Below are 110,874 nucleotides of genomic sequence, written 5' to 3'. Positions count from 1 at the left end.
AGAAGGCAAATGGAATGACTCCTTTCGGTGACTGTGGAAACATCTGGCGCATTAGCTCCCTGTACATGGTGAATTAAGCAAGCCCACCTGCTGAGCCCTGATTTCCTCAGTCATGTACTTGGGACTGTTCTGTGTGCCTCCGCCGGCTTAGGTTTTAATCCCGTCCAGTGTCGGGGCTGTGAGCAGTGCCCCCGGGCCTGGCAGGGGAGACAGGATAAGCAGATTTGACTTCTAATCTGACTCACACATCTGCTCCGAGTGCTGTCAAGCTGGGAAAGTTTAGCTGTGCATCCAGCCTGCGCTGGCCCTGCTGGTGGCCACAGCTGGCCTCTAGCCTCAAGGTGCACCCCTCCCTCCTCTGGGAGCCCCACGTTGGCCGAGGGGTGAGGGGTATCCCAGGAGGACGGCAGCCCATGGGCAGGCGACAGGCGGATGTTTTCTCTCCTTGACATTGTTCTGACCCCAGTCTATTGTGTGTGCCAAGAGCAGCCGTCACCGTCACCGAGTCTCCTGGCAGGCTCTCAGCGGAGTTGGGGAACATTTCCGGAGAGGAGTGGCCCATTTTGAATGCCGAGGCTTTCAAAACCCCTGCCATTTCTTTGGGTTGGCTGGGCTGCAAGAGTCTAGAAGGACAACAATGGAGACTCCGGAATCCCTGGAGGCCAGCTTCGGAGTTGAAGGTCCTTGACAGGCTGAGGGTTTGCCCAGGAGGTCTCCCAGGCTGGGCCTGAAGCCCATGGGGGCTTGGGAATGGGAAGTGGAGGAGATCTGGCAGGGAGTTGGCGGCAGACAGACGCACAGCTGGGGACATCGGGAGAGCCAGAATTGCTTTGTATTTTATTCACAGTTCCTGACCCCTGACCCCAGCTGGCTCCCACCTGAGGATGGGAAAGGACCTGGTCACCTTCAAAAACTCCACTGAATCCACATCCCAGAGGAAACGGGAACTCAGAACTGTTTTGGAGCAGCTCCGTGTTTGCCGGGAGATGACTGCTGTTAACAGATCACAGCTGTTAACAGATCACAGCTGCTCCCCCCAGAGAAAGTGTTTATGTCTGTGCCTCTCTTTATCAGGGTGTGTGTGTGTGTGTGTGTGTGTGTGTGTGAGAGAGAGAGAGAGAGAGAGAGAGAGAGAGAGAGGATTAACTCAAAAAATCTGGGAAGTACGTATTTCATATAGATGTGGAAATAGAGTCCCACAGAGGTTAAGAATTGACTCAGACCACTTACCTACTTTGTGGCAGAGCCGGGATTAGAACCCAAGTCTATGACACTCCAAAGTACATGTCCTAGGCAAAGTCACTCAAAGTTCCGGTGCATAATCTGAAGTGGCTGTATCACAGGTGAAGAAAGCACTTCGAGGCTCTGCTTTAGGACCTCAGCCAGGAAGCACAGCCTGGTCAGAGAACTTGAGGACCCCAGACTGCTGCTGGCCCTCAGGACCTTCCCCTAGAGAGGGTGACCCAGGTCCTGAGGGCACCTATTGGTCCTCCAGGCCAGTGGGTTTTTTTTCTTTTTTCTTTTTTTGTCAATTTGACACAAACCTAGGCATATCTTGAAACAGGAAATCTCAACTGAAGAAATGCGCCCCCCCTCCACCCTCACATCAGATGGGCTTCCAGGAGATTGATTGACATGGAAGGGTCCAGCCCACTGTGGTGACGCCATGCCCCGGCAGGTTGTCCTGGGGTGTATAAGAAAGAAAACTGAGCAAGCCAGTGAGGTTTCTTGTGGTTTCTGCCTTGGCTCCTGCCCTGACTTCCCTCAGCGCTGGCGTGGGACCTAAGATGGAATAAACCCTTTCCTCTCCGAGGTCCTTTTGGTCACACCAGCACAAACCCTAATTCAGACATTCTCAGTAGAAAAATGGGGCTGACCATTTCAGCACACACACACACACCCAAGAGAGACACACCTATACAACGAAATCAAGACTAAAGAGTCCTTCACTCCTGGGGAGACTTCTGTTGTACTGACCGACTCCCTGCCATGAGGGAGGGCTTCGGGGCCTGGGAACAGATCCCTCAGAACCAGGGGGTGCAAGACCCTCCTGCTTCACAGTGTCTGAGGGTGCGCTGGGAATAGACAGCCCTGGGGCCCAACTCCCGGGGTGGGGGTGGGGGTAGGGTGAGGTGGGGTGATTCTCCTTTAAGATTTCTCCCCTGCAATCCCAACACAAATGGAAGCTTGAGGAGAAAAAGTGGGAATGGAACAGCTTTGGGGGCCTGAGGAGTGAGGATCTCCACAGACCCCAAAGCTACTGCACCCCGGCGTAGCATGCAACTGTGGATTTATCAAAAAAGCCAGCGTATGACAGGAGAGCTCTGTGTTCGAGTCCTGCTAGAACACTCTGCGGTTTTGGATGACTGCACCTCACTGGGCCCCAGTCCTTCACACCTCTGAGGAGATAAGCTCGCCCCTCACCACCATCACTGTGGCACTCTGCAGAGTAGGCGTGCAGCGGTCTCTGGGTGAGCTAGAGGGCCTTCTCACGTGTTTCAGGAAACACCACCAGAGGGATCCCAGTGGACTCCATACGGCTCGTGCCCACCTTACCCTGTTGGGGAGTTGAGAGCTGGGTGTGAGGGAGCAGTCAGGTCCCAGAATCATGACCTAGGTGCCACTGAGCAGAGGGTCAAGTGTCAGGTTATAGTTGCAGGACTCTGAAGTGGACACCATGACCCTGGCCGGACAACTTTACGGGTTAAGGGCATAGGGCTCATGTCACCTTGCTAAGTGAGCCAGCCTGGGCCACTTAAGTCTGCCTCTCTGTACCTCAGTATCCTATGTGTAAACTATAATAAATGTATCCAGTTCCTAACCCAGACAAAGTACTCAAGACATGCTTGACACATGCATATTAAGGAATATTAAATATTAGTCATGACTGCCTACGAATGGAAAGATTTTGAATGGAGGGGAGTCTGTAAGTCTTGAGTTTCTGCTTGTGTCCTGCCCACATCTCAGGTTAGCCCCGGCTGCCCTGGCTGCCCATGATGATGAAAACAACACTAGGAATCGAGTTCTCAGGCTGAGCCTTCTCCTCTCGGTAAATCCCTGTGACTAAGAGTCAGGACGAGGGACGCAGCACTGGCTGGGTTAGCCGGGATTATCACCCGTGTCTCTTAAGCCAGGCTTCTCCTTCCTTAGGCTCAGCTCCCAGTGCTTAGGGTGGCGCATGGGAAGGGGACAGGCAGGGCAGATTGTGAATCCCTGGATCTTTGCACCTGAGAAACTAGAGAAGGAATGGGATTCTCGGCCAGCTCTGTCCTGCCTGAGGGGACAGTAACAGTCACCTTCCTCCACAGAGGAGCGCCATTCGGCTGGGGCCCTACCCAGGCCTTCTCGTCTGCTCTATTACCCACTGAGTAGGGGCTGGGGAGGTTCCCGGGAGGTATATGGAAGTCTCTGGGGCAAACACGACTTAGTCTTCTAGAAGGCGGCGTACCCCTGCTCTCAGGCAGGCCAGCCATTCAGAGCCCTTCCCCTCAGCCAGCACAGGCCACGGGGAGAAGAGTGGTACCCACGGTAGGTATGAGGATACCGTCTGCTTGAAGGATGCTGTGAAGGGCTGGGGTGTGGCTCAGTGGAGTGTGAAAGGACCTGCTATTCATGCTCAGAAGAAAGAGGGTGGGAAGGAGGGATGGGTGGAAGAAGGAGAGAAGGCTGGAGAGGGGAAGGGAGGAGAAAGTGGGGAGGGAGAGGGAGGGAGACAGGCAGCTAGGTGTAAGCACATATAAATCCTAGTACTTGGGAGGTGGAAGCATGAGGATTAGGAGTTCAAGGCCAGCCTAGGCTACAAGAAACCCTGGAGAGAGGAAGGAAGAAGGGAAGGGAAGAGAAAAAGGCTTTCTTTGTTAAGTCAGTGTTTATAGGGAGGAGTCTTGTGGTAGAGGACATGCTTCCCATACAAAAGGTCTTAGGTTCCCTCCCCTCGGCGACTAGGTAGAGAGCCCCAGCAATCGGTGAATACAGACTGCAGCCATATCAGGCAGAACACCAAGACTGCACCCGAGACACCATCAGAAAGGAGCCATGGGAGTGATAGGAGGATTTGAGCTAGCTGCACTCTGCGGACCTCGCCCATCTGCCAGGAGATGGAGGAAGCGGTAGGGTCTGGCCCCACGCCCGCTGTGGGAACGCTCATCCTCATTCTGAGCCAGGGCCTGGCCTGCCCCTGGCAGCACAGTGACTCACACTACCAGGTCCGCACACCAGAGGAATCCAGACCAGCAGGAAACAGGTGGGTGCCCTGTCACAGGGAGACACTGACTCTGTCGGAGGGTGGTAACATTTGAGCCAGACCCTAAGGCTGAGCACATTTCTGTAGAGCCAGGGAGAACCGCCAAAGTCCCAAGAATTTTAAGACCTCCCTTGTGGGGAGCCTAGGAGATGAAGGAGGGGCAAGCAGGGGCTCCCACTACACGTGGTAGAGGCCCTGTTAGCAGGACAGGCCGAGGGGGGTATTATCATTACCTACTGACTGTTAGAAGCAATATAAGTTTGTCATTTAAAAAAAAAAAATGGAACAAAACAGAAGCCTGCAACTCAGCTGGAAGAGTGACCGGCTACTGAGCATGAAAACCTGGGTTTGACGTTTGACACATACACACAAACACACACACCACACACACACACACACACACACACACACACACACACACACACACACCTCTGCTGTCACACAAGCTGGCATGGTGGCACAGCCTGTGGTCACACCTTAAGGCGTGGTAGAGGGATGAAGATCAGGAGAGCAAGAACATCCTTCACATAGGAAATACAAGAAAAACCTGGGATACATGAGCCCTTGTCTAAAAAAAGGCTGTGGGGGGGGGCAAAGAAGAAAACAAAAATCACTATTACTCATCTGCAAAATCCCCCTAATTAATTGCTGCCAATAAACACTTGGATGCTTTGCTTTCTGTTACAAACGTTCTTGTAGGTGGTCCTACACTTGTGTACATAAAAACAGCATTAAGTGAACTTAGTGGGTTAAAGAGAAAGAGGAGAGAGAGGAGAGAGAAAAGCAAGAGAGGGAGAAAGAGAGAGAGGGGAGAGAAAGGAGAGAGGTGGGGGAGAAAGAGCACACGAAGCAGTTGGCGGGGAAGAGTGGTGAGGGAGTAGCGAAAGAACTGGAAGGGAGGTAATACCGGTGGATTTGATCAAAACACATTAGATGTGTGTATGAAATTCTCAGTTCCGAAAGTGTACAGGGCCAGGCAGTAGTTGGGCACGTCTTTAATCCCAGCACTCGGGAGGCAGAGCCAGGTGGATCTCTGTGAGTTCGAGGCCAGCCTGGGCTACAGAATGAGTTCCAGGACAGGCACCAAAACTACACAAAGAAACCCTGTCTCGAAAAACAACAACAACAACAACAACAACAACAAAAAAGTGTACAGGGACTGGAGAGATGGCTCAGTGGTTACGAGCACTTGCTCCTCTTCCCAAAGGAAACAAATTTAGTTCCCAGTACTCACATCAGATGGCTCATAGCCACCTATGACTCTAGGTCCAGGAAAGCTGATAATATTTGGGAACTGCATGCACAGAGTACACATACATATACTCAGGTACACATACACATAAAATAAACAAATAAAACTTTAAAAATATGTATAAAGGGGGATGGAGAGATTTATCAGTCCATAAAACTTGGAGGCCTGAATTTGGATCCCTAGCACCCCTGTAGAAGGCCAACATAGTGGTACATACCGGGAAAGCCAGCCTAGATGAATCAGTTAGTTACAGGTTCAAGGAGAGACATGCCTCAAAAACGAAGACGAGGAACAACAGAGGATGACATGCAGTCTTGACCTCTGACCTCCACACGCATGCTTACACAGCATATCCAAATACAGGTGCACACAAACACGAAGACACATATAACTCATACACACGAAATACATACTGATAAGTGTAATAATGCCAACCTGGAGACCCAGTGACTCCGGGGGCTGAGAAGGCTGAAACAAAAGTTTCTCAAGTTCCATGTCACCCTATATAACTCAGTGGTATATTTCTTAGCATGTCACAGGCCCTGGATTTATCCCTAATACCACATGCAAAATTATAGATCATAATATGTACTGTAGGAGGCCAGGGAGAGGGCTCCATGGGTAGCAGCACCTGCTGTGTGAGCACACAGACTTGAGTTCAAAAGGACCCATGTAGGAATACAGGCACGGCTGTGTGTCTATAACCCCAGCAATGGGAAGAAGGACAGGTGGATCCTGGGAGCTCAGTGGTACCAGCCTACTTGAAAAGGCAAGTTTCCAGTCCAGTAAGAGGCCCTGTCTCAAGGCAATGAGGTTGGGAGCAATAGAGGAATTCATGGGACATGCTTTTATAGCCTCCTGATGCATGTGCACAGATTGTGCAGGTATGTACATCCACAGACCACACACACACACACACACACAGAATTAGAACAATATGTACTGTATGGGCGCTATGTATTTTCATTTGCTTTGTTTTGCAGTGCTGGTGATGAACCCAGGACCTCCCACGTGAGAGCCCAGTGCTCTATCACTGAACTGTAACCCCTGATCCTCTAGGCATATTAGTGTAGCAAAATTCATGTTTCATAATCAAGATCGTGCTCTACCAGTTGAGCATCCCTAAACTGAAGATGCAAAATACTCCAAAATCTGGACCTTTGGGAGCGCTGGCGGACATCACAAGTCGTGTCCACACTTGCCCTCATGTGCCAGCGAGGTTGCAGTTAAAATGCAAGCGCACTAAAATGTTGTCAAGATTACCTCCAGGCAAGGAATATAGCTCAGTGGTGAGTGTGTGCTCAGCGTGTGCAATGCTCTGGGTTCACTTTCCAGCACGATGATGATGATGATGATGATGATAGAAAGAAGAGGACGAGAAACAGCAGCAGCTGCCACCACTGACTTCAGGTCATGTGTGTAAAGTGTACATTAAACATAAGTAAGCTATGACCTCATCCACAAGACATCTCCTTAGATATGAAAATTGATATTCCAAAGTCTAAAAAAAGCTTAAACTTGAAACTCTTCAGGTTCCAAGCATTACCTCTACGGCATATTCAACCTTTATTAAAATAGTTTCTGAATTCAGAGTGTATGTAGATTAACATATAAATTGTTTAAAAATAATATACTTAGCAGAATACTGTGCTTCTAAATAGTAACTTCAGAAGGGCTGGAGAGGCGGTTCTCATGTTAAGCACACTGACTCCTCTTCCAGAAGACCCAGGTTCAGTTCCCAGCACCCACATGGTGACTCACAACTATCTATAACTCCAGTTCCAGGGGATCTATATTCTCTTCTGGTCCCCTCAGGCACTGCATGCAGATGGTGTTCAGACATGCATGAAGGCAAAAATACTCATGGACACATTTTTTAAAAAAAGAATCAGCAACTTGGCCTCAGGATTCTCATTAGAAAAGGCCAGAACAATGCCTTCAGCATGTTATGAAAGCAGCTGTTTTAGACCAAAGCATTCAGCTTACCATTCCAGTTGGGTATGGCGACACACACCTATCATCAGCACTGTAGAAGCTGATCCAGGAGGATGGAGACTTGGAGGCCAGCCAGGGTCCATGTAGTGCGGATGGTCAGAAATAAAAATTAAATTAAAAAAATTACCATTTCGATCTGAGGGTAGAATAACAGCACTTTGAGACAGAAGGGACTCAGAAAACCTGCAGACTGCCTACCCTGAAGATGGTTGGACAAAAAAATGAACAAGGTGAAGAACAGAGAAAAGAAGATGTCACAGAGTATGTGTGGGGGGGGGGCGGGGGGTGTCTCAGTCAAAGCCGAGGGCAAAAAAGCACTGAGCCTAAAGCAAGCAGAAGTGTGGGGCTCTGTGTGACAGACAGGCCAGGAGAGAAGGGCCCTCTCAGAGCTGGGCTTGACTAGGTGGGGCCTCTCAGAAGTCGGTAGGGCTTAGCTCTTGAGGGGATTAATCCAATCATTGAATAATGGATTAAGAGGTTATCTTAGTCACAGACACCATGACCAAGGCAACCCTTATGAAAGAAAACATTTGATCGGAGGTTGGCTTACAGTTTCAGTGGTTTAGTCCATTGTCATGGCGGGGAGCATGGCATGTGCTGGAGCAGCAGCTGAGAGCCACATCCTGATTTACAGGCAGAGAGCAAAACTCAAAGCCCACCGCTAGTGACACACTTCCTCCAACAAGGCCACGCCTCCTAATCTTTCTAATCCTATCAACAGCTCCACTCCCTGGTGACTAAAGTTTCAAATATATGAGCCTGTGGGGGCCGTTCTCATTCAGACCTCCATGGGGATTAATGGGTTAACAGGACGTCTGGAGATAAAGTCTCCTATAAAAGCCTGGTCACTTGCTCTTGCCTTACCACATTCTGTACCAAGCTACCTGAGGACTCTGCCAATAGACCACAAACAGATGCAGCCCTGACCTTGGGCCAGAACTATGAGCCAAGGCAATCTCCTCTATTTTATAACTCACCAGCCTGGTAGTCTGTTATTAGAAATAAAATTACCCTAAGACACTGAGGAAATGGCCGAGGTACGTACTAAAGAAGAAGAGAAAGGGACGGGGAAGAGTGATGGTTTGAAACTATGAAACATTCGGGAAGTGGATGATAGGCTACTGGGTGGCTCTGCCATACTCAACATTTACATAAATATTCACAAAAATGTAAACCATGTACTGCATTTACTCTTCTAGAACCAATCCATTAGCAGAGCATGGAAGATTTGATTATGGTTAGACAATTAAAATACAAATACTATTTTTTTAAAAAAAGTACAGGATAGGTGAGATGGCTCCATGGGTATAGGAACTTAGGAACTTGCCATCCAAGCCTGACAGCCTGGACAGATCCCAGTGGGGTCTAGGGAACCCAAAATGAGAACTGACTCCCAAAAGTTCTCTCTCTCTCTCTCTCTCTCTCTCTCTATATATATATATATATATATATATATATATATATATATATATATATAATTTATATAAATACACTTTATATTTATATATAAATACACTTTATATTTATATATAAATACACTTTATATATATACATATATATATATATATATATAAATTTAAAGTGTATTACCTTTAGGAGTGATAGTGCACACCTGTATTCCCAGAATTTAAAGGGGGAGGCAGGAGAATGGCAAGTTTCAGGTCATCCTCAGCTACATAGTGAATTTGAGGCCAGCATGGGCTGTTAGACCCTGTCTCAGAGAGAGAGAGAGAGAGAGGGAGAGGGAGAGGGAGAGGTTCAAGTGTGTTGTTTGAAGCGATAAAGATAATTAACAGATTTATTTTAATTTTATTTAGAGGGACTAAATAAAGACAGCTATCTAGTCACATCAGGAGTGGGAGCTGCTGTTTGGATGATACATATGAGCTCAACCTTCAGTTTTCCTAGTCACAAATCAGTGCAGGATGCTTAAACATGAGAATCCATGCAACGGCAGCATGGGCACGTTTTGGAGACCTGCAAGTTGTCCCTAGAGCAGTGGTTCTCAATCTTCCTAACGCTGTGACTCTTTAATATACAGTTCCTCATGTTGTGGTGACCCCAAACATAAAACTATTTTCATTTCTGCTTCATAACTGGAATTTTGCTACTGTTCTGCATCATAACGTAAATATCTGTGTTTTCTGATGGTCTTAGGCGACCCCTGTGAAAGGGTCCTTTGACCTCCCAAGGGGTCCAGACCCACAGGTTGAGAACCACTGCCCTAGAGTAAGCCCTGAGAATTGAGAGCAGTTGGGGAACAGAGGGTGGGCAGGATGGGCAGGACTTGCTTTGTGAGTGCTTCTGTTCTGATATATTTTTAACCATGTGCACACACGATGTTGATGTTAACATGAAGGAACACTATGAGACAGAAGAGAAGGCGGGGGTGAGAGCTTGGGGCTGTTAGCTGAGCCCAGGGGGCTGGGTTCCGATGAATCACACACCACACTCGGGAAAGACCAGGTCAGGCGGAAAGGCAGCTCAGGAGGACACCAGCCAAGCAAAAAACGCTCTGATGAGGACACTGGGTGAGCAAATGCTCTGGTTTTTACAGGGAGACAGAAGATATTTCTGGAAACTGTAGACCAAGTGGCTCAATATAGAATCCTGGCAAAATTCTTGCACAGATTATTAAACAGATGGTTTGGGAGTGTTGGGGGTTTATTTTTATTTATATTCTGCCTCATTCCAAAAGAGGCTTTTGCAGTAGCCTATAGAGATATGCACAGTACAACAAGAGAGAAAAATTAGTGAGCACAGGGTCTCAAAAAAGCTAAACACGTGCCTTCGATGACAACACTGAGGACTTAAGGCAGGAGCATAGCCGTGACTTCGAATGTGGCCTGGGCTATATAGGGAGAACTTGTTTCAGAGAAGAGAGGAAGGAGGGGAGGAAGGGAGAGAGGGAGAAAGGGAAGGAGGGAGGGAGGGAGGGAGGGAGGAAGGAAGGAAGGAAGGAAGGAAGGAAGGAAGGAAGAAAGGAAAGAAGGGAGGGAGGGAGGAAGGGAGAGAGGGAGGGAGGAAGAGAGGGAGGGAGGGAGGGAGGGAGGGAGGGAGGGAGGGAGGGAGGAAAGGAGGGAGGGAGGGAGGGAGGGTGGCCAAGTGTAGAACTGCATGCCTATAACCTGGACTACACGAGACTCTATTTCCAAAAGTAAAAAAAAAAAAAAAAAAAAGAGGGTTGTAGATTCGTGCTATAACATGGAGGAAACTTGAAAACATTATGCAGAGCAAGATAAACTGGGCATTAAAAGCTGTATGTTATTCGGTTCCATTTATGTGAACTTCTCAGATCAGGGACTGAGCAGGTAGTTCAGTCAGTCAAATGATCGCACCTCAAGCCTGAGGACCTGAGTTCAGATCCCCAGAACTCCTGTGAAAGGCCAGATGCTGTAATGCATCCCTGTAATGCCAGCACTGGGGAGGAAGAGCCCGGAGGATCCCTGGGACGTACTGGCCGGCCTAGCCGAATAGGAAGCCCTAGGTGTAGCGAGAGGCTCTACCTCAAAAAACAATATGGTAAGTTACTGAACTGAAGCATACACCCAACATCAACCTGTGGTCTACACACACACACACACACACACACACACACACACACACACACACACACACTCCAAAACCATGCAAATCCATAGACAGAAAATAAGGCTAGGCAGTGATAATGGATCACACAATCTTGCAAATAAAATAAAACTCACTACATTAGACACTTTAAAAGGTGAATTTTATGGTATGTGAATTATCTGGCATCAAAATAAACAAATAAAAATAAACAAATGAACAAACAAATCTATCACTACAATGGAGGGGTGGGGAGGGAAGAAAATAAAAGAGAACTAAATTGATATGCAGCACATATATCATAAAATTCTAGGCAAATGATAAAGATGGTCCATAACTTTGACCATGAGCAGTTACTACAAGCTTGGAAGAGAGCATGAGTTAAGTGAGTCCCAGAATCCTTTAGTTAAACACCAACTGGTTGCTCAGGGAACCACAGCTCTCTCTGGTCCTGATGCCCAACAGACATCTCACTATGTGCTTTCATAAAGAGAATCCATTAGTGACAGCCCTAGAACTCCAGAAGTTGCACAGCTCTGTCCTGGGGACTACCAGTGGTTCTCAACCTGTGGGTCGTGACCCCTTTGGGGTTGAGTGCCCCATTCATCAGGGCCACCTAAGACCATTGGAAATATCAGATATTTACATTACAATTCATAACAGTAGCAAAAATCATAGTTATGAGGTGGTAATGAGAATAATTTTACGGTTGGGGGTCACCACAACATGAGAAACTGTATTAAAGGGTTGCAGCGTTAGGAAAGTTGGGGACCACTGGATCTAGACAGTGCGAAGGAACGCTGAAAGGCCCCCAAAGTAACACCCAAGGGGCCTCCGCTGCCCTTCACAGTGGAGAGGGAAAGGTGAGTTAGGGTCACTTACTCAGTCTTGTACACGCTCGGGTGAAGTCCTGGTGTCACACACAGCAGAGGAGCCACACTGGACCTGAGACACACAGCTCTAACAGCCACACGAGCTGTCCACAAAGGATCTATTCAGAACCGGGAGGACAGCTGACAAATTCCTGCAGCTTTCGGACACACCTGTGGCTCCTCAACCTGCAGTCACAAGAAGTCCTGGTTCTGAGCATCCCCAGCTCCTCCAGAACGGCATCCGACAGGCAGGGTGAGTGTATTGCCATGACGCCATTTTGTTGTACATTCATGCACATAGATCTCTGAGCCAAGATTTGGCTTCTTATGGGGGGGTCTACCTATGGGATAAAATCGCCAATGTCTGTGTTCCAGTCACTAAATGTTGTTTGTTTAGAACTACAGACTATCTGGTGTCCTCTCAAATCTTGTACGTTGGAGTTGCTCAAAGCCAGTCACCGTTGTGACGATCTCTAGGTGCATCAATCAAGTCAAGGCCAGACGCCAGGTCCTGGGCTCCGTAATCAAGGCTTTAACACAAGGCCCAAACAGTCCAACAGCCAGATGGTCTCCCTCACACACACAGAGCTTTGTGTAGTTTCCTGTCAGACTGGATGCTTGTCTACACTCCGCTCTATGGTTTATAATACTTTTCCTTATTCTAGGATTAATTAAACCTCTGCCCTCTCTCGAAATTGTTGTTTTTATATAAACACCAGTGAAGCAATAAAACAAGGAACCTATAGGCTCTTACGACTACAACTTAACCCTAAGACTAGGGTAAGCTGCCCCACCCAAGTGCGCTGGAGCCAGAGAGACAATCAGCTCCCCTGTCTGGGCCAGCTTCACCAACTGCAACACTGAAAGCCTCAGCTGAGGTCCGTGAAGGAAATGAACCAACAATGCCATCAGTCACTGGCTGACCTAAGGCTCATGAAGTCCCTTGGCCCATGTCTAATTTCATTGACAAAACAGGGAAGGTCTGTCTGTTCCTTTTAACCCGCACCTGTTATGACTGGCTGAAGACCCCAGGCAGGCAAAGGTTAAAACTAAGGGGAGATCCATAAGCCAAAAATCAGTGTGCAGATAACCAAGATGGATGCCGAGGAAGACTTGTTCCAAACATTGCTCAAATTCTCGTTGCTTCCACCGCTGTGGGAGGCATTAGTCACCCTCTCTAACTGTTGTTGGTTTGTTCGTGTGGGGTGTATGTGTTTGCATGGGTTAGTGTGCACATGTGCATGTGTATGTGTGTGGCGGGGGGTGGGGTGGGGGGTGGGGGGGTGGGGGGGTGTCTGTGTATGTCGATGTGGAGGCCAGGGGTGTTTCCTTTTTGCTTTTTAAGACAAGGCCTCACACTGTAGTCTAGGCTGGCCTAGAACTCACTGTGTGGCCTCAAACTTGTCAATCCCACTGCCTCCGCCTCCTGAGTTGCAGGGATTGTGTAAGCCACAACGCTCGCCCTCTCTGAGCGCTTCAAATGCTTCTAAGTTTCATGTCTTCCTGACTCCACCAGTTCCAAATGCAGCTAATGTTCACTGGGGGTTTGCAATGCATTTCAGACAGAGACCCAATGCCACCAATCTTGTCCCCAGCACATCAAGGAAAAAAAAAAAAAAACTACTGCCTCCAAGGACAGATATGGGCGATATCCATATATTAGTCAGAAACAGCTATAAAAGGCAAGAGACCTTTGCTTCTTTGTACCCTTTAAGATTAAGGAGGAAGAACCCTGAGGTGTGAACAAAGGGACAAAGAGACGGTTCTAGTTAGCATTCTGCTTCTGTAACAAACACCAGGACCAGAGTCGGTGTGGGGAGGAAAGGGTTTATTACACCTTACAATTTTAGAGTCCACCCCTGAGGGAAACTGAGGCAAGAACTGAAGTAGTGACCATGAAGGAATGCTGCTTTCTGGCCTGCTTCCTCTGGCTCGCTCAGCTTGCCTACACAGCCCAGGCCCACCTGCCTAGGTATGGCACCATCCACAGTGTGCTGGGTCCTCCTACATCCATTAGCAATGAAGAAAGTGCCCTCCAGACATGCCCATAGGCCAGTCTGATGGAGGCAATTCCTCACTTCCCAGATGGGTAAAGTTGACAACCAAGATTAGCCATCATGGGTACCTCTGAGCTCTTAATTCATGTTCTATGAAAGGAAGATATGTCCCCTCCCTCTCCTGTTGACAGTGTATGTATGAAATATGCCTTTCCTAGACCCCTGCTCTTTATCTTGAAGACTAAAGTCTTCCAGAAGCAGGATGATGTCATTAGGTCCTTAAAGAAATAGCCACTGGTCTGTATCTTACACAAGAAAATCTTAAAATGTAAGGAAAGAAATGTTTTAAGATGCCATTCTCAGGCTGGAGAGATGACTCAGTGGTTAAGAGCACTGACTGCTCTTCCAGAGGACCCAGGTTCAATTCCAAGCACCCACACGGCAGCTCACAACTGTCTGTAACTCCAGCTCCAAGGGATTTGATAACCCTCACACAGACATAGATGAAGGCAAAACACCAATGCACATAAAATAAAAATAAATAGCCAAGTGGCGGTGGTGCATGCCTTTAATCCCAGCACTCAGGAGGAAGAGCCAGGAGGATCTCTGTGAGTTTGATGCCAGCCTGGTCTACAGAGTGAGATCCAGGACAGGCACCAAAACTACACAGAGAAACCTTGTCTTGAAAAACAAACAAACAAAATAATAATAATAAAAAATCATTTTTTAAAAAATATGCTATTCTCATTATTCATAGAAAATGTGTGGGACTCCAGGCCATCACAGCAGCCTGACAATGGGGCCTGCTATTCTGCTGATGTGGATCAGGACTGTGCCCAAGACTCCCACTCACTCAAAAAAAAATGTGGTAGGGTCACACACTATAGCCCAGGCTGGCCTAGAACTTACTATGAAGCCCAGACTTGCAGTGATCCTCCTGTCTCAGCCTTCTGAGCATTGAACCCCCATGTCAAGCCTCCATTTTCGTTTCTGTTATTACCAAGACAGAAAGTCCCTGTCTCCTTGTGCCGCCAAACACCAACACAGGGCCACACCAAGTGACTGTAGCCAAGTTCTTGAGATTGCCAGGTCATAGGCAAATGTAGCTCACCCATTAAATCCTCCATGATGAAGGTGGGTCCCATCCTCACTCTGTGTTACGGACGCAGCGACTGGTCATCACATGAAAGGGCAGTGAGGTGATGGAGGGAACATAGGCAGGCCCCAGAGGAGCCCTGGAGTGAGGCGGGGCCTCCCAGTTCTCCCGCGTCCTAAAAGTGGGATCAGGACCAGAGCAGAAAGAACGGTGTGCTCTTGCTCAGCATTTCCTCACAACTTGGATGAGGAACAGTTACATCCCCCAGGCCCGTGAGGTACCATCCTTATCCAGAGCAGCTGGAAGGGCACCCACTGGTGCGTGGCTGACTGGCGGGGGAGAGGAGCCCTAAGCCAGGCAAGGCTGGAGCCGGTATTGAGGACAGTAGCCAGAAAGCCGAGCGCTTCCAAAGCACATGCTCTCTTGTCATCCCACGTCAGCAGTCACAGATGAGCCATTAGACCCTTGATGTCAAAGTGGCAGCCCTGAGTTGGTACAGCAAGTGTGTGGCCACCCAAACCTGAGCCCATTACTCCACACGGGTCAAGTCCTGCACTTTGATTGAAAACACGGGCTGGACACAGATAAGGCAAGAAGGCTTGATTCCACAGTGACCCCTGAGGAGGATGAGTTAGCGGCAACCACTCAGGGTAGGTTTGTAACTTGGGACAGACTGTGAGGCAGACAGGCTTCTGGGAAGTATCTAGATTTGGAGACAGATCTGGGCTCAATACACAGCCTCAGCACTATCTAGCTATGAGACCGTGGGCAAAGCATTCTGCCTTTCTGAGCCTCGCTTTCCTTGTCTATGACAGGAACAATAACTGCCACCTCACAGAATCACTGTGAGGATTTAAAGATAATATTTGTGTAGTCAAGAAGGTATTTGTGATATGTGTGTTCTGGTTAGTTTTATCTGTCAATTTCACAACCTAGAATCACCTGGCAAGATCCTTAATGAGGCATTATCCAGATCAGGTTGGCCTGTGGGTGTCTTCAGAGAACTGTCCTGGTTGTTAATTGATGTGGGAAGACCCAGTGCATTATGGGTGGCACCATTCCCTAGGCAGGGGGTCCTGAACAGTGTAAGAGAGGAGAAAGCTAGCTGAGAGCAAGCAAGCAGCATGCACCGCTCTATCTCTCTCTGTTTGCAGCTGTCAGGGTGTAAGTTAGGTTTCTGCTTTGGCTTCCCCACAATGAAGGACTTACAAGCCAAATAAATCCCTTCTCTCCTGAGTTGCCTTTCCTCAGGGTATATCATCACAGAAACGGAAATGAAACTGGAACATGTAATTGCTCAGAGCAAGAATATATCAAAAACGCCGGGCGGTGGTGGCGCACGCCTTTAATCCCAGCACTTGGGAGGCAGAGGCAGGCGGATCTCTGTGAGTTCGAGGCCAGCCTGGTCTACCAAGTGAGTTCCAGGAAAGGCGCAAAGCTACACAAAGAAACCCTGTCTCAAAAAACCAAAAAAAAAAAAAAAAAAAAAAAAAAAAAAAAAAAAAAAAGAATATATCAAAAACTAAAGTAGATATCAAAGAGACAGGTCCTGTATTAAAGACAGTGTTTGGAGGCGTGGCTTTAGGGAAGGGGCTGGGTCACGAGGGCTTTGCCTTTATCAAGGTATTCTTCAACGGATGGACTCAAGATTGGAACAGACAATGGACAGGTGTTGAACGTGGAAAATGGGTCACTGGGGATGTGCCCTGGACAGACATACCCTGTTTCCAGTCACTTCCTGGCCTTATAAGGTGAGCAACTTTGCTTCTGCACAACCTTCAGCTATGATTCTCCACTCCACCTTAAAGCCCCAGAGCCAGCTGATCACTGACAGAGACCTCCCAAACCATGAGCCAGCTGATCACAGACAGAGACCTCCAAAACCATGAGCCAGCTGATCACAGACAGAGACCTCCGAAACTGTGAGCCAGCTGATCACAGAGACCTCCCAAACAGTGAGCCAGCTGATCACAGAGACCTCCGAAACTGTGAGCCAGCTAATCACAGGGACCTCTGAAACTGTGAGCCAAGAAAAACATTTCTTCCTTTAGATTGTTCTTCTCAAGTGTTTATCACAGCAGCAAAACTGCAACTAACACAAACAGTCTAATTTAAAAACTATGCAAACTGTTTAGCTCAGAATGCCAATGCACACTGTAATCTGAGTACTTGGATGAGGCGGGAGGCTCATGAGTTCAAAGCCACTCTGGGGTACATAGCAAAACCCTGCTTTTTCATTTGTTTGTTAAAAAAATTAAGCAGAATCAATTTCTATAAAAATACCAATGGCATACTTTAGAGATATGAAAAACATTCCTAAAATTCAAATAAAATCATGAAGACACTCCCCCCAAAAGCCAAAGCAATCCTGAGCAAAGAATATAAAGGTAGGATCACAAGCCTGACTTCAAATCATGCAACAGAGGATATGCCTTTAATACCAGCATTTGGAAGCTGAAGGATGATTGGCAAGAACCTCTTTCAAATACCAAACAAACAAACACCACAAACAGAAATTACAAACCAAACAAGCTGGGCAGTGGTGGCACACGCCTTCAATCCCAGCACTCAAGAGGCAGAGCCAGGTGGATCTCCATGATTTTGAGGCCAGCCTGGTCTACAGAGAGAGTTCCAGAACAGGCATTAAAACTACACAGAGAGGGCTAGAGAAATGGCTCAGTGCTTAAGAGCACTGGCTGCTCTTCCAGAGGTCCTGAGTTCAATTCCCAGCAACCACATGCTGGCTCACAACTATCTGTAATAAGAGCTGGTGCCCTCTTCTGGCATGCAGGGATACCTGCAGGCAGAACACTGTATACATAATAAATAAATAAATAAATAAATAAATAAATAAATAAATAAATAAATAAATAAATAAATAAATAAATCTTTAAAAAAAACTACACAGAGAAACCCTGTCTCAAAAAAAAAAAAAATACGACCTTTACATAAAAACAGGTCTGTAAGTGAAGTGTGGCAGCATACTCTTATAACCCTAGCCCTTGGGAGGCTGAGACAGGAGATTTGCTGCAAAGTCAAGATGCCTTACAGTAGTAAGTTCCAGGCCAGCTAGGACTACAGAGATAAATGAGACCCTGTATCTCTAAAGAAAGAAAGAAAGAAAAATAATTTTTTAAAAAGTCACACACACACAGAAAGGCAGAGACCCTCCATGTTTTCATGGGTAAGTGGAAAGCAAAAAACGTGCCCTCGGGGCTACAGGTGAGGTCCAGTGGCATCATCGGCCCCCTGGGATGGCTCTCCAGCAATGCAAAAAGAAGAGCTGATGTTATAGACATTGGGGGGGGGGGGGAGCCAAAAGGCTCACATGGTAAGGGCCCTGATGCTGACTGAGTTCATTCCCCTAGACTTGCGTGTCGGAGCGAGAGAACGGCTCTGGAAAGCTGTGTTCTGACTTCTGCCACAGCACACGCACACCAGCGTTCTCCCCAACACACAAGGGAATCGATGTAATATCAAAATACGCTTTTTAAAAAAGAACAAAATAGGGAGGAAGGGAAGACGGCTCAGTCACTCAGCACAGGAGACTGGAGGTGGGAACTGAAGCAGGACTGTACAGATGCTGCTTACTGGTTCTCTCAGCTTGCTTCACTGGCCTGGGCAGGGCTGGCCTCAAACTCACCTCTCGATGCCTGCTTCTGTCTCCTAAATGCTAGGGCTAAAAGCACGCATCCCTGTACACAGCCTTCAGCTTTTCATTCAAGCCGGGACCCCCTGCCCAGGAGCAGCACCACCCATAGGCCGGGCCTTCTCACATCAATCATCAGTCAAAAAAATGTCCCCCACACTTGCCTGCAGACCAATCTGCTGGAGGCGTTTTCTCAGCCGAGGCTCCCTTTTCCCAGGTGACCCTAGCTTGTGACACGTAGACAAAAACTAGACAGCACAGCCGGTGTGTATTAAAATATCACAGCATGCCGGGCGGTGGTGGTGCACACCTTTAAACCCAGCACTTGGGAGGCAGAGGCAGGTGGATCTCTGTGAGTTCGAGGTCAGCCTGGCCTACAAAGTGAGTTCCAAGACAGCCAGGACTGTTAATACAGAGAAACTCTGTCTCCAAAAAACAAAAACAAACAAACAAAAAAATCATAGCATACCTCATAGCCTCAATATTTACACAGAAATTGAAGTTTTTCACCTGCAAAGAAAAAGTAGGTAGAAATCTTTAATTTCATAAGAGATGTACAAATAGCTAATAAGCGTAGAAAGTACTGAACCTTATTGAGCACAAGGGAAATAAACATCAAAATTCCTGAGATCCCAGTGCTCCCCAGCAAAGGAGCTATCATTAACATGACTCCAAACGACAGATGTTGAGAAGGCTGTGGGGCACCAGGAATTCCAGTGGGCCATGACAACCTTCACATTAGTACAGCCGCTCTGAAAAACCATGGCGGCATCTGACTAGGCCGAATATTCTGGCCTGGCAATTCCATTTCTGGGCACATAGTCGAAAGAGTGAGAGCTGCTGTCCACTGAAAGACAACATGTGGGTGTTCAGAAGAACCCTGTGCCTTGTAGATTCTATTTGGAAACAATCTGAGTGTCCACCAAAAGCAGAGGGGTGAGGAAATATGGCAGGTCCAGAGAACAGGCTATTGCCTGGCCATGCAGAGGAACCAGATACTCTCTCACAGAACAGATGTTCTGGCATGTCTTGGGTGGGCACTAGAATTGTCCTAGACTTCGTTCTGGCCAGAGGTCACAGGGATGTGCATGCATGTCAAATTTCACCATGTTATTTCTCTTAATACATGCACATTTTAGTATATGTAAGTTTAGCTTCATTTATAAACAAACAAACAAGCTTAGGTAACTCAGTGGAAGGGAGCTTGCCAAGCATGTGCAAGACCCTGGGTTCAATCACCTCAAACGAAACAAGACCCCCCTCCCCCCCTCCCCTGCAAATAAAAAATAAACAAGAAGTTACTCTATATCATCTGTTTAGAACAAAGTAGGCCTGAGATAATTACTTGTCAGAATTCCCAGAATAAAGGCGGGAGTGATGATATATATCTGTAATCCTAGTACTCAGGAGACTGCAGCAGGAAGACCTTGAGTTTGAGGCTAGCCTGGGCTACACTACAAAACTTCATCTCGAAAACAGAAAACAAAACCAAAGTCCAGGGCTGGGGATGTAGCTCAGTTGGTAAGTACTGGCTTAGTGTGTATGACCATCCCCAGCACGGTATGACCAGAGTATAGGGGCCCATACCTACAACCCCAGCATCGGGATTCAGGCCACCCTGTTCAAACAAACAAAATAACAACAATAAAATACTCACACACTAGAATTCCCAGAACAAAGGTGACAACGGTCCTTAGGAGCCCCGGGGACATCGTTTTTTAAAAGTCACTGGCCATCAGAGCACTCCTTGATGGCTAGATGTTATGAGAACTGCGGGAAATGGGTGGCTGCAGGAAGTGGTAAGGGCTGCCTGGGAAGCAGAGTAGACAGTGTCGTTCTAAAGTGCTTATTCTAAACCTCAGCCACCTCCACACCCCTGGAAGCCTGCTTAGACACAGCTAATCCTGTTTCTAACTCAGCAGGACCTAGAATCTGCATTTCTAGTAAGCTCTTTGGACGTGCTTCTGCTGCTAGGCCATGAATGCACTTTGCTAGTCTCTAGTGTGCCAAACCAGGAAGGCCGGCCATTTGTGATGCTGTTGAAAATAAGAAGAATTCACAGGGATTGCTGGGAACGGAGTCCCAATAGCAGAGTGCTAGGCTGGCACACACAAAGCCCTGGGTTCACCAGCGTTGTTTAAACCAGGTGCGGTGGTGCATGCCTGCAATCCTAGCATTCAGGAGGTGGAGCAGGAAGGTCAGAAGTTCAAGGTCATCCTTGGCTGTGTTGAAAAAAAAAAAGACAAAGTAGAAGGACTAGCTTCTCACAGCAGAGGAAAGATTTCTGTTGCCCAATGACTTACAAAAAATACTTTCTTCATCCCCTCCCTCCAAAAAAAAAAAATCATAGGGACTGGCACAACCCTATGGTTGGTAGGAGTCACAACCCCCCCATTTTAGAGAGGAGTGCACTGAGTCTCCACTCTTGCAGATAAGACCCCCCTGGCCACAATCCTGGGCATGTTCAAGCTGAGAGTGGGTGACTGTCTGCAGGGATGCTAGGGGTGGAATTCCACTTTCCAGCAGAAAATGGCACGAGACAATTTTGGAGTCCTCTGGCCTCTCCAAGCTGGCCTGTCTACAGCCAGTACTTTGAAACACTAACACATATTAAACGCCGACAAAATGCCGGCTCCTGTGCCAGGTCTCTCCAGGGTGTTTTTGACTCTCTGTAAAGTGCTTTCTGATCATCTCGCCTTTCCTCATCCTTCCTGTCTTCCTTGGCACCTGGGGTGACTACACCCTCCCCTTTCCAGGCAGGCTGGGTGCTGGGGCTTCACGTGGATATTTGGTAAAGGAGGCTCTCTGTGCACACACACACACGCCTGCCTCTGCTCTATTCCAGCTCATGCGTGGTAAGGTGGCCTGACTATCAAGGTAATGTTCTTGGCACCAAGCTATGTCACCTGCCCCAGGCCAACCCCACACGCAGCCTACGGAAGCCTGTTCCACACCGCTGCCAGCAAGGCAATGATGTGGCAGTGGTTATGACAGTATTCAGGGCGTGGAAGGGGTGACCTTGTGCTCCGGGCTGGCCACAGGAATGGCAGAGTGTGCTGACCTTGAACTGCAGACCTCTTGGTACTGCTCCAGGAAGGCCTGAGACTCTGCAGGGCTTCAGGGTCACTGAGATGATCCTGCTAAGCATAATGACAGTCCCAAGGCCGGCGACACCCCCATAACCTGGGGGCATCAGACCATTTCGCCTTTTACATTATTTTTACTTGGAAGTTTTTTCCATTCTAATAGAAACGGTAGCAAAATCAAGCTGGGCATCATGGATGTAGACACTAAGGAATCTGGCAGCAGTGATGAACAGAGAGTGGCAAGGGTGTGGTCAGTTTCTCCCCCTCCCGCCAACCCCACGCCCACCCCTGTGTAAAAGACGGCAGATTGATGCAGCTTCCCAATTAAGCACAGGATTTCAGTGTGAAGAGCTAGGAGACCCAGGCACCCAGCAAGGACCAAACTCCATGTCCTTGTCTTGGAAGAGCAGCAGCCGTGAACAAGTAGTCAGGGTGGGGGTAAGTTACCAGTCCCACGAAGGGACCCAGGGAGGTCAGAGGAGCTTTGGAGCAGGTGGTTTTTGAAAAGCAATAGGCTCATCTCCAAGCTAGAAACCCTTCACGCCTGCGCACTTTCTTCCCAGGTTCTTCACATTTGGTGGCGGGGTATGGGGGGGGGGGCGGTGAGTAGTGGTAGTGGTCTGAAATTCCTCCCTAGAGCTTGTGAGGAGGGATGGGGGCATTTCCCTTAAAAAGAAAGAAATCGTAGGCAAGGTCTTCTGTTTTTATGATACTGTGACTCAAACCCAGGACCTCACCCACATGTCAGGCAACACTCTACCAATGAGCCGCATCCCTATCCCTAAGAACAGACTTTTAAATACACAACCCGGAGCTGGAGAGATGGCTCAGCAGGTACGGGGCCCTTGCCGACAAGTCTGAAGACCCGAGTTCCATCCCTGGGACCCCCACGCCCCTCAAGATGGAGTAAAACGTCTAAATACACGACATAATGAAAAATACAGTCAGGTGCCATAGCACATGCTTGTGATCCTCATACTCTACGAACATACTCTAAGAACTGCTATGGGTTCCCGGGCAGCTATGTGTGTCTCAAAAGTGATCAAGATCTGTCTTAAACAAAACAAGAAAGAGAAGGGAAAGCAGGACAGCCCCGTCCTTAGGGAACTTGTTGAGAGATAAGGTACAGAAATATAAAACCAAAAGTTGTAAAGAAGTTGTGTAAATAACACCTCCCAGCTGTCTCGTTGGCAGGTGGGGCATCCTGGGAAAGGGGCAGGAAGCTAGAACTTAGGTTACTGCCCTGGGGCCCAAGAACTCCAGGGGCAGTTCTAAAGAACTGAAGGCTGCCTGTGCGGGTGTAGAGGCTGGTAGCCGCTGGAACAGTCCTGAATGAGAGCTGAGTCAGAAGCGAAGGGTGAAGGGGGTCGGACAGAATTTATCTGGGAACCTTCCTGAAGGAGTATGGAGTCAAGAGAAAATTACCACGAGACTAGCTGTGGTGGAGATGGGGGACGTGTTCCCTTTATTTGAATTGCGTTTCTATTTAATTTTCACATTTTACGTATTTATCTTAGTGTGTGGACACAGTTCTCTCCTTCCGCCCTATGGGCCCTAGGGATCGAACCCAGGTCCTCAGGCTTGGCAGCAAGTGCCTCTACCCACTGAGCCATCTCCCCAGCCCTTCGGTTTGTTTCTTCTTTTTAAAAAAAGCTTTTCATTTTTATTTTCTGTGTATGGATATTTGGCCTGCATATATGTCTGTGAAACACTTGTGTGCCCATGGCCTGCTGAGGCCAGACGAGGGATTAGAGTCATAGATGGTTGTGAGCTGCCATGTGGATGCTGGGATACAAACCCCTGGTCCTCTGGAGGAGCAGCCAGTGCTCCCAACCCCTGAGCCATCTCTCCAGCCCCCAGTCTGGTTTTACTTTAAATGCAGGAGGAGGGCACACCTTGGCACTCCAAGTAAACATCACAGACGAAAACACTATTTTCTTTTTGAAAAATTTTTTTGATCATACATTAGTTGTACACAACAATGGCTCCATGATGACATTTTCATATGTGTACATAATGTGCTTTCTTCCTCCCTATTTCCCTCTCTTGTCCACCTCCCATTCCCATGGAGTCCTTTCCTCTTCCCAACTACTGCTCCTGGTACTTTCGTGTGTGTGTGTGTGTGTGTGTGTGTGTGTGTGTGTGTGTGTGTGTGTGTGTGGTGTGTGTGTGTGTGTGTTGATCCAACGAATTTAATTAATGTTACTTACAGGACCCCAAGAGGAGGGTTTTTTATAGGAACATGAGTGACTTACCAGAAGCCACATCACTCAAAATAATATATCTTCCACTTCCAGCAACCACTAACTACATAAGGATCCTCAAGGAAGGATGGGGTCTTGTAAGCCTCCCTTCCACGTAAAAACCAACTTTTGAGAAGATTTTAAAATAAAATTGGAGCCATAAGCTGGATATGGTGGCACACACCTTTAATCCCAGCACTTGGGAGGCAGAGGCAGGGGGATCTCTGAGTTTCAAGGCCAGCCTGGTCTACAGACCTAGTTCCAGGACAGCCAGGACTACACAGAGAAACCTTGTCTCAAAAAAAAAACAAAAAAAAAAAAACCAAAAAAAAAACCAAAAATAAATAAAAAATAAAATGGAGTTGGGGGGACTTTAAGGAACTACTGATCTATGCAAATATCGGGCCGCTGCCCAGGGATTTACTGTTTGTTTTTTGAGGTAGGGTTTCATGCAGCCTAACCAACTCTCTATACAGCTAGGTGACCTGGAACTCCTCCTCCTCCTCCTACCTTTCAAGTGCTGGGATATAAGCATGCAGCCTCCTAGCAAGGGAGACAGACTTCTTAAATTGGCCATGAAAATGGCATGGGAATGAGAACTTTGAGCTGCACCAAGGCCTTGGAAGGTATTAATGTCTTTTATTGGACACAACAGGCTCACAAACGACTAACGAACTTTTTACCTGTGCAGACAGCTCAACCAATCGGGTGCAGCCAGGACCAGTAGCCGAGTGGGTGAGAGGCGTGTCTCTCTGACAGTGGCCCTCCTCCCACGGAACTGTGGCTCTCCCTCTGGACTTCAAGTCTGTGATGAATCACTGTAGAGCACTCCCTCGTAACTGTCCGATCTGTATTTTGCCCAGCTGCAGTTCTTAGACCTTGGATAAAGTCGTCTGGCTTTCACAGCGTCTGGGCTGGACTTCCTCAGAAGGAAGTGGAGAATGTGTGAAACTGAAGAAGAGAAGTTAGGAGAGAAAGAGGATGAGTCTGACCTTGCTGTCCCCGGCTCATCTTCTAGATCCTCTCCCATTGCCTCTTCCATGTCGTCTTCCCAGGCAGAAGCTCCTCTGGCCTCTCAAGTGATCGCTTTTACGAGTCCACCTCCCGGCTGCGTCTCTCCTCACCCGACGTCTCCACCCAAAGCCTCACACAGCAGAGCATGCAACAGCCTTCTGCCCGTGAGGAGGCTGCGTCCAGATTCACAGTGCAGGGGTGTTCACCTCATCCCTGCTTCCTTTCTTGTATTACTATCTTAGTATAGTACAGATTACATATGATAAAACGCCCTCTTCTTAAGAGTGCAGCCCGGTAAGCTTTCACAGATGTTTCTAATTGGGTAGTGTGGGGGTAAAGGAAGATTTCCTCCTGTCCTTTGAAAGTCGGCCAAAACAAACTGAGGGATATTAAATAGGATACAAAGTTAAACCCCTATACGGGAGAACTCACAGGGCTGCCATTACCTACCCAACCAATGTCACTTGGAGGCTTGGGTGTCTCCTTTTCTATAGGAGAGGAAAGAATAGACACATTTAGACACTTTTGTCAGAAAGTGGAGACAGTCTCTTGGAGTCCAAATGAACGCAGGGACAGTTGTTAGCTTATACGGAAGTCCAATCAGGTGTGTCCTGGTCCCCAGTCTTCCTTTCTGAGGTGGACGATAGGCTCCCTTTGTAATCTGGCCTCACTGCTGAGAAGGGATTTCCACAGAGCTCTCTCCCCATGCTTCGGGGAGCCGGGCAGGGAAGGGTTCAGGGAAGGCGGAGGGTCTAGCTCAGTGACAGAACACGCATGTAGTATGGAATGGATAATGCCCTGAGTGTGGTTCTTAGCACCTAACGGGGAAATAGGCAGACAGACAAAAACAAAAGGTGTAAAGAGAAAGGAAAAAAAGAAGGGGAGGGGTGAAGAGGGGAAGAGGGGAGGGAGGGAAGGAAAGGGGAGGGTGGGGAAGGGAAGAGAGAGGAAAGTACAGGTTACAGGTCTTGATTTTAAACACGTTTAGCCTTTTACATTTTATTTAGCACAAGTTGCTCAGCTTGCCCAAAAATGCGATATATTGGAGCTGTCCTCTAAAAGTCGACAACAGTAGCTTCTATTCAGGTCAAACGATAAAATATTTATATCATCCCAGACCCCGGGCTGCCTCACTGTTACCAGGGTCATTGCCATTGTGGCAGAGAAGCCAGCCAGCAGGGCAATGTAGCTGGGGTGCATCATCTGGAAGAATCATGAAGAGTTCCAGGTACTCGGACTGGAGAACGAGTGAAATCCCTGTGTCCAGATCATGTGTCGGAAGGACTAACAGATAGAGAGCAGGAGGGTCATTCTGTGTGAGGCCTTGGGGAACAGTTACAGGAGGAACATTCCAGTTCAGTGGAAGACATCTTCCCCAGAGCTGACTCACAGTGGAAGCAGGCCTCTAGCAAATGACAAGTGGGGGTGGGGGGGTGGGGGGGGGTGGGGGGGTGGAGAGATGGCTCAGTGGTTAGAGCACTGGCCGCTCTTCCAGAGGACACAGGTTGGATTCCCAGCACCCACTGGGAATGGTGGCTAACAACTGTCTGTAACTCCAGTTCCAGGTGATCTGACACCCTCTTCTGACCTCCACCGGCACCAGGTACGCACATGGTGCACAGACATACATGCAGGCAAATCGTACATAAAGTAAATAAACCTAAACAAATTAAAAATGAGAAGAAAACCACACAGTGCTGGCACACAACTTTAATCCCAGTACTTGGGAGGCAGAGACAAGCAGATCTCTGTGAGTTCAAGGCCAGCCTGGTCTACAGAGCGAGTTCCAGGACAGCCAAGGCTACACAGAGAAACCCTGTCTTGGAAAACAAAAAATAAACAAAAGAAGGAGGAGGAGGAGGAGGAGGAGGAGGAGGAGGAGGAGGAGGAGGAGGAGAAGAAGAAACTGACAAGCAAATTCTCCATCAGTAGAAATGGCAGTCAGGGACAAAGTGGTCCAGCTATCACTGGGACATCGGGGAGGATGTAGAGCTCTGAACCAGAGGTCACCCTTTCCATCTCTGAGCTCCTATTGTCTAAAATTTTATAACAGTGGCTGAGAGGACTCAAAAGTATTGATTACGAGTTTTTTTTGTTGTTGTTGTTGTTTGTTTGTTTTCCAAATGGTGACTTTGTACTTTATTCCAAGTCCTTAAAGCCCACCCTTACCCCCATTAAGTTAATCCTCGCCAGCACCCACAGTGACTGAAACAGAGGGACACTTACTGGAGGCTTCCTCTGATGAATACAGTCCAGGACAGGACAGGTCCAGGACAGGATGAAACAGGTATGGGGTAGCACTTTGAGGTGTCGTGTCTACAAGAGAAGTTGATTGTCTCCACTTCATACCAAGTGGTCATGGGGGTCACTCAGCCAAACACTTTCTGGGAACTCTCAGTCCTGGTACCCCTGGATACATGTGGGCACCGATGTCACAACCTCCACCACCAGAACACGCGGCGAAGGAGACACTTGAGGGCTTTACTGCTCTGCTCCAGGTTCTGGTACAGGCACCACATCCCAGCTCCCTCAGGAGCAGGAACACACACACACACACACACACACACACACACACACACACACACACAGAGTCATCCAGGGCCACTTGGGTCTGCAGCAGGGTCCAGGGGTGTAAACAAGCCCCTTCACCCCACGCAGACCTGTTCAAGTGGAAAGAGAACTCTCTCTGGAGGATTACCTCAGAATTACTCCAGGAGTCCCAGGGTTTCTGCCCTCCCTCACTGCACTGGGAAGAGACAGAGTCTCCATCAGAACCTGGTTTTCCTGCATGCCACCTGCGACAGGACAGGTGGGTGTTGCTCTCCTATCCCCAATCTTAGAGTGGAGAAGACCTAAGTTTCTAAGCACTGGGGATACTTGCGTACCATGCTGTAGGCCTTGGGATCAATCCCAGAACCTAAATGCAGCTAAAGGAAGACCCAAGTTTGGGGGAGGAGGGGGGCGGTTTGTTCCCAAAGGACAATATGCTGAGCCCCTTGAGGTTCCAAACGGAGCCACAAAAAAACAATGTTCACATGAGACTTTGTCTCCCGTGGGGCGCGGGGGGCAGGGATGGGGATAGAGGGCGGCGCTGGCAGACTCTCCAAGTCCACCTGCAGCATCCCCAGGATCAAGCGATGAGGATTCAGGTCGCCAAGAGGAAAGGCTGCCCTGTAGGGCTCGCGGAGCGTTGGGCACGCGAGCCGGCGGGCCGTGCTCCTCCGTAGGTTCCAGTCCGGGGGGGGGGGGGGGCCGGGGACGCGAGGTGAGGCGGGGCTGTCCCCGCGGCGGGACACGTGCGTCCGCGGCGCCCCCGACCGCCAGGCGTCCCCGCGCTGGCCGAGGGCGGGGCAGCTGCGCGGCGTTCCCCTCCTCTCTTCTCCTCCTCCTCCTCCCGCCCGGCCTCCGGTCGACCGGCGCACTCGGCCCTGGGCGAGCTGCGAGCTGCCGGCCGAGCCATGGGCTGCGACGGCCGGGTGTCGGGGCTGCTCCGCCGCAACCTGCAGCCCACGCTCACCTACTGGAGCGTCTTCTTCAGCTTCGGCCTGTGCATCGCCTTCCTGGGGCCCACGCTGTTGGACCTGCGCTGCCAAACGCACAGCTCGCTGCCCCAGATCTCCTGGGTCTTCTTCTCGCAGCAGCTCTGCCTCCTGCTGGGCAGCGCCCTCGGGGGCGTCTTCAAGAGGACGTGAGTGTCGCGCCCGCGCTCCCCTCCACAGCCCCGCAGCTGTGACCACCTGCCCTTCTGGGCCGGTTCTTAGCCCAGGGGCTGCCTCCCTCCCCCACCACAAGCTCTCCCGGAAAACTCTCCCGGGACTGAAGGTGACTTCTGGGCTATGTATTTGTCTTCACTCACCCCCAAGAGAGCTTAAAACCGGTCCACCCTCGCTCACCAAGCCCACCAGCCAAGGAGTGATGGAATGTGCCGAGATACGTAGGACCCTTATTTCGCTGCTCCTCTTAAGATTCTGTAGCCCCAGCACCGGGATTGGCACTGAGGTGGTGCCAGCTCAGGGGGGCAGTTCTCCGTGACAGGGCTGGCCTTTGGTTTGAACAGGAGCCCATGCTGGTTCCACTAAGAGTAGCTCCACGGCAGTTGACACAGGTGATCCCCCTTACCTAGGTGGTGGGCCCCTGGGGTGCCCCTGAGGGTGCCAGGCAAGGCTGTAGCGCTGGCCTGCGGGAGGCTGAGCCACCTTGGGAATCTGAGACGCGCATAACGAGGGCCAGATAGAAAAGTATAGAGCCTTCCATCCATCGTCTACCTCTGGTACCCAGGGTCCCCCTCTGTACCCCTCCGCCTTGTTACTCCTCCGTGGCCTCTGCCAGGACAGAGCTCCGATCGCTCTCTGGCACTCGGAATGGCACCCTTGGGGTGCCACGCAGAGCACCATCCTCCTGGCTGATTGTGTAGGAGCCCCTCTTTTAGAAAGGCGGCAGCCTTCACTCTATTCAGTCGGGAGCAGGGACCTAGAGCTGAGATGTGAACGGCTTGCAGACCAGAGGCTGCTGTGTGGTCTTCCTAACTCCTCCTGGATTGCAAAACCACGCCTGGGAGGTCTATCACCAGACAAATGACTTAAAAACCGTGTGTAGGGGCCATTCTGGGCCACAGGGCGCTAGGGCTCAGTCCTCCAGGTGTGCAGCTGTGGGAAGATGCAGTGCAGAGGTCAACATAAAGAGGACCCCAATCTAAGCCACCCAGAGCCTGCCACCCCTCAGCACCTGGAGAGTGACGAATTTCATTTCCCCCACATTCTCCTGCAAAGGCAAGAATTCTCTCGGAAGCAAGTCTTGTGCCTATCAGTGTTTCTGTGGGTTTGGGATAGGATCCAATATGCAGGGATTCCAAAGATCTGTTCAGCCTGAAAAATTAAGGAGAAGGAAGAGGGAATATCTCTGACTGTCAGAGGAGGGAGTCTGTCCTTGTTTGGGGGTGCTGGGCCTGGAACCGGGGGATACAGGTGTGCCAGACAAGCTCCCCGCCGCTGGGCCACGCTCCTAACCCTCACAGATGTTCTGTTGTGTCCTGCGGATTTGGAGAAGCTCTCCTTCCTAGCACTTTTTAGGAACGTAGGTAGCATAAACAGGAAGAAGAATGAGGATCATTCTGAGTGGCAGGTTGGCAAGCCGGCTTTTCTGAAATGGGAAGAAATACACACCCAAGTGGGCCGTCTCTCCCTGGCCGCGTTCCTCTCTCTAGGTTCCTTATCCACCCCGGGCTCTGAATAGGAAACCACAGCGATATCAACAGCAGTTCCTGAGCGACGTGCAAAGGGTCTGTGCCAGGGCTGGTCTCAGTTCTTCTACCAACTCACTTAAATTTCACCACAAACCCTGTAGAGGGGTACTTGTCCCTGTTTTATACACGAGGAAGCAGAGACACAGCATGGTTAAGAAATTCACCCAGGTGTGGTAATCCCAGATCTCTGGAGGCTGAGTGGGGAGAATCTTGAGTTGGTGGCCAGCCTGGGCTACATAGCAAGACCCTGTCTCAAGCAGCCAAAAAGAAAAAAGAAAAAGAAAGGACGGAAGGAAGGAAGGAAGGAAGGAAGGAAGGAAGGAAGGAAGGAAGGAAGGAAGGAAGGAAGGAAGGAAGGAGAAGGGGGAACGGACTTTGTCCCACATCATACGGCCCCAGGGTTTGAATGTGGGCGTTTGCCTGCAGTCCCCATGTGCCTTGGAAACGGCTCCTGCCTTATGTGTGTCAGTGGCTGCCCTGTAGCTAAGGTTTGTGCTGGAGATGGTTACCCTGTCAGTCTTCATGGGGCTGAGTTCTCTTGAGCTAGGACTGTGCCTGGCAAGGCCATGTAGGCCTCTGGGTTTCCTGCTGAGATCTTTCAGAGCCAGGTGGGCTCTGGGGTTGGGCTTTCAATTCCGGGTTTCAGCCTCCACAGCTTTAAGACAAAATGTCACCAAGAACCGTTTTCTTTGACACATAGCAAAGCAGGGCTCTGATGGGAAAGGGGGAGATCCTGAGTGTCAGCAATGATGTCCCCCAACGGGCTAACTCTGAGCGGTCTCCCCCTTCACACCCCTGAAGTGAACTGAACAGAAGCCCCACCAGTCCAGACGTGGCCTCTAAAGTGTGGAGCACAGCCTCGCCTGTCTGTTGAAATGCTAATGTTCCTGCAAGGAAATGCTTTGCAGTGTAAGTGATTACCAGTCAGTGTGCCAGGCTGGCACTGGGAATGGGGGATTGCCTTAACAAATCTCCAGGGCCAGCTGTAGAGAGGGTGTGGGGGAAACTGATACACCAGATGCTTTGCTTTAGGGTTCTGCTTAGGGCCTATCTACTGCCTAATGGAAGGGCTCTGGGCCACAGGGAGCCTTCTAGATGCCTAGCGCAGGCATTGGAATGGGTCCTCAGGGCAACACCAGCCTTCCTCCCTGACCTTAGCAGAGACAAAGAGCTTGGCCTTTGAAGGAGGCCATCTGCAGGGCCAGCAGAGGAAGAGCGGCCACCAGAAGCTGCACTGGAGCCCCCCCTAGGAAAATCTGGTTTAGCACACAGAGGAAATCTAGAGAAGAGACATGGGAAGCCACCTGGCTGGCAGGGTGACTAGGCATGTGATTTGACAGGACAGGTAAGGAGTATTTACACAAAGGGTTAGGGTTTTGTTTTTTGTTGGTTTTTCCCCCCCTGGTTTGTGGGACCTGTCTAACCACCCCGGGCAGTTGGGAACCCCCTTATCTTGGGGCATCAGTAGATTGATGATTTGAGATCTCCAACATCTCGGAGCCTCCCCACGGCTTCTCCTCTGCACTAAGCTGAGGGCTTGATATCTACATATGCCAATTGACACCTTTCTTATCTTTTAAATCTAATCCTCTCTTACCTTCAAGTCCCATGCTGCTTAGTCCCAGCTAAGAACCCTTCCTAGAAACCTTTGTAGCAAACTGAATCTTCACATCTTCCTCATAGCCAGCTGGACGTCCACTTGGGTCTCCAGTCACTTGCAGTCCCTGGAACACAGTACCATCAGTTCCCCTCTCCGGGCTGGGCTCTGATGGCCTCACTCTGCCCCTTCAACAGCTTGCTCACCTTTCAGCATGTCACAAACCTACGCCAGAGTCCTGCTGGGAGTTCAGCACCAGAGAGGCTCTTGTTTAAAAACATCTGAAAACCAGGCAAAGCGGTGTAAACCTGTAGTCCCAGGCCTTGGGAGATGGAGACAGGAGGACCAGGATTCATAGTTAGCCTTCACTACATAAGATGTTTGAGGCCGGCCTGGCCTGCTTGAGAACGTGTCTCAAACAAAACAAAAGAGCAGCAGAAATTCAACAGGACATTACCACGAATCCCACAGTTCTACTCCTCAGTATATGCCCAAGGGAAGTGAAAACGTTTGTCCACACCAAAAGGTGTACATGGATGGTCCCAACAACATTACTCATAATAAGTAAGTGGAAATAAACTAGATTTTCATGAGTAGACGGGTCAGGTACATGAAGTATGGGGCAGGCGAGCCTGTGAAGCCATCCTTACGAGGGTGTCTCATGCAGCCAAAGTGCTGGTCATGAGATGGCGAGTCTTGGAAGACCACACAGGGTAGGAGACCATTCACGTGGGCTGGCCAGCACAGAGGGTCTGGAGTGACAGGAAGCCTATGAGTAAGAGGTCAGACTCTTACTGAGGCTGGAGACTGAGGCTGGAGGCTGGTGTGGGGAAGCCCAGGGGTGACTGCTGATGGACACAGGATTTCTCTCTGAGGTGACAGAAATATTTTAAATTTAAGCTAGACACAGCAACGTATGCCCATAATCCCAGCACTTGGGAGGGAGGGGGGGTGGTTAGGTGGGATGGCAGTGGGGATGCTGAGGCAGGAGGATTTTGAGTTCTAGGAAAACCTTGGCTATATAGTGAAATCCTATCTCACAAAGACAATAAACAAACCTCTAAATTTAAACTATGGTAATGGGTTCACCACTCACAATATGAAAAACAAACAAACAAACATTGAGTTATACACTTAAATAGTTGAATTTTATAGTATAGAAACCATATATCAAAGTTTTAATTTAAAAAAATCACAGAACTCTGCCAGATGATGGTGGCACACACCTTTAATCCCAGCACTCGGAAGGCAGAGGCAGGCGGATCTCTGTGAGTTCCAGGCCAGCCTGGTCTACAGAGTGAGTTCCAGGAAAGACGCAAAGCTACACAGAGAAACCTTGTCTCAAAACAACAACAACAACAAAAATCTCAGAACTCATCCCATGAAATAATTCATTCATCAGCAAATGCTTCTCGACCCCCACTCTGTTTCAGGAGCGAGGGCTCCAGACAAGGTCCCTGCTCTTCCTAAATATCCATTCTGGAAGAAGGCAGAGTGTGATAGTGGAATGGGATGGGGCTAGGGAGCGGCGGAGTTGAGTGGTGGGCTACTCTCGCTAGGTGCTCAGGGTAGGCCACTTTGGGGAGGTGACACTAAGGACTGGCTCCTGAGGAACAGGTCAGGTATGTCAGGAACTGGGGGAGAGGTGTCCTAGACAGACAGGCCTGAGGTTTGGCTCCAGTCTAAGGTACTTTGCACATGTTCAGCACCCAGTGAGCCACGGAGGACAGGGTGCAGCCACAGCCTGGGTCAGACAGGGCACTCCTGCCTCCCCAACATGGGACCACGAACAGACTGAAACATCAGTGTGGAGGCTTGAGGTGACTGAGGCGTAGGGGGCCCTTCTTGCCCCCATCAGCCTGGCTTGAGAGAAAATTGCTAACTGATCCTAGCTCCTGGCAGGAGGGGCTTTCTGGCCCCGGAGGTTGATGAATGCTGCTTCTGCGGTGACGTCACCATTCTGGCCTCCATCCCTTCCCATGGGTCTTCTGTGGAAAGAGATGGTCCACTGGGGTGGGGTCCTGAGCATCCCCGCCATGGAGAGGGAGTTCCTGAGGAGCATGGTGGTATCCCAGACCCTGGGGCAACTCCAGGCAGCATGGCCTCAGCAGATCTCTTCCCCAGCTGGGCACAGAGAACAGGAGCGGGCCCTGCCTGTGTAGAGCCATGACGTCTCGCCTCTTTTCACAGCACCAGGAAGCCAAGAACAGGTGCCCGAGGCAGGGACACACCAAGGTGGTCACACGTATACCTGGCAACCAGTGCTGAGAGGGGGTTGGCAGCCTACTCAAGGTCACATAGCCCAGGTGGCCCAGCAGGCAAAGCCACCATAGTCACAGCCAACCCCAGAGAGGATGCTGGCCCCTCCTTCTGGCCGCTCCCACGTACAGCTTCACGTGGAGCCATTAATAAGTAACTTGACCATTTATCAGGCTTCCTGGCATAGGTTTCTTAGGCCTTGGAGGATCGTTAACACTCACATCTGAGTTCCAGCGGAGGGCAGCTCAATGGCACTCTGCTGGATGTTTGCCTCCGCTGGGAGTCAAGACCCTGGGCGCTACTCTCTTCCCAGCTAGACCTCAGTTTCCCGATCTTTCAAGTGAGAAGCTCTCTTGGGTTCTAGCTGAGCTGCTCTAGTTGGTTCGCTGTGTGGAGCCAGGAAGTGGGCTCCTGGGATATTCCTGGATTAGTCTCCCAGGATCACTCATGAGAAAGGTGGGAAGAAGCCTAGCGTGGGCGCTGGTCCTTCTTCTTGCTGGCACATATCCTGGGCTCCGCACTGATGTTGAGGAAGCCCTGGGCAGCAAGGAGGGGTGAGCACTGGGGAGGGAGCTGCCTGAGGCCTTGAGATGGAGCACTTGCTATCCCCAATTAGAGTGAGGGAAACTGAGGCTCAAGAGGGGCTGGGTGGTAGTGGCTTGCCACAGGGCACACATTGGGCAGTACCAGAGGTGAGCCTCGAACCAAGCGTTTTAACCGCACAGTCCACTGCATCTTTGATGTCAAAATCTTTTTAACATTATTACCCTGCAATCTTTGGTTACCCACATTCCTGAAAGGGGCTATTGCCTCAGCCATTTAAAATGGGCAATGCATAAACTTTAGTCTGGCCCTGGGAACAACGTATCCTTCTAAGGATTTCTGGAATGCCCACACTTAGCCCTATAGCACCTGGAAGAGTGAGCTGCTGGCCTACTCTTTGGCCCAAGAACCCAGAACACATGTGGGGTCATCCTTCCAGATTCCAGTGGCTTAGACTCCAACCACAGCCCAAGTTCTGGCAGGAGACACAGGGAAGGGATTATCCATGTCTGCTTCCTCCTAGCCTGGGTTCACTCGTGGGGCAAATGGGCACAAGCATGAAGCCCGTCTCAGGGTATTCTCATGTGTACTAAAAGTCTGTACCACCGTGAACGGATTTCAGTGGCTTTCGCGCACACGGTAACGCCAGGCATTACCTACCCAGTCCTTCCCTTTCCTACCTCTCTGTGGTTTCTTCCGTCACAGCTTATTGGTCTTAGGTCCCATCCCCTCAGGATTTTGCTACAAGCCTGAGTGCTGTATTGAAGCGTTACTCCACACAAGCCACACCCCCAGGAAGCCGCTAGACACACGCTAGACCCACAGTCTACCACTGAGCATCCTCCCAGCTCTCCACAACTGTTTGGTTTCTTTTGGATTTTTGATAAATCATCTTGCCATGTAGCCCAGGCTGTGCTGAACTCTCCACCTTCCTCCTTCTACCTGAGAGTTCTAGGGTGGCCGGCATCTACCTCAGAGTGCGAGCATGGCCGGCATCTGTAACGTACTAATTCTTCAGAGTATTTGTTCTTGACTTGGTGAGTGAGGTTGTGGTAATGGGTGCAGGTACACACAGAAGCTGGTCTGCAAGAGGCTGCCTGCCTGTCTTATACAAGGAAAGGAAGCGTGGGAGGAGAGAGAGCGTGGAAAGGAAAGGTCTACGATTTTCATCAAGCTTTGTGTGCGTAGGCATTCCCCCCCCCCCCCCCCCCCCGCTCTGTACTGGGTCCAGAGGAAGAGGCAAATGAGACGTGCCCCCCCCCCCCCGCCCCATCCTCTTCAGCCCAGCCTCGAAGCAGGTCTACCCCCAGGTTCTGAGTGGGAACAGACAGGGGTCATGTACAGTAATCTCAACAGATCAGCCTGGAAATGAGAAAATAACAAAATAATGAACAGCTGCTATCACAGAAGTCTTCTGATCAAGGCTCTAATCAGATACAAGCAGATGAGGTGGCTGATGCCAGGCGGATCAGAGGCAAGTGCTGGATTGAAAAGACAATCCGCTCCACCTCTGAGGATCCCCTCTGCCCTCCCAGTGCTCCGGAAGCTCAGAGGTGGTCTTGACCCACCTCTCCCTTTTCATAATCTGAGGACGTTCTTTCACAGCCTCCAGAACCTTCTTGCTGCCCAAGCTCTGCCCACAACACAGCACATTAGCCTGTAGAGTGGTCCTAAACACACCAGCCTTTGGTCATCAGGCGGAATTCACTGCCAAAAGGACCGTGACATCGATCTCTCATGGGGACAGCCCTCTGAATGCGGAGGGCTGTTCTGATGTCTGTCTGAACTGGGAGCTGCTCCGACTGGTCTCAGTAGGGATAGCCCCTGACCTCTGTCCGTGCAGAGAGGTCACTACATTAACCAAATTCTGCTATGGCTTTGCTCCTGGCAGCTTGGCTCTGCCCAGAAACACAGCTCTTGTCAATTCCTGTGTGAAGGGCACATATACCTGACCCTATTCTTGTCCACCTGAGGACTTCCAGACTCAGGCTCACCCTGGGTCCCCAACCCTTATCCGTAGATATATGGATGGCGCTGTTCCCTTGAAGACGCTCCAAGTAGCCTCCCTGACAGGGGCAGGAATATTGTTTCATAGAGAATTACTTAGAGTGAATAATTGAAGGTTTTAGCAACATAAAATGATAGTCGAGCTTTGTGAGCACCAGTGTGACATCTGGTGTCCTCATGGCAGCCATGAGAAGCCATTGCTGCATTTAAGGACACGAGCCTACTCACCCACCTGCCTGCGACCCACCAGCTTGTGAGCGGTTCCCTTCCTGCTGGTAGCAGAGCAAAGGCAAGGAGGAGGAGCCTTCCAGGAAGGCTCTGAGCTCCTCTGCTGACTCCAGCTCTCCCCTGCCCAGCCTGGCCCAGTCGTTATGGGCCCTCTTCACCTCTACCCTGGCCATCTCCCTGGTATTTGCTGTCATCCCCTTCTGCCATGATGTGAAGGTGTTGGCCTCGGTCATGGCGCTGGCGGGCCTAGCCATGGGCTGCATCGACACCGTGGCCAACATGCAGCTGGTGAGGATATACCAGAAGGACTCAGCCTTCTTCCTTCAGGTGAGCTGCACCGGGGGAGGCTGGGGAGTGGGCAGAGTGCCGGGAACTCCCCAGGCCCTCCCCAGGGATGGTGGTGACTCAGCCTGTCCCGATCACTTACTAGCTGGACCACGTATCACCAGGAACCTAATACCTGGGTTCGGCTTGCTTCATCTCTCCAGGGGTGACCTCTGCCTGCCTTGTTGGCCTCTCCCAGGAACCCCAGTGGTAACAGAAGTTCTCTAACGAGGGAAGGCAGTGTTACTGAGGGCTTGAGGTCCGCTCTCCCATCTCTCTCCTCCGCCTCTCCTCTCTCCTTCTAGTCGCCCAGCATATGTGGCTGTTACCAAGTACCCAATGAAGCAAGTTAAGAGAAGAGAGTTAATTTTGGCTCGCGGTTCAGGGGGATGCAGTCCGTGATGGTGGGGAAGGAATGGTGTCAGGAATGGCACAGTCCTAGGCACCAATCAGCAAACAGAGGGGAATGCCAGGGCTTGGATGTTTCCTTTCCCTTTTCACCCAGTCTCAGACCCCAGCTGATGGGATGGTGTCACCCATATTTGGGTGGGTCTTCCCTCATTAGCCTCCCTGGAAATGCCTTCACAGATGTCCCCAGAGGGATGTTTTCCTAGTGCCCTACGTGTGTCTTAATCCAGTCAAGTGGATGAAATTGGCCACCATGCCAGGCACAGCACCCGTGGGAACGAGCTGGGGAAGTGAGAAGGGATGGAAGGATTGGCTCCCGTCACAGGGTTACCCCAGGCATCAAGCATGGTGCCAGGGGGCTTTTCTCAGCACTCTTCCTTCTCTCTCCTGCTTCCTGAGTCTTCCTCCCAACCATAGGGCCAGGCAGGGGCACAAGGTAAAGGTGAAGGGAGGTTGCACCCTCTGGATGCAAGTCCTGAACCAGGCTGAGCGGTGCCCACCCCCCACCCAGGTCCTCCATTTCTTCGTGGGCTTTGGTGCTCTGCTGAGCCCCCTGATTGCTGATCCCTTCCTGTCAGAGGCCAACTGCTTTCCTGCTAACAGCACAGCCAATGCCTCCTCCAGAAGCCATCTGTTCCATGCATCCAGGGTCCTGGGCCAGCATCAAGCAACAACCCAGCCTTGGTCAAACCAGACGATCCCCGGGCCATCCCCGAAGGATTCAACAGAGAACCACGTATCCTATGCCTTCTGGATCATGGCTCTCATCAACGTAAGTGTCACTGGTGCAGGTGGGGTAGGGAGCTGGGGGGGGGGGATAGTACGTGCCTCCCAGTCCAGCTTCCCAGTGCAGAATCTTCAAACCCAAGAAACATGCCAGGGACCATGGTGTGCAGCCAGAAGGGAGAAGTGGCCTGTAGGAATCATCTCCAAGGTCCCCCTCACTGTGACTCTGTGTTGGTAGTTCTCAAGAGAGAAAGGCCGTAGGTATGTTTACACAGTGGAAATCAGGGTCAGCTTCCACGTTCTCTGAGGCCTTGTAGAAAACCTTATGGGTTCCTCCATGACCAAGAGGCCATGCAGATAGTGACTTCTTCCCTGGAATTCTTCGTCACTGATGGGGATCTCTCTCCTCGGCCCTGCTTCTCAGGTTCCTGCTTCCCTGGAGTGACAGGCCTGTCAGCTGTGGTAGAAATGGCAGAGAGACTATCCTAGTTTGGTTCTGTAACTGTGATCAAACACCAAAAATAACTGGGGAGAAAAGGATTTATTTTGCCTTACACTTTCTAATCCACTGTGGAGGGAAGCCAGGGCAGGAACCAGCAGGCAGGAACTAAAAAGCAGAAACCATGGAGGAACGCTGCCTGCTGCCTTACTCCCCGTGGCTTTTTTTTTTAAAGTAATTTATTTTATGTTCCTTGGTCTTTTACCTGCATGTATGTCTGTGTGAGGGTGTCAGAAACTCTGGAACTGGAGTTACAGACAGGTGTGAGCTGCCATGTGGTTGCTGGGAATCGAACCTGGGTCCTCTGGAAGAGCAGCCAGTGCTCTCTCAACCACTGAACCATCCTCTCTACAGCCCCCTCAGCTTGCTTTCTTAAACAACCCAGGACTGTCTGCTCAGGGACATCACTACCCACGTCAACCATAAATTAAGAAAATGCCCCACAGACATGACCTCCAGCCAATCTGATGGGGGCATTTTCTCAGTTTGGGTCAAGTTAACAAGTAACTAAACAGCATAGAGACCACGGACCCCAACCAGCTTAGCCACTCAGGCCCCTTTTGTGCACCTGGCCAAGTCAGCACTGATTCTGACTTCTACCTAGAAAACTCCACAGCTCGACAACTCAAGAAGATCCCCTGTCAACCCAGGGGAGAGTGGGGTCCCCCTGCCCACCAGGCTTGGGAGTAACTGTTCAAGCCATCTTAGTTACCAGGCCTCCCGGTTCTGACCCACCATGGACTGGAAGTGAGAATATTCCAGGTGGCCAATAGTCTGGCTGTGTGTGGGATAGAGTTCCTGTGTGGGCCTTCTCGCTTTGGCCTGGGGCCTCTCTGCAGTAGGCCTACCCTGTCCTCCAGAGGCAGTTGGCTTCAGAGGAACGCCTGCATGTGGCGTTGAAAGGTCCCTAAGTCCCCACCATAGTAGTCCTGGGCATGCAGAAGGGTGTCTGTCCCACCTCATGGGCCTAAGGTCCTGATACGGAGCTAGAATGAGGCCTAGTCTCAGTAGAGCCCTGCTCCTAAATAGCCTTCCTTTCCCTGGGCCGGAAGTCAGTGAGGCCCTCAGCAAGGCACCACGTTCCCTCTGTTCGGTCCCTTTTATGCCCATGGCCACCATTTTGGATAAAGGCAGCTTTGAACCTGTATCCTCCAAGGGTTCCCTGCTTAGGAACGATTCCTGCTATGACTCTGCATGCAGAAAACCCTGCACAGGCCCAGGCTCAGTTCTTCCCATGAAGGTGCAGACTGGAGAGGCTGCCATGTGGGAGCTGGGAATTGAACCTGGGTCCTCTTGCTACAAGATTTCTGGGAATTTCCCTATTTGTTTGCGTCTGAACATAAATAGCCCACCACCGAAGGAATACAGCAGTGAATGGACTGGCTTCCTTATGCACACACACACACACACACACACACACACACACACACACACACACCTGCCTGGCATTGGCTGGTTTCCAAAGTGGCACTGGCGTCCCTGAATGGAATTCCTGTAAAAGCGAGGTATGTTCCTGCCAGCATGCCAGCCAATCTGTGGTGAAGCCTCTCCCTGCACCCACCTCTCTAGAAAGGCCGCCTAAGCGCCAGGCCTTGAGTCTGGCTGCTTCCCCTTGGCCTTTTCTCAGATGTTCTGCTGCCGAAGCTTCCTCCACGTGGGCTTCCTGTTTCTCCAGTTACTGGAGGGCAGGCTGAGTCTCCGCAGCATAGGGACACAGGTCTCTTGCCCTGCAGCCCCCACCCCCCGCCCCCCTGTGGCTTCATAGCCTGGCGGTTTGAACTTGACCCTGTGTTTGCAGATTGGGGGGTGGGGTTACACTTGTGTGCCCAGGCTGATCTTAAACTCCTGCCTCTTGAGTGGCTGAGACTCCAGGTGTGTGGCACCACACCTAATGGTGACCTTGGCTGGCTTTTGAGTGTTGAAATAGATCACCATAGGGAAATGTCAGCATGGGATTGGGTGCTTTGTTTTTTTTTCTCTTCAGGCTGGTGGGAGCCACCTTTCTTGGGGGGGGGGGGTGCAAGGGGCTCCCTAAGAGCAGGGCACTGCCAGGTTGGTTGTCTGCTTAGCTTCCACGGCTGCCTGGCCTAGCAGCTGGCTACATTGAAACACTTCCGGGACTTTTCAGCGTCTCCTTCCTAAGAAAAAGACCCAGGCTACAGCCCCAGCAGGAAGGATAGCCGTTAGACTCGATAAAGAACTTCCTGGTGGTGAAGGTGATTGGACCCGGGCAGGGACACCTTGGGGAGCCGGTGGCTGCTTCTCCAGGCAACCTCAGAAGTAGGAGGAGTTTCCTGTTGGACTAGTGAGCACCCTTGGGACTAAGAGGCACAGTGTGAGGAGCAGAGAGCTGGGCAGGGGGAGGGGGGGCAGGCACTTCCCCGTGCCTGTATTTTCTAGCTTAGTCATCCAGCTCCTAGCAGAGCTCGGTACCCTCCAAGGATACACCATCACTCCAGCAGCCCAGAGGTAGGAAGATGCAGGCCGGAACCAGAATGCCAGCGCCAGGCGTGTGGTGGGAATGCTGCACTCTGTGTGTCTAGTCGACCCCACCCCCACCCCCCACCCCGGATCTCTTCCAGTCCTAACAGTATGTGGCTGTATAATAACTTGGAACCTCCTTTGTCCCATCTGGAAAATGTGATTTAAAAAAAAAAAATCTTTTCAACACATTTTTCCCCACCCCTCGATAGTACCAGAGTTAGACCCTGGGGGCCTTGTGCTTGGTAGACAGGCACCTGTCCACTGAGCCACATCCTCTGCCCCCTAATTGCATTTTCAAAAATTACATGATGTGTATGAGTACTCTGCCTGCATGGACGTGTACCCTGTGTGTGTCTGGTGACCGAGGAGGGCAGAAAAGGGTGTCGCCTCCCGGGAACTAGAATTACAGACAGTTGTGAAGCACCATGTGGGTCCTGGGAACTAAATCTAAGCCGCCTGCAAGAACAGTGAGTGCGCTTAACTGCTGAGCCATCTTTCCAGACTCCCACCCCCAGTCCCACTTTACAGAGCGGTGACATACAGAAACAAGAGGCACTGTGCTGTAGCAGTATCGGGAACAAAAGGGTGTTGGGAATAACACCCAGCACCCGGCCTAAGCAGCAGAGGACCCTTGTCAAGTCCAGGCTTTGCAAGGCTTCCCTCCCTGTCTCCTGTGAGAGATGGGTGTGGCCAAGGCTAGCAGTGCTCACACCAAGCCCAGCTGGTATCCAGGGGCCTGGCTCATGGGCTGGCAGAGGCTCTTTGGTGAGGTGAGGTGGGCACCTTGGACTGTGAGCCTGCCGCATGGGCCAGACGCCGCAGGCCAGGCCCCCCTGACCTTCTGCTGCCCTCAGCTCCCAGTGCCCCTGGCGGTCCTGTTCCTGCTGTCCAAGGAGCGGCTGCTGACCTGCCCCCAGCGGAAACCACTGCTCCTGTCTGCGGACGAGCTTGCCCTGGAGACCCGGCCTGCTGAGAAGGAAGACACCTCCTCACTGGCCCCCAAGTTTCAGTCACACCCAGGTGCGGGCTCTTGTCATCTATTCTGGCCGCCCTAGTAACCCCACACCCGGAAGATGCCCCTAGACCCCAGTGCTCACGGTCAGAAACAGTCTTTTGGTCCTGGTCGTCCCGTACGGTAAGTGATGGAGCCGCCTGGCCGAGACAATAAAAAGGGCAGGCGGTCTCCGTCCTCCCCCGTCTCTCCTGGGTTACCTTAGGGGAGTCAGTGGGCCTCTCTGAGCCTTAGTTCCACCAGGAGTGGGCCAAGGACAGCGGCTGCGCCTCACCGGTGCCCGAAAGCTAGAAGAGGTGGAGGCAGCAAGCAGCCCCGGCCGACTCTCTTAACGGGTGAGCAGAGGGAGGGGAGCAGAGGTGGACTCCGCCCTCCTGTGCCCCCTTCTCCAGGGCAGGAGGACCTGTTCAGCTGCTGCCAGAGGAAGAACTTCCGGGGAGCCCCGTGCTCTTTCTTCGCCATCCACATCACAGCCGCTCTGGTCCTGTTCATGACAGACGGGATGATGGTGAGTGAGCCTTCCTCTGAAGGCATCTCTCCTGAGAGGCCTCTACCCTGATCCCCGAGTCTGGGCTGGCAAGAGGAGAGAGAAGCCCATGGAGGTTCCGCAGGACGTCACCTACAGTGCAGGGAACCAGTGTCCTGCCCGTCTCCCACAGTGCCCACAGCCCCTTAGCACCAGGACTCTGTTCTGTTCTCGACAATTTTTTTTTGTTGTTGTTGTTTTTTGTTTTGTTTTGTTTTTCGAGACAGGGTTTCTCTGTGTAGCTTTGCGCCTTTCCTGGAACTCGCTTTGGAGACCAGGCTGGCCTCGAACTCACAGAGATCCGCCTGGCTCTGCCTCCCGAGTGCTGGGATTAAAGGCGTGCGCCTCCACCGCCCGGCTTCTACTTCCACTTTTATGTGGCCCAAGGTTTTTCAGTTTTAGCTGCTTTGTTTAGGCCAAGATCAAATGTAGCCTAGGCTGGCTTTGAACTCTTGGTCCTTCTCCCAAAAAAAATCCCCAGCTGTGACCCACATTTTTTGAAAGCTCACAGCCCCGCTGCCCTGTGAGAGGCCACGCTATATGAACTCGGGTGCACTCGGCTTCTTGGCACGAGCCACAAATGGGGCTTCCCAGGCCAGCTGTCCATTCAGTGGGTGACCTCTGTTACTCTGTTTAGTGCCCTTTCCAGAACTCTTCTCTGTGAGGGGAGTCTTGGATGCCTGAGTGATTGACCGCGGTGGGAGGGGCACTCCTAAGAGAAGGCCCTCTTCACATGCCGCACGCAGCCCACGGCAGACCTGCCCGACTTGTACCACTCTAGGGTGGATGTGGACCTGTCTCCTCTCTTTCGTAAAGTAAGAGGTTAAGAAGCACCTTTCCTTCTAGCCATGCCTGTCTGCCCAAGCCCTGTGGAGATTCTCCACAGGGACCTGGTGACATCTCAGGTGCTGCTGTGGCACCCATTCCGTCCTCGGCTGGTGTGTGAGTGTCCCATGTGATTTTAGCTCCCAGGGCATCTTGGACTGAGCCACTAGGGGACAAGACCAGTTGGCCTCGGCCGCCCTCCCCAGCCTGTCCCAGCTGAGGCATTGGCGTGCTGAGTGAGGCTTGCTCTCTCCTCTCTCCACAGGGCGCCTATTCTGCCTTTGTGTACAGCTATGCCGTGGAGAAGCCACTGTCCGTGGGACACAAGATGGCTGGTTACCTCCCCAGCCTCTTCTGGGGCTTCATCACCCTGGGCCGGCTCATCTCCATCCCTGTCTCCTCAAGAATGAGGCCAGCCACCATGGTGTTCATCAATGTGGTAAGTGGCCAAGTGGCCTCCTTTCCCTTATTAGAAACACAGGATGTGTTTATCCCTGGCCTTACCACCGCCCAAGACATTTGTTCGGGACTGAATTCCGCTGGAATGGTAAGGAGGTAGGAATGGAGGAGGAGAGATGCTGGTAAGGGATGGAGATCAAGGGAGAGGAGCTACTGTGTAGCCTTGGAAAAGTCCCCTCCCCTCTCTGGGCCTCTGATTTTACATCCTTAGAAGCATCGGTAGAGGAGACTGTGGGTGATTAGTGTGGCGCGGACAGCTGACATCGCCCGAGGGATGTAGGTCTCAGCCTTGGACCTCCTGCACTGCTCACAGTGTCCAGCTGTTTGGAGCCCTCTAGGCAGTGGGGCCAGGCTTTGGGGCCAATGCTTCTGCTCTGACTGGGGATTTGCCTTTGGCAGCTCTCTAGGAGATTCTTAGATGACCAGACTAGCATGTAGCCAGGCAAAGGAACCGGCTTGGCTGGGAACAGGGTCTGGGCCAAGCAATAGCTAAAGGTTCATGTCCTGATGTATGTCCATGTCACCATCTATGACAAAGGACTCCAGATTACAGAACCCCTAGGGTACACCTAGGTCAAATTTCCACTAAGGCTTGGACCACTTCTGTGACATCCCTGCCAGTCTCTGTTTAAATACCTCCAGGGATTGGGAACTCACTACTTTTCTAGGAAATCCACTGTAAGAAAGCACTTCCCAAGCTGAAGAGATGGCTGCTCTTCCAGAGGACCTAGGTTCGATTTCTAGTCCCCATATGATGGCTAACAACTGGCTGTAAATCCAGTTGCAGGGGATCTGACACCCTCTTCTGTCCTCCTCGGGCATTGCACACATGTGGTGCACAGACACACATGCAGGCAAAACACCCAGACACATACAATTTAAAAAAAAAAAACCTTAAAAAAGAAAGAAAGACCTCCCAGGTAGATGTGGCAGTGTGCCCCTACAGTCCCAGCACTTGGGAGAAGACAGAAGAATTGAGTTCAAGGTCAGCCTGGGCTACACAGGGAGACCATGTCTCTAAATAAATAAACAGTAAGTAAAATGCATCTGGCTGTAGTCAGGGAGAGGCTTACTCTTGCAGAATAGTTGAGGGAAGGAGGGCTTAGGTGTGGGCAGGACTGGGCAGGAAGGTTCCCTGATGTTTCATGGGGCAGAGTGGACAGGACTTCTCTGAGTGGAGGAGGAAGGGGACAGGGATCAAGGACAGGCCTAGAGCGACCACAAGGATGGGGCCCTCCGTCACTCCAGCGACATGCTTCAGGTAATTATAAAGAGAAAGGGGTTAGTTTGGCTCTCTTGGGGTGTCCTGGTCTATGGGCTGGGCATATTGTTAATGTCATGAGCCAGCTTTGGAGAGTTGGTTTTCTCTTTCCACCTTTATGTGGAGTTCCGGGGTTCTGTGTGTGGGTGCTTTGCCTCAATGTATGTCTGAGTGCCCCTTGCATGCCTGGTGCCCACAGAGGCCAGAAGAGGACATCAGACTCCCTGGAACTGGAGTTATAGATGACTGTGAGCAGTCGTGCAGGTGCTGGGAATCGAACCCAGGTCCTTGGAAAGAGCAGCCAGTGCTCTCTAACTGCTGGGTGGTCTCTCAGCTCCCGTTTCTCTGTTTCTGTTTGGTTTATTTGAGACAAGGTCTTACTGTGTAGCTCAGGCTGCTTCTAACTCGGAATCCTCCTGCCTCGGACTCCTAAGCTCTGGGATTACAAGTGTGTGCCGCGACAGCCCACTGTCTTTGTATTTTTACCACACGAAAGACGTTCTTCAAGTTGCCTCCCCATGGGGAGGGGACATGTTCATCTTCAGCCTCTGTTTTTTGATGAGTTTCTCTAGGGCAGGAAGGGTAGGCCTGAGTGTGACTCGAGAACACCTCACTTCTGAGCCATCTTGAGGCAGAGCTAATGGGGTTCATGTGCTGGGGTCACTAGGCTCCCTCTTCCAGGGGGAGCAAAATCCCCCAAGGTCTGCTGTGACCCTCCAAAGGTCTCTTCCTTTCAGCCTGTCCAGTCCTTCATCTGTGAATGGAGGAGTGGGTTTGGGACTAGTTGTGATTTTTTGCATGATTTTGTAGGTCTGTGTATTTATTTTCCTAGAAATAGATATATAGACACTTCCTAGGACACTGTGTTTTGTGGTGCTGAGGACCAAACCCAGGGCCTTGGGCACCCAGGGCAAGTGCTCTAACACTGATCTACATGCACAGCCCCAAACCCAGGGACATTTCCCCATCAAAGCTAGGACTTGGTACAGAACACGAAGCTTCTTTAGAGCACAGGGCTGGGGCCGTAGCTTAGCAGCGGCGGAGTACTTGGCAAGCGTGCGCCAAGCCCTGGGTTTGTCTCCCAGCATCTGGGGTGGGTGGAGAAACCACCCAGAAATGCCAGAGACGTGGAACATTTGCTGGAAGCTCGGCACTCTCAGCTCATACCATTTCACCACCGGCCCATTGCCAACCGCTGCTGTAAAGATGGTGGATCTAGGGCTCCTGGAGAGAGCTACTTCCGGGGAGGCACTGGGAGGCACTCAGCGTGGACCTGCACCTCGGGTTTCAGACTCCTAGCCTTGTTCTGCTCCGCTCTCTTCCCAGATGGGTTTTGCAGAGGAATCATTCAACGTTTACATACAAACATTTTGAAAGAGCGTAGAAACCGGGTGATTTTAGCAAAACTCTGCCTGTGGGGCACAGACCTGGTTGAGCCACAAGGATTTCTGAGCATGCAGTCTGAGCTACCCAGTTGTTAGCTCCAGCCATGGGATTTAAGAGAAATCTAGGAGGCACCGAGCTGGTTTCCACAGCTATTGATCCTCCTGGGTGCTTGTGTTGGATTCCCAGAGGTTGGGGACGCAATGTCCACCACCCATCCTGCCGGCTCAAGGCTTTCCTCACTCTGGACCCTGGAACTCGGGTGTCAGGGAAAGAGAAGGACACTTCACAGAAGAGCAGGGCGTTAGCCCACCTCCACCAGCAGGAGGGGGAATGTTGATGACCTGGGCTCATGGAAGACCCTGGGGGCCAGCAGAGCCTGTTCCCTGCGTTCCCCGGGTTCTGGGGGTGGGAGGGTGTGGTTGCAGTCCGGCTCACCTCCCTGTGTAGATCCTGAATTAGGAATGGTGCAGGTATCAGTGAGACCACAAGGTGGCGCATGGGCCACACCATTCTCCTGGGGCCAGTGCAAATGCTCCTGCCTGGCTGATCTATCCCTTCCTCCAAGATGCCCTGTGCCCCCTCTAATTGCATCTGCCTCTGCTGTGACAGGTGGGCGTGGTGGTGACATTCCTGCTCCTGCTTATTTTCTCCTACAATGTCATCTTCCTGTTCGTGGGGACTGCAAGCCTCGGGCTGTTTCTGAGTAGCACCTTCCCCAGCATGCTGGCCTACACGGAGGACATCCTCCAGTACAAAGGTGAGTGGCGGAGGGACACAGAAGCATGCTCCCTGCAGCTGGTGGCCACCTCCTCTCCTGCTCCCAGCCTGCTGTGGCATTCTAGGCCTGGACTTCCACCAGGAAAATCAAAACACCCGCTGGCACATGAGAGCAGGCATGTTTGGTCATGGGTATCCTGTCCGTGTCTTTCTGTGTGTCCTCTCAGGCCTCGCAGCATGTGTCTATGTCCTTCTTCTTCCTAATAACGGCATGGTCCTCTTTATGGAGCTACAGCTGACATTGTGGCTGGCACAGTACCCTGTCTGTGTTTGACTTAGAAGAAAAACAGTTCATGTGAAAGGGTGACTCAAAGAATCAAGTGTCTTTGAGTTCCTGGCTTCTGGATCCTCTAAGTGGGGTTCGACACATGGCTGAGACACATCTCCAATCAGGGAAAGTTCTTTTGCCCTGTGATTCCAAAGCAGCCCTGGTCCCGATGGAGCCGAGGGCAGAAACAACATCAGTTAGTGTCAGTGCCCATCCTTCGGACATGCCTGTGTGCTACTGAGGACATCACGAAGAACAGGGGGCCGTGCCTAGGAGACACAGTCCCTTCCCCCAGCTCATCCTGGCAGCAGGGGAGGCGGCTCCCTGGGGGACCGAAGGACGGACTCAGACTCTAAACTCAAGAGGGTCCATTAAGGGATGAAACAATGTCCTTATGTCAGTTTTCAGAGATGAACTGACAGTTGCGGCATGGCGCATCTGCGGAATGACCACTCGGCTCCATCTTCTGGTCACTTCCCGCGGGCCGGGCTGAAATTCAGCCTTTCTCGTCATTTACCAACAGTGCTACCCTTTGCCGTCACCTCCTCTGCCTTCGTAGGTCTGGGCTTGTCTGCTTGCCCTTCGGTCCTGCCCCGCTCGGACCCACTGGCTCAGCTTTGGGATCCCCTGGAGTTCCACACTGCAACTCCAGGCCCAGGCTCCTCTGAGTGGGATGTCAGAGTGGAGAGGTGGCCTGTTCTGACAGCATCTAGGTGTGGGGCTGTCACAAGGCCACTCTCTGTGCCGCTGCAGAGGGTCCTCTGAGTGGCAGGCCTGCAGTCGAGGCGCACTAAGTCCTTGGAGTTCCTTTGATGGCATGGCAATTGCTTTGAGCTGCCATGCTTTGGCCAGAACCACACTTGGTCTGGACTGCCTCCATCAACTCCCCCACCCCCACCCTGTGCCCTTCCAGGACGAATCTCTGATCTCCATGGAAAGGGGTGCCCCCCCTCCTTTGTGCCCCACTGACTCAGGCCTGTCCCTGCAGTGTGACCCATCTCACGGCTTCTGTACCTAAGCTACGTCCTCTCCAACACAGAAGGGGACAAGAGAAAGCGTAGGTAGGCTTTGGGGACATTGCAGACACAGGTGTCAGTGCCCCCTCTACATTTGCAGGTCTGTGACCTCAAGTGACCTCATTTCTTCTCAGTGAGCCTCCGTCTTCTTGTCTGTCATATGGCGGCTCACTCTGTAATCCTAACGCTTGGTTGGGAAGCAGAGGCAGGCAGATCTCTGTAAGTCCTAGGGCCAGCCAGGGCTACATAGGAAGACCTGATCTCAAAAAAAAAGGAGGAGGAAGAGGGAGAAGGAAGAGAAGGCAGGAAGAGGCGGCAGCAGCGGCGGCGGCCTACCTCTGCTGGCCTGGTTGTACCTCAATGGCAGAGCACTTGCCTTGCAGTATCCGTACCACAAAAACAACCCAGAGACAACCCGTAGGAACGCTCTGCATGGGAGATGTAAAGCTCTTGCTGGATTGGCATCCCTGGCAGCTCACAGGGCTCCCTACCTGCAAGTTCATAGCACGATTGCTGATGTGCTACTGATCAGTTCTGGCATGTGTCAGGGAACCAGAGAGGCGGTCCCCCTCCTGGAATAGTGTCTGGTGGGGAAGGAAGACCCTCAGCTAGTGGGTCAGAATGTGCCGGGAACAGGCAGGGGCCGTCAGGGCTGGGGAGAAGCTGCCGTCCTAGGCAATAGGGAGTGTGGAAGATGTTCTCAAAGGAAATCTAAACTCAGGCACAACACATGAACTGGCGGAGGGAGAGAAATCTCCAGTGGGCCGGTAAGGGGCCGCATCAGAGACAGGCAGCAACACAAGCCATAATGTCAGTTTATCCTGGCTGAAGGGAGCCAGCAGGGTGAGAGGTGGCCTTGAAAAAATACATAAAGCATTTTGACTCATCCTGAAGGTTGGGGGACCTGCCTTCAAGTGTCTGTCTTGGGCCAGCACTCTACAGAAGCCACACAACGTGTTGAAGGGCACATGGCAAGGGGTGTTATAACTGGCCTTAGACTCCAAGTCTGATGCTAAGTTTAAGCTCTGAAGGTCTCAGATCTCTCTGGAAAGGCAGGCAGTGGCCAGGCCGAGAAGAGCCCTGAATGCCAGGTTACACAACTGTGAATGATTGAAGGTTTGAGAACAAGAAAGAGACACGTGAATAGCAGGAGAGAAACATTGATCAGGTAGTCACAGATCAAAGTCCTAGTAGGAACCCACAATGATCTCTTACACCTTCCAGAGGCATCCCAGAATGCTCTGGATTCTGATAGCTCACATCTGCATCCTCAGCTTGCTCTCACCCCACCTTCTCTTCTCTTTTGGTTAGGCTGTGCGACTACCGTGCTGGTGACCGGGGCAGGAATTGGCGAGATGGTCCTGCAGATGCTGGTTGGTTTGGTAGGTGGGGTCCTCCCTGGGGGGGTGGGCGGTTGGGGAGCACTCCCCCAAGCAGGTGAGAAGGTTCAGCCGGCCACCTTTAAATGCAAGCTATCCACCTCCTGAATCCCACATAGCCTGCAGGAACCTGCCAGCTGGAGCTAACCGTTTCTGTCTCCAAGCCAGCCAGACTCAAAAGCCAGGGCCTCTGAGTGTGGGCTGTAGAGACCTTAATGACTGAATCCATGAATCCAAAGCAAACAGGGCCGTCTGGGCCTGGGGCCAGGGGGCCCCGTGAGAATGCCGTTGGCCCTCAGAGCCTGGATGGTGAGCTCTGCTTCTGGCAGTGTTCTTTATCCATCCTGCCCAGTCTGTGTCTCCCAGTCTGTGGCCATGCTAATTAGGACCCTCTGCTCTGACCACGCCCTTACCCTTCCTTCAACATGCCCATGTTACGTTTGTTTCCCAAGAAATCAAAAATCAAAATCCACGTTACTTTCCTTGACGACCATAACAGAGACGCCAGTCTTTTTTCAGCACAGGATCCTGAAACATAAATAACCAAGCAGCTTGCCCTAGGTCTGCTGGCTTTTAGTAACGGCCAGCAGTGCTGTGGAGCCTAGGTTGTGCACCCTCCAGAACCCCCTCCAGCCACTGGAGACTCCTTTCTCCTCCCTCCAACCCGATGAAGGGGAAGCGTTACATTGTGGATGCCCTCTGCATTGAAATGCCACGTCTGGAGTCTGAGTTGGCATTTCTTCCTTCTTTTCTTTTCTTTTTTTTAAAAATTTTAGACAGTTTCTATATATAGTCCTGGAACTTGCTATGTAGACCAGGCTAGCCTTGAATTCACAGAGATCCACCTGCCTCTGCCTCCTGAATACTGGGATTAAAGACATGAGCTACCATACTAGACATGGTATGGTTTCTTTTTTTTTTTCTTTTTCTTTTTTTTCAAGACAGGGTTTCTCAGTGTAACTATGTGCCTTTCCTGGAACTCGCTTTGGAGACCAGGCTGGCCTCGAACTCACAGAGATCTGCCTGCCTCTGCCTCCCAAGTGCTGGGATTAAAGGAGTGCACCACAAACACTCGGCATGGTATGGTTTCTTAAGTTGGTGGTCTATGAAATTTCTATTTGCTACTTTGACATCTTTGACATACTCTAAATTTTCACAAGTTAAAAGTACAAACACACACACACACACACACACACACACACACACACAGACCTTCTGCAAAGTTTCAGTTAGACCTATGGGTATAGAAACATCTCATGTGTTTGGAATTTCAGTGAGCATATGGAGTTTTCCAGAAAGTTCTAGAACATGGAACTGAAAGAATATTTGGGGTATAGACAGGTCCAACCCTCGCTTTAGGGCAGAACTTCTGTCTTCACCAGACCTCTAGCCTTGGGAAGACCTCCCTACATTCCTATGTCTGGTAGGGTGGCCCCAACTTGACTGGGAAGCCTACAAGGGCCCAAGGCAGCCATTTTTCCGGTACACCGTCACGTGGGAATTCAATGGCCACTCTGTGTTCCTCTCTGGCAGATCTTCCAGGCCCAGGGCAGTTACAGTTTCCTGGTCTGTGGTGTGATCTTTGGCTGCCTGGCTTTTATCTTCTACACCGTGCTCCTGTTTTTCCACAGGATACACCCTGAACTCTCATCAGGTAAGGAGAAAATGTGTTTCTCCACAGAGAGGGGAAGCGGAGCGGGGGAGGGCGGTGTGATTCTAACAATCCGAAGAGCTGTTCTGTTCCCAGTGAAATGCGAGGAAGTGTTTATTTTTCTACCGTTTCCCCTGCCCTTCTCCCTGCTTTCCTGGACTGGCCACCCTGGAGTGGGAAAGCAACAGAGGGTAGAACAGGCTGACTCACCCTTCTCCCTTAGCAGAGGGGCACGGACTGTGAACCTGTCTTCCTGAAACTCCTTTTACAGTGGATCCTAGGGCCAAGAGTCGAGAGCATGAGAGGCCAGAGCTTGCCTCCGTGGCTGGAGCGTGGCCCGGTGGCCTAACTGGCCACTTCCTTGCAGTCTGGGGTTCTGACTCTTCTCCAAAGTGCTTCTTAGGAAAAAAAAAAAAAAGAAATCGTTTTGGCCAAAAGGCAGGGAAAGAATTCCTTTGGAACAGAGACACTCCTAAGAATAGTCTCCCTCCTGGAGACCCCAGGCCAGGGTAGTACCAAGGCTATTTTTGTAACTCAGCATGTCCCTTGCCGAGTGACTATAGCCATGCATTGGGTGGTCTTAGCAGAAGGTGCCCGAGCAAAGCCAGTGTTCTCTCAGTGAAAACAAATAACACACACACACACACACACACACACACACACACACACACACACACACACACTAAAGAACTACTGCCCTCTCTTGCTAAGTAGCTATGTTCACTCTATATATTAAGTACAGAGCTGGACATGGTGGCGAACGCCTTTAATCCCAGCACTGGGGAGGCAGAGGCAGGTGGATCTATGACTTTGAGGCCAGCCTGGTCTACAGAGTGAGTTCCAGGTTCGACCGGACTACATAGCGAGGCCCTGTCTCAATAAAACAAAACAACAACACAAATTTTAACTATCGAGGCCCAGCAGGAGGGAGGACACCCCATCCCCAGAACAGCCTCTGAGATGGCAGGCAGTGGCTACTGTCTAGCCCAGCCTTCTACATAGAACTTCACGTAACATATGTAGTCAAGATGGTTCAGCATCTTGGTAAGAGTGCCTGCCACCAGGGCTGGTGCTTTCGAGTTCACTCCCGGGGACCCACATGGTGGAAAGAGAGACCTGACTCCTATAAGCAGTCCTCTGGCCTCCATACAGATATGGGCACACAGACCCTCCCCTAACACACACACACACACACACACACACACACACACACACACACACACACACACACGCACACACACTAATAAAGACTGGGCCAAAGAAGGAGAAGGGGGAGAGAAGGAGGAGGAGGAGGAAGAGAAGGAGGAGGAGGAGGAGGAAGAGAAGAAGAAGAAGAAGAAGAAGAAGAAGAAGAAGAAGAAGAAGAAGAAGAAGAAGAAGAAGAAGAAGAAGAAGAAGAAGAAGAAGGGAGGAAAAGAAGCACACCATTATGCCGAATATCAAATGACTGACAGTTTCTGTGTTTTTCCCCCAATCCTACACACTAGTCTCAGCCAACTGCCTCTATCAGCACTTCACCAGAACTTGGTCTGACTTCCCACTGTACCGTGTGTGTGTGTGTGTGTGTGTGTGTGTGTGTGTGTGTGTGTGTGTGTGTGTGTACCCTAATGAGCCCCAGAACAGCAGAGCTTGTTCACTCTCTAGAGTGACCTGTTGCGGAGCAAGCCATGGCCGCCCACATCTGCTACCTGTGCTCTCTATGTGTTCTTTCGTAGTTCTTACCCAAGACAAACCCCTAGGCCTGGAGAACTCTGAGAGCTACCAGAGGTGAAGACCTCAGCCTCCTGAGCGCCAGGGTGATCAAACTGCCACAGGAGGCCGAGGGTTGCGGAGGTTTCTCCTGCCACCTTGCTTACGTCGTTTCCTTTCATACTTAGCCAGGAAGTTGAGTCCTGGTCCCTGAGTGTTCCCTGAACAAATCAAGCGCCTGCCTAGCACTTTAGTATCGTCTTGTCTGGTTCAGACTTTGTAGTCCATGGTAACCAGATGGGAGGACCAAAGACAGCTCACATCTCTCCACTCATCACCCTGTGCATGGGCTAAATGCTGGGCTTGAGATCACTTTTAGTTGAAAAAAAAAAAAAATGCTGAAATCATAAAGCTTAATCATTGCTAGATGTAGATATATTTAGATATATTTTAAATTAATCAGAACCCTCTAGCATGTTGAAAAGGATTTATGTGTTCTTCCCTTACCCATGATCCTAAGTCCCTAACATTCCCCCTGCAGAAATCAGGAGTTCCCGTGTGTCCTCAGACAACAAAGGAAATCCTGAGTCTTTTCTTGAGACCCCCAGGTCAGTGGCACACGAGGCTAACCCAGACCAGCTTTAGAAAAGCTGACTGTTAAATTTTCATTCTGAAAGTCGTGCAGCCATGATTTCAAGTTAAATTAACCTGTAACTAAGCAAAGGCACAACTCAAAACGCCACTTTCTTACATGCGCGATGCTCCTGAGGTCACTGTGTCGGAGGCACAAAGGTGGTGGTGTTTCTAGGTAACGGGATCCTGCCGGGCTCCTCTCGGCTGCTTGGTGACAGCCCGCGGGTAGTCTGAGGTCAGCCATGGTACAGAAATGGTCAAAGCTGCACATCATGGCTGCGCTCTCCCCATCCCCCGGAACAGATGGTTTTGCCGGCATCTCACTGCTAATGAGCAATGTTAATTGGTTCAGAAAGCACAAGGAGACTGAGATGGACATCCTATTTTTCTTTACTGATATCCACAAGGTGCAGAAGCAGCGCTGAGAATTTATAAAAAAAAAAAAAAGAAGCTCATTGAAGTTTTGTGCCTTTTATAGAGGAAAATTTTATACTGTGTCAAGGTCTTTCTTCCCCATAGATCTAGGACTACTGAATAATTCAAGCCATGCAGTATACAGAGAACAGTGTCAGTATGCAGAAATCGATGTCTGTCAGGAGTTCCCAGTTCCATGCAGAACACAGAGGGTTAGTAATACAGAGAATTCAAGGATGCAGGCTCACCAGCCTGGACAAGGCTGAGTGCAAGATTTCTGGAATCACTGGCATGGCTGTTACAGTGACTTCTGGAAGGAATGAAATGTCCCATTACAGTCAAGGGTTTATCTGTGCATTCTCTGTGCATATACACGTGTTCTTGTGAAAGCTGAGTGGACCGTAGTCCCAAGGGCTGTCGTTCACACACCACACATCAACAGAGCAGTACCAGCCTCACCTTCTAGCTGTGAACCTGGACCCCAACCTGACCCCGCCCCAGGCCCCTCCCACCCACCCACCCACCAGTCCCACCCCCCTGCCCCACGCCCAGGCATTTCTAGCCTTGCTTGTTTTTACTACTATGGTGGCATTTCTAAAAGCACCCTACCTCACAGGAATTCTGAGAGAATTAAGTGTATATAGAGTATTTGCTACATGTCCAACATGCTCAAGTTTTTACCTTTATTACAAGCCTCATAAGCAGCTTAGACGCCATTCACGTTTGGTACAAACTGCAATGCAAACAAACTCCACTTTGAAGCGCTGATGGCCTAAGCAAATCCTTTTAACTGTATTTATGAATACTTTCAAAAGCACCCAATGCTAGGCAAATTGAAATGTGCGATCTAACTGTAGTAACTGACCTGGGCGAAGAGAAAAGCATAGCTGTATTTTTCTTGTAGTTTTTCAAGAAAACATCCTTTTTATACAGATTTAAAAAGAAGAATCACTGGTTATATCTACATGGGTGACGATTGATGTGTTAATAGAGAAAATAAATTAAAACAAATCAAATACTTTCCTAAAATAAAATATTTTAAGCTTAGTAAGTGTGTCATCATCCATCATGAAGGGCAGCTGACCCTTTATACATAAGCTCAAATGGTCTAATGCTTCCCAGAGACAGGTCTCTCTTATAGGGTCACATGGTGTACACACATGCACACACACACCTCATATCTGTGATACATACATGACAAGTACACATGTATGTATGTATGTATATATGTGGGGGTTGAGGGCAGTGCTAGGGAGTTCCATGCATTCTAGGCAAGCACTTACCACAGAGCCACACTTCTGGCTCTAAAACCTTTGGTCATTTCAGACTGTCGTGAAGTCTCCCTGTTCCCAGATTCTTTCTGCAGACATGGGAATCTAACCCCCAGCACACCTAAAGGCAGGCACAGTAACATAAAGGGTTTTTTTTTCTTTCTTTCATACATTATATGTATCTTTTTTCTTTCACATATATTTTTCTTTCCATATATATATGGATAATACACACACATATGTGTATATATATATACATATATATATATATATATATACATATATATATATTCAAAATGTGTTTCTTGGGACGGTTCCCACTTATCTTGAGTCACGTGTTTTCAGTGCTGCTTCCTCCTGAAGAGCAACCTTGTCAGCCTTGCTTTTCAAGCACTGACAGAGGACAGTGGAGCAGCCAACACACAAGACTGCCTTTTGTGCATGGCTAAAGACCGTGGTGATTTTGCAGCACCCTGGGCATTTCCCATCCATAAACTAGGAATTGGGGCTCGGCACCGGGTGCTTTTTCTTGTGTTTCCTCTTTCCTCTTCTGGAGAGGGATGAAGGAGATCCTTTGCGAGAGGCGTGTTCTCATAGGGAGATCGTCTCCGCTGAAACAGGTCTTTTTTTCTTTTTAAAGTGGGTCTTCTGTAGACCAAGATAGACTAGATGTTACTATGTAGTTCAAATTATCTTGAACTCCTGATTTTCTTATTTCTACATCCCAAGTGCTAGGATTACAGGCGTGCCTCCCCACAGCCAGGTTATGTGGGTCTGGGGAGCAAACTCAGAGTGCACACGGGAGGCAGGCATCCACCAGCGGAGCTCCAGGCCCGGTTCACAGAGGTTTACTCATTAAAAAAAAAAAAAAGACTAAGCACTCACCACGTTCAAAGCAGACACTTAGACACTGCAGTGTCTCAGCAGTGAATGAGAAGTCCCTGCCTCTCAAAGACTGCAAGGTCAAAACCATAGAAACAGCAAGTAAATGTATAACATGCTAGAGGATGGCGGAGTTCTGTAAGGAAAAAGCAGGGAAGGGGAAGGCATGGGAATGCCTAGAGATGCTCCGGCTATCTTACCTTTGTGCTACAGGAGCAAGCCAACTGGGTACCTGGGAATATCCTGCCAGGCAGAGGCTAGCTACAGCGAGGGAAAGGTTTGTGAACTGGAATGTGCTTCAAAGAATCTGAGAAGCAGCTGGCAGGCTGGTGTGGACCAACTGCAAAGACGACGGGCGGGCAGGAAACAGGGTGGGCGATGTGCTAGCTGGGGCCCAGATCCCATGTACCAAGGTAGGAACTCAGGTGTTTCTGGGGGACATGAGGTTACTGACAGAGTGTGACATAGGACAGTTTCCGCGTTTAAAATGGTCACTCTGGCTGTCTGAAAACTGTGTGGCTGAGTTGACAAGATCAGCTCAGGCACAATTGTAGGGCTAGAGACGTGAGTGACCTGGGCCACGTCGGTGGCAGTGGGAGTGGTGAGAGCAGATTCAATGTGAAGGTCAAACTGGCGGGATTTGCTGGTGGACTGAGTGTGTATGAGAGAGAGGTGGCAGTCCCAGAGAAGTCCAAGGCGTCTGCCCTGTGGCGAGGTATGAGGCCATGTTGAGGCGGGCATGGGTAGGGAAGACTCCTCTTAGCTTGACTGTACACACCACACTTAACCAGGGAGACTCTGCCAACATGGAGCTGCACACCACTCCCTAAAGTACCTGGTAACGCTGACCTGGAGCTTCCTAGCAACCCTTAGCAACGCCCCTTTTATGGCCAAGGACACCCTGCAATGTATCTGGGAATGTATCTGGGAAGGAGACTGAAATGGACATGCTATTTTTCTTTACTGACATCCACAAGGTGCAGAAGCAGCGCTGAGAATTTAAAAAAAAAAAAAAAAGCTCATTGAAGTTTTGTGCCTTTCATAGAGGAAAATTTTATACTGTGTCAAGGCCTTTCTTCCCCATAGAAATTGAAGACTACTGAATAATTCAAGCCATGCAGTATACAGAAAGCAGTGTCAGTATGCAGAAATCAGTGTGAGGCAATGGGTCCATCTGGCCTGGACTGGTTTAGAGTGCATGAACAAGGCAAACTATGCCCAAAATGAACTCTTAGGAAAAATCCCTACTTACCATCATGCCTGTGCTTGATTGAATGAATGTAAGAGATTAAAATCGGATGCATCATGGGAAAGGACATGTGCAGTGCACACATCCATACCATGCCTGTGGCGGTCAGAAGACAACCCCCAGGTGCTGGTCCCTGCCTTTCCATCTTGTCTGCGAAGGGAGGGCTCTTTGCTGCTGCATAAGCCAAGCTTTCTGGCCCAAAGCTTCTGGTGGATTCTCTGGCCTTAGCCTTCCATCTCCGGGTACAACAGTGGTTCTCAACGGGGGGGGGGGGTGTCACATCCCCTTTGGGGTGGCCTACAATCATTGGAAAATACGTATTTCCGATGGCCTTAGGAACTGAGACACGGCATCTCTCTCCTGGCAGGTCTACCCTCCTGCAGACACGCCCACATGCAAGAATCTGGACATGTATTAAAGGGTCACAGCAATAGGAAGGTTGAGAACCACTGGGGTAGAGGGAGCTAGGATTATAAATTGGGCTTTTCCTTGTATTCCGGGGATCTGAACTCGTTGTCAGGCTTGTGCAGGAAGCCCCTTTACACACTGAGCCACCTCCCTGGCTCCGTCTGCCCACTCTGCTCTCGCTCTGCTCCTCAAGATCTCACTGCTTTACCTCTGCTTCTTGAATTCTCTGAAGGATGCCATGAACCTAGGAACACAGTCCAGACAGAGACGGCCGGTAACAGTCTCAACACTGGAAGCCCAGGAATACTCAAGAGCTGTGTTAGGGCCAGAGAGACGCCTGAGCAGTTAAGAGCACTTGCTGTTCCAGAGGACTCAGGTGCAGTTCCCAGCACCACAGGACAACTCATCGCCAGCTCTAACTCCAGTTCCAGGAGATGTGACACTTTCTACTAGTCTCTCAGGCACCAGGCACCTACGTGATACACTCACACATTTGCAGGCAAAAGACTCATATACATAAAAAAAAAAGAAGAAAATATACGTATTTAAAGAATACCTGCCAAAAATAAGATTGGCTGATCTGTGTGATGGTACACACCTTTAATGCCAACACTCAGGAGGCAGAGGCAGGCAGATCTCCTGTTGAGTTTGAAGCCAGCTTGGTTTACACAGCTCAGGCCAGCCAGGGCTACACAGTGAGGCCATGTCTTTTTAAAAAACAGTTTTCTGCACATCAGTTTATGATGTTTATAACATACATAAAAGTTACGTAACTTACAGTGTTTAAAGCCAAGGGACCAAATGAAATCGTCTAGGTAGTGGTTGTAGGGACTGGGAGAGTTTGAACCCCGTGAGGTCCTCCAAAACTAGAGGTTTGGGAAAGGAACTAATGCAGTAGGGTGAAAACGAGAGGCCAGAGGTAGGGACAAGTTCAGGGTCAGAGTGGTTTCCTGGGAGGTATGCGAAGAAGAGCATCTCAAGGAGAGGTCGTTAACAGGACCGAAGCACCGCTGGGCCGGACGGGAGAGGCGCTTTGGTTAACGACAGCAGTGTGTTCAAAACACATGGGATCAACACACTTAAACCCAGTAGCATCCCCAGCATCTGCCCGGAGCTGCTGCTGTTCAAATTTTCACTCCTGTGGTAGTCTTTCTCTATGATACGCCACAGTCCTTCTGAGAGTCGCCCAGTGAAGTCACTTCATGATCCCTTTAGTGGCAGGCAGGTGTACCCTGGTCAGTGTATCACTGGGTAGTCATGATCAGTGTGTGATCCTGTGACTCTCAAGTATTGTCTCCACGGTGGTTTGAAAGAAAATGTCCCCAAAGGGGAATGGCACTATTAGGAGGTGTGGCCTTGTTGGAGTAGGTGTGGTCTTGTTGGAGGAAGTGTGTCACCGTGGGGGCAGGCTTTGAGGGCTCATATATGGTCAAGCCATGCCCAGTGAGACAGACCACTTCCTGTTTCCTGTAAGTCAAAATGTAGGACACTCAGCTCCTTCTCCAGCGCCCTGTCTTCCTGCAGGCCACCATGTCCCACCATAATAGACTAAACTCTGAAACTGTAAGCCACCCCAATTAAATGTTTTTCTTTATAAGAGTTGCCGTGGTCACGGTGTCTCGTCACAGCAATAGAAACCCTGACTAAGACAGTCTCTCACCTAACAGAGCCAGTCCCAAAGAGGCCCAGTGTGAGGACTTTTGTTACTAGATACCCCTGTAAACACAGGCGTCTCCAAAGTAGTGTCAACAGTTGGAAGGGCCAGATCAGAAATGGTGGCTTCCTCGGGCTTTTCCACTGGAGCACTTGGAACTTTGGGTGTTCTAAAAGTAAGACGGTGAGCTCAGGGGACCATCGACCACTCTAGATAGCACATTTGAGAAAGGTAGGCAGGAGAGCCCTCCAGTGCGTCAACTGTGTGGTCAAGCACTGCCTGAGGAGACTTCTCCCCAGGCCTGCGGCCTGCCCGCCAGCCGTCTGCTACATTGGTACCTTCATCTGGATGTGAACCCGCTCTCTCTGACATGATCTCGTCGCCTACTTATTAAGCCCGCTTTCCCCATGGTGTTTCAAGCCAATTCTATTTTGCCTCAATTTCACTGCTGAATGAATTGGTCTCAAATTTCCTCCTCACAGGCCATACAAGGGAAGGGGGCTAGGGAGGCCAGGCACTGGAGTGCCGCCTATCTGTAACCTCAGATGGCTGAGGCAGGAGGACCACAGTTCAGGGCTAGCAAGGTCTACATAGGAAGTTCCAGACCAGCCAAAGCTACATGAGACCCTGTTTCAAAACAAAAAAAGGGTGCGAGAGTGTAAATAAGCAAGGACTGCTCATTCCAAAGGCCGAAATAATGCATCTCGTTAGAGTCCTACATTTCCAAAACGTTGAAGTTGTAACACACACACACACACACACACACACACACACACACACACACACACACACACACACACACACTTCAGGGCCAGAAAGATGGCTCAGAGAATAGAGGAGGTGCCACCAAACCTTTGACCCGAGTCTGATCCCCAGGACACACAACAGAAGACAAAACCTGATTCCCGAAGCTGCCCTCCGACTGTGGCACACTTGTACCCCTGCACATACATACCCAGACACAAAGTAAATCAACGCAATAAAATTTTTAAAGATTTCACATGACAAGCTGGGCATGGTGGCGCGCACCTTTAATCCCACCACTCGGGAGGCAGAGGCAGACGGATCAATCTCTGTGAGTTCGAGGCCAGCCTGGTCAACAGAGTGAGTTCCAGGACAGCCAGGGCTGTCACACAGAGAAACCCTGTCTTGAAAAACAAAACAAAAACAAAAAATTTCACATGACAAAGTGTTTCCAGCCCATCTGTTCCCCCAGTTTCTTCCACGCCAGCAATCATTTTACAATCACCCTCTTCACTACCTCTTCTGACCTGGGCTTTATGTTTCCATGGAGACACGTCAAGCAGCCGAAGACCAGATTTCAACAACACCCGCTGAATTCATTCCTTACCCAGTTAGTGTGGGTGAAAATACCAGTGACTGGGGGGGGGGGGCAGGGAATAACCAAGTCAAGTCATTTGTTAAAAATATTTATTTTAAAAAAATACAATTGTCCATATCTAGTTGCACATATATCTATAAACAGATCTCCATAGCTCTGGACTTGTAGTAAACATGCCAGAGTGCTTTCTTAAAGCCAGCTTCCCACATACAAGCAAATCCCTCTGTCAGTTCTTACATAAAAGATTTTTTTAAAAAATGTATCATTTTCTTAAAATACACATGATCTCTATGGAAGTTAACAAAGCTTTTGCAGAAAGCTTAGAAGCAACAGAAGGCGGGACCCCTGCCTGACTGGCTCCCCAGGGCGGTCCTGCAATGCCTGGAGATGCACCCAGTGGACCGCTGCCTCGTCTCGGAACAGCAGTGCATTAGAAAGCCCTCAAAGTGCACATTCGTCTGTCCTTTGCCCCATCTCCCTAAACTCCTGACTCCACACCGGCTTCACCAGCCTTAAAACAACACCCCACTGCCTCTACAGTTAAGTGCTACTGTGTAGCTAGATGAAATGACACAGTCTGTCCCATTCCATCCAGCTGCAGCAACAACTAATGTTAATTTTAAGGACTGTTAGCAGTTACCTTTCCAATTGCTTTTTCAGAAAAGAACAAAAGGTGATTGTAATACTTTGCAGGTCTCCTTAACATAAACTAAACTAAATTAAGACATGTAATTAGTATCGCCCTGTCAGCTCTTCTGGGCAGGTGTCGCTTACACCCATCTACAGATCTACTTAGACAAAGTGGTGACACTGCGTAATAGGAGATACAGATTTCAATAAAATAAGCAAGGGGGGGGGGTGTGGATGCACAGGCAACAGTTCCTCTGAGGAGCGGAGTACCCTGTCAAGTCCTTTCCACCATCCATCCCAACTCACATACACAGGAACTGCCCCTGCCCCATCCTGTGCTGTGTACACACCGGGGTATATACACTGCACTCACTCCATGGCAGAACACAGGAACTCCTCCGCCCCATCCTGTGTACACACCGGGGTATATACATTGCACTCACTCCATGGCAGAACACATGCTTTTCACTAAACTGTAGACGAACTGAATGAAAAGTAAGAGTTTGTTATTTAATGTCATTTACCTTTTACATCATGTTCACACCTTACAGTGGCGCCAACTGCCAGGTTCACTGGGACTCAACGACACCTAGCACACACAATGTAAAGTAACCCATGGCTGGTTCCCATTAATCACAAGGGTCTTGCACCTTAGGTTGGTCCTGAACTTGCCACTTGACCTTGAACTTCTTGGTCATCCTGCCTCTACATTCCTAGTGCTAGGATGACAGGCTTGCACCTCCGCTCCCAGTTTGTGACGTGATGGGGATCAAACCGTGGGCTGGCATGCTGGTGGTCACTCTACCAACTGATGCGAAGCTCCAGCTAGGAGGGTCTTTTTAAAAAGTTCCTAGTAGGACTCATGGGAAATTATAAGGTCGTTCTCTAATGCAGATTTAAGCCAGATGTGGTAGCATGTACCTTTAGGCCCAGCTACTCAGGAGGTGGATACTTGAAGAGACTTGCTAACATCAGTCTAAGCAAGACAAGACCCAGCTCATAAAAACAAAACCTACTTACTTTAAAAAAAAAAAAAAGTCAATTTAATCATTTGGTGAATAAAGGACATAATTCTCAGAAACTTGCTTTAACCCAAAATTTTATGTTTAGAAGCAAATTAATCAGTATCAAAATGAACTAAAGCTTCTTTAAGAAAAAAAAAAAAGGTGGTATGTTTTTGTTCAATATTTGTGCAGATGCCCACAGAGGCCAGAAGAGGGCGTCAGATCCTCTAGTGCTGGAGCTACAAGCCGTTTTGAGCCACCTGCCATGGGTGCTCTACAGGGATGTGCTACCAGTCCCAGACAGAGTTTTATATTTAAAGGAAACTGCTAGAAGCAGAGGGAAGAGCCTCAGGGCCACACCTATAAGCAGGCCTCTAGGAACGCAAAGCTCCTCTGTGAGTTTTCAGCCTGAGTAGCATTGTGGCGGGTCCCAGGGACGCTGGCTCACCAGGGAAGACTGAAGCATGCATGCTATCCTAACACACATGCCAGCAATGGCAGCATCAGATGCTGGCCAACAGAGGCCGCTGGTAATGCTGTCCTCAAGCAAACAATGAAATGTCTCAGAAGGGACTGTGTCCCCGACGTAACAGAAATAAACAAGGAAGGAGAGCAACACCTAAAACCCCTTGCAATTGTACACTTTTCAAATTTACAGTGCAATCTACCAATGCAAGTCATCTTTAAAATCATACATGTCGAAAAAGCACAATATTAAAAGCTTGTGAGTCACTTACATTCTAGCTGAAAGAGGCTGCCTTACCGAGCCTGGAAGGAAGGCTCATCAGGAAATCCATTCCTTCCTTCTCCAGACGTTCCTAAGTTCCCAAAGCTAGAAATAAGAAATAAACCGTATTTCCTTGACCCTCAATATCCTGAAGCTAAAAAAATCAAGCAAAATAACCATGAACTGCTTCCAGTTATTAAAAACAAAAACAGCTGGGCATGGTGGTACATGCCTTTAATCCCAGCACTTAGGGGCAGAGGCAGGAGGAGCTATGTGAATTCAAGGCCAGCCTGGTCCACACATCGAGTTTCTCAGAGCTACACAGTGAGACACTGTCTCAAAAAAAAAAAAACAACAAAAGACAACAAACAAGCAAACAGTGCTAATATAGATCCCGAGAAAGTGCCAAGTGATTTAACAGCAGTGCACAGAATGATTCCATGGGCAGGACCTGTGAGCCAGCTGCCAGGCACCCCATCTCCCTCTCAACTTATCAACGAGATTCCAGGCTATATGAGCACAGCTCACAACTCCTGGAGGGATGAGAATCAGTGGGCCTTACTAAGATGGGAGCACAGCAAAGCTGAGACCATTCAGCCTGACCCCTTTGAGGTTCCTGCTAATGCTAAAAGGGCTTAAGTGAACATGATGCCGACAAGCCGGGAGGCCTCCCTCCACTTACACCCTAGACACCTCCTGAGAAACCACCCAGCCAAGCTAGGAGCAATCTTACATGAAAGCAAACAGAAATTCAAAGAGCGCTGGGAAAGATGTCCTTCCCCTTGCTGCATGGACAGACGTCTGCAGGGTAAGACTGTTGGGAGTGGTCTAAGCATCGGGCCCCTAACACACCGGCAATGGTCTGTAAGGCCTATGATTCCATGCATTTAAAACTGAACTGAGGCCGGGCGGTGGTGGCACACGCCTTTAATCCCAGCATTCGGGAGGCAGAGCCAGGTGGATCTCTGTGAGTTCGAGGCCAGCCTGGTCTACAGAGCGAGATCCAGGAGAGGCACCAAAACTACACAGAGAAACCCTGTCTTGAAAAAACAAAACAAAACAAAAACTGAACCGAACAAGGCACTGTCTTTAAAAGGTGACACCTGTGGGTGCAGCAGTGAGGGGTTTCCTTTATTAGGTTTAGAACAAAAGTCATCCTAAGGGATACATGTGCCTCTCACGGAAAGAGTCACATGCCCTGGGTCAACATGGCAGTATATAAAGAGAGATGTACTCAGCCAGAACCTCAGGAGGACTTAGAAATGTGCTCGATTCCCAGGTAAGTACTTCAAAGACAAGTTAACTTCATGAAACTTCCCCATGCTCATTCAAGAGACTGTCTGTGATCCCCAGGAATTTCCTGGTGAAAGCTGTCATTTAGTTATGGAGGAGGTTGTTGCTAGGGATGTAGTCCAGTAGTGGTCACTTATTTAGCATGCATGAGGGTCCCGGTTCTGTCCCCAGCACCACAGAATCACGTCAAATCACGTGAGCAGACCGTCACTCTCCTACAAGCCACTCTGCCTTTCTATCTTTCACAAGGGCTAACTACAGACAGCAGTACCCAAGACATGGCTTCTTTCTGGCAAGCAAGCCACGTGTCCCATTCTGTTTCAGCAACAGCGAGGCAGCTTGAAGGACTGTCAGCTTCAGATGGAGCACTCGCTGGGGACACTCGCACCACGATGACAACTGACCTCTCCCATCTGCTGTTCACAGGTGAAGACATGACTCTGATCGCGACAAGTTCCCCGGAGCACACGACGCACCATCACCCATAAGCATCCCGCTCAGAGATGGAGACCGCGCCTTCAGTAAGTAGTTCTGATAATGTAAGAGAATGATGGGACAGCGCCCGCACTGGGAACAGTAGACCCAGACGAAAACTAACAAAGCGCTTTCCACTGAAGCCAGCATCTGGGCGTGTCTGCCGGAGACAGATCATGTGTCTGTCCCTTCCCAGCGCTGTGTGTCCAAGAACACTTAGCCGCTCAAATCCATAGAGACCCGCACCCCGCTCCCACCCCCTCACATCCCCACCCGCTCCGCAGACCACAGCATCAACACTCTCCATCCTGTAGGTCTGGAAATTCATTCCCAGCCCCAGGTTTCTGCTCAGGCCTGCACTTGTCTCCACACCTTTCCAAGCCAAAGCATGGCACCATGGCATGACTCCCAGTTTTTGGCACAGGCGAATGACACATATGAAGTAAATAAGTGATAAACAGGACAAGCCACTGAGTAAAATGTTCCTTCAGCTGCTTAAGTGTCCCAAATGAAAAAAAAAAAAAACACACACACACAACAAAAACAGCAATCTACAATCCAGCGAGAAGGCGGAAGCTGGCATATACTGCATCGTCAAGTAACCTGATGTAATTGTGAAGCTGTTGGTAAAATATAACATAAAGTCACAGAAGTCTGTAAGAAGACTATAAAAATAAAACTGTCAGTCGTGCGTAATACAGAGATGAAAAGGAACAGCTGTCAGGACGTGCAGGGAATCCAGAAGGCATTTGGGAATGAATCCCATGAGAAAGAATTAATGGGAAATTGGAAAAAGCTATGACAAAGCTCCAGAAAATTTCAAGCTAGAATTTTCCATGTTAAAAAAAAAAAAGTCTGTATTTGAGAATCAAACAGCAACTTCATGCTGAGTCAGTGATTTAGGACAGTGCTTGATTCTCGAGTCATCTGCTGGGGTGCGGGAAGGACTCAGCAGGCCTGGATGCTATGCAGCATTTATTTCTTATGCTAACCCTTCACTGTGTATGTCACAGTGTGACTGTCATGTTAACAGAGTGAATTCTGGGGAGAAATTTCTGTGTTGAAAAATGTCTACTGTGCCGAACAGTAGCTTACAGTCATAATGCCAGGACTTGGGGTACCACGGCGGGAAGGTTGCCAAGAGTTTGAGGCCAGCCTAGGCTAAAGACTAAGACCCAGTCTCCAAAATCAAAAAAGAAAATAAACGCAAAAGAAAACCTTTTCCTAATCAAGGTGTGTGTTCCAGGAGACTGCCAACTGTTCTTCTACGATTCTATTGAGGGTCTCAATGGTGCTTAAGACATTACCACATAAAGCTGCCTTTCAGAATGTGAAAATCACAGGCCTCAGTAAAACAGTACTAGACCTCACCCAGCACAAGGCCAAGGTGAACAAAAGACTGTGGTAACATCAGCAGCTGGCATTACGCCATGAAGGCCAAGCCTCTGGTATACCTGCCAGCCACTCCTGCCTTTTTTGATCTCTAGTACAGAATACAAATCTGAAAGGAATTTTCCAGTTTAAGAAGAAAAATCCAGTACTCTATCCAAGTTCATGGCCTTGCTTTCTCCACCAAAATTTGAAAAAACAGTCAGACCTGGTAGTGTACACTTGTAAATGCCAGCATTTGGGATTCAGTTCACAGACAGCCTGGGTGACATAGAAAGATCCTATCTCAAAAACAAAAACAAAAACCACAGAGGGAAAAATTACACTTATATTTTAACTGTTAAAATGTAAGGGAAAATAAACTTATATTTTAACTCAATGAAGCTTAATGATGGCCTTCTGAGGGCTTTTAGATTCAATTATATATTACATATTTTTTTAATCAGTGGAAATGTCTACCCTTATTCAAACACATAGACTACAAGGACTGTAACATCACAATAATATGAGAAGTCATTAAAAGATCACTTAAGTTAGACCTGACATTTTAATTTTGTATTTAAAAAAATCAGCATGAGTAAGAGAAAAGTACAGATCAGGTGAAAATGCATCCAGGGAAGTATACACAGGGGTGTGGGGCACCGCACTGAGCCACAGAAAACCAAGGAAACCAGCAGACTCTCCAAATCCAGGCCTTCCCAGGACCCTGAAACCCCGACTCTTACACCTTCAGTCACTGAGCTGAGCAGAGATGGTCCAGAACAGAAGAAAAGCCAAGAGGCCTCAGAAGATGTCTCAACCCCTGACAACCTGCTCATCTCCCCTGCCTCTGTCTACTGATGCCCAGCACCATTTGCCCTGGCAAGATGACTGGGGGTGGATGCCAGATGTGAGCTGAAGGTACAGAATCTCCCCTGAATACTGACCTGTGGACGCTAAGAATTCTATGGTTATTCAAACCATACAAAGCTCAGACTTTTTCAGGAAGGAGGTAGTCTACAGGAAGAAATGTCTGCCTCACACATACAGCAAGGTTATAAACTGACTTTAAAAAGGATACAGGCACAGACACACACACACACACACACACACACACACACACACACACACACACACACTTCTTTGAATTCACTCATTTCAAGAAGAAAGCAGGTCCCTCTACTGCCCAAGGCCTCATGGTTTCTTACAAAGTTGCTCTGAGTTTTTTGCTTCTGTTTTTCGAGACAGGGTCTCATGTAGTCCAAGCTAGTCTCAAACTCACTACGTAGCTGAGACCATCCCTGATTCTTGATCCTCCAGCTTCCACTTCCCAAGTGCTGGGATCACAGACCTGTGCTACCATACCCAGCCTGAGTTTCAATGGTGCCCTTGGATCCATGGCACCTCTGTGCTAAAAACAGCAAGTTATCAAATATATCATCTGTGAAAATAAACCAATGGCTTTTCTCCTTTAACTCAGGAAGATAAAACTTTTTTATGTTTTCTAGAATTTCAAACACCTAGGTAGGTCTACTCTCAATATTTACTTAGTACACACTATATTAACCCACTAAATTACTACAAAGTGCTGCTGAGGGTAATTCCAAATATGCATGCAAACTAAATATTCCACATGGGAAGAAAGCGTGTTACAGTGCCTGTTCCCTTCACTCTGAACACGACCTTTCAACCCTACTATTGCACGTCATGAGAACAGAACATGTAGACAACCACAAAGCAACCAGTAACAGGTCTCCAACTGCCCCACGAAGCGGGAGCTCACTGCCGCCCTTCACTACCCAGCCAGCACACACTTCTGTACTTCAGCGTCTCTGCACCGGACAGTCAGTGCTGTGCACCTGAAAGACGCCACTCTGTATCTGTGGGTCATTCTGAGCTTGCCAGCCCCTACGTCATTCCACTCAGGTCATGTCTAGGGTTTAGTGGGTGGAGGGTGGGGCGTGTAATTTAATTTAGTTCTAGACTTTAGAGTCAAAATTTTCAAGATTCCACTCTGAGACTGCTCTCAATTCAGTCTGAGAGATCAATGTCCCTGCGTACTCCTGGCTCTGACTTACCACACAGTATTTCATAAATGTGACAATATGACAAGGCAGCCGGAGTAATGAGAAGCAGTTCTCATTACTAATTTAACAAGCATATTCCTATGTATGAGACTGGCCACATGCAATCTGATCCTCCATAATTTAAACCACTTTTGGAAAGAAATGAGCACACTTTCATCTCCTGACTGATGGGAAAGTTTCACTTTCAAGCCCACCTTCCTGATTACACCCTAACACTGCTTCATCCTCTTACCTCAGATGTAAAAGGACACACGGTGAGTGCACACAGAAGTGGATAAAATTAGCAAGAAGAAAAGGGGGCCGTCACTCTGGGTGTCTTCTGGCTGGGAAAGGCCTCTCCTTGTGTCTCAGGGTTTTCAACTGAACCTTTTTGCTTGCTTCCAATATTCGATTTTCAAATCCCAACTCTGTTCTCCTAAAAATCATCATTTTCTGAGATGTGCTGCACAGATACAGAACCACACCACTCAGAGAGCAGACAAGAGGTCTGTGCCTGAAGTGGGGGGTCCTGTATTTTCATGGAATGCCCCAAAACCCACATTAAAACTGAGCTTTCAGAGCCTGAGTGTTAAAAAAAACCCCAGGGCCTGTTGACAGGTTCAGACGAGATCACAGGTACAGCACAGAGATCCCACCCAGGATGAGGGCAAACAAGATGCCTTTCTATGGAGCCATCATGTCAGAGCTCACAGGAAAACAGAGCCTCCCCGTGGTAATACTCTATACTCCTAAGAACAGGAATGATTCTTTCTCCCACTGTTCATGAGCGGCTCCCTTTTAGTCATTCAACAGAGCATACTAACTACTAAACAGACTACCAATTTCCTTTAAGTAGTATTTTTATCCTTTTGGGACAGTCTCTCTCTCTCTATATATATATCCCAGGCTGGCCCTCAACCCTTGGTGTTCTCCTGCCTCAGCTTCCCAAGTGCTGGGATCACAGAGGTGGGCCATCATACACAGCTAACAAGTATTTTTTAAAAATAACAGATTCTAAGCATACTTTTTTTTCCCTGGCCAAAGAGTCCTAACATGTAGGATCAGTAACTTTGTTCTGGAAATTTCTTGCAAAACACAGCTAAACCCCAACAGACCAATTTTTTTTTTTTTTTTGCACAAAGCTTAAGAAAATAAACAAAAAACAGCAATAACAACAACCTTTTAAAAAAGAAGTGAGGTGGAGTTTGGACTCCAATTAAGGCATTTTTATACAGTCCAACTTCAGGGAATCCTGACAAGGCCTTCGACAGGCCATGGGAAAATTACAACAGTCTGTACGAGCACTGCAGAACCTGCCCTCATTTCAAACCCAACCATGATGGACATCTCTGTTCCTTAGCTCCTTGGTCTCTTAGTCCACAACTGCATGGGTTATGTCTTCTGTAGGTCTGGAGAAAATGGGCCAGGAGTGGAAGGTCCGTCCAGGCTAGACAGAGTGAAGGGTCCATGACTGTTGAGCACGGATGGAAACTGAGGAGACAAAAGCAGAGCAGCATCCTGTTACGACCTCCACTCCACGCTCCGACCCTCCTATTCCCCGGGGCACAACACAGGACACGTCCTCAGGACAAGGGCAGTGACTGTGTACCACAGACGACTGCGATGGATCTCCATGTTTTGTTTCAATTGATCACGTGTGGGGTAGGGTGGGGTGGGGCACACACAGGCGCCAGGCTGCGTGTGAGGTCAGAGGACTCTGTGAGGGTCCTTCTCTCCTTCCATCTCTGTGGGTTCCGGGGACTAAACAGGCCGCCGGCAGGCTTGCACAGTAAGAACTTCACCCACTGTGACATCTCGCAGGCCCAAAAGATGGTTATAGCAAAAACACACAAACAAAAATTTCTTTGTCCTCCAAGAAGCTACTTGCAATCGATAGCCCACTGGCAGAGGGAAAATCCGTTTTCTCTATGAACTGTCCCGGGGTGTACCAACCAGACTCCAGGGCAGGCCCATGTCCAGGAGCAGTCGGCCAACACAAAACAGACTCCCTGGTTTTTGTTGCTGTGCTTTTTTTTGTCTTACTGGTTTATTTTTAGTCTGTTTATTTGATTTTTTTTTTCTGTTGTTTTTTTTGTTTTCGAGACAGGGTTTCTCTGTGTAACAGCCCTGGCTGTGCTAGATCTCACTCTGTAGCCCAGGCTGGCCTCGAACTCACAAAGATCCGCCTGCCTCTGCCTCCCAAGTGCTGGGATTAAAGGCGTGCGCCACCACTGCCCAGCTTTCTGTTGGCTTTAAGAGATAAACAGACCCTGTGTTTATTAGACACAGAGAGAGAACATGAAGTTGAGTGGGTACGGAAGTGAGAAGCACCTGGGAAGACATGGGGGAGGAGAAAGAATATGACCCAACTATATTGTATAAAAGGTGTTTTTAATAAAATTTTTAAAAAATGTGTTTGTCCTAACAATGTATATTCTTTTTTTTTTTTTTTTTGGTTTTTCGAGACAAGGTTTCTCTGTGTAGCTTTGCGCCTTTTCCTGGAACTCACTTGGTAGTCCAGGCTGGCCTCGAACTCACAGAGATCCGCCCGCCTCTGCCTCCCGAGTGCTGGGATTAAAGGCGTGCGCCACCACCGCCCGGCAACAATGTATATTCTAACTATACTAACTCTTTCTAATCTACCTCCAAGGAATGGCAACACGTACTGTAATGACATCCTGGTGTACACCCTTACACAACTTCAAAGGGTTAGGAGATGTGTTAGAAGACAACACTCAGTACAAGCGTTAGGTATAGGGAGTGCAGAGAGGCGCAGTGGTCACCAGACCCTCACCCTAGAGGACCGCTGTGACATTCTGAGAGCGTCTGCACAGCAGTCAACTCCAGGCTGACCCTGGGGACAGCATCGGGAAGAGCTCAAGGGCTCCGATCTCTCCACTCCATTTCTTCTGGGGAGAGCCACTCCCCACATGCGGGAAAGTAAAAACATAACGTGGAAAAACGCCTCAATGCCCTTCCCATGTAATAACATTCAATAATTTAGGGAGTGGGGTGAAAAGGCAGAGGACAGCAGTGGGGTATATTCCACAAGCAGGCAAAGCCCCAAATTCAATCCCCAGTATCACTAACACCAAAAGCAAACAAACAAACAAACCTGGCAGAGACAGAACGGCCTCGGGGTGGAAGCTGGTGCTGGCCGAAGCCAGAGCCTAAGTACCACTGAGCTACTCAGACCCCAGTCCCTAAGATTTTCTTTTCTTTTTTAAAACCCAGTGTCTCACTCCATAGCCTCGTATAGACTGGGGTTCAGCGTCCACTCTCTATAGCCCTCTCAAGTGCTGGGACCACAGGTTTGTGCCACCACGCCCAGCTCTCCTTTCCTTATTTTTATTTTTTGCAGTACTAGGGACTGCATCCAAGACCCTACATGTGCCGGGCAAGGACTCTATCACTGAGCTATATGTCCACATCCTTCTTTTATAGATTGTGAGATAAAGTCTCACAAATTTGCCCAGGCTGGTCTTGAACTGTCTGCCTTTGGAGTAACTGGGATTACAGGCAGGTAGCAGCAGACTTAGCCTTATTTTATTTTTGAAAGAATAGATGATTAAATTATAAAATGTAAGAAAATTCCCCAGGGCCAGTCACCGCAGAACAAGCAAATAAACCAGCTGGAAGAATACCTGCAGTTTATAGTCTAAATGCCTGGGGCAGGATAGAGGTGACATCAGATTATTCAATGTTACTGAATGAGAAGGGCGTTAAGTTTTTCCATATTTCATTTTTACTTTTTTGTATGTGAAGAGTGGTTCTCCCCGGGGGGGGGGCGGGGAATGGAGTGGTAAGAGTGATTGAAACCTTAATATAAGACCTTACCTAATATCTTGGTGGGGAGATGATACAAAATTCATTTCCTAAACTTTGTATTTAAAATGCTGATAGAGGCTGGCAAGAGGGCTCAGCAAAAAAAATGCTGATATGTATCAATTTTGAGAGGTAACTGATACAACATTCTCAACACTTTCCTCTTTAAAAAAAAAAAAAAAAAAAAAAAGGCTGGAGAGATGGCTCAGTGGTTAAGAACACTGGCTGCTCTTCCAGAGGACCCAGGTTCAATTCCTATCACCCACATGGCAGCTCACAACAGTCTGTAACTCCAGTTCCAGAGGATCCGACACTCACAGACATACATGCAGGCAAAACACCAATGCACATAAAATAAAAATAAATAAATCATTTAAAAATTTTTAAAAGGAAGTTTAAAAAAATGTAATTAAAAGCGGGAAACTACAAACAAACAATTAAATTTTAAAGAGAGAAAACCTATGGGCAGACTCTGCCCCCTAGCACGTGTGCACCAGAGTCAGGCAGTACGCATCTCTGTCCCGGGTCCTGTAAGATTATGAAGCTGAAACTGTCTATCAACTTGTAACATTACAGCTATCCTAAAGTCTTAGTGCCACACACTCCCCAGGTGTTCATGTCCACAATCTCCCGTGGTGTACTCGTAGGAAAGTGCAAGTGCAGCACAGAGTTGTGAACAGTGCCCTACACTCAGGAAGGAGAACGCCACTGGCTCATGTATTTGCCATGCGCCATTATTACTTTGCTGTCCTCCTACCACGAGCAGCCTTAGACACTCATCTCCGTGGCCACTCTGTGTTTAGACAGGGTCACACTGTAACTTAGGCTGGCCTGCAACTGGGTAGCTCAAACTCACTGTCATTCTCCTCCCCAGTCTCCCAAGAGCTGGGGTTACAGATGTGAGGTGCCATCTCCATGTTGCATGAATCCTAAATGGTCTTATAATAACCACCAGAGCCAGATATCGGGTAAAGCCAAAAGATCAGAGGGAACAAGCCACAGCCACTTCTCACTCGCCAACTGCTCAAACCCTCAGACTGAATGCCTCTGAGTCCTCAGCCTCAGGCCTAGCTCCTGTCTCCTCAGGCCTCATATGCCTTTCTCTGCCCAGCCATTTCACTTCCTGTCTCAACCTTCCTAGTGCTGGGATTAATGGCGTGTGTGCTGCCCTAATACTGGGGTTAATGGTGTGTGCCACCACTGCCTGCCTGTTTCTCTCCTGGACTGGATCAATCTCTTGTAGTCCAGTGTGGCCTTGAACTCAGAGATCCAGACAGATCTCAGCCTCCTGAGTGCTAGGATGTGCTGCACAGAATCATTTCTCATCTTGCACCTCACATGCATGCACAGCATAGTAGGCTTATATAAGTACAACATGATGGCACGGGACAGAAATCACCGCATGATTCCCTTCTCAAAACATGTCCCCATCAAAGTAGAACTCCTGTGCTATGGGGGAGGGGCACTGAGAACGGAAAAGCCTAAGCAGGAACAGGAGTGGGAAGGAAGGAGGGGGGAAAGAAGGGAGAGGGAGACTAACCAAAGCTAAGTATTTTAAAATCCTTAATGGAAATCTACTTTGTAAGCTAACTAAAGAATGTGGTTTTTTTTTAAAAAGTAGTTTGAATGAAGATACCTTGCATGAGTGAATAATGTTGTTCCCAGAAGTCATGGGCTATTAAACAAATTCCAGGGCCAAGTCTGGGATACTTCCTTATGAGTATCGGGGAGTCCTCAGAGGCCCTCAAGACACTGCAGACTGTTGCTACTGCTCTTGGTCGCCAGCAGTTGCTAAGACCTTTTGCTAGAGACACCTCACACTCTGGTTGCAGGTCAGAGAAATCAAGCTGGAACTGACCTAGAAACTTCCTCCCTGATGGCTAGCTTTCACAGTGCTGGAACACGGCCCTGGAAGAGAAAAGCCACCAGTACTATGACCTGGCAGTGGATCGCACACGCTGAATACTGACCTGCCAGGCAACCTGTAGCCACCAATGGTACGACATCAATATTACGGGAGGAACCAACCACTTTTGATTAGACTGACAGCCAACCCCATGGGTGCAAGTCCATGCCTAGCACTGTAAACCTGGTCAAAGGCCACAGCTGGGGTGCTCATAGGTCTTAAGGGACCCAGCATTACTGTTTTACTAAATGGACATGTTGTCCAGTAGCCTTCTAAATATAACCTTTATCCCAAGAGAGGAATGCAGCTCTCAACTCTCAACAGGGAAGCTTTAAAAAAAAAAATTATGTGGGTTTGTACATGTGAGTTCAGGTGTCCAAAAAGGGTGCTGGGAACTGAACTCTGGTCCTCTGCAAGGGCAGTGCACACTTTTAACCGCTGAGCCGCTTCTCCGGCTCCAAAGAGGCTCCTTTTTGCAGTAAATGATGGTTAATATTGGGATTCACACGGGTCAAAGTGCAGCGAACAAGGGTCTGTGGCGAGCTCAGCCATACATGGGACGTCTATAGTACGCACGCACGCACACCCCCCAAGACTCAGGGAACACTGTGGAAGAGGGGCAGAGAATTTAGGAGCCAGAGGATGGGGAACAGTGCTGTGATCCTGTCTTCCCAATATGACACGGTGTTGTACTCCTCAACTCAGAGCAGCTGGGGTTACTTAAGATCAAGCAAAATCAAGCAAGTCAACATTCCAGCAAGGCGAGAGGAGGAGCGCCTGAGGCCTGTCCTAGCTGAGGAGCTGTAGTCAGGAGCTGCTGACTGAGGAGGACTCATTTTCTTCAGGGGTGTGGCCCCAGATCCAGTAAATAAGCCCGTATCTACTCATGCATAGACAAGTAACCCTAACCAAAAAAAAAAAAAAAGACAGACAGACATGAACACAGGGGGAGGAAGTGCTGTGAAGAGGGAGGAAAAAGATTCCAAAGGGAACAGAAGGGGTGTAAGCAAGGACACTAGGTTGTGTATGTGTGTAGGTATGTAATTCTGATTGAAATGCATTAAATGTATCCTCATCATGGCTGTGTGTACACACATTAGTATATGTACACAAACTGTCTGACTTACAGTGGTTTAACTTAACACAGCACAAAAAAAATACCGTATGCATTCAACAGGAACTGTGCCTTGAACACCAGTCTTTTCCCGGGCTGGCAATTTGCACTAGGAAAGTCTCTTGCTAGGCTGGGCAGCAACCGAGAGCCACCGCCCCCAGGCACACACTGCATCACAAGGAAAGGCAACCAGTGCTCCGCAGTGGTGTGTGACGATGACACGGAGCAGTGGGACACCACCTCTGCCCACTTCCGCAGTGAACGGTCCCCGATCACAGGAGGCACCCGGGGTGGTTTACCTGGAAAAGCGTATTAGCACCTTGCAGTCTGGCTGGGCTCAGGGGGGCAAACGGGCTGAGAGTACTCCAAAAGTGGATGCTGGAGAGCAAGGGACTCGGAGTCAGCAAGATGGGCGTCTGCAATACACAAGAAGAGGGCTCAGGGCTTGCCAGGACTGTGCCCCAGCATTCCAAAGACACAAACAGAATCCACACACTATGCTCTTCTCCTCCCCAGACACCTCTAAGCCCGAAACGTTCTCATGATGAAAAGCTCAGAAGTCACTTCCTAACCTAGGAAAGACAACGGTCACCACAATCACTTTAGAACCTAACTTTTATAGGGTCTTTGCAAACTAGAAAAAAGCAAACCTAAATTTGGGTACAAAGGGCAACAGCTGAGAACCTATAATCTCAGACCATCTGGGGTGATCTTATTCAAAAGTTCTCCAAGGGGAGCAAGATAACAATGTATAGGTAAGCTGACTACACGCCCACACCAGTCCTTCTCTCAAGGCTCCCAGTCACTTGTGTTTTCTCTTTCCTAAGACGGCAACAGTTTTAAGGGAGTCTCTGAAGTTGCTTTCTTTAGGAGGAGGTAGAAAACCCTGCAAATCAATGACTTCTGCTTTACTTAGAGAGGGTCTCATGTAGCCCAGGCTGGTCTCAAACTGGCTCTGTAGCCGAGGATGACCTTCAACTTCTGATCTTCCCACCTCTACCACCTGAGCACTGGGATTCCAGGTATGCGGCCCCATGCCTGGTTTACTCAACGCTGGGGATGGAACCCAGGGATTTGTGCATGCTAGGCAAGCACTCTAACATCTGAGCCACATCCTCAGTCCAAGAACAATGAATTTTAAAAGATGAAATGTCAAATCGCTTTTGTTTTGCAGATTCTAGTTAAGGTAAGGAAATGAGTCTCACAGGTTTACACATAACCTTTCTAAGACAGCCCTAATTAGCAGATATTTAAGTTTGCAGGTATAAGCTCTAGATACAGTTTAAAAGATGAATAAATGCATTCACACTTGAGAGGAAGAGAGCAAGCTACCTGTGAAAAAAGTGCTGGTGTAAGAGACGCTGTTGGGAGAGATGGGCTTAAGATCCCCAGGGGGCTGGGGTCACTGCCTGTGACCACAACGGCGGGCGTCAGTTCTAACCCTTTGGGCTTCTTGGACCTTGATGAGTTATTTGTTTTGTCCTTTTCTGGCAAAGCTGAATCCTCATTTTTAGGCTCCAGTGACAAGTTCTCTGGAAGTTCCATTGGCTGAGAAGCCACAGAGTCAATGTCTGTGTCAATGTCTGGGTTTGAACTCAACGGTGGAGAAGGCGTCCTAGGAGGCTCCTTTGGAGGGAGGGGTGCCGGGGGGACTGGAGAGGCGGGGTTAAAGGCAGTAGCCAGAATGGATGCAGAGGCCGAGGCTTCCAGAGAGGGTAGTGTGGGAGAAACCAGTGTCTCCAAAGCTTGGATGGTTTCTTCAGAAGACGGAGAGATACTCGGGCTTGTGGAAAAGGTAACGGCAACAGGTTCAATGGGTGGCTTTTTGGCAGGTGTTGTTACAAATTTGATGACAGATGGTACTGGCTCCTGGGTTTTTTTCTCCGCCAGTTTTTCAGCTGGATTCTCTATCTTTATTGACTTGAAAAGCTTCTTATTGGAGGTGTTCAGAGAGTTCAGAGTAAATGAAGAATACAAACCAGAGTGTATGTAGTCGTTGCGACTAGATGTCTTGGCTGCAGGCTGGGGCGCCCGCTCCTTTGCCCCGCTCTCCGCATCTTTGGAACCGCTGGCTTCAATGGAATTTAGAGTTTCACAGTCTCCCTCGATCCTGCCTACCGTCAGAGGATCCATTTTCAAAATCTCTGGGTAAGAGACAAACTTGTACACAAACTTCTGACCATTCACTTTTTTAATGATGTTCTGCAGACAGAGAAGACAAGCATTCTTAAACTTTCTTATAAATTTACATCTCATAGTTCATGCAAAAGGGAACCCAGTGAAGCGCTCAATTTGAGAACTAGGCATAGCTTTTAAAAAAGCTTCAAAAGCATCTACACTCTTCTCCCCAGGTCAAACACAGTCCCTGCTAAAGCAGTTCAAGGCCTCCTCCGCAACTGGACTAAGATAAGACAGCACATAGGAAGGAGCCGAGGCTGGGCCTGTCCGACCCTCTCCATCGACACCTGTACTAAGTCAGAACTGGCTGAACTCCAGTCTCCAGACAGTCCCAGTGGTGTGAGCCATAAGCATCTGAGGACGCTAAGGGGTCTCAGCACGTGACAGCTGTGAGCTCCCTTCTTCAGCTGGGAAGGTCAACCACTGAAAGGTGGAGGAAGACAGCTCAGACTCTGACGCTAAGTCTATTCTTCAGAGGTGCGTGTTTTTCTCCAGTGCCCAAGAAAATATTCTAAAGTCACAAGGTATTAGAAGCTATAATTTTGGGCTGGAGAGATGGCTCAGTGGTTAAGGGCACTGGCTGTTCTTCCAGAGGTCCCAAGTTCAATTCCCAGCAACCATATGGTGGCTCACAACCACCTATAATAGGATCTGATGCCCTTTTCTGGCCTACAAGTATACATGCAGAGCACTCATACATAAATTTGGTGGCACACACACGCCTTTAATCCCAGCACTCGGGAGGCAGAGCCAGGCAGATCTCTGTGAGTTCGAGGCCAGCCTGGTCTACAAAGCGAGCGAGTTCCAGGAAAGTTCACAAAGCTACACAGAGAAACCCTGTCTCAAAAAAAAAAAAATTTTTTTTTGGGGGGGGGGGCGGGTTGAGGAGATGGCTTGGCAGGGCAGGGTATTTATTATCTATGCAAGCCCGTGCCCCCAGCCTGGCCCCCAGACTGTAAAAAGCTGATGGGGTAGTTATAGCCATGCAATCCCAGCATTCCTACAGAGACAGGGAGCATGGACAGAACTGCCAGGAAACTTGCAGGCCAGAGAGCCTGGAACATGCAGCTCAGCAGCAGAAACAAGAGATTCTGTTTCAACAAGTACCACAGAAAGGGAGAACAGACCCTCAAAGCTTATCCTCTGGGAAGACCGAGGAGACAGCTAAAGCTGGGTGCGGTGATACGAGGTGGCGCACGCCTTTAGTCCCAGCACTCAGGAGGCAGAGGCAGGTGGATCTCTGTGAGTTCGAGGCCAGCCTGGTTTAGAGATATCCAGGACAGCCAGGGCTAGAGACCCTGCCTCTAAATAAATAGACAGGCAGGCAGGCAGGTAAGTAAGTAAATAGGCAGGCTCTGGCCTCCTCAGGTACCAGGCACACAAGTGGTACACAGACATGCACACAGGCAACACACTCATACATATAAAATAAATCTTTTTAAAAAAACCCAAAAAACCTTGTCCTTGACCTCCACAGATATGCTATGGCCCCCTCTCTCCCTCACACACACATAAAATAAACTTTAAAAATTTCAAGTGTAATTGAAACTAAGAAATCAACTCTATTTTAAATAGCTTCTCTTGCTGATCTAGAATCCATGGTAATCCTCTTGCTTCAGCCTCTCATGTGCTAAGTCACAGGTGAGCCACCATACCTGGAGCAATAGCTATTCTTTTTTTTTTTTTTTTCTCATTCTCTGTGTAGCCCTGGCTGTCCTGGAACTCATAAACCAGGCTGGCCTCGAACTCACAGAGGTCCGCCTGCCTCTGCCTCCCGAGTGCTGGGATTAAAGGTGTGCGCCACCACCACGCCAGCAGGCTGGCAGTAGCTCTTCTTTAAGGTACTAAGGAACTGTGGAGACGGCTCAGTTGGTAAAGTGCTGGTAGTGTGAGTGTGGTGACCAGAGTCTGCTGCCCTGCACCCACGTAAAAAAGCCAGCTATGGAGCACCTACCAGTGCTGGGTGGCAGAGACAGGGGGATCCCTGGGGCCTGCTAGCCAGTCTAGACAAATCAGCGAGATCCAGGTTCAGTGAGAGACCTCGTCTCAAAAAAACAACCCCCGACAAAAAACCCAAAGCAACTGAGAACACCGCCTGTTGTTGACTTTTAGCCCCCACGCACACATACATACACGCACACACAGGTGCACGCGTACCTTCACACATGGGAACACCACGTACATTCATGCACACACAAAAATTTCATCCTATGTAAATTGGACTAAGTAAACCACATTCGTACTCAGCGTCTCAACAGAGACAAAGGGTGAATTCTTGTTTTGAGGGTCTCTGTAGAGCGTCAGGGTCAGGGAAGGTATTTACCTTTACATAGTAGTATCTCAGGGCTCTGCTGAGCTTGTCGTAATTCATATTAGGCTTGTTCTTGCGAATGCCCCAGAGACGCGCCACCTCCTCGGCCTGCAGAAGCTTGAACTCGCCATTGTTAGACGTCCAGCAGATCATGTGCTCATTCTGAGGCTCCTGAAGGAGCTGAAGAAGGAACTGCCACAGAGTGATGGCACTGTCCATAGCAAGGGGCTGAAAGAGCATACGGACAGGTGAGTCAGTCACTTGCTGCCGGCAAGCACCGCTGCTAAGTGTCTGAGTGTCCTGCACACTCCTGCAGGATACACACTACTCCTAACACCACCACCCAGGCTGGCCTCGAACTCACAGAGATCCGCCTGCCTCTGCCTGCACACTCCTGCAGGATATACACTACTCCTAACACCACCACTTCACCTCTCAGAAGATTAACAGAGGGCTAAGTATCGAATGCTAACTCTAAGAAAAGCCCTGGAGCTTATGCAGGGACACTTGGCTCAGTCTGGGAGGAAGGGACTGGACCTGCCTGGACTGAGTCTACCAGGTTGATTGCAGTCCTCGGGGGAGGATTTGCCCTGGAGGAGGTGGGAATGGGGGTGTGCGCTGGGGGTAAGGGGAGGGGGTGGGAGGGGGGAGAATAGGGGAACCCGTGGATGATATGTAGAACTGAATGGTATTGTAAAATAAAATAAAAGAAAAAAGAAAAAAGAAAGAAAGAAAAGCCTAGGCGATCGGAACCGGGGTCCACATTCTTACATGTGCTATGCTACTTAGGTTCTGATTGACGGTGTCACCTGTGTGGCCTCGGCTGGCCTTCAACTCACAGTTCTCCTGCCTCAGCCAGCCAAGTACTGGAGTTAAGCTATGGACCACTATGGCCAGCTCCCTTAAGAAATCTTTTTTTTTTTTTTTTTTTTTTTGTTTTGGTTTTTCGAGACAGGGTTTCTCTGTGTAGCTTTGACACCTTTCCTAGAGCTCACTCTGTAGCCCAGGCTGGCCTGGAACTCACATAGATCCGCCTGCCTCTGCCTCCCGAGTGCTGGGATTAAAGGATTGCGCCACCACCACACGGCAAGGAATCTTTTTTAAATATTTTACTTTTATTTTGAATTATGTGTATATTTGTGTCTGTGTGTGCATTTGTGGACATGACAGAGGTGCCCACAGGGGCCAAAAGGGTGTCAGATCCCCTAGAGCTGGAGTGCTTGGCATGAATGTTGGGAACCAATCTCAGATCCCCAAAAAGCAGCACATACTCTTAACAGCTGAGCCAGCTCTCCAGCCCCCAGCTTCAGAAGTCTTAAGCACAGCTGGGGTATGGCTCAGCAGCAATACCCTGTGCATGCAGGAGGCCTTGGGTTCCATCTCCAGCATGACAGCAGAAAAATGTTACCTTAAAAACAAGCGGCTTCCAAGGAAAACAAAGCTAGTTCCGTAAGTGACAGGAGCGAGCTAAAGACTGGAAGTCAACAGGGGGTGAGTTCTTAACTTTGACCTTTACAGTCCTATTGTCGCATTCTCTCAGAAGACCATCTCAATGTCTAGCTAAATGAGCCAGCCCACTGTGTTTGTGTGACAAGATGTGTGTCTCAGGGTGCCTAGGAGGCTGAGGTGGAGGGAACAATCTGTTCCTAGTCCAACTGGTATTTCTCCTCCAAATAGTAAGCATCATGGCAGGATAGTTTACATACAAACTGGCAACACTGAGAATTCAAAAGAATGTTCCACAATTCAATCTGCAAGTTCTGTTGCTGTTCACAGCCTGCAGAGTTTCTCCTTTTATTTAATTAGTGATCAGGACAAGAACAGAAGAAATAAGCCTTCAATATTGGGGTCTTCCAGCACACTGCAGCTGGTTCAACAGCACCCTGGCTTCCGCCCACTAAACACTAGTACCCTGGCCACTGAGACCGTCTCTACAGTCAAATGATCCCAGCTGACAACCACTCTCCCAGACAGCATGCTCTCACAGGGACATTTTCCTCATAGAATTTCATGGGAAGAACTCCTTACACAGCAGCTCTGACCGGATCAACATATAAGTTTATTTATATGTGACAAAGTGACTGAACGTCTTCCAAAAAAATAAAAAAATAAAATCAGAAAAAGTCTCTTCTCTAGGAATGAAATCCCAGCAGGTCAGGAGAGGGTTTGAAGACAATCAATTCTATTGAAACACCACAAAGACAGGCAAATTGGACTCTACATAGACATTGTAGACTGTGCTGTGAGTACCAGCAAGCCCAAAAAAATCCCCCCCCCCGTATGCTTTAACCCCCAAACCCTCTCACAAATCATGTGTCATAAAAGGAACTTGCACCCGAGTAGATAAACAACTCTTATGGCATAAAAAGAAAAACCAGGCACAGGAGTCTCTCCAGAGAAAAGCTCAAAACAGCCAATAAGCACACAGAAAGATCTCCTCATCACAACAATAGGGACTGGACCTCAAAAACAAGCAAAAACCACCACATGCCTATTATAACAGAAAGAGCAACAAGAGCCGACACAGACAGAAACTGAAACTCACACACTGCTGGTAGAAATTTTACATGCAATGCCTCTACAGTTAAGTTTACCATGTGACCACATACACAACTAGATAATGGAAACCTGTGTCCACAGAAGAACTGTACTGCACATGCCTTTAATTCCAGCATAGGAGGCCAAGGCAGGCAGGTTTCTATGAGCTCAGTGCCAGCCTGGTCAACACTGCAAGTTCTAAGCCAGCCAGAAATGCATTGCAAAGCTCTGCTCCAAGCCAAAAAACAAGACCAGAAATGTTCATAACAGAATTATTCATAAATCCTAAGGCTAGAATCAATTCAAATGTCCGTCCAACTTAGGAATGGAATGATAAAATATAGTAATTCATATGTTGGAATATTATTCGGCCATTAAAAGGAATCAAGAGGGGTGGAATGCTGGACAAGCAATGAGGGCCTAGTTCGAATCCCCAGAATCTACATAAAGCTGCAGTGAACATCTGTAACCCCAGTGCTCCAAGGAAATGTGAGTGAGCAGGAGAATCCGTTCAAGCTTGGGGCCAGCTGGCACAGTACATGGTGGCAGAAGTCTCATACAAGGCAGAAGGGAAGAGCTAACAGCTGAGGCTGTCCTGGTACATTATGCTACACACACACACACACACACACACACACACACAAAGATAAAAATACCATTAAGTTTAAAGGAGAGGCGGGGGACGACTCTGGATAACAGCACTTGCTGTGCGAATGTGATGTCCTAGGGTTTCTATTGCTGTGAAGAGACACCATGACCACGGCAACTCTTACTAAGAAAACATTTAATTGGGGTGGCCGGCTTACATTTTCAGAAGTTTAGTCCATTATCATCAGGACGGGGAGCATGGCGGTGTGCAGGCAGATGTGGTAGCTGAGAGCCCTACATCTTGCAGGCAGCAGGAAGTCAACTGACTCACTGGGCGCTATCCTAAGCATAGGAGACCTCAAAACCCGCCCCCAACAGTGACACACTTCCTCCAACAAGGCCACACCCACTCCAAGAAAGCCACACCTCCTAATAGTGCCACTCCCTATGAAATTATGGGGGCCAATGACATTCAAACTACCACACTTGACAACCCGAGTTTGTTGTCAAGAACCCACAGTGGAAGGAAGGGACTGATTCCTCACATTTGTGTACACACACACACACACACACACACACACACACACACACACTTTAAAAAAAAAAAAAGGCCGGGCGGTGGTGGCGCACGCCTTTAATCCCAGCACTTGGGAGGCAGAGGCAGGCGGATCTCTGTGAGTTCGAGGCCAGCCTGGGCTACCAAGTGAGTTCCAGGAAAGGCGCAAAGCTACACAGAGAAACCCTGTCTCAAAAAACCAAAAAAAAAAAAAAAAAAAAAAAAAGAAAAGAAAAAGAAAGATACCAAGTACTGACAGCACGGATGAGCCTTGAAAACGGGACAGACGTGCAAAGCGCCAGCCACAAAGGGCCAGTGGATGGCTCCAATGAGATGAAGTGTTCAGACCAGACCACTCCACAGACAAACGGAGATCACTGTGGCTGAGCCACTGAGGTAGATGGAGAAGCACGGGGTGGAAGGAGCAGTGGGGAGAAAATTGGAGAATAAAAGCAGATGACCACAAGGCTTCTTTTAGGGTGCTGAAAACGTTCTCAACTAAGATTGCAGTGACTCCATTCCGTGTGCATTAAAAAGCCCTCGACTGTGTGCTCTCGGCAGGTGATGGTACTCCCATGAAGACGTTAAAACAAACAAACCTAACACAGCCAGCATTACAAAATTCAGGCATGAGAAGACTAAGCCTAACAACACATGACTCAGAGGACAGATTAGAGCACCAGCCAGGAGAATGTCTGGGTTTCTAGAATTGCTCTCCAGCATGAAAATGCCCTCCGTTCGTCTTTAGTTACCAGTTCTGACGCTGTCTGGACAGATACTGAATCCAAAAATGAGAAAGGGGATGCAGCCCACGATCAGAGTGGCTGGCGAAAGGGAGACAGGAATCCCAGGCTCCCTCAACAGCCATGCACACCTCTGCTCCTGAGAGAAGCCTCTTCTCCAGCCGGCAAGAGCATTGCTAGCATTAAACACCAGAGACCGCAACACCGATCCACAAAGAGCCCACTCGACATCTTCCCTACAGCTTCACTTAAGCGGAGTTAAAACAGTAGCTACCATTTCCATTGTGGCAGGGGAGGAAGTGATCCCTGTCATTGTTCTGAGTTTTCCAAACAGACTTTTTTTTTTTTTTTTTGATGATGTCTATTCTTACGGCAATTCTTATGTCTATTCTTATTCTTTTTATTAGTTTTCCAATTTTGGCAATTATATCCTAGTCCAGCCTGTTAAAACTACTCATAAATAGGAGCGTAAGGGAAGAGCACATTTCAGACACCACCTTCATGTCAAGAATGTCTGCAGGGCCTTGCCTGGTGGTGCACGCCTTTAATTCCAGCACACAGGAAGCAGAGGCAGGTAGATCTCTGAGTTCACAGCCAGCATGTTCCAGGACAGCTGGTCTGTTACAATAAACTCGGCTCTTGGGAAGCAGAGAATCAACAAATCAAGGCCACCCTGACCTATAAGAGACCATGCCTCAAAACAGCAAAAACAGCACTAAAAATTTGTAGTGCTGGGGATCAAACCCAAGGTTTTCACACAGTAAACATGGGCTCTACTACTGAGCTACAACCCTCAACCCAGGAGTCAATTTTGGTGTCAGGCTGTTCTTTCAATGAACTCCTAGATAGACAGTAGAAATTCTTCACTTTAGCTCCTACAAATGTGATATTAGTTATGAACTTCAATGATTTCCTCAACTACAATAGAGAACTGGGCTTGGCATGGTGGTGCACACCTTTAATCCCAGCACTCTGAGGCAAAGGCAGTTGGACCTGAGTTCTTGGCCAGCACAGTCTATAAAGTGAGTTCCAGGCCAGCTCTACATGAGATGGTGTCTCAAAAACAAAATAAAACCAAACCAGAAGACAAGCAGAGGAGAAACAGGCCGGGTGCGAGCCTATAACCCTGGCTCTCCTGACCACGAGGATGGAGGGCTGATGAAGTCAGCCTGGCTACATACTGACAGACAGGAACAGAAACATACATGGACAGAGACTTGTCTAATTAACAACAGTTACAGTTTCAAAGGTTTTTTGTTTTGGTTTTTAGTTTTGTTGTTGTTGTTTTTTGAGACAGAGTCTCTGTGTATAACAGCCCTGGCTGTCCTGGAACTGTGAGAGACCTGCCAGTAATGGTGTGTGCCACCACCACCTGGCCAAAAGGTTTTTAGAAATATAACAAAGGTAGACTTCAATGGATCCAAATGAAGGAATATGATCGGTGACAGGTTAAATGCTGGCAAAGGTTTAACACTCAAAGACCAGGGGTTGGGGATTTAGCTCAGTGGTAGAGCACTTGCCTAGCCAAGCACAAGGCCCTGGGTTCAGTCCTCAGCTCCGACAAAAACAAAACAAAAAAACCACTCAAAGACCAATCTCTAAACCACACTGAAAGAGGGTGGGAGGGGGGTGGAGAGCGGCTCAGTGGTGGAGTGCTCGTCTAGCACACTGGCCTTAGATGGCTAGCTCTGCAGCTAGGCAATGAAAACAGCTACCTTCGCCAAGCCTGGGATGCAGATCAGCTGATGAACACGAGCTGCAGACCCTGGTTTTGATACCCAGCACAAGAAGGGAGGGAGGAAGGGGGAGAGCAAAGATGAGCCACAGAATCCTACGCAAAGGGGATCTTTTTCCTCTTTTTTGTTCTGGTGACAGAGTATCACTCAGTACATCCCCAACCTCAAATATATAATGGTATCCCAAAGCTTAAAAAAGTATCTCCCCGGGGCTGGAGAGATGGCTCAGAAGTTAAGAGCACTGACTGCTCTTCCAGAGGTCCTGAGTTCAATTCCCAGCAACCACATGGTGGCTCACAACCATCTGTAACAAGATGTGATGCTCTCTTCTGGCCTGCAGTCATACATGCTGTATACATAATAAATAAATAAATCTTTAAAAAAAAAAAAAGTATCTCCCCAAAATATAATGAACTCCTCGTAAGCAGTTTCCAGTTTTAAATAAAAACCAAGGATCAAAGAACAAAGAGCTCCTACGGGGGAAAAGTTGAATCATACTGTTTCAACAACAACACCACTGCCAGCCGGAAATACAGAAGCTTCAAGTTCTGTGCGCAGGGAGAAGGGAGAAGAAATCTGACCCTAGAACGACACACAGGCAGCCGTTCTGCAGAAAAAAAAATCTTACTTAAATGACCTAACCTTCAAATTGCAACGGCTCGAGAAAAAGCCAACTGTGTCTTCTGACTTCACCCAACAAATTCCCCTTATTTTCTGCGGACGCCTGTTAAAAGATTCCTCGCCCAAAAGATGTTTCCAAATGCTTTTCGGAGGAAAAGCTTGCCACGGCTGTACAGTAAGCGAAGAGGGCGGCTGAAAAGGAGAGAAAGAAAAACCCGTGGCCGTGGCGGGATAGACAGCGAGGTCGGGGAAGGGAAGAATGCAGCGTGAAGCCGCACACCCCGAGATCAAAGAGAGGGGAGACGCAAACCTCCGGCCCGTGGGCGAGCCATGAAAGCACTTTCACTTTCCAACTTCCTGCCAACTGCAACAAGTTAAAACTGTTCCCCTCCGCCCCACCCAGGCAACAACAACAAAAAAAAACCGCTGCCACCTTCCGCCTAAGGGACTTCTCAGGACCCACCGTGGTGCGGGCAGCGCGAAGGGGGCGCTCGGAGAGCACCTGAGCGCCGCGGGACAGCTCCCTAGGAGAGCGCGCCCGCAGGCTCCACCCACCCAGCGCCAGGCCCCGCCCTCCCCGCCGCCAGGCCCCGCCCTCCCCGCCGCCGCCGCCGCCACCGCCGCCGGGCGCACTTCCTGCCGCGCCCGCAGCCCCCGCCCGGCCCGCGCCGAAAGGTGCGAGACCCCGACGGACGGACGGACGGACGGGGCACGGGGGTGCCGCTCACCGGGCCGTGCGCGGGAACCCTTCTCGGCCTTGAACGCGGTGCTCGTCTCCGACCGCTCCTCACGCCAGGAGCTCAAGGACGGCGCGGCAGCCGAGGCGACCCCCGCGCCGGGGCCCGAGAAGGCGGCGGCGGCGGCCGCCGAGCCGAGCCAGCCGCGCGCCCGCAGCCGCCCGCATCGCCCGCCGCCGCAGGTCTCCAGCCCCGCCCTCCGCCCCCGCACACGCGGCCGGGGCGCCGATGTGGCCAGTCGGGTTGCCACTCGCCAGACGCGCGCGCTCGACGTCCTGCACACCCCGGCCCGGCTCGCCCGTCGCTCCGCGGCCGCCGCCACTCTCAGATCCCCCCCCGCCCCCGGCGCTGTCGGGGCCCTTCCTCGACGCCGTAGCCTCGCGTCACTTCCGGGGGAGGGGCCGAGCCCCGAAGCCAGCGTTGTGTGTCTGGTCCCCCGGGCTTGTGTTTGTTCCCCTAGGAGGCCGTCCGGTGCCCTCGCTCCGGGGCGGCCAGCTTCCAGGGACTTTCGCCCTTCCCCGCAGGACCAGAGTCGGGCCTCGGGGCTCCGCGGGTAGCTGCTTGGGGCGAGCGCGGCGGCAGCGGAATTGACGTGTGAGGGTGACGCCCTCCGGGGAGCCTCCACGGTCTCTTGATCGATCATTCTCGTTGACAAGCAGCCCCTCTGGTGGTGTGGGAAAAGCTTTCCGGCTTACCAACTTTGCTAGTTCCAGGACTTTAATTTTTTGTTTGTTGATTTATTTATTTTTGTTTATTGTTTGTTTTTGAGACAGCGTTTCAACGCGTAGCTCTTTGCTGGCCTGAACTCCCAGGAAGTCCGCCTGCCTCTACCTCCCGAGTGCTAGGAATACAGATGTGCGCCACCAAGCCTGGCCTAAGTGACTTCCCTGAAGAATCTAAGGCCCGGCGGCGGTGGTGGCGCATGCCTTTAAAACCAGCACTCAGGAGGCAGAGGCAGGTGATTCTCAGAGTTCAAGGTCAGCCTGGTCTACAGAGTGAGTTCCAGGACAGCCAAGGCCACACAGAGAAAACCTCGAAAAACGGAGGGAAAAAAATCTAAAACACCAGTGAATCGTCTGTAAAGTGACTGAGAGAACCTAATGTTAAAATTGTAACTACTAAAGAAGGGGTGCAAAAATCACCGCCAAATTCACAAGTTTGCAATATGGTTCTCAGTATTTTCGAATTCTAAAGGCTGAGGCGGTTAAGAGTTTCAGGCTAGCCCCGGCCCCGCACTGAGACCGTGTCTCCCCAACCTACAAACAAATGAGTGTGTTTATTATCAATTTAGGCTTTTTGAGACTAAGCTTCTGTAGTTCAAACTGCCAAGAAATTGACTGTGCAACTCGGGTTAACCTTGAACTCTCAGCCACCCTGTGTCTGCGTCTCCAGTGCTAGAATGGTAAGCATAAGCTACCAAGTTCACACAAATTTGCTTTGTTTGTGGAAACAGGTTTCATAAAGTCTAACCCGAGGTTGACTTTGAACTCCTGACCCTGTTTCCACCACCTCCCAAGTGATGAAATTACAAGCTTTCAACACCATGCCCAGTTTCATACGTATAATTTTTTTAAAATATATCGATGTAATTTTTATGACATTTTTATTGAGAATTTCATACACACATACAATATATTTCAATCATACTCACCCTCCCTCTCCTCCCAGAGGCCCCATGTGCCCATCCCAACTTGATGACCTCTTTTTCCTGTTTGTTAATAACCCACTGAGTTCAGTTAGTGTTGTCCGTATATGCATGGGTGTGAGGCTGTCCATAGTCATCTACCAGGGATGCATCCCCAAAGAAAACTGACTCATTCTCCTAGCAGCCATCAGGAGCCCATAGCTCTTCAGCTGGATGTGGGGCTTCTGTTGCTGTTCATACCGGACTGTTGACGCCTGCTCCAGTACGGGTCTTTAACAGGCATCCATGGCTGCTGTGAATTCATGAGTGCCAGTGGTCATGTCCAGAAGATTACAAGCATCCCAGATCTCTGGCTTACAACCATTCCACTGCCTCTTTCTCAACGTTCCGTGAGCCTTGGGTGGTGGTGACCTGATAGAGACGCCCCGTTTATGACTGAGCACTCCACAGACATTATTAGTTCTTTGTACTTTGGCCAGTTGTGACTCTGTATAATCTGGTGTGCGTGGCAAAAAGAAGCTTCTCTGATGATGGCTGAGAGTTGCACTGTTGGTTTAATGTATTTCCAAGGCAGACACTATGTCCATTTAGCAAAACTGACTTAGAAGCAGATTCCCTTCCAAGCCTATGAGCTCCCCAGCTGCTGGATCTTGGTCAAATTTACAGTAGCGGGCTGCTGAGTTACCTCCTGTGGAGTGGAACTTAAACCCAACCAGAAAGTAGTTGGTTGCTTCCATAATATTCACGGCACAATTGCACCCACTGGTATGTCTTGCCAATCCAGTTGTTACTGCTGCTCACAGGGTTCACCACTAGGTAAAACTGTTGATTACTTGTCTTCCCCAGAAACCTGCATAGCATCTTCTGGTATTATGAAAACTAGTCAACAAGGAGGAAACTTCCTGGCCAGTACCTGCCTAGGGAAGCCAGAAGAGGGTGTCAGATTCCAGATCCCCTGGAGCTGGAGTTACAGGCAGTTGTGAGCCACCCACATGGGTGCTGAGAACCCAGCGAGGTCCACTGGAAGAGCAATGCGCACTCTTAACCACTGAGCCATCTCTCCAGCACCTATAGCTATAATTCTTAAGGAACCAAGTCACACTTGGTGCAGGAAAGCACTTGAAACAGCAGCCAAAGGAATGGAGGGTCGTTAATAAACCATGGCTGTTGCCGGGCTGTGGTGGCGCACGCCTTTAATCCCAGCACTTGGGAGGCAGAGCCAGGTGGATCTCTGTGAGTTCGAGGCCAGCCTGAGCTACCAAGTGAGTTCCAGAAAAGGCGCAAAGCTACACAGAGAAACCCTGTCTCGAAAAACCAAAAAAATAAAAATAAACTGTGGCTTCTGAAAAACAGCTCTGAGGAAATAGATTGCGATCTCATATTTAGCAGGTTGCCGGGCAGGTCAGTGTCTGCGTTACTGGTTTTCCTGGCTGTTTGCTGGCTGTGTTGCTTTCAATGAGCTGCTCAGCTTCTCTGATCTTTTTAGTTCCTACATTTTATCAAAAGATGAGAATATGCAGCATCACTGAAATGATTAGATGAAGAACATGATTTCTGGACGGTACAAAGTAGACACTCCGTAACGGTGATGTCATTCCTCTCTACCTGTTACTTCTACAATTGAACACACTGCATGACTGCAATTGTATCATCCCTTTGTAAGCTTTGGAAGATAACCATTACTTCCTGTGTCTCCAACCTTCCCCATAACACCTGGTAACTAAAATACACAGAGGTAACTAAGCCTGTATGACCAACTTAACCAAAAGCTGTTAGTTTTTCAAAACTAACTTTGGAACTGAATGTGGTGGCCCCTGCCTGTGAGCCCAGCACTCAGGAGGCAGAGGCAGGAGAACCACAGATTGGAGACCAGCCTGTTCTGTATAGTGAGTTCCAGACCTGCCAGGGCCACATAGGGAATCCCTGTCTCAAAACAGCCAAGGGCTGGAGAGATGGTTCAGAGGTTAAGAGCACTGACTGCTCTTCCAGAGGACCTGGGTTCAACTCCCAGCATCCACATGGCAGCTCACAACTCTTAAGTCCAGTTTCAGGTGACCTGAAACTCCTAGGGTAAAACACTAATGCATATAAAATTAAAAAACAAAAAAACCAAAACAAACCCAAAGCCTACTTTGGGCATGCTAGGCATGATGGTGCATGTTTGTAACCCCAGAGGCGCAGGAGAAGGACTGCAGGACTGAGGCAACCCTGGGCTTCAGAGAGAGTTCTGGGCCAGGACTGAGGCAACCCTGAGCTTCAGAGAGCGTTCTGGGCCACCCTGGGCTACAGCAAGACTTGCCTAAACAGACCTAAAAGTGAAAAAAAAAAGTTTTCCCAAAGGATGTAAAGATATTTTAATTCAGAAATATGTTTTTAAGTCTAGTGTGGTGGTACACAGTCATAAGATCAACTACTTGGGAACCTGAGGCAGGAGGATGACAATTTAAGAGGTTTGCCTAGGAAATTCAGTTGAGTCGCTGTCTCACAATAAATTTTCCCCAAAGGGAATGTAACTCAATGGTAGAGTACATGTTTCATGTGAGTGAAGCCCTGAGTTCTTTCCCTGGTTGTGTGTGTGTGTGTGTGTGTGTGTGTGTGTGTGTGTGTGTGTGTGTAAGAAACATGCAATATCTGAAAAGCACTAGCCATCTTGACCTCTATTTTAATTTTTTTTTTCCTGTAGCAACTTCTTAGAAACTAAAAGGAAAACTGGAAATTATGAAGGTAGACGGTCTGAATATACCCACTGGAAAGATCCACTTACAGAGAAGTTTGATTTAAGACTTAAAGTACCATAGCAGGAGCAGTGAAGGAGTGTGGAGCTGTGCAGATGTTCCTGCTGCTCCTGAACCAACCAACAGGAAACATCTGGCCCAGCCTGGGGCCAGAAACTGTGTCACAGCCTTTTATACTGAGTTTATAGCGCTATCAATTACAATGTATTTTTGGAAAAAGCCTGCTCTGGGAGTTCTGACATTAGTCATAGCAAGCCTGTCTGCTTTTAAATTGACTTTTTTTTTTTTTTTCAAATGCTGCACATGTTGACAGAAACTGGGGGAAAGTGAATTTCCAATCAGAGAACTAGACTCTGGGGGACTCAGTGATGTGCCTGGTTTTCCCCCTCAGGAGTCTGCAAAGAGGGACTCTCCACAGTTCCTTCCAAGGCACATGGGTCTGCTTTTGCTAAACCTCATGGTGATTGGTCCACCAAACATACTGCTGTTTTGTTATCTGTGACCTGTCATTTTCCGCTATAGATGGACGTCCAGTCTTAGCCTTGCCATCTCAGGGCCGCCCCAGGTCAAATGAATGGATGTTACTGGAACATCAAATGCTTTGCCCATTCCTCAGTGGTTTGCCATGGCACTCATTGTCTCAGCCCAGGGACCAGCACTGATTTACCTTTCCTATCCCCGAAACACGTCAGGATCGTTCTTCTCAAGATGGTGTCCGTCCTCCGTTCCTATGTCTCCGCCCTGTCACCACCCCCACTTAGTCTCCTTCTTTTCTAAAGCACTGTCTCCTTGATTCTGGCTGGCAAAAAGTAAACGGGGGGGGGGGGGGGGGGGTGGCGGCGCGGCGCGGCTGGGTGTGGTGGTACACCCCTTTAATCACAGCACTCAGGAGGCAGAAGCAGGTGAATCTCTGTGAGTTTGAGGGCAGCCTGGTCTACAAAGAGCTCCAAGCCATCCAGGGCTACACAGTGAGACCCTGTCTCCAAAACCAAACAACACAATAGCCATCTAGTCACCTGCAAAGTCTCTAAGTCAGAGGAAGGTACCAACGCCAGAGGAGAGAAGTTTAAAGCAGATTAATTTCAGCATGAGCCACACCTAAGAACAAAAACCAGAGACTGCTGGTTCGTGCCTCTGAGGCTCCCTTGATCCTCCTGAGAGAATGCTGGTGATAGCCTTTCTGGACTTCACTTTCTACCTCTTTAAAAACAAGAGACTCGGAGCTGGGTGTGGTGGTTCACAACTATAATGCCAGCACTTGGGAGGTAGAGGCAGGATCAAGGCTAGCCTCAGCTACACTGGGAGGTTGAGGCCAACCTAGGCATCATGAGATCCTGAAGGAAGGGAGAGGGAGGAAGGAGAGGCCCACACCTTTCACTTCTTGGTTGTAATAGAGTAAAAGGAAAAGTTAGTTAGTCAAACTGTGCTTTGAGCCCTTATTACATGACCTTATGGATGCCGTATTGTGTGAACTAAAATCTTCGAAGGAAAGTTATTGTTAAAAATAAATGCTGCTAATAAATAAATAAATAAATAAATAAATAAATAAATAAATGCTGAGTGGTTATAAATTGAACCTGGTGGGTGGCATCTGTAAATTCCATAGCCAGGTCCAAAACTTTACCAAGTAAAACTAATAAAATGATGTTTAGAGATATCTTTCACCAACAATATTACTCTGGGCAAAGAAGTTTCCTCCTTAAGATAATTCAAAAAGTATCCAGAGCTCACAGAAGATCCGCATAGAAAGGTCCTTTAACAAGGTACTGTGGCCTCTAGACTATGAGGTAAGCTCAGACACCATCTTCCAGCCCACAGTATGCATCATTTGAGGACTTGACAAGACATGAATTACCACAGTTACGTGCCTGGGGCATAGCCATGACCTAAGACTAATTGCTTCACAAACAGCCAGGAATAGAACATCATATGATTTGAATCTTGGTCTCTACACCCAATCCGCTTGCTTCTTCCTCCACTAATACTTTTGATGAAAAATAATTGTATTAGCCTGATAAATGCACTTTTCTGGGCTGATAAAAAGTGAAGTGGCGAAGGGGAGTTACTGCTCTGTTTCTGATTGTACCTTGGGAAAATATACCTTAATAAAAACTCTTGAATTCCAGTCTTGGGTCACAGTGGAACCTTGCAGGGTTTGTATTCCTCTGAATTTTAAGCTAGAAGGGTTTCTCCTCTGTGAATCTTTTTTTAAAGGATTTATTTATTTTATGTGTATTAGTGTGTTGCCTGCATGTATGTCCATGCACCATGTGCAATAACTGCTACTCAAGGAAGCCCGAAGAGGGTATTGGATCCCCTGGAAAGAGCCACCGTGGGGGTGCTGGGAAATGAACCCAGGCCCTCTGTGAAAACAGCCAATGCTCTTAACCACTGAGCCAGCTCTCCAGCTCCCATCTTGTATGTCTTAAAGCATTGAGTGTAAAGTCTTTCTTTTTCGATTAGAATTAATTTGAGGGGCTGGAGAGCTGGCTCAGTAGTTAAGAGCAACTGCTTCTCTTCCAGAGGATTACAGGCTCGAGCTCCCAGGCTCAGCTCGTTCTGTATAATTTGTTTTTAGAGTCTCACTGTCTTGTCCTGGCTGGCCTGGAACTTACTCTGTAGACGAGGCTGGCCTTGTACTCAAAGAGATCCGCCTGGTTCTGCCTCTTGAGTGCTGAGATCAAAGGCGTGCGCCACCACCGCTCGGCCCAAAATGTTATTTTTGAAAGGAGACAGATGCTAATACAAGAAGTCTATTTTCAGAAATTTTCTGAATTAAGCTCAGGGTCAGCTATAGCCATTCACTCCCTGAGATAGGTACAGTTTAATTTCCCAGGGACTGCAGGAATACAAGGCGGAGCCCCCCAGAGAAGGAGGTGAGGTCATGGTTTGCTCTGCTCCTCCCTGGCCACGTCTCGGGAGCGTCTTTCCTTCCTTCTTTGAGGAAGCACCATGCTGTGTGGAGCCTGCTTGTGCACCTTGTGAACCCCACTGCCGGGATGACTGTGAAGACCAGGTCTGCCGCGCGGTTTCCCCCGCCGCGTGCTTTTCCTCGCCCGAGTGGCTCTTTATCGCTGGAGGTGCAGCTCAATGGGCGAGAATTTGTCTGACGTGTGTGAGGTTTGGAGTTCAGTGCTCAGAACTGAAAATAAAAAAAAAAAATTAGAGGGGGAAACATTTCATCCAGTTGTTTAAGTTTCCACAAAAAGCAACGCCAGCACATTATTTTCCCAGGAATTCTGATATTCAACGTCTTTTTAAAAAAAAAAAAAATTATGTGTGTCTGTGCATCTGAGTGCAGGTACCTGAGGAGGCAAGTAGAGGGTGTCAGGTCCCCTAGAGCTAGAGGTCCAGGTGGGTGGGAGCCACCTCTATGGGTGCTGGGAACTGAACTCAAGTCCTGGGCACGGGCAGCAAGCATCTGAACTACCGAGCCACGGCTGCAGCCCCTGCACTTACCGTCGTTTCTGAGTACGCTCTCCAAGTAAAGTAAGAGGTAAGACCGGCTCCGGGGCACCTGCAATTGAGTGAGATTCGTCTCTGGCTTCTTATGCCAGCCCTGTGCTTCCTACACAGCTCTGCCACAAAATCAGGGCTCTCCGGAGAAACAGAAAGAATACGTGTGTGTGTGTGTGTGTGTGTGTGTGTGTGTGTGTGTGTGTGTGTGTGTGTGTGTGTGTGTTGCGTATATGCTGGTTGTGGTGCACATGTCTGTTATTCCACAGCACTTAAAGTTGAGGAGGGGGAAGGGATCACCGCCATTTCCAGGCCCAATGGTTATATAGTGAAACAATGTCTCAAAAGCACCAGGAAGAAGGAAGAGAGGGAAGAAGAGAGGGAGGAAACCTACAATAAAGAATCCTGGAAGTGGGGAGAGATAGTTCAGGGGTGAGAACCTTTGCTGCTTTTTCAGGAGACTCAGGTTTATTTGCCATTATCCATACAGCAGCCACACCCAACTGTAACTTCATTTCCAATGGATCTGGTGCCCTCTTCTGGCCTTCATGGGCACTGCATGCATTTAGTACACATACATGCAGGCAAAACACTCAAACACCTAAAACAAAAGTAATTTTTTTAATTTTTTGAATAATTTAAAAAATAATTTTAATTTTAAATTGAAGGAATTGGGTCATTAGGAATCTGGGAAGATGGTTTAGTTGTTGAAACGCCTGCTGTACAAGCATAAAGACCTGAGTTCAGACACCTCACAGCAGATCAAATCAGGGTGTAGCAGCGTACATCTCTCATTCCAGCACTGTAGAGCAGGGTCTGGGTAGATACGAGCAGAGCCCTGGAACTCAATGGCCATCTAGTCTGGCCAAACCAAGGAAGTCTGGACTCAATGAGATAGGCTTTCTCAAAAAACAAAAATAAGTTGGACAACAGTAGATGATAAAGATACTCGTGTTGACCTCTGTCCATTTCATGAACACAGGTACACACAAACACATGGACGGACGGACACAAACACATGGACAGACACACACAAACGCAGGGTCTCTCACTACACCTGAAGCTCACCATGTACGCCTGGCCGGCCGGCCAGGGATTCTTGTAATCTGCCTATCTGTGCCTCCCAGTGCTGGCGTTACAGGCATGTGCAGGCATGCCCGGCTGTTACATGGGTGCCTGGAATTCACACCCAGGTCATCACCACACTTATAGAGCACGCGCTCTTACTCACTGAGTTACACCCCACCCCCAACTCACCAGCACATTCTTAGAGGCAGGTGACGGTCACCTGTGAGATCCTGCTTGTGAACAGGGCACTTCCAGGTGGGTTCCCGGGACTCTGGATACAAAGTCAAGGCTATCTCTGTTGTCCTGCTGACTTCTCCCAGCCCCTGCCCAACTTGTAATGTTTTCTTTTGTACTCCCTTTTCCCTCCAAGACAGGTTTTTTTTCACCATGTAGCTCTGGCTGTCCTAGAATTCGCACTATAGACCAGGCTGACCTCAAACTCACAGAGATCCACCTGTCTCTGCCTCCCGAGTGCTGGGATTTAAGTCATGCACCACCCAGCAAAAGATGGTGTACTCTTTGGGGGGGCTTTTTGTATTAAGAAAAACACAAGGTGGTTTCAGGAAAACATTACTCATATAACTCCTAAGTACTTCTAAAAATAAGCAGTTCTTGCTATAGTACACCAAAACAAAAGCCACAAAAATGTTTTTCAAACATGTGAAACCACTTATCACTCCCACAGCACAATGGTTCCTCCTTCTCCCTGGTTTCACTTTCTGTGGGTTTTTTTTTTTACCCACAGTCACCCACAACTCTAAAACATGAATGGAAAATTCTAGAAGCAGACAATTCATAAGAGTTTGACTGCTTTTCTGATGAGTGTGAACAGGTCTGTGTTACCCTGCCCCATCTCACCTGAGACACAAGCCACTGTCCAGAGTTTCCACAAAGTATATGCTACCTGCCTATGGGAACTGAGACCACATCCACACAACTTTTATTATCGGATATGTATTTTATTAGTTACTTTTGTTAATGTCACTGTGCCTAACTTAGGAATAAAACTTTTCATATTATATATATGAATATATAGACATATATAATATATATGAATATATATATATATGGGGAAAGAATACCTATTACACTGTACTGGCTGAGTACTATCTGCGGTTTCAGGAATGCACTGGGGCTTTAGGATGCATCTATTGCAAATAAGGCAGCTGTTGTATTACTGAACTCAGTCCAAAGGTCAGGAAAACCCACAATAAACTATGTGTCATGCGAAGGCCAAGGCAGCCTCAGCGTTGGTCCGGGTGGCTAATAGTGGTGTCAGGCTGAGGTTGCCTTCTTGCTCAGCATTTTACCCATCCATTCATTGTGTTTGCTCAATGGGGCATTTATCCAAGCACGTACATAGGAAGAGCTCCCTGCGTGTAAATACTGAGAGGGATGTGGCGCTACACAGCCATGTCTAAGATGCAGGCTTCTCGCTGGACGAGCTTGGTAGGGAGCAGATGGCAGGTTCCTGCTTGGGCTCCCGCTCTTATTTTAGCGTTACCTCCCCCAGGAGCTCGTCCTGGTCCCCACAGCCCCATCTCAGGCTGGTCTAAGGACCCTCTACCCACTCAGCCAGTCCTGTGCCATTGGCACACCATCGTCCATCACTCATTCTGCAACGGTATCTGTGAAGAGCCTGGGCTGCAGACATCCAAGAAAGCAGGGACTACATCCCTGTCTCCAACCTGTCACATGGTGGTGGCTTAGAAAAATCTTTGTATGGAAGATAGATGGTTTTGTCAGACAAGTTGCGGCCTAATGGTCGTGAAGGCCACAGTAGCACGTGATACAGTCAGGCAAAGGGGAGAGTGAACTTCTCCAGGGGGCCGTAACAGGAGAAGGTCCAGTTGCGAGTTGGAGAATAAACACAGCCTCTGGGGGCAGAGATAAGGCAGAGGATTCCCCACGGAAGGAACGGAGCAAGCGCAAAGGCGCAGAGGTTCCAAGGAGCAAAATTTGCTTGAGTGGCAGGAAACAGCTCATTGTGGTTAGGGCAGGGTTTCAGTTGGGGACACAGGATTAATGTGTGAAAGCGGTGGATGGAGCCATCTGAGAAGCATCTGGCTTGTGTGCTATGTGCAGAAGCCTTTAGCCAGGCATGAGGGTGTATGCCTGTGATCCCAGCACTAGAAAGGTAGAGGCAGGAGGATTACAACTCCAAGGTCATCTTTGGTTGCATATTGAACTTGGGGCCAGCCTGGGAGAGATGAGAGATGCTGTCTCAAAAGGATGCAGAGGAAGAGAAGGAGGGAGGGGAGGGGCAGGAGTAGCATGAAGTCTCTTAAGAGTCCTTGACTCATCATGGTCAACCAACCATAAGACAATCCACATGAGGGATATTGGGATGTAGAATTGAGGTCTTGCTACGTAGCCCAGGCTGGCCTGGTAGTTTTTAATTTAATTTTATGTGTATGAATATTCTGCTTGCATACATGTCTGTGCATGATGTGTGTATGACTGGTGCCTATGGAAGCCAGGAGAGGGCATCAAATGCCCCGGAACTGAAGTTACAGACTGTTGTGAGCCACTTTGTGTGTGCTGAGATCAAACCTGTGTCCTCTGGAAGAGCAGCCAGTGCTTTTAACCTCTGGGCCCTCTCTCCAGCCCTGTGAGGCTGGTAGCTTTACTAATGCATAAAGGCTGAGTGAATATACATGCTATCAAGTGAAGTATTCACATCTTTCGTAGTTTACTAAGTGAAACAAACAAACAAACCCAACTCTAACTAGTTTCCTAAGGGAAATTACCTTTGTTTGTTTGTTTGTTTGTTTGTTTGTTTGTTTGTTTGTTTCAAGACAGAGTTTCTCTGTGTAGCCCTGGCTGTCCTGGAACTCACTCTGTAGACCAGGCTGGCCTCTAACTCACAGAGATCCGCCTGCCTCTGCCTCTTGAGTGCTGGGATTAAAGGCGTGCGTCACCACTGCCTGGCTGGGAAATGGCTTTTATCTGGGCTTCTTTGTTAGTTTGTTGGGAGGGTGTTTTGTTCGGTATCCCAGCTGCCTCTGGAGTTCAGTCCCCTGCCTCAGCCCACTCTGCACTGGGACTCACAGGTGTGCACACAGATCTTTATTCCTGTTTTAAAACATCTTCCGGGCACGCCTTTAATCCCAGCACTCGGGAGGCAGAGCCAGGTGGATCTCTGTGAGTTCGAGGCCAGCCTGGACTACCAAGTGAGTCCCAGGAAAGGCGCAAAGCTACACAGAGAAACCCTGTCTCGAAAAACCAAAAAAAAAAAAAAAAAAACATCTTCCGGAATCAGTGGTGTCACCACGCTCATCAAACCCATGGCCGCATTGCCTGCCTGTGAGGAACAAGCTCACTGGACATGTCTGGCTTTTCCCTTGGGAAGGCTGAGATCATGATAGGAACATATAAGAGCACGTGTGGGGGCTGGAGAGATGGCTCACCAGTTAAGAGCACTGACTGCTCTTCCAGAGGTCACAGGTTCAATTCCCAGCACCAACAGAGCAGCTCACAACTGTCTGTAACTCCAGTTCCACAGGATCTGATGCCCTCTTCTGGCATCCATGGGCACCAGCCCTGTACATGGTACCCAGACATACATGCAGGCAGAACATCCATACACATAATTTACAAAAAAAAAAAAATCACATACATGTACTTCATTCTGCAGAAAGGAACCAACAAGCACACACTGCTGATTGCTTGTTCTGGGTTAACCCAGTCTAGATGGCATCCAAACATTGGACTCAGGAGAAATGCAAGACTCGGAGGTCTTGATATATGTCAGCCCTTCCCTGCTACAAAGAGAGAGGGTATGGTCGGGAGTACACTATGGTGGTGGTTTGAATAGGAATGGCCCCCATAGACTCATGAATGCTTGGCCCATAGGGAGTGGCACTGTTAGGAGGTGTGGCCTTGTCGGAGGAAGTGTGTCACTGTGGGGGCAGGCTTTGAGGTCTCATATGCTCAAGCTATGCCCATTGTGGCACACAGTCTCCTTCTGCTGCCTGCGGAGCAAGCTGTAGCATTCTCAGCTCCTTCTCCAGCACCATGTCTGCCTGCACACCGCCATGCTTCCCACCACGATGACAGTGAACTGAACCTCTGAACCTGTAAGCCAGCCCCAATGAAATGTTTTCCTTTATAAGAGTTGCTGTGGTCATGGTGTCTCTTCACAGCAATAGAAACCCTAACTAAGACAACCACAAATCTCAGAGACAAGACTGGCCACCTGACAGAGGGCAAGACTAAATTTTGGAATGGCTGACGACCTGATCACCCTCCTGAACAATCTGCTAGCTAAGGATGAGGTGGAAGACAGACCTCTCAGGTGCCAATCCACGGTCTTCTTAGATCGTAGCCCTCTGGATAAGGCACAGTTTAAAGATTCAGTTCCTGACTGCTACCCATGTCACGGTGCACAGACGGTTAGAATCCCAGAGCAGGAACAGCATCTCATGCTGCCCCACAGTGCTTCGTATCTTAGAGGCCACAAGGTCCTCAGGGAGCAGTGATGGCTGGCTGGCCTACTGCATTGCAGCCAGGCAGGAGGGCTTTTTAAAGGTCCTATGCATTTTTTCATATTTTTTATTTTTTAATATATTTTTAATTTTAGATCTGTAGAAAAGGTCTCAGACCCTCTGCATGTGGGTGACAATTGTGTAGCTCAATCTGTTTGTGGGGCCCCTAGCAGCGTGACCACGATCTGTCCCTAGCGCATGAGCTGGTTTTTTGGAACCTATTCCCTATGGTGGGATGCCTCACTCAGCCTGGATGGAGGCGGGAGGAGCTTGCTCCTGCCTCAACTTGATGTGCCATGCTTTGTTGACTCCCATGGGAGGTCTTACCTTTCCTGAGGAGTGGATATGGGGGGGAGAAAGGAGGTGGGGGGAGGGAACAGGAGGAGAGGAGGGATGGGAAACTGTGGTTGGTATGTAAAATAAATTTAAAAATTAATAATAAAAAAGGAAAAAGTAAGCCGGGCGTTGGTGGCGCACGCCTTTAATCCCAGCACTCGGGAGGCAGAGCCAGGCGGATCTCTGTGAGTTCGAGGCCAGCCTGGGCTACCAAGTGAGTTCCAGGAAAGGCGCAAAGCTACACAGAGAAACCCTGTCTCGAAAAACCAAAAAAAAAAAAAAAAAAAAAAAAAAAAAAAAAAAAAAAAAAAAAAAGGAAAAAGTATAAGGTAATGCAGTGGCTCTCTCACATATCACCTCTGCCTGAAGCCCTGGCTGACCTGGAGCTCTCGCTCCTCCCGCGTCTACCTTCCAAGTGCTAGGATTCTAGGCTCATGTCTTGTGCCTGGCTTGTGGAGCCTCTAAGCCCATTCAGGATTTTACCCTCATGACTCCTCATGGCTGATTCACCTCCTAAAGACCCACCTCCAATGCACTGGACCCAGGTTACAACATACCTCCCTGAACCATCCACTCTAGTCACATATCACTGCAATAAAATGCCGAGCAGTCTGTAGCCTGCGGTTTGTGAGATGCCCTTCACAGGATCCAGATGCCTCCATGAACGGGTAGTTGCCACGGACCAGCCCAGGGACCACAGAGCGTCCAGCACATAGGAAGCGATAACTACGATTTAAAGACAGCATTATGGGGAGGCTGCAAATTTGCTAAAGGCTACAGAGATAAAGTTGAGCTAATCAGTGCCCCATGTACACACACACATGGCCATCTGCCCAAGGCCAAGTTCCAGCAAGAGCAGACTTGAGGTCAAGCAATATTGTTCTGAGTCATATCAAGCTGCCTCTAAATATTCAGGGCAATCTGGTAACAGTACTGTATGTCTGAAAGTCGCAGCTCCCTACAGCCCTTCAGCCAACTGTGACAGGACTGCCAGGCTACCGTAATCAACCTTTACTATGGAAACCAAGAGGTTTTTTTTTTTTTTTTTCCCACAGTGGTACAGGAGTAACCTGCGGCTCTGCTGAGAGGGCCAGAGGGCCAAAAGGGCCCAGAGAAGGAAGATGAGACATCACACACCCAGCCCTACCCAGCCCCTTCCCGCTTCCCCAGGTCACTCTGTCGCTCATCTGAAACATAGCTGAGCCCAGCACCAGCTGGAAGGGGAGGTGTCTTAGTTGGGGTTTCTATTGCTGTGAAGAGACACCATGACCACAGCAGCTCCTATAAAGGAAAATATTTATTTGTTGCTGGCTTACAGTTCAAAGGTTCAGTCCATTATCATCATGGTGGGACATGGCGGCATGCAGGCAGACATGGTGCTGGAGAAGGAGCTGAGAGTTCTACATCTTTGATCTGCAGGGAACAGGAAGTGAACTGAGACACTGGGCATGGCTTGACCATATATGAGACCTCAAAGCCCACCTCCACAGTGACACACTTCCTCCAACAAGGCCACACCCACTCCAACCTCCTAATTGTGCCACTCCCTGTGAGCTTATGGGGGCCAATTACATGCAAACTGCCACAGGAAGCCCTAGCAGTCTGGACTCTCCTCCTCCATCCCCAAGAAATCCCATTCTCCCCTTCTCTAGACTCGGTCTGCATCTGCTACTCACCCCCTGTCCGACACATCTCTGCATTAGAGTAATCCTGGCTTTTTCCTCTCTGCCCCCAGGAAATGCACCCTCAGGGTCCCGGCCACACTGGGCTGCAAGCCGCAGTGAGAAGGTCTGTTAGCTCATGTATGAGACCGCATCCTCCCCACTTTTCCAGAGCCCCTCTTCTTCCTGCTTCCTTGCCCTTCCGATTTCTCAGTAAATCCAGAGTTAGTGCACATTACATGAGGAATGTGGTTCAAATCTACAGACGACCTCAGTCACCTTTGGGGATGGTAATGTGTCCCAGTTACCCAGAACTTGTGCTGAAATGCTACTCCATGCCCAAGCTTCCTGCTCCCTAAGGATCCATCCTTTGTAAACTCTGTTAAGAAGGGAGGACTCCAGAGAGAATTATCATTGGCTCTAGGTTCTGAGCTGATGGCCAGCCATGGTGATAACTGACAGTGGTTCTTTTCTTACACACACACACACACACACACACACACACACACACACACACACACACACACACTTATGCGTGTGCTCTGGTCCAGACCTTCAGTTCTGTGTCATTGTGGGAAAACATGTGTAAATGAAAGCTATTGTCTTGAATCAGACAGTCCTGATATATTTATGTTTAATCAAATGTTCCTAAGGGGTTGGGATATACCTCCAGGGACAAAGTGCTTGCCTGGCATGTGAAAGGCCCTGGGTTCAATCCCCAATGCTATCAAAAACATTATATATATATATATATATGGCTGTTAAGAGCACTGGCTGCTCTTCCAGAGGATCCAGGTTTGATTCCTAGAACCTACAGAATGGTTCACAATTAACTGTAACTCCAGTTCCAAGAGATCTGATGCCATCTTCTGACCCCTGCTGGTACAGTAGGCACATAGTGGACAGACATACATGCAGGCAAAACATCTAAGTCTTTGTTTGTTTTGTGATAGGGTTTCTCTGTTTAGCCCTAGCAGTCTTGGAATCCACTCAGTAGACCAGGCTGGCCTCAAATTCAGAGATCCTCCTGCCTCTGCCTCCCGAGTGCTGGGATTAAAGGTGTGCACCACCATGCCCTGCTGACACATACATCTTAAAAATAAAGTTAAGCCCCGAGCAGTGGTGGCACACGCCTTTAATCCCAGCACTCGGGAGGCAGAGCCAGGCGGAACTCTTTGAGTTCGAGGCCAGCCTGGGCTACCAAGTGAGTCCCAGGAAAGGCGCAAAGCTATACAGAGAAACCCTGTCTCGAAAAACCAAAAATAAAAAAAAATAAATAAATAAAGTTAATGGTGGCTCCCATCTATAATCCCAGAACTTAGGACGTGGAGGCAGGATGATCAGAAGTTCAAGGGCAGACTCGAATACATAGTTAGACCGTCTCAAGCAAACAAAACCATTTTTAGCTTTGTCCACTGAAAAGGTCCTAAACTGAAGACCAGTTTAGTCACAGCAAACAACCCCCGTGCTTGTGGTGGAATTTATGGTCCCTGTGGCAACTACAATTACCATTTCCATGGAAAGAAGAAGTAGCTCATCCCAGGTCTGCAAGATGAGCCTGGATGCCACTCTGTGCTCGAATGCAAATAAACGTCCAAAGCTTGGTACTATGTCTCAAGGGCTGTGACACCAATTTGAAGAGGCTCCTCCTAGCCTAGATGGAGACAACTTGTGTTTGAATAAGGATCAAAATACAACAAACTGGTTTAAACCCATGGAAAGAAAAATACTTGTCATCTTTAGGGGATGCTACAGAATCTGGTTTTTCGTTTTTTTTGGGCGGGGGGGGGGGTTGTTTTAAATAACGAAACAGGGGCTGGAGAGATGGCTCAGAGGTTAAGAGCACTGGCTGCTCTTCCAGAGGTCCTGAGTTCAATTCCTAGCAACCACATGGTGGCTCACAACCATCTGTAATGAGATCTGGTGCCTTCTTCTGGCCTGCAGGCATGCAGGCAGAACACTGTGTACAAAATGAATAAAAAATTAAAAAAAATTAAAAAAATAAAACCAAAAAAATAAATAAAATAAATAAATAAATAAATAACGAAACAGTAGACACAGGAAGGAGCCAGGGACTTGTTGAAGAAAGGACAGGGGATTCCTCCTTTCCCGTCATGGCACAATATGGGCTGGGTATGCCTAAACTAAAAGATCCCAGTTACCCAGATACAAAACTGAGTGCCGACATAACACCTCGCCATGCTCACAATGAAAATGTGATCTAAAATGACCTCAAGGAACATAGGAAACAAAGACATTTTGTGTTTAGTTAGGTCTGAGTCTCATCTCTTAGAAATTTCATGTTATACATCCAACTATTTTAAAATCTAAAAGAAAAAGAAAAGAGAAATTAGAAACACTTGTGGTCCCAAGCATGCCCCATAAAGGGCACTCAAACTACAGTAATTCTAAGTAAAGATGTCATCCGTGACTCCTAACACCCAACAAGAGGGACAGCTGAGGCTGTCGCTCAAACGGCACGTGGAGGTGCAGAAATCAATTCAGTGTTCTCACAAAGCCAAACCAAATCTTATCTAGTCTGGCTTTAAACACCAGCTTGCAGGCAGCCCCCGGACCATGAGACCACGCAAGGGCTGGAAATGTGGCTCAGTTGCTGGTGTGTTTGCCAAGCACACACGAGTTCCAAGTCCTGCAGGAGCAGCCACAGTGGCTGACGTCTGTAATCCCAGCACTCAGGAGGTGGGAGAAAAAGGATCAAGAGGGTCAGAAGTTCGTTGTTGTTGGGCTGGCAGAATGACTTAGTCAGTAAGGGTGCCTGACGAACTGAGCTCAATTCCCTGTCCTCCTATCATACAGGTATCATATCATTTCCTGTATGATAGGAGGACAGAGCCAATTGCCTCTGATTATCCTAGAGTCTACCTCCTCCGTGTACACATAACTAATAAATGTAAAAGGGTTCGAGGTCATCCTCATCTACATACTGAGTTTGAGGCCAGCTTGGGCTATAGGAGATCTGTCTCCGAAACAAGCAAAAATATGAGCCACTATGGGAAGGCAGATGTCTCCAGCATAAGCCTCCCAGTTTACTTAACAAATTTCAAAGAAAAAAAAAAAAACAGAAGTAGTAACTATGGATTATGAGAATTAAGAAACAGAATCCATTGCAACATATGAGATTTACTTAGGCCCCAACATAAAAGAAAAAAATTATATGTATTTCTTCCCCTCCCCAGGGCTGAGGAGATGGCTGAGTGAGTAAGAGTAATTGTTCCACAAGCAAGAGGACGTGAGTTCGAATCCCTGGCACCCACATAAAAAGCCAGGCATGGCTGCCTGTGCCTTTAAGTCCAGAATTGGGAAGTAGAGACAGGCAGATGCAGGAAGTTTAATGGCCAGCCAGACTTAGGCAAAGCAGTGAGATTCAGTTTCCGTGAAAGACCCTACTTGAGCTGGGCAGTGGTGGTACATGATTTTAATCCCAGCACTCAGAAGGCAGGGGCAGGCGGATCTCTGTGAGTTCAAGGCCATCCTGGTCTACAGAATGAGTTCCAGGACAGCAAGAGCTACACAGAGAAATCCTGTCTCAAAACAAAACAAAACAAAACAAAACAAAACAAAACAAAACAAAACAAAACAAAACAAAAAAAAAAAAAACAGAGAGAGAGAGAGAGAGAGATGCCAGCCGACCCCCCCCCAAAAAAAAAAAGACAGACAAACAGACCTTCCATGAAGGCAATAAGGCAGAGAGTGATAGTGGATGATGCTCTGGGCTCTTCATGTGCAAAGACAGGCATTAGCATCTGCACACTAATGTGCAGAAAACATCCATACATGCACACACAAAATTTGAAAGACAGGGAAATACAGTGGCCAGATGCTGGGAGCCAGCCAGTCCCAGCAGTTGACAGGTCCAGAGAGGATGTAAGAGACAGCTAGGGAAGGAGTGAGCCGGGCATGATGGTGGGGAGAATCCTGCAGCCTGACTGACTAGCAGCCAGAGTGCTTCTTTATTTATACAGAATTCAGTAAGCAGGGATACATTCATGTTGTTCCAAAACATAGATCATATCATTTTTGGTTTGGGACATGTGTTTCACTTCCTTTTGCATATCTTTTAGTCATCATTGATTAAACTATGACAGAACAGAGTTATCATTTTCCCTCAAGTTTAATCATCATTGATAAAGTTATCTTTTATAACGATTTTTACTCATTAACTTCAATTTTTTTTTAAAGATTTATTTATTATGTATACAGTGTTCTGCTTCTGCTTGCATATATCCCTTTGGGCCAGAAGAGGGCACCAGATCTCATTACAGATGGTTGTGAGCCACCAAGTGGTTGCTGGGAATTGAACTCAGGACCTCTGGAAGAACAGCCAGTGCTCTTAACCTCTGAGCCATCTCTCCAGCCCATTAACTTCAATTTTTTTTAAGAAATTGAAAATTTTAAGAAATTGAGGCATATGACAACCTGTTTTCAAGCTAGTATCTTCTGTGGCTTCAAGGATGCTAGAGCAAAACAAAGTCTTCAAGCCAGTCCGGGCATTCTGCCATGTCCCAAGCCGTGTATTATTAACTCTTAATGGTCAGAGTGCCCAAGAAAAGTCCTCAGGCCAAAGCTGCTGCAGTTATTATTCAGATTCTGGCATAATACAATGTTTTTATTTTATATCTTTATAGAATTTGTTTATATGTCTCATCTTGGCATTCTGCTTCTCCTGTCATATGACATCACAGTGACTCTGTACGTGCTAACTTTTCTAAGAAAGGGAGGTCCTGTCATTTTGTGTTGTTTTTTGAGACAGAGTTTCTCTGTGTAGTTTTGGTGCCTGTCCTGGATCTCACTCTGTAGACCAGGCTGGCCTTGAACTCACAGAGATCCACCTGCCTCTGCCTCCTGAGTGCTGGGACTCAAAGCGTGCGTCACCACCGCCCAGCCTGACATCTCATTCTTTTTTTTTTTTAAGATTTATTTATTATGTATACAGTGTTCTGCCTGCATGTATATCTGCAGGTCAGAAGAAGGCATCTGATCTCATTATAGATGGTTGTGAGCCACCATGTGGTTGCTGGGAATTGAACTCAGAACCTCTGGAAGAGCAGTCAGTGCTCTTAACCTCTGAGCCATCTCTCCAGTCCGACATCTCATTCTTATATCATCTTTTTACACCAGTCTTTACTTATCAATAAGTCTCTGTGTAGGGCAGAGGTAACTCCAGCTAATCTAACTGTGTTGCTGTGTATGCCACATAGTCGCCTGAGTGTATAGTGGGAAGAGGCTTGCAATCTGATCTGTGGCCAACTCCTCTAGCCCATCGAGTCTTGTTGACCTTTTAAAATTTACTTTGTTTTGAGTATCTTGTTCCTGAGTACTTACAGGGATAGATGTTTTAAGAATGTCTCAGCTGGGCTGTAGTAGCCCACAACTTTAATTCCAGCACTTGGGAGGCAGAGGCAGGAGGATCTCTGAGTTCAAGGCCAGCCTTGTCTACAGAGTGAGTTACAGGACAGCCAGGACTGTTACATAGAAAAACCCTGTCTCAAAAAAAAAAAGAAAAGAAAAGAAAAGAAAAGAAAAGAAAAGAAAAGAAAAGAAAAAGAAAAAAAAGGAAAAAAAAATGTCTCATTGCCTCATAAAGAGACCTCTGTGTTCTTTATGTGTGTCACAACCTCCAAGTCGTAAGGATGACCTCAAGTAGATAAGGCTATCTCCCTAAAAGCAGGAGGGATATTATGCTCAGGACTGTCCTGGGGAAGCTTAGAAGCAGCATTCCTGGGAGAAGGCATAAATGATTCATAAGAAATTTCCCAAAAAACAAAAAACAAAAAAAAAAAAAGAAGAAGAAGAAAGCCGGGCAGTGTTGGTGGTGGTGGTGGTGGTGGTGGTGGTGGTGGTGGTGGTGCATGCCTTTAATCCCAGCACTCGGGAGGCAGAGGCAGGAGGATCTCTGTGAGTTCGAGGCCAGCCTGGGCTACCATGTGAGTCCCAGGAAAGGCACAAAGCTACACAGAGAAACCCTGTCTCGAAAAAAAAAACCAAAAAAAAAAAAAAAAAAGAAAAAGAAATTTCCCATCAATCCAATATCCCCAAATTGTACAAATGTTAGAAGTCTCCCTAGCACGCAACAGACGAAGGTCAAAGCCGGAAGTGGTGTGGTGGCCGTCATTGGCTCAGCTTTGCTGGATCTTTGTCAAGCTTCTGTGCTGGCTTTATGACTTCTGCCATTCCCATCAGATACAGCTGTGCCAGCCAGATACTTGCTTATATTAATTATTATTGTGATAACAGAAATTTTATTATTTATGTTTTAGAGGGTTGAGATAGGGTATTTCTATGTAGTCCTGCCTGTCCTGGAACTTTCTCTGTAGACCAGGCTGGCCTCAAACTCAGAGATCCACCTGCCTCAGCCTCCCAAGTGCTGGGACTAAAGGTGTGCACCATCACACCCAGCTTGGAATTATTTTTATTTATTTATTTAGTTAGTTAGCTTGTTTGTTTTTTGAGGCAGGATCTCACTATGTAGCCGTGGCTAGCCTGGAACTCACAGAGGTCTGCTTGCCTCTGTCTCCCAAGTGCTGGGATTAAAGGCCTGTACTATCATGTGACTTTAAAAATTATTTTTATTTATGTGTGTTATGCCTATTTCTCTGTATGTGAACTGTGTGTATGCAGTGCCCATGAAAGCCAGTGAGTATGGATCCCCTGGAACTGGAGTTACAGGTGGCCATGAGCCACCTGATTGTGGGTGCTGGGACATAGCCCAGGTCCTCTACAAGGGCAGCAAGGGCTCCCTCTTAACCCCTGAGCCATGTCTCCAGCCCCTATATGTGACTTTTTAAAAGAGCCTCTCTTTTAGAAATACTTCCTGCTGGACAGTGGTGGCTCACGCTTTTAGTCCCAACATTTGGGAGGTAGAGACTGGCAGATCTCTGTGAGTTTGCGGCCAGCCTGGTCTACAGAGTGAGTTCCAGAGAATCTCTGTCTTGGAAAAGGAAGGAAGGAAGGAAGGAAGGAAGGAAGGAAGGAAGGAAGGAAGGAAGGAAGGAAGGAAGGAAGGAAGGAAGGAAGGAAAGAAGGGAAGAAGGAAGAAAACAGACAGACAGACAGACAGACAGACTTTCTAATGAAATGGGATGTCTGAGATTTGTTTCCACATCACATGGAGAAGTGCTGGGAGGCACTGGTAAGCAATGTTGCTCATGGGAGGTGCTGGTTAACAATGTTGCTCATGGGAGGTGCTGGTTAAAGATGTTGCTCATGGGAGGTGCTGGTTAACGATGTTGCTCCTAGGTTTAGTAAGCTGAAGCTGGAGAGTGGTTCCTTCTCACTCAAGGTATTCCCTGCATGCTTTTGTATGTACGTAACATTATCCATGGTGAGAAGTTTCAAAACAGCTGGGTATGGTGATGTACACCTTTAGTCCCAGCACTCAGGCAGATGTCTGTACGTTTGAGGCCAGCTTGGTCTACATAGTGAGATCCTGTCAAAAAAAACAAAAAACAAAAAAACACATTCCTAATTGGAGATATCTTAGAGCCAAAAACAACCACAAAAGAAAATCTTAAGTTAGAGCCAGTAAGGTGACTGCTATGGGATATCCTTCTGTACACTATGGATATATGCTGTTCCCATTGGCTAGTAAATAAAGCTGTTTTGGCCATGGCAAGAAAG

The 110,874-nt window shown here is 48.8% G+C and overlaps 2 protein-coding genes and 1 long non-coding RNA gene across 5 annotated transcripts; 1 reads left to right on the top strand and 2 right to left on the bottom strand.

Moving 5' to 3' along the window:
- Nucleotides 1-24,459: 24,459 nt before the first annotated feature.
- On the bottom strand, nucleotides 24,460-27,382 carry LOC121821238 (uncharacterized). The gene is made up of 3 exons (XR_006061939.2): nucleotides 27,241-27,382; nucleotides 25,465-25,832; nucleotides 24,460-24,951 (listed from the first exon to the last, which is right to left on the bottom strand). It is a non-coding gene; the product is annotated as an uncharacterized LOC121821238 (long non-coding RNA).
- An 894-nt stretch (nucleotides 27,383-28,276) lies between these two features.
- Slc60a1 (solute carrier family 60 member 1) lies at nucleotides 28,277-71,227 on the top strand. Of its 2 annotated transcripts, XM_076547378.1 has the most exons (11): nucleotides 28,357-28,702; nucleotides 37,019-37,217; nucleotides 38,134-38,394; nucleotides 42,186-42,351; nucleotides 42,736-42,851; nucleotides 43,960-44,133; nucleotides 47,410-47,557; nucleotides 50,173-50,243; nucleotides 51,774-51,894; nucleotides 65,514-65,608; nucleotides 70,403-71,227. In XM_076547378.1, the coding sequence occupies exons 1-10, from the start codon at nucleotides 28,473-28,475 to the stop codon at nucleotides 65,573-65,575; spliced, it is 1,548 nt and encodes a 515-aa protein (XP_076403493.1). In that variant the 5' UTR covers nucleotides 28,357-28,472; the 3' UTR covers nucleotides 65,576-65,608; nucleotides 70,403-71,227. The 2 variants fall into 2 exon arrangements, with proteins under 2 accessions (XP_006988880.2, XP_076403493.1); XM_006988818.4 differs by lacking the exons at nucleotides 65,514-65,608; nucleotides 70,403-71,227 and adding an exon at nucleotides 53,607-55,674 and having other exon boundaries at nucleotides 28,277-28,702.
- Nucleotides 70,190-87,975, bottom strand: Elk4 (ETS transcription factor ELK4). Of its 2 annotated transcripts, none has more exons than XM_076547379.1 (5): nucleotides 87,840-87,975; nucleotides 80,342-80,557; nucleotides 77,173-78,042; nucleotides 76,140-76,256; nucleotides 70,190-70,486 (listed from the first exon to the last, which is right to left on the bottom strand). In XM_076547379.1, exons 2-5 carry the CDS (start codon nucleotides 80,546-80,548, stop codon nucleotides 70,388-70,390), a joined length of 1,293 nt encoding a protein of 430 aa, XP_076403494.1. In that variant the 5' UTR covers nucleotides 80,549-80,557; nucleotides 87,840-87,975; the 3' UTR covers nucleotides 70,190-70,387. The 2 variants fall into 2 exon arrangements, with proteins under 2 accessions (XP_076403494.1, XP_042114047.1); XM_042258113.2 differs by lacking the exon at nucleotides 87,840-87,975 and adding an exon at nucleotides 87,575-87,652.
- Between the last annotated feature and the right edge of the window lie 22,899 nt (nucleotides 87,976-110,874).

The sequence above is a fragment of the Peromyscus maniculatus genome, chromosome 11, assembly GCF_049852395.1.
Source record: "Peromyscus maniculatus bairdii isolate BWxNUB_F1_BW_parent chromosome 11, HU_Pman_BW_mat_3.1, whole genome shotgun sequence".
Classification (NCBI taxonomy): domain Eukaryota; kingdom Metazoa; phylum Chordata; class Mammalia; order Rodentia; family Cricetidae; genus Peromyscus; species Peromyscus maniculatus.
Note: the sequence above shows the minus strand (reverse complement) of the source record. Positions and strands in the feature narration are given on the sequence as shown.

Bases quoted from the DNA above. Each gene is read 5' to 3' on its own strand.
- Slc60a1 (XM_076547378.1), top strand. From the start codon at position 28,473: ATGGGCTGCGACGGCCGGGTGTCGGGGCTGCTCCGCCGCAACCTGCAG. The intron at 42,852-43,959 runs GTGAGTGAGCCT...CTCTCTCCACAG, and splicing joins TCATGACAGACGGGATGATG to GGCGCCTATTCTGCCTTTGT. The intron at 51,895-65,513 runs GTAAGGAGAAAA...TGCTGTTCACAG, and splicing joins ACACCCTGAACTCTCATCAG to GTGAAGACATGACTCTGATC.
- Elk4 (XM_076547379.1), bottom strand. From the start codon at position 80,548: ATGGACAGTGCCATCACTCTGTGGCAGTTCCTTCTTCAGCTCCTTCAG. The intron at 76,257-77,172 runs GTAGCTTGCTCT...TGTGTATTGCAG, and splicing joins CACCAGCACTTTTTTCACAG to ACGCCCATCTTGCTGACTCC. The intron at 70,487-76,139 runs GTAAACCACCCC...TTGTCTCCTCAG, and splicing joins GTGCTAATACGCTTTTCCAG to TTTCCATCCGTGCTCAACAG.